At 43.1% G+C, this 109,246-nt stretch overlaps 20 protein-coding genes and 1 long non-coding RNA gene across 55 annotated transcripts; 11 read left to right on the top strand and 10 right to left on the bottom strand.

The window, feature by feature from the left end:
- The first annotated feature begins 8,928 nt into the window (after positions 1-8,928).
- LOC115758391 (myosin heavy chain, muscle) lies at positions 8,929-30,857 on the top strand. Of its 32 annotated transcripts, XM_030699025.1 has the most exons (19): positions 8,929-9,004; positions 9,770-10,072; positions 10,646-10,789; positions 11,700-12,080; positions 12,153-12,216; positions 12,297-12,395; positions 12,656-12,759; positions 16,192-16,599; positions 17,641-17,811; positions 18,793-19,382; positions 20,475-20,592; positions 22,745-23,008; positions 24,521-24,730; positions 25,021-25,907; positions 26,529-26,607; positions 26,927-28,102; positions 28,173-29,078; positions 29,918-29,984; positions 30,666-30,745. In XM_030699025.1, exons 2-18 carry the CDS (start codon positions 9,869-9,871, stop codon positions 29,942-29,944), a joined length of 5,832 nt encoding a protein of 1,943 aa, XP_030554885.1. In that variant the 5' UTR covers positions 8,929-9,004; positions 9,770-9,868; the 3' UTR covers positions 29,945-29,984; positions 30,666-30,745. The 32 variants fall into 32 exon arrangements, with proteins under 32 accessions (XP_030554885.1, XP_030554881.1, XP_030554883.1 ...); XM_030699021.1 differs by lacking the exons at positions 12,656-12,759; positions 17,641-17,811; positions 20,475-20,592; positions 26,529-26,607; positions 29,918-29,984 and adding exons at positions 14,954-15,057; positions 18,232-18,402; positions 19,646-19,763; positions 26,071-26,149 and having other exon boundaries at positions 30,666-30,857; XM_030699023.1 differs by lacking the exons at positions 12,656-12,759; positions 17,641-17,811; positions 20,475-20,592; positions 26,529-26,607; positions 29,918-29,984 and adding exons at positions 14,954-15,057; positions 17,091-17,261; positions 19,646-19,763; positions 26,071-26,149 and having other exon boundaries at positions 30,666-30,857.
- On the bottom strand, positions 17,168-17,689 carry LOC115758394. The gene is made up of 3 exons (XR_004017421.1): positions 17,607-17,689; positions 17,313-17,413; positions 17,168-17,249 (listed from the first exon to the last, which is right to left on the bottom strand). It is a non-coding gene; the product is annotated as an uncharacterized LOC115758394 (long non-coding RNA).
- A 2,635-nt stretch (positions 30,858-33,492) lies between the features above and the next one.
- LOC115758930 (cytochrome b5-related protein) lies at positions 33,493-35,225 on the bottom strand. The gene is made up of 3 exons (XM_030699730.1): positions 34,739-35,225; positions 34,300-34,682; positions 33,493-34,241 (listed from the first exon to the last, which is right to left on the bottom strand). The coding sequence occupies exons 1-3, from the start codon at positions 35,150-35,152 to the stop codon at positions 33,728-33,730; spliced, it is 1,311 nt and encodes a 436-aa protein (XP_030555590.1). The 5' UTR covers positions 35,153-35,225; the 3' UTR covers positions 33,493-33,727.
- Positions 35,226-37,094: 1,869 nt separating this feature from the next.
- Positions 37,095-38,977, top strand: LOC115758571 (cytochrome b5-related protein). The gene is made up of 4 exons (XM_030699283.1): positions 37,095-37,346; positions 37,424-37,754; positions 37,846-38,228; positions 38,292-38,977. The coding sequence occupies exons 1-4, from the start codon at positions 37,252-37,254 to the stop codon at positions 38,803-38,805; spliced, it is 1,323 nt and encodes a 440-aa protein (XP_030555143.1). The 5' UTR covers positions 37,095-37,251; the 3' UTR covers positions 38,806-38,977.
- A 1,072-nt stretch (positions 38,978-40,049) lies between these two features.
- LOC115758611 (UDP-glucuronosyltransferase 1-5) lies at positions 40,050-41,704 on the top strand. The gene has a single exon (XM_030699342.1). It carries the CDS (start codon positions 40,067-40,069, stop codon positions 41,651-41,653), a length of 1,587 nt encoding a protein of 528 aa, XP_030555202.1. The 5' UTR covers positions 40,050-40,066; the 3' UTR covers positions 41,654-41,704.
- A 487-nt stretch (positions 41,705-42,191) lies between these two features.
- LOC115759087 (UDP-glucuronosyltransferase 2A1) lies at positions 42,192-44,762 on the top strand. The gene is made up of 2 exons (XM_030699921.1): positions 42,192-43,113; positions 43,180-44,762. Exons 1-2 carry the CDS (start codon positions 42,410-42,412, stop codon positions 44,099-44,101), a joined length of 1,626 nt encoding a protein of 541 aa, XP_030555781.1. The 5' UTR covers positions 42,192-42,409; the 3' UTR covers positions 44,102-44,762.
- A 272-nt stretch (positions 44,763-45,034) lies between these two features.
- LOC115759021 (UDP-glucuronosyltransferase-like) lies at positions 45,035-48,167 on the top strand. The gene is made up of 3 exons (XM_030699833.1): positions 45,035-45,062; positions 45,700-46,506; positions 47,014-48,167. The coding sequence occupies exons 2-3, from the start codon at positions 45,797-45,799 to the stop codon at positions 47,939-47,941; spliced, it is 1,638 nt and encodes a 545-aa protein (XP_030555693.1). The 5' UTR covers positions 45,035-45,062; positions 45,700-45,796; the 3' UTR covers positions 47,942-48,167.
- A 654-nt stretch (positions 48,168-48,821) lies between these two features.
- Positions 48,822-52,030, top strand: LOC115758328 (UDP-glucuronosyltransferase 2B7-like). The gene is made up of 3 exons (XM_030698897.1): positions 48,822-48,880; positions 49,856-50,729; positions 51,003-52,030. The coding sequence occupies exons 2-3, from the start codon at positions 50,020-50,022 to the stop codon at positions 51,925-51,927; spliced, it is 1,635 nt and encodes a 544-aa protein (XP_030554757.1). The 5' UTR covers positions 48,822-48,880; positions 49,856-50,019; the 3' UTR covers positions 51,928-52,030.
- Positions 52,031-52,274: 244 nt separating this feature from the next.
- LOC115758329 (endoplasmic reticulum lectin 1) lies at positions 52,275-54,147 on the bottom strand. Its single transcript, XM_030698898.1, has 4 exons — positions 53,937-54,147; positions 53,758-53,872; positions 52,871-53,691; positions 52,275-52,814 (listed from the first exon to the last, which is right to left on the bottom strand). The coding sequence occupies exons 1-4, from the start codon at positions 54,090-54,092 to the stop codon at positions 52,329-52,331; spliced, it is 1,578 nt and encodes a 525-aa protein (XP_030554758.1). The 5' UTR covers positions 54,093-54,147; the 3' UTR covers positions 52,275-52,328.
- A 460-nt stretch (positions 54,148-54,607) lies between these two features.
- Positions 54,608-56,399, bottom strand: LOC115759242. Its single transcript, XM_030700141.1, has 3 exons — positions 55,756-56,399; positions 55,019-55,697; positions 54,608-54,949 (listed from the first exon to the last, which is right to left on the bottom strand). The coding sequence occupies exons 1-3, from the start codon at positions 56,397-56,399 to the stop codon at positions 54,608-54,610; spliced, it is 1,665 nt and encodes a 554-aa protein (XP_030556001.1).
- Positions 56,400-58,546: 2,147 nt separating this feature from the next.
- LOC115759111 (nuclear protein 1) lies at positions 58,547-59,205 on the bottom strand. Its single transcript, XM_030699953.1, has one exon. It carries the CDS (start codon positions 59,106-59,108, stop codon positions 58,908-58,910), a length of 201 nt encoding a protein of 66 aa, XP_030555813.1. The 5' UTR covers positions 59,109-59,205; the 3' UTR covers positions 58,547-58,907.
- Positions 59,206-59,305: 100 nt separating this feature from the next.
- Positions 59,306-61,512, bottom strand: LOC115759110 (gastrula zinc finger protein XlCGF46.1). The gene is made up of 2 exons (XM_030699950.1): positions 60,812-61,512; positions 59,306-60,754 (listed from the first exon to the last, which is right to left on the bottom strand). Exons 1-2 carry the CDS (start codon positions 61,325-61,327, stop codon positions 59,816-59,818), a joined length of 1,455 nt encoding a protein of 484 aa, XP_030555810.1. The 5' UTR covers positions 61,328-61,512; the 3' UTR covers positions 59,306-59,815.
- Positions 61,513-61,730: 218 nt separating this feature from the next.
- LOC115758367 lies at positions 61,731-64,567 on the top strand. The gene is made up of 4 exons (XM_030698955.1): positions 61,731-61,821; positions 61,875-61,966; positions 62,469-62,757; positions 62,821-64,567. The coding sequence occupies exons 1-4, from the start codon at positions 61,814-61,816 to the stop codon at positions 64,505-64,507; spliced, it is 2,076 nt and encodes a 691-aa protein (XP_030554815.1). The 5' UTR covers positions 61,731-61,813; the 3' UTR covers positions 64,508-64,567.
- Positions 64,568-64,884: 317 nt separating this feature from the next.
- Positions 64,885-67,955, top strand: LOC115758369 (PI-PLC X domain-containing protein 1). Of its 2 annotated transcripts, none has more exons than XM_030698957.1 (4): positions 64,885-65,150; positions 66,138-67,310; positions 67,369-67,642; positions 67,707-67,955. In XM_030698957.1, exons 2-4 carry the CDS (start codon positions 66,347-66,349, stop codon positions 67,942-67,944), a joined length of 1,476 nt encoding a protein of 491 aa, XP_030554817.1. In that variant the 5' UTR covers positions 64,885-65,150; positions 66,138-66,346; the 3' UTR covers positions 67,945-67,955. The 2 variants fall into 2 exon arrangements, with proteins under 2 accessions (XP_030554817.1, XP_030554818.1); XM_030698958.1 differs by lacking the exon at positions 64,885-65,150 and adding an exon at positions 65,235-65,370.
- A 552-nt stretch (positions 67,956-68,507) lies between these two features.
- LOC115758368 (large neutral amino acids transporter small subunit 1) lies at positions 68,508-73,422 on the bottom strand. Its single transcript, XM_030698956.1, has 8 exons — positions 73,338-73,422; positions 72,080-72,408; positions 71,095-71,290; positions 70,229-70,331; positions 69,892-70,159; positions 69,154-69,478; positions 68,854-68,978; positions 68,508-68,792 (listed from the first exon to the last, which is right to left on the bottom strand). Exons 2-8 carry the CDS (start codon positions 72,295-72,297, stop codon positions 68,519-68,521), a joined length of 1,509 nt encoding a protein of 502 aa, XP_030554816.1. The 5' UTR covers positions 72,298-72,408; positions 73,338-73,422; the 3' UTR covers positions 68,508-68,518.
- Positions 73,423-74,049: 627 nt separating this feature from the next.
- On the top strand, positions 74,050-75,042 carry LOC115759289 (60S ribosomal protein L7-2). Its single transcript, XM_030700190.1, has 3 exons — positions 74,050-74,142; positions 74,207-74,855; positions 74,918-75,042. Exons 1-3 carry the CDS (start codon positions 74,132-74,134, stop codon positions 75,029-75,031), a joined length of 774 nt encoding a protein of 257 aa, XP_030556050.1. The 5' UTR covers positions 74,050-74,131; the 3' UTR covers positions 75,032-75,042.
- A 42-nt stretch (positions 75,043-75,084) lies between these two features.
- Positions 75,085-80,062, top strand: LOC115759288 (WD repeat-containing protein on Y chromosome). Its single transcript, XM_030700189.1, has 6 exons — positions 75,085-75,778; positions 76,022-77,261; positions 77,319-77,749; positions 77,814-78,012; positions 78,602-78,802; positions 79,024-80,062. Exons 1-6 carry the CDS (start codon positions 75,169-75,171, stop codon positions 80,045-80,047), a joined length of 3,705 nt encoding a protein of 1,234 aa, XP_030556049.1. The 5' UTR covers positions 75,085-75,168; the 3' UTR covers positions 80,048-80,062.
- On the bottom strand, positions 80,050-84,551 carry LOC115759286 (rab3 GTPase-activating protein regulatory subunit). Its single transcript, XM_030700188.1, has 7 exons — positions 84,461-84,551; positions 84,101-84,398; positions 82,280-84,049; positions 81,878-82,219; positions 80,664-81,807; positions 80,403-80,600; positions 80,050-80,335 (listed from the first exon to the last, which is right to left on the bottom strand). Exons 1-7 carry the CDS (start codon positions 84,534-84,536, stop codon positions 80,159-80,161), a joined length of 4,005 nt encoding a protein of 1,334 aa, XP_030556048.1. The 5' UTR covers positions 84,537-84,551; the 3' UTR covers positions 80,050-80,158.
- A 212-nt stretch (positions 84,552-84,763) lies between these two features.
- Positions 84,764-87,768, bottom strand: LOC115758583 (epidermal retinol dehydrogenase 2). 2 transcript variants are annotated; one of them, XM_030699302.1, is made up of 6 exons: positions 87,689-87,768; positions 87,004-87,071; positions 85,822-85,975; positions 85,603-85,757; positions 85,176-85,536; positions 84,764-85,105 (listed from the first exon to the last, which is right to left on the bottom strand). In XM_030699302.1, exons 2-6 carry the CDS (start codon positions 87,024-87,026, stop codon positions 84,842-84,844), a joined length of 957 nt encoding a protein of 318 aa, XP_030555162.1. In that variant the 5' UTR covers positions 87,027-87,071; positions 87,689-87,768; the 3' UTR covers positions 84,764-84,841. The 2 variants fall into 2 exon arrangements, with proteins under 2 accessions (XP_030555162.1, XP_030555161.1); XM_030699301.1 differs by lacking the exons at positions 87,004-87,071; positions 87,689-87,768 and having other exon boundaries at positions 85,822-86,191.
- A 3,064-nt stretch (positions 87,769-90,832) lies between these two features.
- LOC115758669 lies at positions 90,833-93,101 on the top strand. Of its 2 annotated transcripts, none has more exons than XR_004017437.1 (2): positions 90,833-91,280; positions 91,333-91,403. XR_004017437.1 is itself a non-coding variant. In XM_030699412.1 (2 exons), exon 2 carries the CDS (start codon positions 92,055-92,057, stop codon positions 93,033-93,035), a length of 981 nt encoding a protein of 326 aa, XP_030555272.1. In that variant the 5' UTR covers positions 90,833-91,280; positions 92,022-92,054; the 3' UTR covers positions 93,036-93,101. The 2 variants fall into 2 exon arrangements, 1 of the variants encoding a protein (XP_030555272.1); XM_030699412.1 differs by lacking the exon at positions 91,333-91,403 and adding an exon at positions 92,022-93,101.
- A 7,588-nt stretch (positions 93,102-100,689) lies between these two features.
- LOC115759213 (segmentation protein paired) lies at positions 100,690-103,331 on the bottom strand. Its single transcript, XM_030700105.1, has 2 exons — positions 103,001-103,331; positions 100,690-102,784 (listed from the first exon to the last, which is right to left on the bottom strand). The coding sequence occupies exons 1-2, from the start codon at positions 103,065-103,067 to the stop codon at positions 100,947-100,949; spliced, it is 1,905 nt and encodes a 634-aa protein (XP_030555965.1). The 5' UTR covers positions 103,068-103,331; the 3' UTR covers positions 100,690-100,946.
- Positions 103,332-109,246: the final 5,915 nt, after the last annotated feature.

The following is a 109,246-nucleotide window of genomic DNA, read 5'->3' as shown; positions in this document are numbered from 1 at the left end:
AAATCTAACAACAGATTCTGGCTCGCTAGGACTTTTTACTTAAACGAAAGTCTTTCCATAAAGACACGTTGTAAAAACATTTCTTACTTAATTAATAGACTAGATAGATAGACCCAAATCTATCGTATATCATTCTTCAGGATTTTTCTTAGGAAAGCTTTAAAAATGGGTATAAGGGTATATTGTATTTGTGCAAAATCCATTTTTGCTGATTTAGAGCAGCATCTAAAGATGCCGGGCTTACGTAAAGGCAGTCATGTATATATGTCTTTATGTATCTGAGTATATATATGCACATATATATATATATATATATATAAATATATATGTATATGTACATATATAGGATAAGTTATGACACCTTTGCCTCAAAATGTTTTGACCTTAGCTCTCTGAAGCTGATCGAATGCTTGTGATATATATGCCATGTACTAAACAGAGCATGTATCTAGTTATACCTTGAGCTTTACAATAATAACAATTGTGGGAAAAACAAATGAAAGACAAGCTAAACAATGCGTGCGTATCCAGCAGAAGCCCCAGAGCCAAAGCATTCCACAATTGTGACGTTAAATCAGAGCAGAGCAAAGAAGAGATGACGAGACGGGCGGCGGGGAGTGGAGGGTAGAGCATTGCCGAAACGTCAGTCGAATCGAGTGCGACCCACTGCTATACAAATATATGCATATATATATATATATATATATATATATATATATATGCATGTATTGGCTATATACTACACACACACACACAGAGATACAGGCAAAAGGCACAAAACTAATAAACAAAAAGAAACTTGCGACTAAAAATAGACAAATTGAAACATTTTCGAGATGAAAAATCCAACACTGCACTACAGAAACGGGACGTGACTGTGTGGACTGTGTGAATGTGGATGTGATTGTGCAGTGCCTGACTGGCAAGAGTTTTATTTTCTTTTTGCTTTACTTTCGACAGATACAGCTCTGCGGATGCGCATCTGTATCTGTGAGATACATTTGGACGGACCACACGGCGTATGCTTTTGCGCTGCTCAGGACACAGCCACGATTTTTGGCCCCGGCTGTGTGTCTGTCTCCCTCACTCTGTGTGTGTGTGTGTGTCTAGTAAATTTTAGATATTCGTATAGATATTTTGAAATAGCCACAAGCAGCACCACGAGATACGGCTGCACAGAACAAATTTCATTTCTGTGAAGTTCTTCGCTTCTTCGCAACTAAATAGCTTTTGTTTTAAATTTAGACCAAAGCAGCGGCTATATTAAACGCATATGAATGTTTTTTAGATTTAGTAGATACACACATACACATATGTATTTAGCATGTATATAGCTATAGTGTATATATGCACACCTCGATGTGAGCTGGCCGCAACTGTTGTTGTTTATGTTCGTTCGTTTTGGGGAAGCTTAGCACATGGCCTCAGCTACAGCTCCAATGGTCGACAACGGCTTCAGCAGCCCAAGAACTGACCCATATATATATATACAGATATATACAATCCGGCTTTGGCTTTTACCTGTGCGTGGAGTATGAAATATGTTTTAAAAATACTTTTAGCTTGTCGTTAATAAATTTAAGAAAAATCTTATTTCTACATTCATATGTAGCACATATGTACACGCTAATGTATTTGCTATACTGACTCATTTCAGTGACTGTCTATAGCATTTCGCATATGATTAATCAATTGCGCGCAGTGGCGTCGCCCTTGGGGGGCTGCGTAGCGCTTAAAATCATGGGGGGCTTAGCGCAGCAGCAGCCTCTGTTTTGCGTTTTACAAAAAACATTTTCATTTAGCATTTTCACTCATCATTAATAAAAGTCTGGCCGTCTGCAGAAGGCACCTACAAATGCACATACATTGATTATTGCATTCGGATGCACTTGAGTTCTATGCACATTTGCGGTATGTGTGCAGTCAATTTAATTGGGTGACAAATGCTTACCAAAATAATTTTAATGCTCCACACATCAATGACTAAGTCGAAATGATTCGATTTTATTGGCTAATTAAGAAACGATATATAGCCTTATGGAAATATACATATATTTATTCAGATAACGCGTGTCTGATTTTCAATTGAGCCCAGGCAATTAATCAACATATTACCACACGCATAAGTATCATATATTATAAATACAGGAACTTAACTTGTATATGTTTTATAATTTTATTTAAAATTAATCACCCAAGCTCTATTTCGATTTGTTTTGCCATTAATTGCATTTTAATTGCAATCTATTACGCGTTTTTAAGAGATTTTCTAGGTCTTTTTAAGGGTTGCTGTAAACATATTATTTATTTATTTATTTTTTTTACAATTTATTATGAAAAGAAAATAAAATAATATTACTACTTTGAAAAATTTGACGAGGCCCAACAAAATTCTTAAAAATTATTAATAAATTGCTTACATCATTTATTCTGTGCCTATGAATTTTTTTTGTTTCGTTTTATTTTTAACAAAATCCTAAATTTTGTTCCTTTTTTATTAAGCCGAATTGAAAAAATATAAATTATTGAGATCTTACATTTGGAAACTTGTTTAACCCTAATTAAAAAGAAACTAAGCAGACATTTTCAATTCGGATCGAGCCTAGAGCCTAAACCAAAGCTGTGACGAAGCTATGAGATTTAATTTTTAGTAATAGCATTAGATTAAATTTCGAAGATACAATTTTTCAATTTATTTAATTATTTATCTATTAACCAATGCTGGTAGTTTTCAGGTTATCTTAAATTAAAATTAGACTACCTTCTTATTCTAGGCATTATATTTGTTTACTAAGTTAACCACATTGAAACTAACTAACTTATGAGTTTTTCCTTATTTTGCCAAGAATCGAACAACAATTTTGACTATAAAGTTAGAGCCAGGGTATAAAGTATATAGAGGTCACGTTTTATCAAATGGACAGAGTGAAATTTTGAATATTCTTAATCTTAATATATCTTAATAAGTGCAAAAAAAGCTGTTAAATATCATGATTAATCTGAAGAAACTAGTCTAAAAATATTACTTTTTATAAAAATCGACTGTGTTTTCAGAAAGTTATAAAAAATTGAGCTCGTTTTTGCCCAATTAAAGGCAACTTGGCAACCTGATGTTGGATAATATAATTTTGATAATATTGAGACAAATTTTGTGTTGTTATAAATCATCGGAAACGGGTTCAATGCCAAATCTTTGCACAACCCAAACAGCTGATGGACTCATAAGTGATTGATAGCCGAGACTTCAGTTTTAAATGGGGCGAATGCGCCTAAATGCCAAGTAATCAGCTTTAATAGACAACTGTCATATCTATGCCAGATCTTATCTTACATAATGCTATGCCGTAATTCAGGAAGTATTCATTCATTTGTCATGCTTGGCATTATTTACGAGAGAGACGCGAACGGATCGGCTACCTGGTAGAGAAATCTGCCACAGCCAAAGCTGCAAGTGGGGGCATGTTCAGGTAGGATGGTAGAGGGCGGGAAAGGGGTAGGAGGCACTGCACATGGGTGAGGCGCACGAGAAATGCAGTTGCGGCCGATTGGGCGACGTTGACCGACGGGAACGACAAAGATCGTGCCTGACGATGGATATTTATATATCGACAATTTGGATAAGTTCCAATGCATTTAGAGACTAGAGAGATTGCGAGAGAGTTATCTATAGAATATGCATGTATTTTGGTCACGGTTGCCGTTTTACAAAAATATTTTCTGCACCAATTGCTGAAGAAATTTCTAAAGATGCCAGAAGGCAACCAAAGCCGGCATTACTTATGGAACTATTTGAAGGCTTAAAAAATGAAATGTTCTTTTCATATTTTAAACATGAATGGAATCAGTTTAAGAGTTAACCTTTAACCTAACTCTTTGAATTATAATGGCCACAACAGACTTTGGGGGATTCGAACCCCTAACCTCCTTGAATTATCATTTCTTGAAATATTGCTAAATATTAATGGGCTTGATTCAAAAAGCGTGATTTTAATATTTGTAAATATGATAAAGTTTTCTTTCCAAACCCTTTGCCCACGCATTGAGGGTACTATAAACCCAATACTTTTGGGGCTTGCAGCCATGATCAATATCTAACTAGCTCCGTAAAGTCCGATTATAATAATGTATATTGTAGATTTTCCTATTTTCTTGCTTTTCCACTTGGCATGCATTGCGATTGCGGGCATTTGATGGACGTCAGTCGACGTTGCCTCTGAAATAGCCCATTGCTTGCAATAATTGTTGCTGCCTCGCGAACGCCTGCAACAACCCGCACCGCTCAGTGCCACCCCGTGCCGCCACGCCCCGCACCGTTGACGGCCCCATTTCGGGTTGCGCATGCCAAACATCTTGACACTAAAATGCAAAAATTGCTTTGCGTCAATGAGTCAAAACCGAAAATGTTCTTTCATTTGCACAATAGGAAAAACAACAACAATAACAACAGGAACAATTGGGGACAACCATTTGTTCGTGGGATCTGCTTTACTCTAAGCAGTAATCATCTATTCGAATTTTGGGCATCGCTGTGAATTATCTAGAACAGCTAACAAAGGCGCTCATAATTTATGTCAACTAAATGCTTGTACTATACTCATACGATTTGAAGATCATAAAGTGGCATATTCCTAGAGTTAGTTGATTCAGCATTGATTCATTACGCAGACTGCAGAAACTTATTTCATTTTATACGAGTTGTGATTCGAAATGAATGTAAGGCTGACAGTTAAAACTATATATATGCTAAAACAATAATAATATAATTTTAAGTTTTTAGGGAGAAGTTAATGGGGTTCGAGCTCCAGGCCAATGCATGGATGTGCTGACGTCTTAGATGAAGGCCATAATTGTTCGTTAATTCGGATGCAAACAAAAATAAATAAAAAATAATAATAATAATCAAAAAAAAAAAAGTATATATAATAATAATATAATGGACAAAAAAAGATGTCGAGACATTTGACATTTTATGTTGGGCATAAATATTTTCGGATATTATATTATTTCATTGTTTTTGGATTTAAAAGTTCCCCAGCTAATTTCTAGAAAATTCGATTTACAAGTGGTTAACATTCCCGACGAACCACTGTATACTCTTCCCATACATATTATAAGTATGCGGCTCTTAAATCTATACCATATGAAAACTTGTGTGTCAAAACACATAAAATATTCTCTCGGACGCAAAGATTATCGTTCTGATTTCAAATCTTTTGCAAAATTATTTTTCAAATTGTGTTGATGTTGGCAATATACAAATTGTTGTTGTTATTTTGTTGCCTTCTTCGGTTGTTGCTGTTTTCGTTGCCTGTTGTTTGATTTGTTTTTGGGTAAATTGCGTAAAATTATTTCTGACAATGTCGCAGATTGTGTTTCAACAAGCAGAACCACAAAATACACAACGCAAACAAAATTCATGCTGAGAAAATAACAAAAAATAATGTTAAGGAAAATAGAAAAAAGTTCAAGAAATTATGATCATTTTATGTTATGTGCGAAAAGAGAACCCAGAGCACAATCTGTGTGGATTGCTCATGTGCTGCTGGGCCCATAGAATATGTTGCTGTGAATTTTCGTTCAATTCGAATGCTTTCGGTTTATAAAGTTTCATTTAGATTCCATTCAAGAAGCGTTGGCGTCCACCACACAGAGGCGTCCTAGAGCGGGCGGGGGGCGTGGGGCGGGGGGGTAACGGCAGTTGAAATCACCCCCTCAACACGCATATGAAAGACATTTGGGCACGCTGTGGCGAAAGCGTATCAAAATTTATAACTATAAATAAGATAGAAAATTTGAAAATTCTTAAAAATTGTTTGTCTTGCCATTTGATTTTGCAGGCAATTCTGCGCGATTCTCTATTTTGCATTTTTTTTCTTTCTTTGTTTAATTTTAATATACAAATCATTTATGAAAGGTAATTTGAGTTTATTTTTTCATCTTATTTATTATTATATTTTTATTTTTGTTTTTGTGGGCGACTCAGGAATCTCGCACAATGTGCGCTGTGTTGAAAGGACTCGCATTCTTATGAACGATGCCGAGCGGGGCGGATCCAACCTATGTTTAGCAGCACACGCTGTGTACTAAAGTATTCGGTTTAGCATTGAAAAAAATGCATTGCATTGCTCTGAAGGACGCCGACAACATTTATTTGATTTGGCACTTCTCAGTATCTATGTATCTATAAGTATCTGTATCTGTATCTGTAGCTATATCTATTGCTGATCTCTATCTCTATCTCTGGCGCTGGCGTCTGCGGCCATTTGCGTTTCTGTATGTGTATGTGTGCGGTTTTGAAGTTCACAAGAATTTTCGATTTTTATTTTCGCGATTTGTAAAAATGCCACCATCTAACTGACGCCAAATGACAAATACCTTGTAGACGATCTCACCATCGATCATATCGTATAAGAACTAGAACTAGTTCTGGCATTCAAAGTTCTTTTGTTAACTGTATATATGTCATAAAGTAGCATAGTTAGCAGCTGTATACGATTTATCATACTTATGATCATTAATCATGGAGACAGCTGATCGTATGAAATGTTCGCCTGTAACTCTTTCAAAACTCCCTCTAGCTATGGCCAGCTCGTAACGCCCCCGAACCGGTGGCAGATCGAATTGGCATTGAGGTGACCAGAAAAGAATAGAATAAAACAAATAGCGAAAAATGATCACTGAGCAAGAAGAAGCAAAGAAAAAACAACAACAAATCAAATGTGTAGAGAAAATCGTGTGTGTGAAATAAGTAAAAGCTTTAAAAGGGGCAGGAGAAAGCTAACCAACCAGAGAGTGAGAGAGAGAGCGAGAGCGAGAGAGCGGAGCGTATGCGAGAGCGTCATGCAAACAAAAACAATTCACAAGGACTTTTACAAATGCAAAATTTGTCATTGAAATGAATTCGACAACTCACACACATACACAAACGCTTGCTCAATTAGTATGTGTGTGAGAGAGCGCGTGTGCTCACGCAATCGTTGCAAAGCTTTCGCTCACTCTCGCATGGATCCTGCTGCTGTTTCGATTGCATCATAGCTTGCTCACTCACACGCACACAAAGGCAGAGACGCACACACACGCACACAGAAGCAGTGCCCACTTGCTGCGGTCTCGCCGTAATAGAAACAACAACAACAACAATAGTAACGGGACAGCCCCAAAACGCTGATAGACCGAAAAAGGGAGCAAGAAAATGCCGAGACGTAGCGAAAACAGCAAATAGCTGACACCTCACGCACACACACAGACGCACACACACAGCTAGGCACATATACAGATACAATTGGAGAGCTTTTTTCACGATTGTGCGGCACAGATTATGGGGTATCAAATTGCCACGTATAAAAGGCAAGTTTACCGGTTGCACGGTTCAGAACGGCTTTCGAGCGCGTAAGTGCAACACCTTTGATGTGCGATCTAATTTTTTGGATATTCTCAAGCGGCAGCAGACACAGATCAAAAATATTCAGCAATTCAACAATTCAGCAATTCAGCTGGCAGTGTAAAAGAGACAGCAACAATTTGACCTTTTAGCCGAAAGAACCAAAAAAAAAAAAATAAAACGAAAAGGCATCAAATTTTTGAAACAATTACCTATATAAAACGTGTGCGTGCTTGTGTGTGTGTGTAAATTTAATTTAGTGTTGAATTTTGTGGCTTATCCTGTTCAAAGGACCTAAGCTGAAAACTATAAACTATGCGCATAATGGCCCAAAGGGCCAATTGAAAAGTGACACGGAATACGCTTTATCGACTCTGGATTTATTGACAACCGATACGAAACGCCTTTAACTGGATTATAATTTACTCATATTTTTGAAAACCCACGTAACTCTCTCTATCTCTCTCTCTCTCTCTATATATATATAGATAGATATATTTATATATATATTCCGCATTCACTTCAACTAACCCATGAAACCAGCAGGAACCCTGTCCGATTTCGATTTCGCATCTCGAATTCAGTTCACGCATAATCAGCGTCTTGTGTAATACCCACATTTCCTAGAAATACCCTCTATGAGACTGTCAGTGTGCATAACCATGTCAATATCAATTGAAGGATGGTTGCCAATTCCATAGCTAGCTTTTTCTCTGGGAACTGTCCATTAATTTCTCAATATATTAGTTTTTCAATTTTAATTATCCTAAAAATTTAAATTATGACGGAAAAAAAACGAACCTATAGTATGGGAACGTGGGATTCACATATGGGAATTTATGAATTTTAATGAAAATGCTTTTAATATTTAAAAACAAAAAGAAAAATGCCTTTCGGATATTTAAATAGTGTTAATTGCAATTAATCCCTTTTATAGAAAAAGAAAGCATGCTTGCGTTGCTATAAACTTGATCGAATTCGAAATGTTGTAATAGTATTTCGAATTACTATAGATCAATTCAAATACCTGAATACCTGTGCTTGAAATATGCGTACACAAAGAGAGCACAGACTTGTGGCAGCGATATCTATTTAGATACATATGCGCATACACATGGGCGAAATATTTCGAATATGTTTTAAAAATAACCGTATACGTTAGAAAGAGAGCGCTATAAGGAACATATGTATTAGAAGCGGCGTGTGTGTACATATATATTATGTAGGAAAGGAAAAGCTCCGCAACAAACCCAATACCCCTAGCCATACATATACAAAACCACACATACATATACATGTGTGCACACATATATGTGTATGCTTCGCTTTATATACATACTTACGTGTGTTTTAATTTCGAAATAATTTCGAGAATTTTAAAAATAACGCATTCGTTAAAAGTTCGTGTAGTATCCGTTGTTTTCTTTTTTTCGGCCGATTTCGTTGCCGATTGTCGAACTATATATATATATATATATATACACACATATATATATCGCAACGCTCTAGAAGCGTGTCAAATGCGATCATTGCATTATAGCAACTCGTGTGTTTTAGAACACACGGCCGAATCCAAGTTTTGAAAAGCGTGGGAAGTTCGAAAACTCTTGAAAAAACTAGCGTGTGAGTGCTCTTTTAGAAGATTCGGAGTGTAAATTAGGCGAAATTTCGGAGTTGTTAAATAATCAGAAGCGAAATCGGAAAAAAATCCCGTTAATTAACTTGAAAATTAAACGTTATATAATACAATTAATTTACTGCAAAGAGAAAAACATATTTTCGGCACAATGAAACGGGAAAAATTACTGAAAATCGGAATTACGTAATAATAGCAACGCCCCACATAGAGCGCATACATATAGACGCGACACGGACACGCAAGATCCAACATATATATATATATACATATACATATATATATATGCATGTGCGGGTATATGGCACTGATCTATATTTAGGCGACAACCCACACATTTTGTTGTTGTTCCTGGCGGACTCTGTTTATAAGTAGTAACAACAACAACAACAACGGGGCCTAATTAATTAACTGAATCGGGGGAAGTGTTCGAAAGCGAAAATCGAAGAAACGAATATCCGGTTACGAAATTTTTTAAAACTTTACATGGAAATATTGAAGCATGCACATATTTGGATAGGAAAATGTGCGCGAGATATTTTTCGAAAAATAAAAACACACACACACATACACGCACATACATGTGTGTGTCTGTGTCTGCTGCCAAAATGGGTCAAAACTATAAAATAAACAAAAAATAAATAAAGAAAATTAGAAAAGCAAATAGAAAAATATCCAGAAAATATTAAATTGGTCTTCGCATATACACGACACGGAATTAATCTTTATTCGTATATGCTTTATATTTGCAGGGAAGTTTTGGGCTCACGACGCGATTGAAATAAGAATTTTTGAAAAGTCCCAATTATAATTTCTCGAGTTTTTAAGTTTAAAAGCGAAATTTAATCAAGATGCCGAAGCCAGCTGCCAGCCAGGAGGATGAGGATCCCACCCCATACCTGTTCGTGTCTTTGGAACAAAGACGTATCGATCAATCGAAACCCTATGATTCGAAGAAGAGTTGTTGGGTGCCCGATGAGAAGGAGGGTTATCTTCTTGGTGAGATCAAGGCCACCAAGGGCGATATCGTCTCCGTCGGTCTGCCTGGTGGAGAGGTAAATGCACCGCAGTCCTAATTCCAATGTCATGGCTTATGTCTTGAAAGAGCCTAGTGGTTCGTCTAGAAGGACTCAAAATCGGCTGCCCTTTGCTAAGCTCCACTTTTGGTACTACAAAAGGAGCTTAACAAATGGTAGTCGGTGGCGAGGCCTTTTTGCGAGAATTGAGCACTTTGAAAACGTAATGCTAATCGAGTAAAAATACTTCACTGTATATGACTAGGTAAAAGATTTCAAATCCGAGAAGGTGGAGAAAGTGAATCCACCAAAATTCGAAAAAATTGAAGATATGGCTGACATGACCGTGCTGAACACACCTTGCGTGCTGCACAATCTGCGCCAGCGTTATTATCATAAGCTTATCTACGTAAGTGTTGACAGTCAGAAACTCACTAATATATGGGTTCTCTTCTTTTCGGTCTCTTTTCTCAAAAAAATCAATAAACTATAAACAACCAACTGCTAACCACGCCTAACAACTATAATAAAAAAATAAATAAAAAAAATGAAATACGTAAATGGGTTGCAAATGGGTCGACGTTATGAACTGTTTAAATGACATACAACTAGACGAAAGACTTCAAGAAAGATCAGCTCCAGCAGGTGAACCCTCCGAAATACGAAAAAGCTGAGGATATGTCTAACTTGACATACCTTAACGATGCCTCTGTGCTCCATAACTTGAGGCAGAGATATTACAACAAGCTCATCTATGTAAGTAATTGCCTTACCGGTATGGCAATAGTAAAAAAACCCTATTAAAAAAAACCAGCGTTCAATGTTTCGAAAAACCGCCTCAAGATCATCCACTCACAATCTGTAAACCTGATTCCAAATCTAAAGCCCAGCGCATTTAGTTTCGTTAAACGCTTTAAGAATTATCACTAAAGCATATTTTTGGTAGTACAGCTAACACTTGAGCTTAGCATATTTTCTAGTATTACATGAAAAATAACATCCATAATTTCATACAGCTCCTAATACCGTCTACATAACCACAGCTAATCAATGCCACAAACTGTGATTTGTCCGCACTAATATAGCTTCTACTAAGCACCAATTTTGCCGTCCAGTCAGATGAACCTTACACTGGGATGAAAACGGTTTACCACACACACCACAACACACAAACACCACCACCACAACACAACACAACACAACACACACACACCAAGGATGCTGAGCTGAAACCTTAAAGATCATCACAGACATCACCAAATCCCCAATCCAGCAAACCCAAAAACAAAAACTTTAAACAAGTATCCCTACAAAAACAAAATACAAAAACATTCTAGTTAGTTACCCATAAAAAACACACACAAAACGAACACCAAAAACTGGTTGACCCAACAATGAAAAACAAAACAAAACAGACAACAATAAATATGAAAAACAAAAAAAAACAAAGTATTGCTAAACTGTCTTCAAAGAGGGCTCTAAAACATGACTTTGTGCCGCCGAAAATGTTTAAAGACCACGGGCCGGCAGTTTGTCAAAGGAATACCAATGTTTTAGAGATCATCTTGACTAATCCGTAGAACTAACAGAAATCGAACACACACAGAATTTCTTTTATTAATTGACGATATTTATCTTTATTCCATCGCTGCAATGCCGTATATAGACCTATTCCGGTCTTTTCTGCGTTGCCATCAATCCCTACAAGCGCTACCCCGTCTATACCAACCGTTGCGCTAAGATGTACCGTGGTAAGCGCCGTAATGAAGTGCCACCCCATATTTTTGCCATTTCTGACGGTGCCTACGTCGACATGTTGACCAACCACGTGAATCAATCTATGTTGATTACCGGTGAGTCTGGTGCTGGTAAGACTGAGAACACGAAGAAGGTCATTGCGTACTTCGCCACTGTTGGCGCTTCTGGCAAGAAGGATGAGTCGCAGAAGAACAAGGGCTCCCTGGAAGATCAGGTTGTGCAAACCAATCCTGTGCTTGAGGCCTTCGGTAACGCCAAGACCGTGCGTAACGATAACTCCTCTCGTTTCGTAAGTATCAATTGATAACTTTAAATCATCTGAAATTCTAATCCTCAACTTATCTCCTCTCTACTTGTTCAGGGTAAATTCATCCGTATTCATTTCGGTCCATCTGGTAAACTGGCTGGTGCTGATATTGAGACCTGTAAGTTTTGCAAACCCCCCCTTTTTTTGTTATTCTCAACCGGTTCTACAACCAACTCTCTTCTCGCATACCCTTTACAGATCTGTTGGAGAAGGCTCGTGTCATCTCTCAGCAGTCCCTGGAGCGCTCCTACCATATCTTCTACCAGATTATGTCCGGTGCCGTTGCTGGTGTCAAAGGTATAAAAATATGCTCGCATTATCATCCAGTTCATCCAGTTCACCTACTCTCAACTCTCTCTCTGCCAGAGCAAGGGCTGTCTCTTGCCTATATTTACAATATCTTTCAGTACTTCTAGCAGTGGTTTAGGTTCAACAACTGAACACAAACACCCACACACTCACACACACACATACTACACACACCCATACACTTTAAATACACCAAAAGGCTATATTATTTATTTACTTTCTACACAATCTCCACTCAATCTGTTTAGAAATCTGTGGTTTGACCGATAACATCTACGATTACCACATTGTCTCCCAGGGCAAGGTTACTGTGCCCAGTATCGATGATTCTGAGGAATTCAACCTCACAGATGTAATTGTCCTTCATATGATACAAGCGTGTTATATTGTTTAATTGTATTTTGGTTACACTTACTACTAGACACTTAATTTCTTTTCTTTCGTAATATCGTAATTGAGTAATTATTTTGGTTAACTTATGGCTATAGCTTATAGCGTATCGTAATCGTTATCGCTATCGTTATCGTTACCGTTACCGTTATCGTATATCGTAGCGTTACGTAGGTCTATACGCTTCTATCTGGCTAGCTGTAGCTGACATCTATTCCAAATTGCCAAACAAACCATCCAAAGATACGGATTATTGGAATACGTTGAAGGCTTTATAGTAATCGCGTGCGATCCCCCTCCATTAAATACCCACCCCGTATCCCCAGATATTCATTTATCCTCCTAACTCATACCATATCCCCAAACTAATACACCAAACATATTGCAGAATATCCTTATTAAATAATATTCTCTACCTTTTACATACATGTACATCCCCTCCAAACATACACACAAAAACCACATAACGTACGAACTATCGTCAACTGTTGTTCCCCGATATATCCCATATATTCTATATACATATATATATAAATGTATATAGAATACTGTGGACTGTCGAACAACATTTACGATTATCGTATCGTATCACAAGGCAAAACGACAATACCAAGTGTTAACGATGCCGAAGAATGGGTCGCAGTGGATGTAAGGCCATACAGAACATGGTTACCTTTACATATGCTCACCTTATATTCATATATCTGTTCAACAAAACATTTGTGTTCTAATCCAAAAAACTTTAACTTAATGTTAACATATTTGTCTGTGCCTTGTCGGAGCATCAGCTCTTCATAAACACATGCATATACATATATATACTATGTGTCCCCCGTGTCGTCTCTTCAATGTTGTACTCAAAATATCCTATATATATATATACATATATCAATTCAATATATATCAATGTATGTTAACCTGTCATGTCTGTCCCCCAAAATTCATAACGCTTTTTACCAAACCAAACGCAAAATCAAGCTAAGCCAAAATATAACCCTAACCCTATAACGAATTAACCAAGAACTAGAATTAAAAAATATATATAGCTAGGTTTTTTGTAGGCAGTGCTAGCTTTAGGGCCGTACTCATTATAAACAAAACTATTCTACACATCTGTATTTTGTATCTGGAGTATTTGAATTGAACTTAATGCTAAACTCCAATCAATAACTAGAGATGGTATTTCTTACCCAACATATTGGTGATTATCCTGGCATTTGCCAGGGTAAAACACGGATACCCGGTGTCAACGATGGTGAAGAATTTGAGTTAACCGATGTAAGTTGTGTTGCCGGCGACGCAAGAAAAAAACCAAATAATTATCAAGAAAAAACCCGTTCCGAAAAAGAACCCAGATCCACAAGAACTTTTGTAAAATATTTAAAAATTATAAAAAAAAAATTCTCTATCTCTCTCTCTTGTATTTTCTATCTCTTATGTGCGACACCACAATTTGAAGTTGTTTTTGAACCGTACACGCCCTGACTTTCCGATTCAAGTATAATGTAGTCGTAGCTATAAAAACTTTGTATATATATTATATATTTTACAGTGTGTTAATTTTCAAGTGTTGTTCCGGAATTATCTTACGCTTTCTCTCTCTGTCTCTCTCTCTTTATCACTCTCTCTCTCTCTATCACACTCTCACTCTCTCTGTCTTTTCTTCACTTTCTCTGTTAGTATATCTATATCTTTCGCGTTTTGCTGTAGTTTGCACCTTTCACCTAGTTATGTAACCGTACCTTAAAACTATCCCAAAACGCTGGGAGCAGGAGGTCTCTGTGGACCTAGCCAACCAAAATTTTACGATTCGTTTTGACACCGGGTAGCAACTATATATATTTTGAGTATTGAAATGCCATAGGTACTTGAGAGAAGCCCGCTCCTGGCTTAAAAAAAAATATTAATAATATATAAATATATATATATACATATTGCACCAGTCTAATTTTGGGTGGGGCAACCCTCCCTGTACACAAGGCACAACACAGCACACACACGCCCATACACAAACAAACACACACAGATACACTGAGAGGCCACATAGATCCTTAGACACATTATCTGACTTAGCCCATAAGCTCTGTTCTATACTCTTCTATTTTTTGTTGTTGTTGCTGTTTAAACCAAAATACCTTCTCTCCGACTATATGTAGACATGTGCTTGCTCTCTGATAACATTTACGACTACTTTAACGTATCCCAGGGCAAGGTCACTGTGCCCAGTATCGATGACTCTGAGGAATTCCAGCTGGCAGATGTAAGTGACGGCAGTTGAAGGCCCAAATATATACATCCCATATATAAATATGGGTATTTATGTTTCCGGTACTGTCTGAACGACAATTGTACCCAATACCGAACACCGCTGTATGACACACCAACACGCCCACAGATATATATTTTATGTGTTTTTTCTTTTTGGTTACCCAGTTTCCAGTTCCAGACCTAGTACTTCATATCTCTCTCTCTATATATATATATAATATGTATAGCCAGTACTTAGTCTCTATCTGTGTTTTAATTGGAATGCCCATAGCGTAAGATTGTATGACGAATGACGTATCCCTTGCCCGATTCTATTTTTTTCTTGATTATTGAGTCTTTAAAAGCATCCTTAAAAACCAACTCTACGTAGCAGATATACCTATCTGTAACTGTACCTAATATGGACTGATCTGTCACTTCTATGGACAGATCTAATTGGTTTGTGTTTAGCTTGCTGGAATGTGTATGCAATTAGTATATATACCATATATATATAATTATAACTACGATATTTATGTGTGTACTGTATATCTCCCGGTTAGTGTGCGCGATTTGTACCAGAAACAACCCAAATACACAAGCGTACAAATCGTTAGATTCTTAAGTCCCGTGTATGTTGTTCTTCTCTAAATATTATACTATATTTAACGGCCCCACAAATGACTTGAGCGCCGAACAGATTAAGAGTTATCCAAGCAAGAATACAAATACACACAGCACGCACGATTATCCCTTAAGTCCTCCACATCCATGTCTGGTCTTGCTAATCTATAAGCCAACAAGCACCAGCTGATTTATGCTGTCTATCGATTCCGGAATACCTAAGCTATCTGGTAAAAAAAAAAAACAAAACAAATACCTAGCACTTTATATAGGTCTACTAATTGAGCGCTTTATATATATATATATTTATGCCGCAAGTACTTTTGGATATCTAGTTGTTAATTTGTTTTCTTATGCATGTTGCACGATCTAGTCATAAGCTACACTCAACAACATAAAAAGAAAACGCTGTAATAAATACCCAGAAATAATGCTGAAAACCCTTCCACTAAACACCTGAGCGAAAAATGAACAAAAACTAATTTTCAAAATATGAATTTTATAACCGTCCCGGCATATATAGCAAGCTTTCGACATCTTGGGCTTCACCAAGCAGGAGAAGGAGGATGTGTACAAGATCACCGCCGCTGTCATGCATATGGGTGGCATGAAGTTCAAGCAACGTGGTCGCGAGGAGCAGGCTGAACAGGATGGTGAGGAGGAGGGTGGCCGTGTGTCTAAGCTGTTCGGCTGCGACACCGCTGAGCTGTACAAGAACTTGCTCAAGCCCCGCATCAAGGTCGGTAACGAGTTCGTCACCCAGGGCCGTAACGTCCAGCAGGTCACCAACTCCATTGGTGCTCTGTGCAAGGGTGTCTTCGATCGTCTCTTCAAATGGCTGGTCAAGAAGTGTAACGAGACTCTGGATACCAAGCAGAAGCGTCAGCATTTCATTGGTGTACTGGATATTGCTGGTTTTGAAATCTTCGACGTGAGTATTTTCGGACTGGATCACAACGTGGGCTTGCCAGCTATGCCTTTTGGCCAAGTGTTCTGTGATAGGATTCCTGACAAAAGATTTCCGCCATGTGATCTCTGACAAGGTATTCTCTGTCATAGAAATTTTGTCATTGAATTTCTGGCATTGAATTTCTTGCATAGCATTCATGACATAGGATTTCTTTCAAAGGATTCTCTTCATAGAATTCCTGTCATAGGTCTAGCTGATAAGCTGATGCGACTGTCAATGAGCCCACATCGGATTTTTATCCGGTTTGTATCATTGACATCGAACTGCTAACACATCTCTCTAAAAGCTAGGATTGGGTTTACTTGGGTAATACTTTGGATTAGTTCCAATTAGGTGCACTCTACGCACACCATGCACACACAACTCAATTACACCAAATGACAAAAAGTCAAACTTTAGAGCTGCTTAATATATATTATGTAAATATTCCCCATTCCTCCAAACCAACGTAGTACAATGGCTTCGAGCAGTTGTGTATTAACTTCACCAATGAGAAATTGCAACAATTCTTTAACCATGTCATGTTCGTCTTGGAACAAGAGGAATACACCAAAGAGGGTATTCACTGGGACTTTATTGATTTCGGTATGGACTTGCTGGCCTGTATCGAACTGATTGAAAAGGTGCTTGAGCTTATCTATATATATATGTGTGCATAAACGCAATATACCCACCTCCAAATGTTATGTGTCCTTCTTGCACCAAAAGATTGTTTGTTGTGTGTTTTAGCACCGAATATTCGAATATCTTTTCCAAGGCATAGCACCTGCACCCTCTACGCATAGGCAACCAAAAACCAAAAGAAAGCAAAGAACAGGTAAAAAAAAACGTTCATGTTGTGTGTGTACATAAAAGCACTTATTTCCCACACAGAGCACAGATTATTATTTTCCCTGTTATGTAAGGGCGCACTTTATTAAGCACACCCAGCACACCATATTATCTATGCACTTGTTTTAAATGTTTACCTTTCACTACAAATAAATCCCGGGCACAAATTAGTACAACGGTTTCGAGCAACTGTGTATTAACTTCACCAACGAGAAGTTGCAACAATTCTTCAACCATCACATGTTCGTTTTGGAGCAAGAAGAATACAAGAAGGAAGGTATTGAATGGGCCTTCATCGATTTCGGTATGGACTTGTTGGCCTGTATTGATTTGATTGAAAAGGTTCGTTCAGCGCGGCTCCGTCGACGTCTCTCTCTCTACAGACTTGCCTGCCATTTTCCTTAAGCACCTAAGTGTTTGTTATTTGTATATAAATATAGTATAAGCCCGTCGACTACTCTTTGGGAAAGCCATCTAGAACTGATGAACCCTTTGAAGAGCGTTACCCATTGCAGCTCTATTTGGAAGAAGTGCGCCCAAAAGCGTAACCTACTCTCCAGTCAGTCAACCAACCACCCCCACCCGCCCACACACACATAACCATAAACAAATCTATGTTTCGACAAACGTGTTGAAGTACACACGTCTAAGGGGCAGAAATAAGAAACCCACGTAACTAACACACACACACACATACATACTTGTTACCATCTGACTAACCCGGCTATATATGTTAAATATTGTTCCGTTTCCGATATACAGTACAACGGTTTCGAACAATTGTGCATCAATTTCACTAACGAAAAACTGCAACAATTCTTCAACCATCACATGTTCGTTTTGGAACAAGAAGAATATCAGCGGGAGGGCATCGAATGGACCTTCATTGATTTCGGCATGGATCTGCAATTGTGTATTGATTTGATTGAAAAGGTACAGGGCCACAACTATCTCAGAGACAGATAGCCTAAGCTGACCAATAATACACAATTGCAAAAGTACTCCACCTGTACTTGTTGTATAGATCTTTATTCTAACCAAAAATTGCACTGCAAGATTTTATAACCATAGTCATAAGAATGCCTAGCCTAAATAAACAAACAAACAACAACAACTAAATAGATCTAATATGCGTATAAGCTATATTCAACTAACGAGTGGGTAAGTTATATGTACTAATTGATTAATTTTTCGAACTAAATGTTTAGTCTTGTTTGTGCGTTATGTTGCTTCCAGTCTAATGCGTGCTTTTTACTAAGAACAGAAGTTCTAGCTCCCTTTGCAGGTATACTAATCAACGATTTTGTCTATTCATTTCTGCAGCCTATGGGTATCTTGTCGATTCTTGAGGAAGAGTCTATGTTCCCCAAGGCCACCGATCAGACCTTCTCGGAGAAGCTGACCAACACCCATTTGGGCAAGTCGGCTCCATTCCAGAAGCCCAAGCCACCAAAGCCCGGCCAGCAGGCAGCTCACTTTGCCATCGGCCATTATGCTGGTGTTGTCGCCTATAACATCACCGGTTGGTTGGAGAAGAACAAGGATCCCCTGAACGACACTGTTGTCGATCAGTTCAAGAAGTCGCAGAACAAACTGCTCATCGAAATCTTCGCTGATCACCCTGGCCAGTCCGGCGGCGGTGAACAGGCCAAGGGCGGTCGTGGCAAGAAGGGTGGTGGCTTCGCCACTGTCTCGTCTGCCTACAAGGAGCAGTTGAACAGCTTGATGACAACTCTGCGCTCGACACAGCCTCACTTCGTCCGTTGCATCATTCCCAATGAAATGAAACAGCCTGGCATGGTTGATGCTCACTTGGTTATGCACCAGCTGACTTGTAACGGTGTGCTTGAAGGTATCCGTATTTGCCGTAAAGGTTTCCCCAACAGAATGGTCTACCCCGACTTCAAGATGCGGTAAGTCCACACCTAAACATATACACATATAGACATTAGACATAGACATTAGACATAGATATTAGACATACTTATCAGTTAGTTAATACATACATACATACTATATAATACATACTCTTAGCTTTATGGAGCACAAGTTTTTGTATATACACTGGAGCTAATGGGGCTTGGCCTCCTCTCACTACTCTTCTACTCTCTCTCTCTCTCTCTTAAGTATCTTGAATAATATTAACTTGCTAAAATTCTATTGAAATTAACTTTAGTTATATGATTCTGGCACCCGCTGCTATGGCAGCTGAAAAGCTGCCTAAGAACGCTGCCACCAAGTGTTTGGAAGCCGTTGGACTGGACCAAGACTTGTATCGCATTGGTAACACCAAGGCACGCATAATTTGATGTATATATTTATGTGCTAGTCAGTTAGTGTCAGTCCCCAAGGTCCAATCCAAATGTATATCTCAATTATTTTATTATTGCACTCACTATTTCCTCACTTTGTATACCAATCCATGTACCATGTACCATGTACCAGTTCCAGTACCAGTTCTTGTTCAAGTGCTGTGTGATCGTGTGATCATGTTGTTCTTCGATTTATTTAATTATTTGTTTGCGAGGTGGACTCAACTTAAATGTAGCATGGTCTATGTCTCTATACACACAATTTGTTTGATGTCTCAATGAATGTATCAACAGGTACCAGATTCTGAACCCGCGCGGCATTAAGGATCTCGAAGATCCCAAGAAAGCTTCCAAGGTGTTGATCGAGACAACCGAGCTAAATGAAGATCTCTATCGTCTGGGTCATACCAAGGCATGATTAAGTTTCAATATATATATATTGTTTGCATATTCGGCTATTTCAATTTCGAAATTGTTCTATATGAGTGGATGGCTCAATTTTATGTATATATATTCATTATATTTATATGTGTAGTCAATAATACAACGAAAACTGGATGCCTCAAAACGCCAACGCGCAAGCATCCGAACTTTTACACACACCTACACACAACAACTACACACACAAGTGGTCCCAAGTGTACACATTCAAAAAGAAAAAAGAAATTATTATGAATGAAATTTCATTTGCAGCTATCAAATTCTGAATCCAGGTGGTATTGTTGGCGTTGATGATCCCAAGAAGTGTGGCTCACTTATATTGGAATCCACAACATTGGATCCCGATATGTATCGTATTGGACACACTAAGGCATAGTCGCGTTCCACAGATTCTTGACCTATTTTTGAAATGCATTTTGCGTACCTCCTATATACATTATTTTTGAAAACATTCTACTCCTCCAAGTAGTATTTTTGTCGTATCTTTCTCTCTCTTTCTCTCGCTCGTTCTTTCGTATCTATCTATCTCCCGTACACTTGACGGATTTCACACAACTAGATTCCGTATATACAATATATATTCTCATTTTTCTATTGCCAGAGACGTACTCTGCAGTTCCAATTTTTTGGGCGCCCTTTCAGAAAACAGAAACAAAACCTTGCTAGGGGCGCTATTCAGCACAATGATTGTTAAATCCCCAACAATCCCACCCCCCCTCGCCGCCAAAAAGAAACTCCGTTCTACACCAATGTTATGCGATTCCCAGCACCCACTTAGACCAAGACACATCTACACACACATATGCACACAACAAACCGATTCCCAAACCCTTTGAGAATAAAACCCTGTTCTGCAGCATGGGTTCGAGTTCGAAGTAGTTATTTGATTCTATATTTTTTTGTGGCTCGAGACTTTCAGATCAACTGTAAATAACACTAGATATAAGCTAGTTATACTAATCCAACATAGTTATATATGTATCGTATATAGCGAACTGTAGTGAAAGACACGATGCTATGTTTATTTTTATGAAATTCATTTATATATGTATATGTTATACGTGAACAACATATAGCTACCAAATCCTGAACCCAAAGGGTATCAAGGGTATTGAGGATCCCAAGAAATGCACGAAAATCCTCGTCGAATCGACCGAGTTGGCCGACGATCAATACCGTTTGGGTAACACAAAGGCACGAAACAATTTTCTTTTTTTACAATCAAACAATATCAAAAAGCTGAATAACTCAACTTCAACAAAAACACTTCGTATATGGCTTCCAGACAGATGTCCAGACACACACACACATACAAACACACACACACACACAGGCACACAGGATCTTAAGCCGTAAACTAAGCAGAAAGCTTAGGGTTGTATTCTGTGTGCCCTGTGCGCATGTCTCTCTCTTTCTCTCTCTCTCTCTTTCTGTCTGTCTCTTTTTCTGTTGGTATATGTACACGAAATCCATACACAAATAAGGACATATACGTGCTATACATCCAACATATCCCTCAAAAACGAAACCTTTACAGAAAAGGTCGAACCAAACAATCCCTACCCAAGAAATCCCCCTCCCCAAAAAGAAAGCAACATATTGGTACTTTTGATTTGGTAGCATTACCTTAGAGATAACTTTTCCTTAGCTCGTAGTATATACTAATTGAATAACTAGTTATGGTAGTAGTAAACAACATGCGCTAACAAACGTTTAAAACTTTACAAAAACAACAAAACACTTGACAATTAATACAAAAAATACCATTTAATACTACCAACCCATACAGCTACAAGATCATGTGCCCAAAGCTATTGCAGGGCGTTGACAAAGACAAAAAGGCCACTGATATTATCATTAAGTTTATCGATTTACCCGAAGACCAATACCGTTTGGGTAACACAAAGGTATATCCAGAGACAATATACTCAACTAGCCACAAACAGCTTGCATGCACCACATCTCACACACACACGAATACAAAATCAAGTTAAAGGTTCCAATCCCCCCGCTCGGAAACCGTCCTGCCTCTAGCTGTTAGTACACGGCTCAGGTGACGGTTTCCTTGATTGGGTACTGCACCTGCAACTCTTCACACACAACTCACTCACTGCTCTAGTTATAAGCTGAATGTCTTCCATTCTCATCGATCTACAACTGACTTCATTGTATGTTCTCCATTTAGCGTAATTTGTGTGTTGTTTCTTGTCTTGTCTTGTTTTTTTCTTCTTTCTGTGTTTTATGTTTTTTCGTTTTCTGTTTGTACCAAAATCCATCCTCTATTCTATCCCAGTTCAAACTGTCGAAAAGTGTTTTTGAAGAATCGCTTGTAGCTTAAGCAAAAGAAAAAATCATTTTTTGAGCTGGGCCAAAAGGTTGGCTCTCACCAACTCGCCTGGCCCAGTTCTGTTGCTTAAAGCACGCGCAATTTTTATATGTGTGTTGCTCACGACTGGAGATTAACCTATTTCTATTTGATGTTCCTTTCGACACATCCATACATCCACTTGCCACATATTTAGGTGTTCTTCCGTGCCGGTGTCCTGGGTCAGATGGAGGAGTTCCGTGATGAGCGTCTGGGCAAGATCATGTCCTGGATGCAGGCCTGGGCCCGTGGTTATCTGTCCCGCAGAGGCTTCAAGAAGCTGCAGGAGCAGCGTGTCGCCCTCAAGGTTGTCCAGCGCAATCTGCGCAAATACCTGCAGCTGCGTACCTGGCCCTGGTACAAACTGTGGCAGAAGATCAAGCCTCTGCTCAACGTCAGCCGCATTGAGGACGAAATTGCCGTGAGTATAAAAAATAAATTAAATGCATATAAGATCAGATAATGATCGCAGTTCTCTGTTGTCTGGTTTGAACTTGGCCAGCCAGTTGTGTCTGGCAATCAAGTATAGCCCTGGCATGTCCGACCCTTCAACGTGGTAGCTTTTGCATTGTTGTCGGGCATAATTGGATGTGCGGCAGCAGCTGCAAGGCGATCTTTAAATAGACTCGAACTATATAGACTGCATACTTTGTTGCTTGCTAATTAAGCCAACTTAATGCCACGACCACGATAGACCACGCCCACAACTATTTCAAATGCCACATACGCATTCTTCGATCCGATTGCCATCATGTTGATCGCGTTGATGATGATCATGCTGCTGATCGAGCTACCAAAAATAGATGCTGTCATAATCGTTGCTCACACATCTCACATCTTCTTTTTTCGAAATGTTTGGGTTACGCTCTAAAACGGAGCTGCTCGATATAGAATCGAAATCTGCTATAGATTGCTGGAATCGGTAAATGCGCATTTCGATGGGGCCCTATATACATATGTATGCGTATATGTATATATAAGCCTATGTATATTTCGAGCTATATATCTATAGCTCCATCTGAATGGCTATTCTCGTACATGCTGGCAGCTCTTTTCTGTTTTTTTAAGTGGCGAGCAGTTGCCAATTAGCTTGCTAATTAAATAATAAAAAGGCAGCGGCGCCAGCTGAATGAAAGGCAGGGGCTGTACAGCGGGGCGTATGATTAATACGCATACGCCGCATTGGCCCAACTCAATTCTCAATCTGATGATGAGTAATTTAAGGCAAGCAAACTATTTAATGTGTGTGCGAGCGAGAGCACCACATATTATATACATACATATATATATATATATATATTAATATACATATACATATACATATATAGCGTACACCTGCTGTTGGCCGCGCAAGTGCGAAATGATAGCAACCAATGCGAATTTCGTGAATTATGAATTTATGATGGCAATTACAGATGCCAGAGGCAGGCAACCCAACAGCAACAGCTGGCTGCCACTTTCGGGGCGTTGCTGCTGCCTAAATTTTATATAGCCAAATTTTGAACGCTTCTGCACAGTGCAATCGCAGCAGCCATTCCAGTTGTGTTTGGACCAGTCCGCGGCGCGTTGCAAACGAAACAATTCGAACGAATTACAGCAGAAAGCAAATATTTCAAGCTGGTTAACACTGGCCTATTGGTTAATTTAATTTAATCAGCAATCAATTAAAATCGAGTGTATTTAATAAAAAACAAAAGATATGGCTGACGAAAAGAAGGCCAAAAAAACGAAAAAGGCTGCAGAGGCTGAGCCAGCACCCGAGGAGGCGGCAGTTGCGCCTGCGGCTGAGCCTCCAGCTGGTGCAGAGCCTGCCAGCGCAGAGTCAAGTGTTGAACCAGCAGCAGCAGCAGCAGTAGATGCAGCACCTGCAGCACCAACGCCCGCTGAGATCAGCTCATTTAGTAATCCGATAAATGCTTCCAATGATTTACAGCGTCTGGAGGAGAAGGCCAAGAAGGCTGAGGAACTGCATGCCGCTGAAGTGAAAGTGCGCAAGGAGTTGGAGGTCTTGAACGCCAAGCTGTTGGCCGAGAAGACCGCCCTGTTGGACTCCCTGTCCGGCGAGAAGGGTCAGCTGCAGGACTTCCAGGAGCGCAACGCCAAGTTGACCGCCCAGAAGAACGACCTCGAGAACCAGCTGCGCGTAAGTACCTACCTGAAAAAAATGAACCCAATTACCAATCCCCCAAAAAATTATAAAAGGAAAAACAACTAAATTAAAATTCAAATTCAAATCCCCCAAGCACATCGCATTGGCAAAAATTTATCAAGTGCAATCGGGCGTAGCAATTGCTCGGCTATTTTGAGAGTTCCGAGTGAGCTGTTGATGTGCGCACTTTGCTAAATTTAGCCCATGATCGATGGAACCAGTGTAGCACCCACTCATCCACTTAACTATATGTATACAAATGTCTATGTCTCATCCATATATAGGACATTCAAGAGCGCCTGACTCAGGAGGAAGATGCCCGCAACCAGCTGTTCCAGCAGAAGAAGAAGGCCGATCAGGAGATCTCTGGCCTGAAGAAGGACATCGAGGATCTGGAATTGAGCGTCCAGAAGGCCGAACAGGATAAGGCCACCAAGGATCACCAGATCCGCAACTTGAACGACGAGATCGCCCACCAGGATGAGCTTATCAACAAGTTGAACAAGGAGAAGAAGATGCAGGGCGAGAGCAACCAGAAGACTGGTGAGGAACTGCAGGCCGCCGAGGACAAGATTAACCACTTGAACAAGGTTAAGGCCAAGCTCGAGCAGACTCTCGATGAGCTCGAGGATTCGCTGGAGCGCGAGAAGAAGGTCCGCGGCGATGTTGAGAAGTCCAAGCGCAAGGTTGAGGGTGACCTCAAGCTGACCCAGGAGGCTGTTTCCGATCTGGAGCGCAACAAGAAGGAGTTGGAGCAGACCATCCAGCGTAAGGACAAGGAATTGTCCTCCATCACCGCCAAGCTGGAAGATGAGCAGGTTGTTGTTGGCAAACACCAGCGCCAGATCAAGGAACTGCAGGCCCGCATTGAAGAGCTCGAGGAGGAGGTCGAGGCCGAGCGTCAGGCCCGCGCCAAGGCTGAGAAGCAGCGCGCCGATTTGGCCCGCGAGCTCGAGGAATTGGGTGAGCGTCTGGAGGAGGCTGGCGGTGCCACCTCTGCCCAGATTGAGCTGAACAAGAAGCGTGAGGCTGAGCTGAGCAAACTGCGTCGCGATCTTGAGGAAGCCAACATCCAGCACGAATCCACCCTGGCCAACCTGCGCAAGAAGCACAATGATGCCGTCGCCGAGATGGCCGAACAGGTTGATCAGCTCAACAAGCTGAAGGCCAAGTAAGTAAAATTCCAATTGATCTCTCTAGAAATCGCTAGCTATTTCAGGTGCGCCCGCTGCGACTGCCAAAATTGAGAGTCTATATTAACGTGTAACCGATCGCTCTTGATCCGTTCAGCTTCTAAATATAACACAACTCTCGTTCTACTTTTTGTAATCTAGGGCCGAGCACGATCGTCAGACTTGCCACAATGAGTTGAATCAAACTCGTACCGCCTGCGATCAGTTGGCTCGCGATAAGGTAATATGTCGGCCATATGCAACGGGTTCGCGATCTCCTACTGGCGATCGCGACTACGGGGCAAATGGACCACACATATACACCTAATTAAATACATAGATACACTACGCATGTACCACACACACACACACACACATACAACAAGCGACTACAACTGTGTGTGCGTGACTAGCTATCTCTCTCTGTCTCTCTCTCTCTGTTGATCTCCCCTGAATATAACGTACTTAGTGTGTGTAATTCTATAGGATACAATGGACTACGGATCGCTCGCTCGCTTCTCCGCCTTATTGTGCTACATTTAATTCCCAAAAACAACAAACTGTAATCCCTTAACTAACCCACAACACTATATCTACTCTCTATATATTGTCTAATCCAGGGCTGAGAAGGAGAAGAACGAGTACTACGGCCAGCTGAACGATCTGCGCGCCGGTGTTGATCACATTACCAACGAGAAGGTATACAACAATATGATTTTTTTCGACTGCGAACGCTGCTGTAAATTATATGCTGAACGTTATTGCTCCGAAACTTGTATATTATACTCTTGGTAGAAGTCTCGAAAAAAAACCAAAAAAATATATATATATACATGAGAAATGAAGCCCCAACCGAAAACCAAAACTAAAACGACCTCTTTAAAGAATATTTTGCCTGCTTTTAATGTACCCTTTACTAATACTGTACAGCGCTTACACAAGACAAATTGCCACACAACCTGAAAAGAAATCCGCGAATATCATCAATTAATCGTTGCAATTTCTCATCGTCGAACAGGCTGCCCAGGAGAAGATCGCCAAGCAGCTGCAGCATACCCTCAACGAGGTCCAGTCCAAATTGGATGAGACCAACAGGACTCTGAACGATTTCGATGCCAGCAAGAAGAAGCTGTCCATTGAGAACTCCGATCTGTTGCGTCAATTGGAGGAAGCCGAGTCTCAGGTGTCGCAGCTGTCCAAGATCAAGATCTCCTTGACCACCCAGCTGGAAGATACCAAGCGTCTGGCCGATGAGGAGTCTCGCGAACGCGCCACCCTTTTGGGCAAGTTCCGCAACTTGGAGCACGACCTCGACAACTTGCGCGAGCAGGTTGAGGAGGAGGCTGAGGGCAAGGCTGATTTGCAGCGTCAACTCAGCAAGGCTAACGCTGAGGCCCAGGTCTGGCGCAGCAAGTACGAGTCCGATGGTGTTGCCCGCTCTGAGGAGCTGGAGGAGGCCAAGAGGAAGCTGCAGGCCCGCCTTGCCGAGGCTGAGGAGACCATCGAGTCGCTCAACCAGAAGTGCATCGGCCTGGAGAAGACCAAGCAGCGCCTGTCCACCGAAGTCGAGGACTTGCAGTTGGAGGTCGACCGTGCCAATGCCATTGCCAATGCCGCCGAGAAGAAGCAGAAGGCCTTCGACAAGATCATTGGCGAATGGAAGCTCAAGGTTGATGATTTGGCCGCTGAGCTGGATGCCTCCCAGAAGGAGTGCCGCAACTACTCCACCGAGTTGTTCCGTCTTAAGGGTGCCTACGAGGAAGGCCAGGAACAGCTGGAGGCTGTGCGTCGTGAGAACAAGAATTTGGCCGATGAGGTTAAGGATCTGCTCGACCAAATCGGTGAGGGTGGCCGCAACATCCACGAAATCGAGAAGGCCCGCAAGCGCCTGGAAGCCGAAAAGGACGAACTCCAGGCTGCTCTTGAGGAAGCCGAGGCTGCTCTCGAACAGGAGGAGAACAAGGTCCTCCGCGCTCAGCTTGAGCTGTCCCAGGTGCGCCAGGAAATCGATCGCCGCATCCAGGAGAAGGAAGAGGAATTCGAGAATACCCGCAAGAACCACCAGCGCGCTCTCGACTCCATGCAAGCCTCTCTCGAAGCCGAAGCCAAGGGCAAGGCTGAGGCGCTGCGCATGAAGAAGAAGTTGGAAGCCGACATCAACGAATTGGAGATTGCTCTGGATCATGCCAACAAGGTAGGCCTCCACTAACGACGACATGTTGCCAGCCATAAACTAAAACATTATTCCTTTTTAATTCCATTAGGCTAACGCCGAGGCCCAGAAGAACATCAAGCGCTACCAACAGCAGCTCAAGGACATCCAGACTGCCCTTGAGGAAGAACAGAGAGCCCGCGATGATGCCCGCGAACAGCTGGGTATCTCCGAGCGTCGTGCCAACGCTCTGCAGAACGAACTGGAAGAGTCTCGCACTCTGCTGGAGCAGGCCGATCGCGGTCGTCGCCAGGCCGAGCAAGAGCTGGCCGATGCCCACGAACAGCTGAACGAAGTTTCCGCCCAGAACGCTTCCATCTCCGCTGCCAAGAGGAAATTGGAGTCTGAGCTGCAGACTCTGCACTCTGACCTGGATGAGCTCCTGAACGAAGCCAAGAACTCCGAGGAGAAGGCCAAGAAGGCTATGGTTGATGCTGCCCGCCTGGCTGATGAGCTCCGCGCTGAGCAGGATCATGCCCAGACCCAGGAGAAATTGAGAAAGGCCCTGGAACAGCAGATCAAGGAATTGCAGGTGCGTCTGGATGAGGCTGAGGCCAACGCCCTTAAGGGTGGCAAGAAGGCTATCCAGAAATTGGAGCAGCGCGTCCGCGAGCTCGAGAACGAGCTGGATGGTGAGCAGAGAAGACACGCCGATGCCCAGAAGAACTTGCGCAAATCTGAGCGCCGCATCAAGGAGTTGAGCTTCCAGTCTGAGGAGGACCGCAAGAACCACGAACGCATGCAGGATCTGGTCGATAAGCTGCAACAGAAGATCAAGACATACAAGAGGCAGATCGAGGAAGCCGAGGAAATCGCTGCCCTCAACTTGGCCAAATTCCGCAAGGCCCAGCAGGAGCTCGAGGAAGCCGAGGAGCGTGCCGATCTGGCTGAGCAGGCAATTAGCAAATTCCGCGCCAAGGGACGTGCCGGTTCTGTCGGTCGTGGTGCCAGCCCAGCGGTAAGTACCTAACCATCAAATACCCTATTTCCTACACGCTCCACTCACTCATTCAGCAGCGAACACAAAGCAACCATTTTGCTTGCCATTTATAGATTATTCCGTTGCCAAAATCTCTCTAGTATATTGATTATATTGCCTATATATATGCTTAAATATATATATATATTCTTCCCTTACATATTGCGGTTCGTGCTCTGCTTCTTCACACCTCACCTCTACAACTTCAACAACAGAATTAAATGAAAAATTTGAGGCACAACCAAAAATGAAAAATCAAATATAAAAACTAAAAAAAAAACAAAATCTATTATGGTTCAATTATGTGTAAACAAACAAAAAAAAAAGAAATGAGAGAACAAAAACATGCAAAGAGAATTATAGCTTATAAGAATTAATATATATACAATAATAATAATATAGATGCATCATACGACATTCGGTAGAACAGAGAATTGTAATTAGAGGCACAACCCACCACCTGCTAACGCACCTGGGCGAAAAAAAGAAACGAACCAGATAATTCAAATATAAAACCGCAAGAAAGAAATGAAAGATGATCGATAACATCAATCTATCGATGCATCGATCCATCGATAAGCTAGTACCAACCAAAAATGCGTTCATTTTGACAATTTTTCTAACTATGAAGATCAACAGCAAGTAAATCAATCAAGCAATCAATCAATCGACTTTGCTTTCTCTACAACCATACTGCATACAATATATATATTTATATATATATATATATACAAAACTATTCTTCCACTATATTATTAAAAAACAAACCACATATATATATATATATATGTATATGTATTTGTACATGTGTACTGCAGCCTACAGCGTCAAGGGGTGGCCGCTAGAGGGCGCGCTGGAGCAGTAGAAACTTTCTTGATAACATTTGTAAGTGGCGTCTCCTATAAGCGGATGCGTTTCCAACGTTTAACGTTTCACGTTCTCGTTCTTGTTGTTCTTGTCTTGTTGTCTCAGAATGTTAGAAAACTTAAATTTCCCACACACCGTTACAAGCACACGTCTACAGACGCATACATAGAGAAACTCTTCCAAAATTCAACGCATATTCGATCATTCAGTTAGCATCGATTCCTTCGAACGTTCATTCGATTGCCTGCGCTCTCTTATATGAGTTGCGTTCATTTGTTACGTATACGCTCTCTCGTGAGTTGCGTTCATTTGTTACGTTAACGCGCTCTGATGAGCTGCGTCCATTCGTTATATTCATTTTTTCGTTCATTCACTGAATTCAATTGCTTCATTCATTCGTGTGGTCTCTCTTTCATACATTCCCCGCATAGAGAACGTCTCGAGCATTTTTTTACGTCCTGCGTTGCTCACGCTACCCTTGTACCCCGTTTATATGCTCGTTTTATCTCTTTCTTCTTCCCGTCAATGTTTGCACCACATAACGTGCAACCTTACTTAGTGAGTTAGTCAAATGTCTCAACGAACTTTTAGTGACTCGTCCACCCAAGCATGTTATGGCTATTGATGAAATCATATATATTTATAAAATCCTATATTTAAACTCTCATTTAATATATATAATTTGTTTCTATTCTGCAGCCCCGTGCGACATCCGTTAGGCCACAATTCGACGGATTGGCTTTCCCACCAAGATTCGACCTTGCTCCTGAAAACGAATTCTAAATGCCATTTCATTTTTTAATTTATTTTAAATGATATTTCATAATGATTATGTTTATGATTTAAAGCTTAATTTCTTAATTTAAACAAAATAATAAAACTATAACAAAATATATATCGAAACGACGGGAGGCAAAATGCACTTAGGCAAAAAAGAAAAAAAAAACTATTAAAAACTCAAACCGGGCCCAAACAATAATGGTCTTAAGACCCCCTGGTTAAAACAACAACAAAACCAGTTGAAAAAAACAACAACGATCGACATACATAAGTTCTCTGTGAGGGGAGTTGGTAGCAGCTTTGTAAGCGCGACATTTGCTTTCGGACATTTCCCGAGACCTGTTATTGTATTTATATTTTTATACAACTTTCAAAACGCATTCAAGAAACGATAAAAAAAAACAAACACACAAAAACCATGCATTACAACAACAAATGATCCCCGTCAAATGTGAGTTAAAAATAGGCCCCAATGGGGAGGGAAGTGTCCACCTGGAAATGTCGCAGTTGCACTATCGAACATATCGAATTGTGTCAATGTAATTTTCTTAAATGTATACCCAATTCTACAGACCTATAGACAAACAGACAGCATACACACTCGCATCGCATTGCGCTTATGTTTATGTTAAATTTTTTAATTTTATCAACACATTATAAGATTAAAAGATCAAAACTACAATTAAAAAGTATACAAAAAAGGAACAAAATAAATGTAAATCAATTTAAAAAAAAAGCAATTGTGTTATCTTATGTGTGATTTTAGTGATTATATTCCTTGTAAAATTATAAAGCTGTTTTGTGGTCAACATAAACAGTCGAGTCAATCCAGTTTTTAATTTAACAAGTAAGATAGAACTGATCCTACGAGTCAAAAATGGTATGAAATTGCAAAATCGGACATTATTTGATGGAAATATTCCAAAAAATCATCAAAAAGGTTGAATTTACGAAAGAATCGGTTTTTTATCAACAACATTTTTCAACCCATCGATGATTAATTAATAATCTCCGCGCGGAGTTACGTCGTTTTGGAACGTAATATCTCCGCGCGGAGGTTTGTCGTTTTGTAACGTCATATCTCCGCGCGGAGTTATGTCGTTTTGGAACGTCATATCTCCGCGCGGAGTTATGTCGTTTAACTTAAGAGAAATAGGTAGAAGGAGGAAAAAAAGAAAGAGAGAGAGAGAGAGAGAGAGAGTAAAAGAGAGAAAGAGAGAGAAAAAGCGAGAGAGAGACAAAAAGAGAGAGAGAGAGTAAGAGAGAGAGCAGAGAGAGCAGAGAGAGAGATAGAGAGGGAGCAGAGATAGGGAGAGAGAGAGTAAGCGAGAAGAGGAAGAGAGAGATAGAGAGAGAAAGAGAAAAAGAGAAAGAGAGAGAAAGAGAGAGAAAAAGAGAGAAAGAGAGAGAAAGAGAGGGAGAGAGAAAGAGAGAGAGCGCGAGAAAGACAGAGATAAAGACAGAGATAAAGAGAGAGAGAGAGAGAGCGCGAGAGAGAGAATGAGAGAGAGATAGTAAAAGACAGATAGAGAGGAAACAGAGAAGCAGAGATAGGGAGATAGAGAGTAAGAGAGAAGAGGAAGAGAGAGAGAGAGAAAGAAAGAAAAAAGAGAAAAAGGGATAGATAGAATGAAAGAGACAAAGAGAGAGAGTAAACAATAGAGACGTGTATATATAATTAGTAAGAACGAGAGAGAGAGAGAGAGAGAGAGAGAGAGAGAGAGAGTGAAAGAGTAAGTAACACGGAGAGTTACATAAAGTGAGAGTGAAAAGAGAGAGATCGAGCGAGAGAAATAGTAATGCTGAGAGTTTGAAGTATTAGAGGAAGTGAGAGTGAGAGAGAAAACCTTCTTAGTAAAAGAGACAGGGCGAGAGGTTATTATATTATACAGAGCAAGAAAAAAAGAAAGAAAGAGAGAGAGAGAGAGAGAGGGAGAGAGAGCGCGCTGGAAGGGGTTAATTGCTAGTGTAAATGAGAGACAAAATTTTGAGCAAAAAAAAGATTAGTTTACAAAGAAAGAGATAGTGAATAAGAAAGAGAGTAAGAGAGAGTCAGAGAGAGAGAGAGAGAGAGAGAGAGAGAGAGAGAGAGGGAAAGTGGTGAGGGAGGGGGAAAAGGTATGATCTCATCTTAAATGAAAAAAGGAGAAAATCGACTTAAAAATACTCAGTTAATGTAATGCGGAATTAATAATTTAAAAATAACGACCGCCCTCCTCCTCGATTCTCAAAAATTCAAGTAGAGCCTGCACATTTTTGTGTAATTTCAGTGCATTTTTTGTGTGTGATGTAATGTGGCTACAAACGAAAAGTGTAATGTGAATTTAAAATGTTGTAGTCATTATTGAAAGTAAAGGAGCGCCCTCCTCCTCGATTCTCAAAAATTCAAATAGGGTCTGCCCATTTGGATGTTATTTCAGTGAATTTTTTTTTTTTTAGTTTAATGTGGCTACAAATGAAAAGTGTAGTGTGAATTTAAAATGTTGTAATTATTATTGAAAGTTAATGAGCGCCCTCATCTGCGATTCTAAATAATCATAATTGCCTGCAATTGGGTGTAATTTTAGTTATTATTTATATCGTGTGATAATATTGCGTATACTTAGCGACTGTCTTTCTTCGCGATTCTCAGGAATTATAGTTTGGCAAACATATTTTAAACTAGAACGCGCCCGAGTGGACGAAAGGTAAGTGCAAATGTTGTAGATTAATAAAATTGAATAACAATACTGATACACATATCCCGCAAATTTCATAATTTTTATTTTGCATACTTGAATGAAAATACATTTAATATATTTTATGCTGAATCTTTATCTAATAGGAGTAGTTTTTACATTTTAGACAAAATATATATATAGATAGCATCTTCATTAATGAAGAGCACAGTTCTATCCCATCCACTTCTAATGCTATAAACCCATATGCATAGGGCGATCCCTTCATTTACAAACACACACACATACAATGTTGAAGATATTCTATTTTCCAGCACCAGGTGCCCTGGGATTGGGTTCAGTGCGCAACAGCTGCTTGTGCTGTCCAATCATGTGCTCAATATGATTGCATTCCCGCAGTTCGCCCTTGAACTGATCGAGGGTCTCATAGAGCACTGGATAAAGAGCGGGCAGCAGTCCGTGATCGAGAGTGGGGAATAGATGATGCAGCACATGATCACCAAAGTGAGTAAGTACGAGAAATTGTGACCATTTCAAGTCGCCGCGATCGATTATAGTGTCCACCTGGAACAGGCCCCAGTCGCGATCCTCACGATTCGCATCGCCCTCGTGATAGATCTCCGGGTCATGATGCGCCGCATTCAGACCGATTACGCAAAAAGCAAAGCTGGCGATGGACGTCATCGATAGCCATAGCCGTAGACAACATAGTAAGCCTGCCGAGCCACCCGATCCATAATACATGACCAGGGGTATGGAGAGCGGCAACAGATCGTGCCAGTACATAATATTTGTGTGGCGCAGCGAATAGAAGATGCTATAAATATATTATTGCGTTTATCAATTGATCAGTTTAAAGATTATCAGGCACCTACCGCATGCCCATTTGCAGGAAGAATGCAATGGCATAGGCCAGTGGCTCCGTGACCCAAGATACATAGCGCAGCGCCTTGGTCTTAATGTGCGGATTGGGCACCCAGCAGAGCAACGGCTCGAACATGCTTAGCTCCAGATCCATGTAGGAATTGGGATAGATGTGATGGGACAGGGCATGCGAGATGCGCCACGAGCAAAAATTCATCATACCCAGATTGAAGGTGTACATCTGCCAGTTATCGCGACGATGGAAATAATTGTGGGACACTATCACTGTCCAGCAGAGCGCCACACCTGCGAGAACCAACGCCAGCAGACTATCATACTTGGCGCTGGCCACGGCAAACAGATAGGTGGAGAGCAATATGCCCAGGTGGATCATCTAAAGGGGGAAGGAATTGAACAAAGATCGTCGAGGATCATCAAAGATCTACTCACATCGCTCTTTCGCTTGGGCCGCTTGTCTATCGTCTTCAGCTTCTCCCGCACGCGCTCCTTCAGCGTCTTATAGAAGCCATCCTCGTGCAGGGTCAGCGTATAGATTCGCGGCTTGGCCGCATCCCGCACTTTGTACTTGGCAATCATCTTCTCTGGAGCCGTGGTTAGATGATGTGCCTCAAATGCTTCGGTAATGTCTGTGCCTTTGGTTTCCCGTATCCAAAAGGTGCCGCCCGGATGCTTGTCAATGAATTCCGTAAAATCGTAAATGCCATCCTTAATGCGCCAAAGTCCTTCGGCCTCATCATCCTGACGCTTGCCCTTTTGCCAGCTGTGAACTGTCACCAGCGCCGAATTGCGATATGTGGGAAACTTGGTGGCAATTCCGCTCTTCTTCCACGTCTCAATGACCATTGTCCTAGATCCTTGCCGGGCTCTCCCTTTTGCGTATAGAACCTAACTCGAGCTGTTTTCAACGCGTACTGAGCGTTATTTAGAGCGCGTCTAGATTATAAGTGTCGACCTAAGCCGGTCGCAAATCGATGCATGAATAACAAGTTGGTGTTTTACTTGTGAGTGACCAACTATGAGATACCCTCTTGTTCATTATTCATTATAAACATGCACAATTTCTCGTGGTTTCCTTCTAAGATTCATCATATAATAATTTGTAAGTTAAATGCCTGAGCTTTGTGAAATTTTCCGAGCTTTATATGAGAGGCCAATGCTAATTATAATAATAATCAATAGTTTTCGATACTAGGAGAGTATCGATAAATTTAAGCTAGCTTGGTCTGTGTAAGGAATTCGAAAATCTTAATTGAATAATCTTCAAGAAGCACCAGGCTACATCAGCTCAAGAATATTAATACTTAAAGGCTTTGCCTGTTACAAACACCTTCACAAATTCCATATGCCCTGTCTCACCCATTTCCAATAGTTGCTAGGTATCAAAACATTTCCATTATGATAACCGTGACGCGTCGTGTTATCAGTCCCAGCGATGTCGAGTCTGCCATCCTATTACACTGGCAGCACAGCCAAGTGTTTGGAACCCGATGATATCGTTGCTTCTACACGTGAACCACGCTGACCCACGGTGACGCGTGTCGTGGTCTATCTACCCGTAATCGGCTTGCAATCAGCTAGTAGTTATGTTAAGCGCTCCCTGCCGGCTGCCGGGGTCAGGCCTAGGTAAATATTCTGCTGATACGCAGCTAGCTTTAAGAAGGCGTTGCACGTTTTGCAAAACTAACCGCGACGCAGCACATTTATGTTATCAGATGGAAAAACTAGCTTTTAATAAAAATATAAATTCACTTTAGGCGCATTTAAAAATGTTTACAAAAATTAAATTTGAAATTGGAAATTGCGTAAATTACTTTGCGATCTTTTGAAGGAATTTGAGCATTGTCATTAATTTTTAACAATTGATGAAATTATAATAAAATTAAGCATATGTATTCATGATCGGATTGATCGACAAGCCGATAACTATATTTAAGAGTAAAAGAGAAGAAAAACTTGAACTGAGTTCTTGTATTAATATCTTTTTTTGTAGGTGTTTTGAATTTCAATTTTGATCGATTTAACATATTTAATATCAAGAGCATTTAATCTTCGGTGCTGTGTTTCCAACTATGCTTTCTTGTGTATTGTTTATTGATAGCTCCCTAGTCTTATCAAACAGATGTCTTTCAGAGTTTGATTAACATATGCACAATCAAAGCCTAAACGTTTCCACGGCAAGTTCGACATTATAGACTAAGATTTGTTCAATGGAAATCTAACAGTGTCCGAATAAATCTATCCTCTATAACATACTTTTAGGTTGCCCATCAAGTATATATTAAGCTTTCATTCAACGTTTTAGTTTACTTATATGCTTCTTGAAATAGAACAAACTGGTATCGAGCAAAGAACTAGCCTGTTCTCGAGCTGTTTCACATATATAAGTGTTAGTGTAAGTGGAAATTATAAATACCTATCTACCCAAATAAGTTTTGTCATGGGATTTTGAAGTGTTTTATGGACAGTTTTTATATTGTACGGATTCTTTGGTGAATCAAATTGGTATTGAGACTTTAAAGACTTGATCTTGGGCTTTCTTTTGTGGCAAAATGTTTCCCGTTTAAAACTTTTAGCGTCTTTTTAACTCAGCCAAAGCTGCTATGCATGCGTTTTCAGTATCTTGACATGGGGTTTTGCAGTGATCTATTTACATTTCGTTGCAATGCAGTTAGTTCTGGTGTGTTGGAGCAGCCCATTGATAAGAGGCGTTACAAAAGCCGAAAGCTCGCCGAGCTTTTATAATTTGTCGAGTGGTGTGAGACAAAAGCAGAGCGACGCTCCACAGGGCGAATCATAAGCGAAGCAGGCGGCCAGTCGAGTGGGGTCTGCGAACAAACAGACCGGTTTTATAATTTTATATGAGCTCTTGGACTTCGGCTAACACAAATAGAAAGATATAGAAAACATTTGTGATTAGTCAAAAGATTAGGCTTCAAATAAATATGCCACCCAATGCGGAGCTGGAGGCCTGGCGCATTTCGGGCATATCCCGCACATATCCCAGCTATCGCAGACATTGGCCCATCATTGACGAGAGGTGCGTAGCTCGACATAGTTATAGATTGGTGTTGGACCATATCCCAAGGGTCACTCACAGTTGCCCCGCCCTTGCAGCTGGCTGGAGGGCAAACACCGAGACGACGAAGCCGAGGGCCTGTGGCGCATTAAAGATAAGCTCTACGATTTGACGGACTTCGCGCAACGGCATCCGGGCGGCGCGTTCTGGATCGAGTGCACCAAGGGCACCGATATAACCGAACCCTTCGAATCACATCACATTGAGGAGCATGCCGAGCGGATGCTCAGCAAATTTGAAGTGCGCCCAGCCTCGAAGCCGCGAAATTATATGTTTACGCTGGAGCAGAATGGCTTCTACGTGACCCTAAAGAGGCGAGTGCGAGCGAAGCTGCGAGCGCTTAATTATCGACCCAGCTATAAGACAGATGTGAGTTTAAAAAAAGAGAAAGTAGTTTTTAGTATATTTTGATTCAGGTTTTCTTGGAATATCTTCTAACATATTTCTCGTATATTTGCAGCTACTTCACACCGGCATCCTGATCTCAGTGCTCCTCTTCAGCTGGGCCAGCACAGTCCTGGACTCCTTGATATTGCGTGTCTTTGCGGGCCTGGCGCTTTGCTGGTTATCCACCTCGGCGCACAATTACTTCCATCAGCGTGATAATTGGCGCATGTATAGCTTTAATCTAATACTGCTCAACTTCAATGGCTGGCGCATATCGCATGCCCTTTCCCATCATGTTTATCCGAACTCGCTGCATGATCTAGAAATGTCGTTCTTTGAACCCTTCCTCTGCTGGGTACCCGGTCGCCACTATGCGAGCCGGCCACAGCGTCTGATCTCCGTGCTGATATCACCTTTTATATATACGGTCATGAGTCTAGTGCAGTTAACACAACGGTTAGTTTTCCTCTAATATAAAACTTTCGTATGAAGCCATATTTATTTATATTTCCTTTACAGTGTGGTCTACTCGCTGCTCAAAACGAATGTTATGTACTGGCACGATCTTTTGGGCTTTACCTTACCTGCCTTTCTCTATATCTCGACAAGTGTGGGTCTTGGCTCCGCGATCACTAGCTGGCTTATTATTTTGGGCCTGGCCAGCTTCCTGTTCGGCTTCATCGGCCTAACCGCAGCTCATCATGATCCACGCATTTATCACGACGGCGACGCCACGCGCTCTGATCGCGATTGGGGACTCTATCAGCTGGATACGATCATTGATCGTGGCGACATCAAGTGGTCCGATCTACTGGTGCTCACCCATTTTGGTGAGCATGCACTGCATCATATGTTTCCCACTCTGGATCATGGTGTGCTGAAGCAGCTCTATCCGGAACTGCAGCAGACCTTGCGCGAGTTCAAGTCTGAGCTGCGCGAAATCAACCACTGGGGTCACATCAGGGGTCAGACCCAGCAGCTGTTGCGTATGGAAACGAATCCGATTCCACCGGGCAGCAAAAAATTTAAATAGTTTAATTGCTGATATAATTGTCGTGGTGATTGGGTGAGCTTTGATATGGCCTCCAATTAAATATATGTTCTTCTGTGTAACTAGACGAGTAAGTAAAAAATGTGTTTCCAACAATTATAAGAGAGTATTGTTCTCTTTATCAGCTGGACAAATGGGCATGATAATAAAAAGAGTTTAATTATATTGCTATATATTATTTTCTCTCTCTCTCTCTCTCTCTCTCTCTCTCTCTCTCTCTGTGCTCCTTCTCTCTGTTCTTGACCGCTGTGTTCTTTGTTCTTTGATTTATCTTCGAAATTATGTTTGACAAATATTATCCCCAGTAACATAGGGATCGAGCTGTATACATATAGCTAGTAACATTCTCTTAATCGCCAGGAAGAGAGTTTGGCATTAAGAGATAGGATTTTCTTAGGATTGCTCTTTTGATATTTCAAAAGAGGTTTTTGATTTGATAAAACGAAAAATATATATATATTTTGATGGGTAAAGGGAAAAATTGAGAACAAATTACAATTAAGAGAGAGAAATGAAAGTAAGAGAGAAATGGAGAAAGAGAGAATTGAGAGAGAATTGTCAAAATAAGATAGCAAAAGTTTGTGCTATATCATTCTGACGCTACACACAACATATTTTACTTATTCCTAATGGGAATCAACAATTTGGCCAATCGAGATATTTTTAAAATTTACAATAAGTATGAGTAACAAATAGGTATAGTCCGACTAGAAAATACCCTACAGTATGCAAATTGTATCTTGGAATCGATATTTATCGATTTTGAAAAATTCAAAGAGAAAATTTACCGTGTTAAGCGGTCAAGAACTACGAAGGTCTACAAGCTTAATCAATATCCTCTAGACTCAGCTTGCCGTCTTCATCAAGTATATACAGATGTTCTACCTTTTGCGCATCCGGATAGACCTTTAATATACCCGCTTTTAGTCATTTTTAATGGTTACAGAACAGAATTATAGCTAGCCGAAGCTTTAATACCCTGTAAGACACACTGACTTCAATATAGAAAGATATTAATTATAAAAAATAACTTTATATGCTTGTATATTATATATATACAGTTGTTATTATGTAACCCATCCATTGTACAACTCACGTAGCCCACGACTGAAGTTAATGATAGGCAAAAAATCGGCGGACGATCGATAAGCGACTCGTTTGGCATTGGTTATAAATAGACTGCTCTGGGGCTACAGTCGCGTAGTTAAGAATAAAGCGTTCCACCGCACAGTCGTCAAGCAACATGGTTGGGTTACGGTTGAGCATAGTTGGGCTCTGCCTGTTGATGATCGCATTGCCCGCGCGGGGCGCCAACATTTTGGGCCTGTTCAGCAGTCACAGTCCATCGCACTTGATACTCCACATGTCAATGATAAAGACGCTGGCCGAAAATGGACACAATGTGACCGTGGTGACCATGATGAAACCCACTGTCACGCACAAAGATATACACGTAATTGTGGTGCCCTTGACGGATGAGCAGGAAGAGCTACTGGAGAGCCAAATGAATGAAATGGCTGGTCAAAAGAATTCGGTCATCGATACCATGCGGCGTCTGATGAGCGGCATGAGGGTGATGGTTGACTCACAGCTGGAGCTGCTGTCGGATCCACGCTTCCAGCGCATATACGAGACCAAGTTTGATTTAATGTTCATGGGCTATTTCATCAACGATTTTCAGCTGGGCGTGGCCGCCAAGCTGCAGGTGCCGGTAATTATCTCCTGGATGCAGGCGCCCATGTTGGCCGTTGATGAGCTTGTGGGCAATCCCACAGAGACTTCGTATGTGCCTAATTTGGGAACGCCATTGGCACGTGGCGAGAAAATGGGCTTTGCCAAGCGTTTGCAGAATCTGGGCATAGAGGTCGTTGTTAGGACTATGTGGACGATATTCGACCGTCGCTTGGAAAAGTACTATAATCAACAGTTTGGTCATGAAGTCAACTTTCCGACGCTGGGCGAGATGAAACGCAACGTTTCCATGCTGTTCACCAATAGCCACTCCATCAGTGAGGGTCCCATCAGGCCATTTGTGCCAGCCGTTGCGGAAATTGGTGGCATTCAAGTCAAAGACCAGCCTGATCCCTTGCCGGAGGACATTGCCCACTTTCTGGAGAAGGCGCAAAATGGTGCAATTTTGCTCTCCCTCGGCACGAACATCAAAAGCACGGCTGTCAAGCCCGAGCTGGTGCAGTCCATGTTCAAGGTGCTGTCAGGCCTGAAACAGCATGTGATCTGGAAATGGGAGGACTTGGATAATACGCCCGGTAAATCGGCAAATATTCTTTACAAAAAGTGGCTGCCACAGGACGACATACTCGCCCATCCCAAGATCAAACTCTTCATCAACCATGCGGGCAGAGGTGGCATCACGGAGGCGCAATACCACGGCGTACCCATGCTGGCTCTACCGATCTTCGGCGATCAGCCCGGCAATGCGGAGAATATGCAAAATGCCGGCTATGGCGTAGCCCTGGACTTGCTGCAGCTCAACGAAGAGAACTTCAAAGCAAATATCCTGGAAGTACTTAACAACAAGCAGTATGCCCTGACCATCAGTCGGTTCTCGCATCTGTACCGGGACAGGCCCCTCACGGCCAAGCAGACGGTGCTCTACTGGACTGAGTATGTGCTGCGGCACAAGGGTGCCCCTCATCTCCAGAGTCCGGCCGTGCACATGGGCATCGTGGCCTACCACAATCTAGATGTTTATGCTGTACTCGCAGCTGTCTTATCCCTTGTCCTGTTCTTAACTTGGCTTGCATTCAAATTCACTTGCCGCAAGCTATGTGGCAAGTCGAAGACGAGCAAGAAAGTGAAGAGACAATGAGCATAAGTAATCGTAAAGTATATTAATTCGTAAGAGTTGTCTGAAATATATGTATTTGAATAAAACCACCTAACGAAACTTAAGCTAAACTCTGTGATTAATATTTGATAAGCATATCCTGACGCCCTGTATGGGAAATATTGTGCCATAACATGGCTGCACTAGAAATATTCAGGGCTATAGAGTATACACATATGTGCTTGATCAGAATGACGCGCTGAATAGAATGTTTGAAGTGCCCTGACTGCTGTGTGCTTCTCAACGTGCGATCACAGAAATAAAAGTCGTAAAGTTAATGGGACAACTCTTAGTTCAAATCACATTTATAGCTCTCTTTTATCAGTTCTTTGTTAGAAAACGATTTAAAGAGAAACGCAAGTGACTATTTAAAGAGAAATGCAGCTGGAATAGACTACTGAAGATAGCATAGCCTCCGGCTTAGACAATGCGAAATTCCATTCATTGAATTAAAATATTTAAGGAAACTTTTGCGATTTCATAAGTAATTCATTTAATCTTAGCCATGAATGAACTTATCAATAAACAATAAATGATTTGCTGTACAGCAGACGTATTTAGCTACAAAAAAAATGTCCGCTCCTAAAGGAGCTTATCAGGCCCTTCGAGAGATAATATTAATGTAATACTGCCCTGTCATCTTGGCGCAGCAAGTGTGTTTGATTAAGAGAGCTTCGACCCGGCGCGAGCTGTGCAAATAAAAGCCGCTTGACTGATCCGTTCGCCAATCAGTTGAGCATGAGGATGGTCCGAGGCAACGTGCTCTTGATGATTCTGGCACCGCTGCTGGTGCTCCCAGATTCGCGTGTGAATGGCGCTAACATTTTGGGCATGTTCAGCACATTTAGTCCATCGCATTTGATAGTGCACATGTCGATGATGCGGGCCCTGGCGGATAGTGGACACAATGTGACCATTGTGACTGCTTTGAAGCCCAAGCTCGTGCCGCATGAGAATATAACACATATCCTGGCGCCGCTAAGTGAACACCATCTGGCCTTCATCAACGAGTACATGGAAAACTTGGCCAAGGAGAAGCGTTCGATGGCTATGACATTTCTCAAGACAATAATAGGAACAGGTCAATTGATGGACAGCCAATACGAGTTCCTGTTACATCCCAATGTGCGGGCACTTCACGAGCAGCCGCAGGTGAAGTTCGATTTGATGATCTTGGGCTTTGTGTTCAATGATTACCAATTGGGCGTGGCAGCCAAGTTGGGTATACCCGCGATTATAAGCTGGGTGGGCGTGCCATTTTCATTTGTCGACGACGTGGTGGGCAACATCTACGATCCCGCGTATGTGCCTAACGTGAATGTGGTTCAGCACAAGCGCCTCCATGCCATGGGCTTCGGTCTGCGACTGCGCAACTACCTAAGCTGGCTGCTGCTCAAAGGCATAGGTCTGGCACTGGATGTACGCATGAACAACTATTACACGTGAGGAACACCCTCCACTTTTCGACGAACTGCATCCTAATCCTTGGCCCCTCTTTTATTTTATAGACGCGCTTTTGGCGAGGATTCTGCTATGCCCAGCTACCAAGATGTAAGGCGTCGCGTCTCGCTGCTCTTCTACAACTATCACTCGCATAGCGAGGGTCCTGTACGTCCCACGGTGCCGCAGTCCATTGAAATAGGTGGCGTGCAGATCAAGGAGCGGCCGGATCCATTGCCTAAAGAGCTGGCTGAATTTATGGCCAATGCCACAGAGGGTGCCATCTTTTTTAGCCTGGGCACCAATGTCAAGAGCTCCTACTTCAAGCCACACATTATGGAGGCTATCTTCCAAGTGCTCGCGCGCCAGCCGCTGCACGTCATCTGGAAATGTGATGATCTGCAGCATAAGCCGGGCCATGCTGCAAATATTTACTTTCACAACTGGCTGCCACAGGACGACATTCTGGCCCATCCGCACACCAAGCTTTTCATCACGCACGCCGGCAAGGGTGGCATTGCGGAAGCCCAGTACCATGGTGTGCCCATGCTGGCGCTGCCCGTGTTTGGCGATCAGCCTGGCAATGCGGAGCTAATGGTATCCGCCGGCTTCGGACTGAGTCTGGATCTGCTCACGCTAACCGAGGACAGTCTGGAGCAGGGCATACGCGAGTTGCTGCACAATCCTGCGTATCGCCAGAATGTCCGCAAGTTTTCCCAGCTGTATCGCGATCGTCCGCTCACTGCTCGCCAGTCTGTCGTCTATTGGACGGAGTACGTAATGCGGCACAATGGTGCCTACCACCTGCAGAGTCCCGGGCTGCACATGGACTTTGTGGCACGCCACAATCTCGATGTGTATGCCTGCCTCCTACTTGCTCTTGCCGTCTCTCTGTTTGTTTTTGTGCTGTCGCTGCGCTGCTTTAAGGCAGCTGCGGCGATTGGCACGCTCAAACGACAAGGTCAAAGAGAATTAGACACCTACATCTAGTTAATCCAATTGATAAACTGCACCCATTACGCGCCGCAATCAGACACATAATGCTATAATCGGTACATATATATATATATACTTTTTTATATATAGAACCACACAAGTATCAACAAGTTGCCAACACTCCTATTAACTATTAATAGGCGCATTTTTCTCTCTTTCCTCACTCCCTGTCTCCTTATCTGGCAGTGTGCAATCACACTGAGGAAAATTACTTAGTAGCTGCTGAAGAATTTAAGAAAAGTGTCTTACTATTGCTCTAATATATATAGTATATAACACTTTTAAATTAAAAACCAAAAAAGTCAATTAAAAAACCTTAATGTTGAATGGGTTGTCTGCAAAAATTGATACCTGGGTAACTGGGTTCTAAGATTGTAAAATTGTAACATATGATTTAAGAAGAGTCCGAAATGCAGATTTAAGAAATGGGTCTTATTTTATATTTAACAAACACCTTTTAGATGTTTCAAACATATATATCCTACATATTTTAATCGAAAAATTATACAGAAAAGTTGATGAACAGGGAATAATATTTAGAAACTTTAGGCGAAAAAAACGGTATGCATAGTAAACTTACAAGCCATTAAATTCCAGGTTTTTCTATATAAAAACAATGTTTTAGTCTAGTTTACCTTCAGTGCACTTTGCCTGTTGTACTACCCCAAGTTTTACTATAATTTCGAGATAAGCCCCTACGTGATTATTTGAGTGAGTTAATCAAAAAGCAATGTCAAGTTTTGTTTGCCAATTAAGCAAAAAACGATATAACGAGCTTAATTTTTCTGTAAGTTACTCTCTCTTTCTCTCTCGTGCTCTCAACGAGCAACTTGTGCCCTCAGTGCAATATTTTTACTATTCTCTGAATCATATCTCGATTCTCGAACAGAGCCGGTTCTCAGTCTCTCCGCTGCCATCGAAACGCGCAAGCCGAACGCGAATGCGCTTCATTTTGGTTTGTTTTCTTTATATACAAGCTGTTTTTCGCTATGCATTTATAATTTGCGAATTCGATTGTTGTTTCTCTGACCATATACACACATATATATGTATATATACATAAATTTTGCGTGCGCGGTATGCGTACAAAATGAAATATTATAACTTACATATGTATATACTTGATATGAGGAATTGATTCAGAACTTTGTCTTATGTATTATGTATATCAAGAGCCCATTAATTCAAGTCAAGCTATAAATTAGTCCCATTCCTCATGTATCCTACAGTTAAGACTTCTTGTTAAAGTGGTTCCAATTTCTTAAGTTTCCAACTGGATTTCGCTTGGCATTACGAGTTCACTTTATGTTTATGTGATAGCGTCGAGTTGATCGTTTGAAATTCAAGAGGTAGCTGATACCCTGTACCCTGTAGCAACATGTCTCTGTGTATTTACAAATATAGGACGTGTGCTTTTTACCTATCGATAAAGGTCGACAGCAGACCACAAATCAGGAATAATTCACACTACTGTTGCGTGTATGGAAGAACAAATGCTTGTTTCGGCAAATGCAGCTATTAGGGTATCTGCTAGTCGGGCATTGCCGACTGTAGCATTCTCATGTGTAGCATTGCATGTACAACATTTACAGAACGCAACGATAACGTGTTTGGCGATTTAAGTTCCCTTATCAGGAGGCATCAAGGCTTCAGTTTGTATAAATAAAAGTACTTAAAACAGAAGTTGACATGGCGCACCAGGGTGGATCTTTTCTGACCGGCACATTTGCGTGCCTGTTGCTCGGATTCTTTGTGCTCCAATCGCCGGCTGTGGAGAGCGCTAATATATTGGGCGTGTTCGCCAGCCACAACCCATCGCATCTGATAGTCCACATGTCCATTATGAAGGCGCTGGCCGAGGAGGGTCACAATGTGACAGTGGTGTCAACCTCACAGCCAAAGGTCACCCACAAGAACATCAAACACGTTGTGATACCCCGGAGCGAGGCCGAGGAGAAAGTAATACGCGATGGATTGACCACATTGGCCAAGGAGAAACCCTCGATGGTTACGACGATCAAAAATTTGTTTGGTTCGCTCTCGACTCTCATCTATAAGCAAGTCGACGTGCTGGAGGATAAACGCTTCACCGATCTCTACAAGAACAAAGGCAATAAATTTGATGCAGTTGTCTTGGGATTATTCTTCAACTTCTATCAGGCGGGCCTCGGTTCCAGATTCAAGTGTCCGTTAATTGTGAGCTGGGCGGGACCACCGATGGTGCGTATCAATGATGCTGTTGGCAATCCCGAACTGATCGCCACGGTGCCCGGTATTAATGTGGCCGTTCTGCCTGGCCAGGCCATGAACTTTAAGCAGCGTCTGGCCAATTTTGGTAGCTCCATGGTCTTCCGGCTCTTGAGCTTCTATCTGGAGACGTTAAATGCGCAGTTTTACGAGTAAGTAACAGTTCCTTTTCTATTTATGTTGACTGTTTGACTAACTGTCTGAGATCAAGGTACCAATAAAATTTTCTTTTCTTTCATAGTAAGTGAACACCTAAAAGGGGTTTAGAAAAAGATATCTCGGAAAGGTTGATGGTGAAAAGGTCCTTTGAATATGTTTGTAAATATACATTGATTTTTCGATCCACCAGCTAGCTGGGTGGAAAATGATAATCCTAGATTTATGGGCGGGTATTTATTCAGGTATTCGTTCAGTTCCAAGCTTACAATATAAGTATAAAATATTATTGATATATTTTATAGATAATCTATTCACAAAATCAGACAATGGGCGGTAACTAGTGCAAGGGACTTATTTAGATTCCTTCGATCTGCTATTATTCAATGATTTTTGTAGTATGTTCGTTAAAAATTAATTTTTATTCAAATAACATGGCTTAAAACCGTGTAATTCCTGATGTTACTTCTAAAGATTGTTATTGATGAGTTTTAACTTTACAGGCGCCTTTGGGGCAAGGATCCGGCCATGATGAGCTATGAGGAGGCCAAGAAGAACATATCTCTGGCGTTCTGCAATAGTCATGCCATCAGCGAGGGACCTATCAGGCCCAATGTGCCTGCGGTTATTGAGATTGGCGGCATACAGATTAAGGATAAGCCCGATCCCTTGCCACAGGACATAAAGGAGTTCTTGGACAGTGCCAAGCATGGCGCAATTCTCTTCAGCCTGGGCAGCAATCTTAAGGGCGATCACATTCAACCAGAGCTCATTGGCAAGATATTTGAAGCGCTCTCCAGCCTCAAGCAGAATGTGATCTGGAAGTGGGATGATCTTAAGAACTTGCCCGGAAAATCGTCTAATATTCTCTATAAGAAGTGGCTGCCACAGGACGACATACTCGCCCATCCCAATATTAAGCTATTTATAACACACGCTGGAAAAGGAGGCGTGGCCGAGTCTCAGTACCATGGCAAGCCCATGCTGGCGCTCCCTGTATTTGCCGATCAGCCTGGAAATGCAGACAAGCTGGTTCAGGCCGGATACGGGCTACGCGTTGATTTGTTAACCCTGGAGGTGTATGAGTTCAAGGGTGCCATCAATGAGATACTCAAGAATCCCAGCTTCTCCACTAAAGTTCAACAATTTTCCAAACTCTATCGCGATCGTCCCATGTCGGCACGCGATTCGGTGATCTACTGGGTAAACTATGTGCTCCGTCATCATGGCGCCGGCCACATGCAGAGTCCCCTCGTCCATATGAACTTTATTGCGAGCCACAATCTGGACGTCTATCTATTACTTACAACGATTCTTATTGTTATCGCCTTGATAAGCACAGTTGTGATCAAGTTCTTCTGGAGGAAATGTTGTGCCGGCAAAGGTAAGTCGCAAAGGACTGACCAAAAGCCAAAGATCAAGAGGCACTAATATATAGTACTTATTATAAATAGAACAGTAAGATTTGATTTATTTTAATAATTGTAACTAAACTAGAAATAACGACAATTAATTACGATGTGTTGACACACGTAATAAGTAAGATTGCTCTGTCAAAAAGAATTTTCATAACATCTACATACTATAAAGTAAAAACATGTTATCCTTAACTAATCTTTGAATTCGTTATAAGATTAAAATATAATCTTTAATAAATGGGCACAATATCGGGTTGTTGCACGTGCTAAGCTTGTGTGTTGCGATCGCATGGAGCAAGTCTTTGCTGAAAAATTTCGTAGACTTTGGAATTTTAAACTACACACATTTATGTTTGAGTAAAATTGTTTGTTATGCATATGCATAAGTATTATATGCATATTGAAGGTGTATTGTACAATAATGAAATGCCAAATGCCTCAATCAATGAATCACTAACTAAGTTTTTGGGAAAAGTGAGTAAAGAGAACTAAGCTCCAATTCCATAGATGTATTTCCCTATGATTATTGTAGCCATAAAATTTCCTGAGATGGCAAGTGCCATAATCATCAATTTATTGCCAGTTATAACAATGTTTTAAGGTCAGTTTGTTCTCAGTGCATTTTGCTTGCTGTTATATAGCTTGCGTTTTTGCTACCTCAAGTTTTACTATAATTTCGAGATATGTAAGCCCTTACGTGATTATTTGCAGTGAGTAAAACAAAGGGCAATGTCAATTTTAGTTTGCTATTTAGGCAAATAACGATATAACGAGCTCTATTTTATTTGCTTAAAGTGGCTCTCAATCCCTCTCTATTTCTCAGCGACCAATTATTTCTCTCAGTGCATATAATTGACTCGCATCTGTCCAAACGATTCTCGACCAGACCCGGTCCTCAGTGTCTCCGTTGCCATTGAAACGCGCAAACCGAACGCGAATGTGCTTAATTTTGGTTGGTTTTTTTATAGTTTACGAATGCGATTGTTGTTGTTTTTACCTTATGCATATATATACATGTCAATATAAATATATACATAGTGCCGCGCGTTATGCGTACAAATGAGAAAAATTCAAATTATATACGAGATATTTAATTGCTTTAGAACTGTGACTAATGTGTGTTATTAATTAGTTATTGGCGATTCGTGCAATATATCAAAAGTTTATGAATTTAATTCACCCCGTTGACATTGCAGGCTGTGTATAAATTAACCCTATGCTCCATATACCCTACAGTATTTTTAGTTAAAGTGGCCAATTTCATAAGTTTCCAACTGGATTTCTCTTTATATTACGTGTTCTTTATGTTTTTGTGATAGCGTTAAGTTGTTCGTTTCGAAATTCGAGAGGTAGCTAACAACAAATATAATAATAATAATACCCTGTACCCATTAATTGGTAAATAGTAGGGTATATTGCAGTGATACAAATTCTTGAAAACGACATTTGCATAGGCTAGGCTACTTTTTTCGGATTAAGAATATATATAATTGATGCGATTTAGCCATATGCGTCTGACTGTCCAATCACAGAGACTTTAAGGGGCAACGTTAAGTTAATTTAAATTTACCGATAGCTCAGTCATCGGGATCGATAAATATCTATTTGTTGCTCCGATTATAAACATATCCGTAAGGTTAAAATAGCCAAACGTTCCAAAAAAGACTTCCGCGAGCCTCTCGGAGACTAGATATATTTATATAACTGAACAACTATTAAGGGAATAGCCCTGATACCATATTTTAACCCAGAAAGTTTCATAAGGATCGGACAGTAAACAATTTTTTAAGAATCAATTTAATATTGGCTTTCTGCGATTGTGCCTGTATTTTTATCGGCAGTTCGCTTCGCTTGTTTCGACAAATATAGCTAGTACAGGGTATATGCTAGTCGGGCACCATTAGTTAAGGCCTTCTCACATTTACAGAACGCACCGAAAACGATAACGTGTTTGGCGATTTAAGTCCCCTTATCAGGAGGCATCAAGGCTTATCAGACGGCCGGTCTGAGGCGAAGCGTTTAGTTTATATAAATAAACGTACTCCAAACAGTACACTTAGTACCACATAAGCCCTCCGCAGAGACGTTGACATGGCGCACCAGGGTAGATCTTTTCTGACCGGCACATTTGCGTGCCTGTTGCTCGGATTCTTTGTGCTCCAATCGCCGGCTGTGGAGAGCGCTAATATATTGGGCGTGTTCACCAGCCACAGTCCATCGCATCTGATAATCCACATGTCCATTATGAAGGCGCTGGCCGAGGAGGGTCACAATGTGACAGTGGTGTCAACCTCACAGCCAAAGGTCACCCACAAGAGCATCAAACACGTTGTGATACCTCTGAGCGCAGCTGAGGAGAAGGTCATAAGTGATGGCATGACCGTAATGGCCAAGGAGAAGCCCTCAATGATTACTACGATGAAAAGTTTATTTGGTTCGCTCTCGATGCTTATTTACAAGCAAGTGGACGTGCTGGAGGACAAACGCTTCACCGATCTCTACAAGAACAAAGACAACAAATTTGATGCAGTTGTCGTGGGTTTCTTCTTCAACTTCTATCAGGTGGGCCTTGGTGCCAGATTCAATTGCCCGTTGATTTTGAGCTGGACCGGAGCGCCCATGGTGCAAATCGATGATGCTGTTGGCAATCCCGAACTAATCGCCACGGTCCCCAGCATGAATGTAGCTGTACTGCCGGGCCAGGCCATGAACTTTAAGCAGCGTATGGCCAATTTTGGCAGCTCCATATTCTTCCGCCTCTTGGGTTTCTATCTGGACATCTTAAATGTGCAGTTTTACGAGTGAGTAACAGTTCCTTATCTTTTTATATGGACTGATTGATTAACCTAAACCCGTAAAAACTAGAAGGCACAATTTATATTGTATTTTCCAAATGTGCCAAGCAATTATCTCGGGGTTATCGGCAAATTTCACCCTCAACTGTGGAAAACGATTGTATAAAACCTTTTGGTTTATCCACCTTTGGGAAATAGCGTGAAGTTCAAGATAAAAGGATATATTTAACCACGTTATTCCTTCATGTTGTTATTAATCATTTTTTTCTTTACTTACAGTCGCCTTTGGGGCAAGGATCCGGCCATGATAAGCTATGAGGAGGCCAAGAAGAACGTGTCTTTGGCGTTCTGTAATAGTCATGCCATCAGCGAAGGACCTATCAGACCCAACGTGCCTGCGGTTATTGAGATTGGCGGCATACAGGTTAAGGATAAGCCCGATCCCTTGCCACAGGACATAAAGGAGTTCTTGGACAGTGCCAAGCATGGCGCAATTCTCTTCAGCCTGGGCAGCAATCTTAAGGGCGATCACATTCAACCAGAGCTCATTGGCAAGATATTTGAAGCGCTCTCCAGCCTCAAGCAGAATGTGATCTGGAAGTGGGATGATCTTAAGAACTTGCCCGGAAAATCGTCTAATATTCTCTATAAGAAGTGGCTGCCACAGGACGACATACTCGCCCATCCCAATATTAAGCTATTTATAACACACGCGGGAAAAGGAGGCGTGGCCGAGTCTCAGTACCATGGCAAGCCCATGCTGGCGCTCCCTGTATTTGCCGATCAGCCTGGAAATGCTGACAAGCTGGTTCAGGCGGGCTACGGCCTACGCATCGATTTGTTCACCCTGGAGGTGGATGAGTTTAAGGGTGCCATCAAGGAGATACTCAAGAATCCGAGCTACACAACCAAGGTTCAACAGTTTTCCAAGCTCTATCGCGATCGTCCTATATCGGCACGCGACTCGGTGATCTACTGGGTTAACTATGTGCTCCGTCATCATGGCGCCGGCCACATGCAGAGTCCCCTCGTCCATATGAACTTTATTGCGAGCCACAATCTGGACGTCTATCTATTGCTTTTAGCGATTCTTATTGTTATCGCCTTGATAAGCACAGTTGTGATCAAGTTCTTCTGGAGGAAATGTTGTGGCGGCAAAGGCAAGTCGCAGACTGGCCAAAAGGCAAAGGTCAAGAAGCACTAGTACTAGTTATTGTAAATAAGACGATATAAGATAATACGACTTTTTTTTAATTGTAACTGAGCAATACAACGACAATAAATTTCGATGTAAATATTACAAATAAGTAGGAATGCTCCGTCACTACAATATCCATTAAAAAACAAGAAAGACGCTTAAGTTGGGAGCTCCCGACTTCTGTATAAGACTTAATATAAGGTTTAATAAATGGGCGCCTTATCGGGTTGTTGCACGTGCTAAGCTTTCGTGTTGCGATCGTTTGGTGTATGTCTCTGCTGCAAAATTCCAATTCACACGAAACGCAGACAGTTAATTTTAAACTACGTACATTCTTGTTGAGTAAAAACTAATTTACATAAAAACCAGCATTAAATATATTTTCAAGTATGCTTGTACAACAAACTCTAGGAGCGTATTTGTTCCTCGGAGCCTGCATCTCGACCAACGGATGGAGCGGAAACCACTGGCTTGTCAGTTGCCAGGAACTTTTGCAAGCTGTCCGGCGTGACCAGGCCGCTGTCGTCTGCATAATGCATGAGATCACAAATGATGGGCGATTCTACGACCAAAATATACTGGCACGTTTTTGGCTCCAGCAAGTACATGGAGACAGCTGTGCCGCTAGTGCTGACGGGAGTGCAGGTCAGTTTAACGTCGACTTCACGTGGCAGACCGCTGCGATCGCAGTGTGTGCCCTTTTCATAGTGATGCCATATAGAGGATGTAAAGCCTGGACGGCGAGCACCCTTGTCGGGATTTGAGCTGGCCCACTGGCGATGTGACTCCTCTGAGAAATAGCCCAGAAATAGTTCAACTTCGCTGTTCTTTTCCTTATGGAATTGGCGCACGTGCCTGCCATAACAGAATTCGTACTTCCACCAGCCGGTGCCCTGCAACAAAGTGCACAGCTATAACAAAGAGATAACGAGGTGAAGCAATTACTTACGCCAGTTAGGCAGTTTTTGCCGGAGATAAACTCTTTAATAGGTGACAGATCGTTTAGAGGTGGTGGCACTGTGCCCGGCGTATTTCTGGATAGCACGATCTGTTGATAATCGTTGTCCACTTCAATATCACCATTGGCCATCAGCTCCAAGATAATTTTGTCGACGTCACCGCTGTACTTGAATGTAACCATATCACCATCCGTCTTGGACCAGAGCTTGGCTGGCGCTTTGTTTTCCTTTGAAACGAGTAAATCATTTTCGCTTTCCTCCCACTCGTTCAGCTCCTGGCGCAGCATGCTGATAGGCTTATGCGGCTCCGTTTGCGAATTAAAGCATTTAATGGATATCTCTTTGGTCTCCTCAGCATGAAAAGCAGGTATGGCACACAAGGATGAGGTCAGGATAATTGCTTCGTAGTTACACGATGAGGTCTCCTTAAATGAATAAATATCATCCTTGCCATGTGGATAGCATACATAGCGCACCATCGTTGTGCGCGGCGCATCGATAATATCGCACATGGTACCATCGGTGAACTCCATTTCAAAGTATGGATATCTGGTATTATCGATTTTCAGAGTCTTATACTTTGGCTTGCCATCAGCTTGCCGTTCGGCCTCCCAATTCTTTTTGGCCAGCTCCGTTTTCTCCTCACTCCACTTGCCCAAATAGTATTCCTGAAATTTAGAATTCTTGCCCTCGCGTTCCTCGTGGTATTGGCGCACATGATGACCATGGCAGATCTCATATGACCAATAGGCCTCAATGCGAAACGAGCAGGTGGGCGCTGAAAAGATCGGCTGCAGTAGTCCAATTGGAGCTGGATCGAAGAATATTGCAATTAGATGAATGCTTGGTTAGGATTGGACACCTCGGCGCCACTTACATTGTTCCGGCTCATTGGTTTTCTCCTCCTCCTTGGGCAGCTCCAGAGAAGGTATCAGACACTCGTATTTCTCCTTCTCTTGTGTATAAAATGTGCGCAGCTGATTGCCCAATTCCTGTATAGTCGTGATATATAGTTACCATATTTTACTATAAATGGAGCTGCAGCCTTGTTCTTACCGGTTCTGCCAATAGATCGGGCACTTCGAAATCTATTTTGTAGAGCACGGAATCATCAAAGTCTTTGGCATCGTGCGCTGCTGCTGCAGCGACTAACAAAATGAGCACCAGCATTATCAGCGACATTTTTTGTTTCCCCTGTGTTGTGCTGTGCATTTTAAAATTTATTTTGTTTGTGTTTTTTTTTACGTTTTTATTTTCATAACACACGCAAATTACACGTCGTCTAGAAAAATAATAAACATCTGATGGGTTTCAGCTGGAAGCAAAATGTGAATGGCATATGTTGACGTTGCACGGTGAATGGCAAACAGTGAGTACACAGTAAATATTTAAAATTTGAATTATATTTGAATTGTATTTGCTTTCGGCTTAACGGGTTTGAATTAACCGCAATTGCTGATTTTTTATTAATTGGGACCACACAAAAGTCGTAAGAAAGCTTTTTTTTCTTAATATAAAAAAAAAATGTTGATTTCCCCAATATAAACAATAATAACTTCTGGGTTGAGAGCCTAAAAAGCTTTTGTTGCTTTATTATTGTACATAAACGTGATAAATACCTGTATAGTTAATATAAATATGCAAATTTCAAGCCTCTTATCCCATAATAAAATTAAAATTAGTTTTTGAACGTATTTTATTTTCATAAATGTATAAAAGTACTTTTCCTATCTGCTTTCCCCTGTTGCATCATCTGACGCCGCTGTCTCACTGTTCCCCGTGGACCAGCCTATTTCCGATTTATGGTCATTATCTAATGGCATTTTATCAATGGCATCGAGTATGAATTTCAGGGAATGCGCTGTACGCGGCAGCCAGTCCATAAATCGCGATGTGGGAGCAGTTGCTGCACTTGGCTCGCTGTCATCCACAAAATCATCGTCGCCGCCCGACATGGAGCGTCCGGCGCCCAAATAATCCTGATAATCGTAATCGCTGGTCAAGGGATTTACTTTGGAGTAGTAAATGGCAGCGAATGTCGAGTAGATGATCAGAAGCGCGGTACCAACCTACGAATTACAGATAATAAATAATACCATTTGCTGCTGTTAAATCCGAATCTCATATTGATGTCATACCTGAAAGACAGCCCAGAACTTGTAGGAACCCTCGGTGATGACGAAATCATAGTAACCCTTGAGCGGATCACCCTTAATGTAGCGCCCCTCGCCCACATCTGTACTCGCTGGCTCCGGCTCCGGCTCACGCTTATGTCGCTGACCGCGCACCGAGCTCTCCGGGACAGCAGCTGCCTTGGCACGCTCGGGTGCTGCTGTCGTCTCCTCGGATTCATCGGAGTCGTTGCTGCTGCCGGTAGAGCTACTGGTACTGCTGCTGCTGCTGGTGGTTCTTAACGTTGTTGTAGTCGTTATCTTGGCCTTTTTGGTCTGATTAAGCTTGGCAAATTTATCGCCGTCGATGCGTGGCGGTTTCTTAGAGTTAATTCTGGACTTTATCTGCTGCTGTTGCTGGCGCAGACGTTGCTTCTGCAGACGCTCCTTCCTTAGCTGCTCGGTGCTCTGCTTATGACGCTCGGAAACAGTACCCCAGGCGCTCGTCAATGCCTGATAGAGATCCCACAACTGTTTAAGGGCTTTTAAAAATGTGACCAGCGTAGATTCCGTGGGCACTGGTGGCGCATAGGACACAGCATTGGCTGGCGCTGGTGCCACCTGCTTGGAGACGGCCGGATCCTGGGGACGCGGCTGAAATCCCATGGGATAGTCGTACACCTCATCGTAGGCGGGATATGGAGCTCTACCAAAATTGTATCGTTAGTTGGATGTTATTCCAAGGATTTGGTGCTTGTTCTTACCGATTGCCCACTGGCTGCAGCTTGCGATTGTCGCTGCCGACGGGTGCTGCTGTCTGTGTGGCGTATTGCCATTGCCCGTAGTAGGAGTCGTGGGGACGTGCCTGCGCCGCCCTGCCCTCGCCTGCCGGCGACTGCTCCTCGGAGGCAGCTGAGCTGTCGCTGCCCAAGTAGGGCTCCTCCGCCGACGACTGCTCGCTGCCAAAGTCAAATGCAGAATATTCAGGGTAAGTCTCATCCTCGTACGATCTACCCTGCGGCGGGCCAAACGAATCCCGTCGCTCGGCCATGGGCGGTTGCGCGCTTTCGGCATTCACAACCACCGCCTGCTGCTCCTCGTAGTAGTTGTTGCTGCGTCCAGTTGCTGCCACTCGGCTGGCATTTGCCGCATCCCTGGCTATGCGCTCCACAGTGGCGGGAACTGCGCCGTCCGATTCGTTTGTGGCCGCTCCAAAATGCGACCACAGACGCCGCACAATGAAGACATCAGCCAGGCGATGATCCGCCGGTGACTGAGCCCGACCCGCCTCCAGCAGGGCCACGCCCGTCAGGGTCAGCGCAAAGAGCAGCATGGCCAGCAGCAGAGTCCACAGGCCGGGCGTACATTTGCGCTGCGGCTTCGTTGACATATCAGAGTATCCTATCATTCTGTATGTGTATATGTTTGTAGTAATCCTTATTCCTAATCCTTGTCAGCGACGTGCCAGCTGCCGTTCGGCTGGGTGTCCACACGTAAACTAAACGCAAAACTTCACGCGATGTGCCAGAAAAACTCAATCCAAAACCCAACGATCTAGGCATATTTTTCGATGTGTGTGTGAGTGTGTGTGTGTGTGTGTGTGTGTGTGTGTACGGTGCTAATGCAGAGAAATGTATGTGCTAAAGCCCCGTAAACTCCCCAAATACTCGCATTGGTATCTAGAACATCTTCGTCTCGACGCAGCCTCGTTGAAAGGTGTTAATCTGTGGGCCGCGTATTGCATGGATATTGGGCCAGTGCTCCAGATTCGATTTAACGGTTCATTCGACTACGAATGCTACACCAATTATCATCCCCAATACATACAGATATTAATAAATATATATATATATGTATCGATCCATTCATTTATGCATAATCCCAGCGCCACAATTTACTCCACGCGTCTTCACTTGTTTACCACAAATTCTTTTTCGCGGTGAAAGTGCGCATCTTGAGATCCGCCCAAGCTCTTCGTCCCCGAACCCCCGAGGGGGTTCAAGATTGAGATCAAAGTCGAGTCGATCATTTGCTGGCAATACCAATAATCAAGAGCTGGTCCCGGTTCTGGCGTGTGGCACACGTATTATCACATTCCACATCAGATTTTACATGGTTAAACATAAAATTACATATATGTCGGTATTCCATATGGAGAACTGAAGCGTGGCTCCTTCATTAAAGCTGAAGAAAGAAATCTGCCGAGGCAAAGTGTGTTGGCAATGTAGATGTTACCTTTAACTGCATGACATCTATCAATAGATAACATCTAGTTAGAATAAATTGAGGAAAAAAAACTGAAAGGAAAAGTCGAAGCTAAAATACACTATATAAAAGCTGCAGCATATAGAAATCTTATTATTATATTAATTTTTCAATTATTTTCGTGGAAGTCCTGGTGTTACAGAACACAGATCCAGTTGGATCTGTGTACGATGTGCTCTCAATTTTAATATGCAAAATATTTAATTTGCATTAAAAATAAAAATATATATATATACATACAATAGGAGTCGAAAGAGTTCTCTCGAATCCCTTATTACCCGCTGTAATCCTGTCGAAAACTGGAATATATTTTATATATACCCAGAAAAAATTCGAATATATTAATTATTAAGGCATAATTCAAGCTGAGTTCGGAAAAGAAACGAATATTAATTATTATTTTAATTATATTGTTTCTAAGCTGATCAGCTAAAACATAAAAACGACTGAGATTTAAGTATTATAAGTATCTGTATTATTTAGTTAACGAAAATTCGAATGATACATGAAAATTGTTATTATTATATTTATTATAATAAATATTGTTCTTGAAGTGATTCTTCTAGAAGCGCTTTAAGTACTTTTATCGCGTTTTTCAATCATAATAATGAAGTTATTTCAGATTATGTTTGCTGCCGAACAAGTGTGAAAAACTAGTTTTGTTAGCTTTGCAACATTTTGTGATCTTCTCATGACACTTTCGAAAGAGTTGTGCCTCGATTGGAGATTCGAAACTAGAAAATACGTGTTCAGAGCAGAATTGCCTTGTAACTTAACTATTCGATACGATACGCAGTAAAAAAGTAAACAAATATACATTGTGATAAGGTCGAAGTGCCTGCATGATAATGATGATCATAATGATGATGAATAATATGCGCCACAGTCAAAGAAACACCTGATTAACAACCTCTTGTTTGTTGTTTACCAAATATCAACAAATGCGCAGTAAAAATACCGGCAAATTGAGCGAAAAGCCGGCGAAGAGAACGTTATCATTAGGGTGGACCTGTTTCACATTAACTATTATCTGAATTTACGACCAATTGCCTTGGTGTCAGCTTTATGATATGGTAATCAGATGGAGAGGGAAGAGTATGGGTTAGATATTAAAAAAAATTATATATATACATGATATAGAAATTCAATCAAGACTTATTGGCTTTATAAACTCAAGTCTAGAAAATATATGCATATACTTTGGAGCAGAAATATCTACTTCTTTGAGTCCCTCTCTGTAACCCAATAAAAATAATTATTTATAAATTTCAATATACTCTTGATGTTCCAAACAATATATATTTTTCAGAAGCAAGAAATGCTGAGCTTAGCTTAACGACTAAACAAATAGATTATCAAACCCAACCTTAGGTCCTCTAAGGTTTATTTCTATATATATAATAGTCAATATACAATAGTCATATATATATTAAAGTATTAAAGTATTTTAAAGTATATATTTCTACTTTATGTATAGTTACTTATATCTTAATACAACAATATGTGGTTAATATATCTAACAGGTTGTAAGTATCTATGTAAATAATAGCATTACTTTCTCCCTCTCTTGCCTTTCACTTTCATGCATTTTTTTAGTTGTAATCAAAATTCGATACGGTTTCCTTTTACTTATTTATCGTAACGCAAGCATTTAGTTTTTGCACGCCTTTTTGTTGTTATTGGTGTTCACCAGCTTGGTTAAAATTTTCCTCGAATGTCCCGACGGATCGAAATGATTGGTATGATCGCTGGCTTCCTTCTTGGAGCGCTGCTTGCCGCTGTGCGCGGTGAAGATGTGTTTGCCATGGTCGTAGTTGTAGTGCTCGTATTGGTCGAAACTCGCCTCAGACATGTTGATTTGTTGATATTGCGACTACTTGAGATTATTATTTGGGCTAGTCAATTGGCTCGGTTTTTGCTTTTCCGGGGATACGTCGCGTCGGTTTGAGTTCTGCTATCACAATGACTTTGGCTACGTTTTCGAGCATCTGAAGTAAGCTTCGACGTGCTTGTTGTCACCATCTCGAACACTCTATCTGGAAACGACTATTTCGCTCTCTTTCAATCCAGTTTGCCATGCTTTAGTCTTACTTTTTTGCTCTTTGGTTCTCGCAAAGCTTTTTAACGCTGCGCAAATTTGTTTAAATGGGTATGCTTATTAAACAGTATGCATGATTATTAAATAGCTTCTAAGCTCTGCTATTAATTAGCGTTGGTTTATAGACATCTAAATTGTTAATTTAATAAACGAATAGGAAAAATTAATACTGCTACAGGATTTGAGCCGGCGTCCTCCCGCTTGTTGTATTTTAGAGTATTTATATAAGTACTAGCGACGTCTCTCGTGTAGTTTATTTTCTAGTTGTCTCTAGTTGCCTCTATCATCAATTAGATTGCTAAATCAGCATTTTGTGGCATTCGCTCGTTTAAACACAGTCACAGGAACAATTTTTACCAAGCTAAGCATATTAAAATTGACTAAGTGGCGCAGACGCCAAGTTAAATCAGTTTAGTCTGCTATTTCATTGGTTGCACTCAGTTTCCTGCACGTCTACGACTTTAATCAATTGCATCTTTTGGCAGCAGCGTCTTTAACCGTTTTACACTTGGTGTCGTCACATCTGTCGTAATTTTGCGATTCTGTCGAGTTGTCTCCGTGACATTGCTATCCTTGACACTTCCCACTGGCAAGGCATTCATGGGCGGCAGCGCAAAATCATCGGGCATTTTATTTTCAAACGAGCAGTCTACTGTCTCCGGCAGCTCTAGCTGTACCGCTCTTTCCGTATGCACTCGCTGCACATGCTCTTTCATTTTGTCCGAGCGATGGCTACTGAAGCCGCACAACTGGCACTTGTAGCGATTGAGGCCGCCTTCGGTATGCTTTAGAGCATGTCGCTTTAGGTTCTTGCTCTGACTAAACTTGCAGCCGCAAATCTCACAGATGAAATCGCGCCCCTGTTTGTGTGTCTCGATGTGGAGCTTCATGTTCTCCTTGCGATTCGCACGATGCTTGCAGCCAGGGACAGTGCAGGCAAAGAACTCGCCAGTGTGCAGGAGCTTGTGACTCTTGAGAGCCTTCATGTGCGTGGTGCTGTAGCCGCAGACATCGCAGAGCATCTGCTTTTCGGGATTGTGGACCAGCATATGATTGCTAAGGCCCTGTTTCCACTTGAAAGCCTTGCCGCAGTGCGTGCAGACATGCGGTGTTTCCGTTGAATGCTTGGGCTGATGGACGAGCAGAGCAGCCCGAGTGTTAAAGCGATTGTCGCACTCCAGGCAAAAGAAGGGCTTGCGCCGATCGGAGCCATGTCTGCGCAGATGCGCATCATATTCGCGCCAATCCAGAAAGCCAATTTCGCAGAGCGAGCACGTCAGGTGCGAGGGCTCACAGCTAGTCATGTGGTCAATCATCTTCTGCACCTGATAGCACTTGAAATCGCAGCCAATGCAGTAGTTTATTTTGCTGCTGGACTTGACGGCGCGCGGATTTTTGAGCTACAATAAAAGAAACCTTTTGTAAAGATGTATCCATTATTTTGGCTTGTTTCCTACCTTAAAATAACTCTGTTGATTTTCAAAAACAACATCCGGCTTTATAGCAGGCTGCATAATATCCTCCGCATCGCCCTTAACGGCACTTGGCTCCAGGCACGCGGTAACGTCGCTGGCCTGTTCTATTTGGTACAGATTGAGCAACTCGGTTACAGACAGTATCTTAGCCAGCTCGCGAAAATGCGCCTCGTGCTCCTTGGAAACGGAGACAATGTCCTCGTAGAAGAAGTCCACGATGGTGTGCAAGCACACGGTGCAGTTGAAGTTGCGAATAGTGACTTTAAGTGGATTCTGCATTGAGAACTGTTGTTGTTTTTGCTGTTTGAGGCCAATGAGCTGGCTTTGAGCGGCCACCACGCAAAAGTGGACGCTGCATGTGCAGGACGCATCATCCGAGTCTAGTTCCAGCTGCAAGTCACAAAACTGTCCCGTGCGGCGTTGATTGTTTAAATAGTTGGAGACCTTCGAATGCAGCGGTTGGTGCAAGGTGGGCTGAACAATTGGCGTTTGCAGCATTGCATTAAAGTTTGTTTTATCCGTGTATACAAGCAATAACAAAGATTGTAAACAAGTCGATGTGCTGCTAAAATCAGCTGTTTGCTGCAATTTGACATTCGCTTGTTAACGTTACAGTATGAACCATTCACATTTGACGCGCGCAATTTAAAAGCTTTGCATGACACGCTAATCAACTTATACGTTATTTTCAAGTTGTTGTTTTCGTGTTTACTAAAGTGTTTATACGAATCTTTTAAAAATGTAAGTTAATTTGATATTATATAGCAACTGGCAAATGTATTTTGGCCGGCAGGAGCAGCCTTATCATTTTGTTTGCCGCAGTGATAAGAGATTTTAAGCGTTGGTGGAAGCTTCGTTGGAGCTGCGACTGTCTGCTCAGTCGTGCCGAGCACAGTGAAACGAACGGGCGTTTTAAGTGATAGACAAAGGCGAAATCAACAACAATATATAGACTATATATACATCAGCGTAGAATCGTAGAAAATGGAAAGGTATAGTATAATATATCACTGCTTAGCCATTTATAATAGTTCAACTCTTACAGCATTTGGCAGGAGAGCATATCGTTTTTAAAGACCCTGCTGTGCTTTATGGTGGCACTTATGCTGTTGCCATTGTTGCTGCTATCATTTGTGTGTAAGTAATAAAGTTTTCCGATCAATAAACGGGCACTCGCTGACCCAGATGGGGCCATTAATCAAATAGATCAAACAGGCCGGCTATAAATAAACGAGGCATGGGTTGACTAACCGCTCATTCAGCCAAAGGATGCAACGGGTCAGATGCGCCAGCATTATGGGATTCGCATCAATAGCCGTGTAAGCGATAAGGGATGGAGTGGGGGCCGCACTACCATACGCTCATGCCATTGATAAGCTTTGTTTATAAATAATATAGCCGAACAATGCGTCGCTGATTACCTGTTGCACCTTTGCGGAACCCAGACGAGCGACCGACCAGCCTGAACCTTGACCAACCGAATTACTCATAAAAATTTGCCAACGATAAGCCGCAACGTTTGATTTTTATGGGGCGGGTGCGCGATTTGAGTCTTATTCGTGGAACAAGCGCATTATCGGCATGATTAGGTCTATATAGTATCGCTTACATCTCTCTTTAATTTTTGTTTTCTTTACAGGCGCGCATTTAACCAACGAGCTGGCCAACTATGTGCTGAGCATCAAGTATCCCAATCTGACCATATGCAAGTCCAAGAAGATTCGTACACTGATCGATACGCCCAAGAATGCGGGCATCTTTCACTTTCTGCTCCAGGTGGAGGGCAACTGCGATTTTGAGCGCATCAAGCGTGCATATGCGCTGCAGCTGACCGAGCTGAAGGACAAGACGGGCATGATCAAGTTTCCCAAGCTGCGCCAGAAACTGGTCACGTGCTGGGGCCACTATGCTTGGGTCAACGATAACAGGTGAGCCAAAGCACAGCTTCCAAAAGGAACTACTAAGAGCCAGCTGCCATTCTCTACTTGCAGCGGATTCAACATCAACAACCACGTGGTGCTCAGCACGCACCGATATCGCGGACGTCCTGTGAACGAGTCGAATATCCAGGAGCATGTTAGTGAGCTGGCCGCCAAATACATACCCTCAGATTTGCCGCAGTGGCAGGTGACGGTCATACCCAACTCGGACCCGGCACAGCCCTACTATATACTGATCAAGGTGCATCACCTGATCATTGCCGAGGAGGAGGACTTGCATGTGGGCGAGATGCTTTTGCTGCAGGACACCGAACGCAAGCCGATTGTCAGCCTGCAGGATGCAGGCCTCGTTCGGCCAGCGGCCACCAAGCAACTGTCGCACTTTGTGCGTCAGCCGGAGCATATAAGTAAGCTGGTGAATCATGTGCTGCATCTTGTGAGCTGTCGCTGGCAGCAGTTTATCTACGAATTCGAATCTCTGGACACACCGGACGGCGTCAAAGCGCATCCGGATGCACGCAATCTCAGCCAGCTGCTGTCCCTGGTTCTCATCGTGCTGGTCAACGTGTGCCTGGGCTATTGGCGCACTCGCGCTATGCGTCGCAAATGGCAGCGTCGCTCGCCCGGCTATCGCAATGATCTGGGTCTGCTGCAGACTCTGTATCTTCTGCTGCAGCACGAGCTGGAGCAGCGTAATCTCAGCTGGGCGGTGGCACGTGCCGCACTGGGGCATAGCCTGCAGCCAGCCAATATAGCCAAGGCTTGGACGCGCCTCGTCTGGCAGCAGGCACTGCATCACATCATCCTCTTGCCCTACCACATCTACTGTGAGTTGCTGGCGCTGCGCGACGTTGTGATCCGGGGTCAGACCACGTACAGCACCACCTACTGTGCCCGGCTGCATCTGTATGTGCCGCTGTTGATTTATGCCCAGCTGGAGCTGTGCAAGATCTGCTATGAACTGTTCAAGGCACCGCGTAACATATATGAGGTTCTCTTTGTGCAGCCCACCAAGGAGCTGAACATCCTGCACAAGAAGTCCTACGCTGGCCGCAAGATTGTCTCCTTTAGCCGTTCCATCGATGGCGCCCTGCTTCGCGAACGTCATCAGCATATGTTTGGCCAGAAGCTACGCGAATCCGACTTCAGCTTGGCCTGCCTGGCTGGCGCTGTCTATGATTACTTCAATACCTTCTCTGATACTGCGGCGGTGCCGGCGTTGCTGAACACAACTTGTCGCACCATATCCAAGGGTTATTTCACCGATCGCAGTGGCGATAAGTCGTCGCACATTGGCGGTGTGGTCTTTCTGCAGCTGCCACTTGGTTCACCCGACGCTTTGAAGGCGCATCAGCTGCATGCGATTGTGGAGCGCATACGCAGGCAGCAGATCATGATCTATTTGGCCTCCATAGGACAGACCAAATACAGTCTGCTAACGGCGCTGCTGCCCCATGTTCTTACCAAGATCTTCATCAACTTTTTCTCATATAACTTTCCCGTTACCATAACGGAGATCTATGGTGCAGCGGATACACAGTTTCAGGCTGCCTGGGGGCAACGGGTGCAGGATGTACTCCTATTTCGACCACCTCAATCAAAGACTTGTCTCTCCCTGAATCTGCATCGATTTGGAGACAAGTATAGGCTAGCCATTATGGCTGATACCCATCTGGCTCCGGATCACACGATACTTACACAATCCTTTGAGCGTTATATGGAAACGGTGACATTGTAAGACCCATCACTGTATGCCATAGCCCATTAAAAGTGCATGTAAAAATAACGCTGATTTAATCTATATACATAAAACCGTTTGAGCGCGTGACTGATTGACTGACTGACTGGATTCTGATTTAAATCGAATCAGATATCGAACATAACATGCGCGAGTCAAAGTTTATATGTATACATATCTATTTACAAAAACCCATGGAATACGCTTTGCGTATTATTTTGAATGTTTGAGAAATTGCGCGCGCTATTTAGCGCCATTCACACAAAAGTATCCATTCGCTGGCATGCACGGCTATTCACACATAATGAGCGCGCAAAGTTGTGAATGGCAATTGGGTTTGACAGTAAAGCTGTCGGTATTTTCAAAATTGACTGCGTTGAGCTTAGTTCGTAATGGAAAATTAAATGAAGAAAACGCAAATAAAAACCCTAGAATGAAAGCTGCAAGAAAAGGCAGCATTGTGGAAGCCCTATTACCGTTTTTGTAGTGGAGTTAACACGTAGGCGCCAAATACAAACAGAAAGTTTGTATTACAAAGCGCACACTCAATCCATTGCTCGATGGGCTTCAGCTTTCAGTCGCACAGTAAAGCCGGGTCTTGAAGGTCGTACACCCGGGCTACTCGACCGTCGTTCTTTGCCGCGTAAGCGATAATCATATACAGTCGGAGCTAGTGATAAAAGCTAAGCCAGTGCCAGGTCGAAGACAAATTGCCCTTGTTTTACACGTGACTCGTAATTAATTATGACAGCCGGATTTAATCACAATTGAAGCAATTAGCTTTCGTTGTTGATAATCAAATACAAAACATAAACAAACATCGCAATTAGAACATCAATTACAGAATTCGAATTCAAATCTTTGTACGTAGCATGCAATTTGTTATGTTCTTTGTTCTCGTTCCGTCTGTCCATATCAAGTATGTGATCTAATCAAAGCTTGTTACAATTTCGCTGAGTTTGTAGAGAGCGTTAGACAATAGACAAAGTTAATGTAAAGTTCGCACAACGAAGTGAAGTGCGCGTTCATATTTGAATTAATAGAACATCCGGCTTATAGAATGAAACAAAAAAAAGTTTATTAGTATGAAAATAAATTTGAATTAAACACTCCGGTCCCGTAAACGGTACCAGAAAGATGATATTTCCTGAAACTATTGTAAAGGGTATAATGTTTTTGAAGAAATGTATGTAACTGATAGGAAGAAGCACCTTGGACCCCAAAATATGTATAGTCCCGATCAGAACGACGAACTATATTCGAAGATTATAAGAAATAAATACGCCCAACTGTGTAGAAAATTCTCTTATAATATACACAGATTAGGAGAATTGAACATTTTCCAGAACTCCCTTTAAAATTGAAAGAAAAAACTCTGCGCTGTCATATAGATAAACAGATTTACCTGCCATATTTGGAACGGGCCTTGTAAATTTTAAAGGGATCGGATGATAGAAACTAAAGCTATATATATATTCAAGACTTTATGTTCCGTATTTTGTCGCACTGCATATTCAGGGTATCTGCTAGTCGGTCACTCCCGAGTAGAGCACTCTTATTTGCTTTTCGTTTCCTTTTGTTTATGGCACTATTGTTTCTTATATGGCAATATCGGCACTTATGTACATAGGCACCTCGAGGTTTCCAGCGCCGGGCGTCGCATTTGCTTTCCAATAAGAACACGCTCAGCACGCTCGTCGGCAACAGTTGATCTTCGCGAGACACTGACGCAGCCAATTTTCTCGGAACGCAGCTCGAGTCTCGCCTGAGCGTGTGTCTGATGTGCGCTGATTAAGCTTAAACGCAATCAAATCGAATTAGCGATAATTCAGAGCAGAAATGTTGCAACGGATGTTAATTTTGCTGCTCTGCATCTGCCCCGCCTGGACTCAGGAGCAGCCAGTGCTTACCCTGGGCGCCTCTCGCCCGGCTACGGATGCGCTGAAGCTGTGGCTAACGATAAGCGCACGCAAACGTTTCCTGGAAGTCAGCTGGAAGCATGCGCCGGCACGGGACGGCGATCAGGTGCTACTTACTGTACAGGATCCGCACAGCTTTGAACAACGTACCCTGCCCACGGGCACTCCCCTAGCCGCCTTTGGCAGAGACACCGGCAGCGACAGCAACAGCGATAGCGAGGAGAGCAGCGGATCTGGTGCTGACCAAGTGGCATATGTTCCCTTTCACGGCTACACCAGCACGCCCGGCTCAGTCGCCAAGGCTAAGAGTGCGAGCCTGGCGCGCCAGCACTGGATATCCAATGGTGGCAACAACGAGATCGTGGCCGCCATCAAGCCCAGCCTGTCCGCGCAGTGGTTTACCACGGGCGTGCCCTTTGATTATGCGCTCTCCCATAATGTGACCGCGCAGAGCGCCTGCTACGGCTACTGGGCCAGCTATATAGATGCTCAGGGACGGATACTGGCCAAGAGCTGCGTGCGTGCCTACCCCCGCTGGATGCATGAGCTGCGTGACGTAGTGGGTGATCTGCGGCTGCGTGATCTCTTCATACCCGGCACACACGACTCTGGTTCCTATAGACCAAATTTTGATCCACTGCTGCGCGAGAGCTTGGTAACTAAATATGCACTCACCCAGGACGATGACATACGTGGCCAGCTGCTGCATGGAGCGCGCTATCTGGACATACGTGTGGGCTACTATCGACCCGCAGAGGATAAGTTTTTCATTTATCACGGAATTACAAAGCAACGTCCACTGAAAGAGGTCATACAGCAGGTCAAGGATTTTGTGCTGGAAACCAATGAGATTGTCATATTTGGGATCAAAGAGTTTCCCGTGGGTAAGTAAATGTCGAACCTCCCATTGAAAGTCAAAGTCTCAACCTTTTATGCTGACAGGTTTTGGAAAGAAACTGGGCGTGCATCGGCTGCTGGTTAGCTATTTGCGGGAGCATTTTGGTGATCTCATTGTCCATCCATCGCTGACCTGGCACGCCACATTGCGCGACATCTGGAAGCGGCAGCAGAATGTGATACTGGCCTACGATAACAATGAAATCGTGCAGGAGTTTCCACAGCTGCTCTTTGGCGCCGTGGATCAGCGCTGGGGCAATGTGCAGTCCTGGGCGCGTCTGGAGCGGCATCTGCGCTACATCAACGACTTTGATGTGTCGTAAGTGGAGGCAATTGCTGCTACTGCATTGACTACTTGTATAGCTTTATTTTACTACACACAGACGCTTCTCGAGCCGACCAGTGGTGGACATGGCTGAGCTGACGCCAGAAACATGGGATGTCATACTGGACAAGCATGGAGGTCTGCGCAAAATGGCCGACAATGTGAACTGGCGCATTTCACAGCTGTATCAAGATGAGCTGGGCGGGCATGCGAACATTGTAGCCGCAGATTTCATACGTGGCACCACGCTCGTGGAGACGGCCATCGAAATAAACAGGCGCAAGGTCGTGTACTAGGCTGAAGGTAGTTCCAGGCTATAATCTATAAGATCTACTTAAGAAAAGTCATCGCCATATAGACCCGAACAGCAAACAAATTCACAAAGCTGCAGTTTACATTCACGAATAACATTTATTAATTCCATTCGAATAAGCCATGTTTTACAAATTTTGTATATGTTTGGAGTTCAACTTGATAAATATGTTATACTTAAGAACTAGAGTTTTGCTTATAGATTAGTTTTCCCTAAAAGTGTCACAACTGAGGCAAGTACATACGTATACATATATATAAATCTGTATATATAAACTGTGTGAGAAATTCCCAATAACTGTGGATGCTTAGCAAATCAAGAGCTTTAGCTACTGCCAACACTTGAATTAGTACAAAAATAATACAAAAACTAAAAACTATAGCTAGCATAAGCTTTTCCTATTTGGATTTGAGGAATGCTAACGTCTGTGCGAAAATATCATACAAAATGTTTGGCGTGTTTTGAAGTGCCTTGGCTGGAGTTACGCATAAAATATCTGCTTTGTGTGGTAAAATGCATAGCATGGATGTGGGGGAGTGGGGTAGTTGGGGATTATATTACTTCAGCGACTCGTTGGACTCAATGATGGTTGTATTGAAAATAGCGCGGCATAGCTCTACCATGGCATTTGACAGGCGACCGTAGCAGCGGGGCTTCTGCTTCCAGGCAATGCACACATAGTAGAACGGAATGCCGGCCAATGTGATGGCGATGCCAATGAGCAGATTGGCAGGCTCCTTGAAATTGGGCAACAGCACCAAGGTGACGCAAATGGTCATAAAGAGGATGGGCAGCGCCAAATGCACTTTGATAGGCCGCGGCAGATCCGGTCTAAAAAGGAAAGTGTTGAGTCGTGTTAATATTTATTCAAATGATGCTGCAATTAACTTACTTTTTGTGGCGCAGCCACAACATGCCCGCTATGCTGGCCACCACAGAGAGCCACAGCACGGAGCTGAAGTAGTTAATCAGCTCGTACACATTATCGGTTAGGAGCATTAGCAGAGACATCAGACACTATAAGAAAGAATTGTTTATTTAGATAACCAATTTGGGTATTCATGATAGTTAGCTGCTAACTAGCTAGCTTTTGCGTTCACGAATGCATCAAAAGGCAATAAAAATTTAAGCAAAGCTGGCAAGTCAGCCGCCGGAGTAAATAGTCGTAGTTGCATTTAATCTAATGACTTACTGTAAATATCAGAGATGGTATCGGCGTCTGTTGCTTGACATGAAACAGTTGAAAGAACTTGGGCAGATGACCCTCCTGAGCGCCGGTGGCAAATAGACGAGCGGAGGTAAAGAGCACACCGTTGACGCCGCCAAATGTGCTCAGCGCCACGAAAATGGGCACCATAAAGGCCAGCGGTCCAAAGACCTTGTTGCCAAAGGTCACGGCAACAGCCAGCGAGCTAAGCATCTCCGGTTTAGAGACGACAGCGAAATAGGCTAGATTGACCAGCACATAGATGCCCGTGACCAGGGGCATGGCTATCCAAATGGCGCGTGGCAGATTTCTGGGCGAGCAGGGAAAGGGAGAAATAAACAAATAGATATTAGAGAAACCTTAAACGTGCCTGAAACACACTTGAAGATTTAAGCAGCCATATAGCACTTAAGTTGATTGCTGCGCCGCATGGGCAAATTGAATTCATTTGGAGGAAAGCACAAAACTTGGGCGCTTCAGCCACCCAGCCCCAACGCACAGTTACACGCACACACACACACGCACCCCAAGGACACTCAACAAGTGGGCGCCATCAACTTGTTGCTGTCTCCTGCTACGCATGACGTAAATGGCAAACAGTGCAAAAGCCATTTGTCTTCTCGTAAGGCCCATTTGCTTAGTCATGCACTCCCCAACCACGCAACCACCCACTCATTCATTCATTCATTCATTTATTTATTCTATGTGCCTTGTTAAGCTCACTTGTAGGGGTCCTGCAGCTCTTCAGTGACAAAGTTCAAATAGTTCCAGCCGCCAAAGGCAAACAAGCCCGAGTAGAAAGCGTAGCCTATGTTGCGTGTACTGTAACTACCCTCCCAGGGATTGGAAAAGTTGTCCAGCTTGCCAGTGGCCATATAATAAAGGCCAGCGAGTATTATCATTATCAGCGCCAGTAGCTTGCCCACCGTAAAAATATCCTGCACCTTCATGGACACCTTGACGGACATGCAGTTTATGGCTGTGAGCAGACCTAATAGCAGGAATAAGATATATATGAATATATATGTATTCAGCACTCGGATAGATCTCTTATACTCACAGAGGCAAACGGCAGCCAGCAGCTTGACTGCATTTTGCGGCGGATCGCAATCCTCGAAGAACGGTTTGGCCGCATAATGTGCAAAGGTAAGCGCAACAATTGTCTGAAAATAATAATTAATGTGTTATTTATTTTAAATCAAATTGGTTATGTAAAATATATGTATTGAACCTGACTACAAGAATTCGATTTACGGATCAATAGAACTACATTACTTTGGGTTCGACTCGTAAATCAGGGTTTCTGCGTTTTTGAACCGAGTTACTGGTTCAAACCCTGATATATATATTTTGAAAATTCTAACAATTTAATTTACAATCGCCCGTTGTACTGAAAATATTGCTGTCCGTACTTATTTTCATTAACAAAATACGGGCTAAATTTGTGCCCTACCAAAAGAGCCACACCCCTTTATAAGTTAGGGCTGGCGCTTCCTCAACGATTTTCATTTTGAACTAACCAGTTATGTTAAAAAGAAAGAAGCTAATACGATAAATTTTCTGATATAATGAAGTTCTTATACGAGAAATTGATTATTCTTAAAAAAAGCTACTTAATATTCAGTAAATTCATATTTCTTATACTAGCTGGAAGAGATTTCTACGTATTTTCAAATTCAACTGTGCCTACAACACACTCGTTATTCAGGTTCTTCAAGAAACAATTGCATTAATTCTCGTTTAGTGCAGCTGCTTTTACTTTTCTTGGGAGAAAGTTGTATTCACAGTCACAATTGAGCGCAATTCTGGTCGAAGGTTGACTCTTAATCAATTTATTTAACAATACAATACAATCAATCAATTCAATAATAGTAATAAATAAAGCGTTTAGATATTAGATGAAGTTAAAAAACTCGTTCAGCTCACCTGGGTTGTTGGCCTGATAATGAGCAGGGCAATCCATAGACGCAGAAAACCAACAAGTGGACCAAATGCGACCAAGAGATAGGCATAGTCGCCGCCGGATCTGGTGATGCTGGTGCCCAATTCGGCATAGCAAAGAGCGCCGATTGTTGAAAGAATGCCGCAGGCAGACCAAATCAAAAGTGAGCTTCCGACGGATCTGAAAGAGGCGAGCCGGGGGTCAGCGTACAACTGAATAAGTGGTCGAACAATGGACAGAGCGCGGCGTCGCTGCTTTCCGTTGGCTCCATTGGCTAAAGTGGTTCCACAAGGGAACCAAAACTTTCGCAGTATCACATAGTGCCCGAGTCTTCGTGTATGTGTGTGATGTGATGTGATGAGACGTGTTTATTTTGGGGCAGTTCGTTCTGTTGGTCTTGTAATTGTAGCACAGACTTCTCAAATACTTTCGAGCTGATGCAATAATTGTCAACGATTTCGCGATGACGACAAAATATTCTCAAGGGCGCCTGCCACAAGCAATATGAACATGAACAATAACAAGGCTTAATTACTTAGAGCCCATGCTCCCACCCACTGGCACCCCCCCCCCCCCCCTTACCACCCTCCCTCCCCCTGACTTGCAATTCAGCTCAATTGGCCGGCAAAAAGAAATGTTCCAATTTACTATAAATTAGCATGCTATTGACCTTTTTCTGGGCGGGTTCACGCTTTTAATGAACTTGTAAAAGTTCGGAATTCAATTGTTAATCAACGAAAGCTCCAACTATTCTTCAAGATCAGCACAGGATTACACAGATTATACAATTGATTCTTCTAATAGAAGCTGCAAAGGAGAAGCTTTGCTCGTCGCTCAGGACTCAGGGGTTATCATTCGCGACGATCAAGCTCATAGCTCCTTTTGAAGCTGGCATTAAGATTCCCACCTCTTTGATTCAGTTTTACACTTTCAAGTTAGAGAAGATCCATTTTGAGGCCCCGTACTCACTCCGTATAGTAGAAGACTCCGGTGGGTGCTATAAAAATGCCCGAACCAATAATGGTGCCCACAATAATGGCCACCCCGTTGATCAGCGTCAGTTTACGCTTGAGCACAATTTTCTCATCCTGGCCGACTGCTTCGGCTTCCTTTATCTCGGGAGTATGTCCATTGACGGCGGGCTCCACCAAGCTGGTGGATACCCCATTCGCATAGCGTTCGGTCATAGTGCAAAGGAGTCTTCTAACCTTAAGCACCTTATAGAATCGGCTCGATTCCAGATATTCCAGTTGTGGTTGGTACAAATAGTTACTCTACCTCGGGCGCTGACATTGCCACTTTAGAGAATAAATAATTATAAATTGGTAAAATTGTTTTATATCACAGAGGGTATTATAGTTCGATCACAAAACATGAAACGCATAGAAGGAAACATATCCGAACCGATAAAGAGAAATTTGGGAGCCTTAAGCTATCTGAGTGAAACTGGGGAGATATTTGAATTTGAAGAAAGTAAGTGTATAAGTCGGTGTCTGCTGGATCGGACAACTATATCATATTGGATAAAAACATCATTTCTGCATTTATGCGTTTCTGTTTTTTTAAGATATCTTGACCGCATAGCAATTACGTGTCTTACTGACATTTATGGTAAAACTTATCTATGTAATACAATATCTTGTTGGCAAAAAAAAAAACCGTTAAAACGTGAGTTTTTCAATAACAAAAACAAAAACTCGTTTTACAATTTTTTTGACCAATTGGAAAACAGGATAAAATCGTTTGCAAATTCAAATGTAATGAATATGTAAGAAAACTCTTGGTGGCTTTTTTATTGTTAGTCTAAGTAGAGTTTTCAGCTCTAATTATCATCCCGTTAGATAGTGAGAGTGTCAACAACTATGACGTAGTCGTTGTCAATTGAAGAGTATAACAGCCGCTCGTCTTGTCTACGTAGCACAACGGAGTCTAGCCCAAAACAATCACATAATTATTTATAACAACGTAAGAAATCGCGTTAAGAACGTAGTAAAACTTGTGAGGGCAATGCACGAGCTGTTGCGTGCCAAATATTTAACGATTTCGTCACACATTTGGAATTAATTGGAAACGCGCGTCGCGTGGCAATGGCCATAGTTGTAGTTTTTTCTCTTTTGCAGCTTTTGCTTATATGGCGTAATCTTTTGTTTATCTGCATTTTTGTGAGAACATTCGCACATATTGACATTTAGTGCACATTTGGCTCTGCTCGACAATATTGCATTACCATAAATTAAAACTAAATAGCGCGACACACAACAAATCCAGTCGAGCTACGCGTTGATACTGTTTCGCCAGTTTTGGCTACTGCAACGCGTTGGCATAGAGACCCGAGACCGGCATTTTAGCATTTTCAGCGCAAGCCCCCCAAAAATAAGGTGAGAGCAGTAGTAGAGATGGACTCGTGACAAGCACGAGCACGAAGCGAACTAAAACTATTAGTGGAGCGCAATTAATAATTTCTATCGCAAAATAAATTAAAAAAAAAAAGCGCATCAACATCTATATAACATTAAACAATTTCTATACAAAATATTATTATATCCATTTAAGTTTCAATATTTTTTTTTTATTGTCGACTTATGTCAATTTCGCGTTCGTGACACGCTTACTAGCCACATACGCAGCTCTAGCTAAGAGAGAGAGTGAGAGAACACTTTATCGAATTGAGTAATATGCGAAAGCGCCAAACCGGAAATTAAAAAGTGTTCCGGTGCCAATTCTATTTTCGTATGGTTACTTTTTTTATTTTAAATTAAACACATATTTGCAGACGGCTGACAATTCAGCCTCGGACTTTTATTTTAATCACGCTCATTGCAATGCAGATATAAACAGTATATAGGTTTTCGATTAATATCGTGATGTTCAACAATCGATATTATTTTTTATCTTATCGAAAATTTGCCATTCACATTGCTGTTGAAAATCTAAAAGGTTGGCATTCCTTTAGTTTTTGTTTTGATTGTGGACACACGTGTTTCGCGAATACTTTCTTGAAAAAAAGTTGAATTCCTCAATATGTCCGACAAGTAAGTGCTTATTAACTATATAGATTTTTGCAATATGAAATACGAAGTTATTTTTGCCTAACAGATATGCCGTGCCCAATAAATTACCTGGCAAAACGGTCTCGGTGCTTAAGCACCGCAAGAGGCGCATTCAGCAGGATCAGTCGGTTATTGAACAAAAGCGCACGGATCGCATTAAACGCATAAGGAACGCCCGCACACATCATAAGTTCAAACGCGCCGAGTCCTTCGTAATGGGCTACCTGAAGGCCGAACGCACATCCAAACGCATTAGGCAAACAATTCTACGCACAAATATTACAGAACAAAGCGCCAAAGCTGCTGCAGAAACGAATCCCAGACTGCTCCTAGTCATGCGTCATGCGGGTAAAAAGATCTTTGACAAAACCACCACAGAAATATTTAAAACGCTGCACATGGGACAAAGGCACAATGCCGTCTTTCTGGAGAACAGCAAGGAGAATCAATTGCTGCTGCGCGTTATCGAGCCCTTTGTGGTCTATGGCTTTCCTACGCTGAGCACCATACGCGAGCTACTGTTCAAGAAGGGTTTTGCGCGTATCGACGGTAAAAAGACGGCTATACAGTCGAACACCATGGTTGAGGAGCAGCTGGGCGATAAGGGTATTATCTGCTTGGAGGATATCATACATGAAATCTATACAGTGGGACCCAACTTCGACGCCGTCAAGGAATTTCTGTGTTCTTTTATGGTAAGTCGAGCTTAAACTTTAGCCAATACCTAATTGCTAATCCTTTTGTTTGTAATATGCAGCTATCAAGTCCCCGCGACGGCTGGAAGAAAAAGGTCTCCGTCTCGTTCAAGCGCGGCGGCGAGTACGGGGATCGTGGCAACGGCATTAATGAACTGGTTGCGCGCTGCCTCTAAAACTTTAACCTAGTAGACTTTTATGTAAAATCTTTAAAGCGAAAACTAAACCAGAAATATAGTTATATATAAATAAGTTTTAAAACACATATGCGTATTGCAAGTGCCAAGATATTGTTGTTTATTTCCTAAGAAACATGTCGCTTGTATATTTTGCCAGCGGGGACAGCAAAGCGGACATCGAATATCAGACAATCTCCTCGACTGCTACCCAGATTAGCCAGGAGCAATCGGAGCGACTGCACGACCGCATCTCCAAGGCCCAGTTACAGAAGCTGTACGAACTATTTAAATCAGCACCAGGTCAAGTGGTTGGCTGTGGAGATTTGCGACGTATGCTCGAGGATGTAGACATTACCTTTAACGATTTCGCCTACACGCGTCTCTTTCTAAAAATTAATCAGAATCATGATTTTATGGTGGACTGGAATGAGTTTGTCTCGTATCTAATATTCGGGTTTCAGGAGGAGGATCCCAGCAGCCAAAAGGAGGCACTTATTATGCCCATCTCGATGGCGCCAGTTGTACGCAAAACCGAGCACCGTTCAGCGGTCTGTTGCATAACATTGCTTAAGGTCAAGTCTGATCAGACTCCAATGGAAGAGATCACCGAATCAGCCAATTATTCTTTTGGTGGCGAGGACTCGCCCGAGAACTCGGGCATGTGGGTAACGGCCAGTCATGAGGGTCAATTGCGTTTCTGGAGCGCGCACATGGAGCCACTGCGTAGTGCCGTCTCCGAGAGCAGTAAGTATACGAGTATAGTAAAAGACAAAAGAGGATTGAACTTGAAATTTGGATGCTTTAATACACATTTACTTACCTTTATGTGATTGTCATAGTAGTCGATGACTTGCTGAATGACATGTCATGCTAGTCGTCTTTAAGGACATGTCTGTAACGTTGTCTTCCAGAAATTTTCAACTTGTTACAGGCTATCTCTGAGAGTTCGTTAGCTCAGTTAATTTTTAAGTTTCCTTTTAATCGCAGTTCACTTGAAGGTGCCCACCTGGATACTGGCCCTGCAGGCGCTGTCCGACGTGAGCATCGTGTGCACCTCCTCCACGGAGCGTGAATTGCGCTTCCATGAGACGATTGCCTCTACCTTTACGCTGCGCATGGTCATTCGCAGCCTGCCGTATGCTGTCTATTGCATGAGTTATGCCTTCTACAACAACGGCAAGACACACTCGAAGCTGGTGCTCGGAGATTATGCTGGCAATGTCCGGATCCTGTCATATTCACCATACCTGCGCGGTCCGTTCCAGGCGAAGCCCGGCGCGGCGCTGGTTGAGCTAGTTTGGGCGGATGTGCTGCGCGGCCGGATACCGCTGCTAATACCACGGGAATACATTAATCTGCACAACGAGCTCATCTCCTGCGTCTACTTCTCGCTGCACATGAACACGCTGTTCGCCTCGGCCGAGTACAGGAACACCAAAAAGTATCGTGGACGCTGCCCGGGCCTTATAATGGTCAGCAACGAGGATCGCAACAATTTTCGCATACCATTGGGCGTATCCGTGTTCTATGTGTCTGAGATCAAGAATATTTTGGTCACCGGTGGTCCGGATACCTTTGTGCGCATTTGGGATGTCTATATATCATCCGAGCCATCGGCCATTTTGACTGGACACAATGGCGGCATTGTGGCCGTCTTTGTGCAGCCGGAGGAGAATAAGGTGTACAGCGTGGACTATCATAAGATAATCAAAGTGTGGGATCTGCAGGAGCACACGCTGCTCCAGACCTATGGCGATCTGGTGCGCGTCATTCATCACAGCGAAACCGATATTAAATATTATTATCATTCGCATCTGCGGGAGCTAATGGTCGCCGGTCGCAAGCTCATCCAGATCAAGTGCTGTCCCCGTGTCCGGGTCGATCTCACCGATGGCAACACCCATGCCGCGCCCGTCTCCGTGGTACTCTATAATCGCCTGTTTCGCAACATTGTGACCTGCGGCCTGGATAGCTATATTATAGTGTGGGATCCGTGGACGGGTCGTCGCAAGATCATCATGAAAAACTGTCACACCAAGATGATTTACGGGGAGACCATTGACATTGAGATTACGGCTGCCTGCTTCGATCCGCTGGAGCAGTTCCTGTTGACGGGCGCACGCGATGGTTCGCTCAAGATTTGGAACTACAACAATGCTGTCGTGGTGCGCAATATGAGCATTCAGCCGGACCAGGAAGTGACCGCCGTTATCTGGGTTGTAGATCGGTAAGTTATATACAAATATTACCCGGCCGTATATAATCCTTGTACTTCCGCTTCCAGTATACTGGCCATGGGCTGGGACCGACAGGTGACCGAGTTCAATGATGTGGAGGGTCGCGAATATGGCGATCCAAAGAAGTGGGCGAAATTCCATACGGACGATATCACCTGTGCCGATGTCAAGCTGGGCGAGGGCGTGGTCACGGCCACTTACTCTGGCGAGATCATCTTCTGGAAGCTGGAGACGGGCCAGCCGTATCGACGCTACAATGTCATGGATCCCAGTCGCTTTATTGAGCTAAAGCTGAATGCTGAGGAGGAGAAATTAACGCGACGCAGCAAACGCATGTCCTCACTCATAGGCGTAAATAGACGAAGCACTTCCGTGCAAGCCGTTAAGCCGGATGAAATCAAGGATTATGGAGCCAATATACCTGTTTCCGTGCAGGCTGTGCTCTTTCTGCAGCGACGTCCAATGACCAAGGAACATGGTAAGTTAACTCCCCAACCAACATCTCCAACATTCGCTCAACATCTCTTCTTAACATTGTCCAGGAAGCGTCTTTATCTCCCTGGATACGGGCACCATTCAGGTCTATTCGCATCATCAGCATGGCGGCTATATTAAGCAGTTTACGGCCGTCCACAAAACAGGCGACTGTGTGCTGACCATGGCCACAGATCGCAAGAATCGATTCCTCTATACGGGCACAGCCTTTGGTTACATCAAGGTTTGGCATATTGTCAATTATTGGTAAGTAATCGGTTGTAATGGGGATTGTAAGATTAGACTCCGATTCCAACCGATCCCTTATTTAATTGAACAAAAATGTTGGTGATTCATGTTATTAAATATAGCATAAATATGTTAATAACAGTATATAGGAAAAAGGTTAACATAGCTAACCATACATGTTAATGTGACTCTGTTAATGTTAACATAAATGCAAGTAACAGCAGCTTTACAGCTGCACACTTAAGAAATGGTAGAATCGGACTTCCCAATGATTCTTCTGCCATCTTCAAACCTCTATCATTTAATGCGAGCAATCACTGTACCAAAGAAACATAAAGAAACCACAAAAATTGACTCTAACGACACGACTCATTATCTTACATGTGTATCAACTTGTAGACCAAGTCATCCACCCACAAATTCCTTTGGCAGGCCTTGCGTGTCTCGCCGAATTCCAAACAAACTGGGTTTTTTTTGGCAACAAATAAATAAATAACTCATAACTAGAACTGGCGGGGGCGAAGGCAAGGACTTAATAAAGACAGACATTCCACTGTCATTTTGCTGAGGAACCTTACTAAAGCTCAACTCTAACACTCTTATCTAGCATACCGAAGGCGGAGCAGACGCATGTGTGCATGCCCAGACTGCGACTGGAATTTATATTCCTGCGAAAGGAACTCTTCTTGACGCGCGCCAAGCGTATGGTACGTTTTCAACCGGAGCCCATGCTGGTTAGCTCTTACAAGGGACACCTTAAGGCCATAAATTCCATACGTTTCATCAATTTGCCAAAGATCATATTCAGGTATGTTCTTTGAATGATTAAAAAGTCTGTAAACATATTCTGAGACATGGCTTACAAATTGTGTCCGGCACATTTGTGTCCACATTTGTCAGTCCAGGTTCCGGCTTAAAAATCAGTTTCCTAAATTCGACCCAGCTTTGAATTTAACGAAACCCCCAGGGTCTCTTAATAAAAACCCCCAACTTTAATCCTTGCTCTTCCCAACATTTTCTCTTTCACAGTGGCAGCCACGACTATTCGTGCCGCCTGTGGACGCAAGGAGGTCGCTACCTGGGCACTCTGGGCACTGTGCTGCCCTGGTCGAAACTGACACCTTTCGAGCGCGCTGGCGAGGATAATCGCGCCTATCGCCTGCCGCCGGATATCAAGAAGGTGGCCAGTTCCACAACACTCAAAGTTATCTCGGGCATACAGCATTCGTTCACGCTGAAGCGTCCCAAGGCGGCCGAAGAACGGGAGGAGGAGCGCGAAGTGGAGGACACGACCACCGATGTGAAGAATTTGTTTGAGCGACCGCTACGCGAGCCCATTCTGGGCAAGCACTTCCAGCTGCCCGGTCGCAGTGCCATCGAGCAGCGCATCGAGCTGGATACGACACAGCTGTATATTCCAGTGTACACGCATCTGCGTGTATATCCATCCGAGATGATGGAGGCTCTGCCGACGTCGCCAATTATTGGTCAAGTGAAAGCTGAGAACTATTTGGAGCATTATATGCCCGTGGTGGGCAAGGTGGATGTCAATACATCCGCCATAAACATAAAGGAGCCGCAGAAGCTGGAGCGCATCAAGGCTGGCGCCAACCTGGACCAACCGCGGGCTAGCGCTGGCTGGGGAAAGCCCAAGACAAGCTCAATTCTTGGCATACCCAGGGCAGGCTCCAGCCTAGGCAAAGCCAGGGCTAGCGTTAGCCAGGGCTCTCCCAAGGCTGGCGTTAGTTCAGGGTATGGCAAGGTTAGCGTTAGCCAGGGCTATCCAAGGGCTGGCAGCCCCAGGCCTCGCACTACTAGCCTGAGCAAGCCCAAGACCAGCTCCAGTCCAGGCAAACCTAAGGCTAGCTTCAGGCTAGGCAGTCCCAAAGCCGCCGCCAGCCTGGCCAAAGCCGACTCTAGCCCAGGTAGACTCAAGTCTAGCCCATCGAAACGCAGCTTCAGTCCAGGCAAAGCCAATGCCAGCTCAGGCAAAGCCAGGATTAGCTCTGTACTTGGCAAGCCTAAAGCCAAATCGGAAAGGGAAACCCATTAATCTTGAGTTTTAAATCTAGTCGAATGTGTTTATTTATTTGGTTCTCGATTTGGGGCATAAATATTTGGATGCACCTGCTCTGGGAATGAAATTAAAGTGAATTCAATTCCTTCATATCTGTAGCATGCGCACCGCATTGTACATCTGGGCGACGGTGATAAGGTGCTTGGACCCGGGCCGACTAAGGCATTTATAGGCATGGGCTATCAGCTTGTCCAGAAGGACCACATCAATCTCCTCCGGCTTGCTGGCGCTTATGGCAATGCTATGCTCCGTGCTGGCTTCCTTCTGCGGGGCGAAAAGGTTATGTTTGTGAGTTTAGTTCTATGCATGATAAAAATCTGAGCACACTTACCAGATTATCCAAATAGGCTAGCAGCTGGTGACCCACCGAGGCAATCTTGAGAAAGGCCGCCTGGCTGCCCTCCGCATAGAGATTTAAACGCCTGCCGGCAATTTCCAGCAGCAGAGGACCCAGCTCTTCATCCTCGCTAATGTCCTTCAGCAGCAGCTGCGCTTCTGCATCATAGCCAAAGGCGTACAGCTCCACCACCTGCAAAAGCATACACTAGTAGTTGGAATTCCAACTGGAATTGGTTGCTGCCGTTGGGCTCACCTGTTTGCGCAGTATGGGAAGCTTCTCCAGCCGCCAGCTGTCGGCAAGCGCACAAATCTTGGCCATATAGTAGACGTGATCGAGTATGTACAGCTGCTCCAGATCCTCGCGTATCAGGTCCATTGTGGCAGCGACCACGTTGCAGAGGAATTGGGTACGCTGCTCCTGCAGCACCAGATCTGGGGCGGGCAGCGTATAGGTCAGCTCCTTGTTGATATCCGACAGTAGCGCCTTGTTGGCCAGCGCATCGAAGAGTGTGGTCAGAGGACGTGACACGCGCAGCTGAAACTGGGCTATGAAATGTAGCACGCTGCAGAGCTGGGTGTGCAGCTGCAGCAGCTCCGGCAGCGCGTGATGCTGCTGCAGCGCCAGAAACTGCAGTGGCTGCTGCCCCTCGCTGAGCGCCTGCTCGAACTGCAGCTCCCGCTTGTGGTGCTCCAGCGAGCTGTTGAAATGCTCCAGGAACTCCAGGCACAGCTCGAGAAATTCAGGCACTAGGGCTGCAGACATGTCCAGATCCTGTTGGCACATCTTGTCCACCGGCAGGCGACCTACTTTCTGCATCAGCTTGGCCGCCGCCTGCAGTGGATACTTGAGCGTGGCATTCCATAGCAGGCAGCAGGTGCCATGTTTTAGCGCCAGATCTGGCGTGCGATATTCCTGTAGGCAACGCAATGCGGCGCGCATGTGCTCCAGCCCGGACAGCTGTTTGCTCCAGTGCACCATATGCTGCCAGGCCATCAGACTCAGCAGCACGCCCGACTCCAGGCTAAAGGGGAAATGCGCACGCAGCAGCGCCAGGCGCTCTAGCACAGGTTCCAATGGTTCGCTGGGTTTGCCCGCCTGCTCCATATTCTCAATTGCCGCTAGCTCCTCCAGCTCCTCCAGCTTCTTCTCCTGTTCCACTTTTTTCTGACTTACCTTGGTCTTCGATTTTGCCTTGACGTCAGGCTCATCATCCGTCTCGTTTCCTGGCGGAGTTATTTCCACAATTAAACGCGGATGCAGTCGCGAGCTGTTCAGCCACTTGGCTGTCAGCTCCGAGACAATGCCCTTGCCGCTGCTGAGAATGTTCTTCAAGCTGCAGTCGGGCTGCTCGTACAATAACTCTGGACCAATGGGTTCACGGCAGATCTTCGGCTGACTGCAGAAAGGAGGAGGGAAGCCGTTTATTGCTTGTTCGCGGCACACACTCAAACCTAGCCAAAGCTTACCCCAGTATCGCGCCCAGCACGGCCACATCTTCCAGCTTGCCAATGAGCAGGCCCCACTGTGCTTCATCATGTGATATGCTCTCCCAGCGTTCGTCCTCCTCCGTGGCGCTATCATCGCAGGAGCCGTCGCGTCGATTACGCCACAGCTGTGTGGCCACCATACGGCAGACAATGGCCACTAACAGACCAGAGAAGTGTTTGCTCTCCAGCAGCAGCTCCCGCACCTGCTGCCACCACGGCGAGATGGCATTGTAGGCATAGTCGTTGATATGCTCACCGGCCAGCTCGCAGATGACGCGCACCATGGACGCAATGCGAGACATATCCTCGACCACCTCATCACTGTGGGTGAGAAAAGCGAGTGTTAAAGCAGATAACTCTCGCATTCACTTGGCTACTTACCAGTTGTTATACTTGAAGGGCTTTTCCAGCCAAAAGTAGATGACTAGCATTAGTAGATCCTTGCTGGGAATGCACGCGTCGGTGGCCCACTGCTTAAACTGCTCTAGGCACAGGCCCTGGGCAAGGAAATGACCAAATAGATCAGAGCTAACGCTGCCATATTTATCCGACTTCGATGGCAGCAGTGTTACACAGTTGGGCGTATCGATGTTAAAGATGCTCAGATAATCCACAAACTCCTCCACTTTGTGTGCGTCCTGCAGCTGAAAGCTAACCTCACGCATTGGCGGTTTCTCCTCGCCATTTTCCAGCAGAATGACCAGCTGATTGATGGTCACCAAATCTGCGTCGGAGAGCTCGAGCAGCTCAACTGGCGGCGCAACGCTATCGCCGCACTGTTGCTGGGCACGACTCAGTGTCAGGTAAAGATCGGTCAAACGTTTGTAGTTGGCGATGTGTTGGAGAAACTCTTGGGTGGCGGCATCCTTCTCATGCGCCTTGGCCTGGCCAAGGGCATCAACAATGCTCTGAAACAATTCCGGCTGCAGGCGTTTGCTTTTTAGCAACATCTCGAGGCACTGCTGACGCACTTCCAGCGTTTCCAGCTCTCCAGCTAGCTGGGCAATCGCGGCAATCTGCTGCTGCCTGTCATCGCTAGAATGTGTCAGCGAGCGCAGTTGATTGCGCAGGCGGCGCAGCGAGTGTATATCCCGGGATGTTTGAGAATTGGTCTCGCTGAGTGCATAGTGGAATGGTATGTGCACCTCCTTCAGGCTGGCATCGCTGGGATCCAGAAATAGACAATGATTCAGATTGGGCGAGCGGCGCATCTGCACGCCTGGAGCGCCCAGAGGGCTATGATTATTGTATACCAGCTGGCCACTCTTGGACACATTAAATGCGGCCACTTTGGGCCCATTCTGCAGCGCCCATATGTCCAGGCAGCCTAGGCGCGGCGCATAGATGACCAGAAACAGCGCCTTGCGCTTGTGCGTCTTAATGCCACGCACAGAACGTTCCTTAATGGGCATAAAGGCGCACTGTGCATCCCGATAGCCCTTCCAGACGCGCAATATAATCGCCTGCTGTGTGTCCACCAACATCACGCGGTCCAGATTGTCCGTAACGGCGGCCAATTTACCGCCAGGCGCCAAAGCCAGGGTGAGCCCGTCACGTTTGCCATCGTACAGGCGGCAGCGTGTGCGCATGGGCGCCTCCTTGCTGGGCAGCGGCATCTGATCGGGCTGGTCTGCCGTTGCCTCCGGCGCGCGCCGGAAGAGGCCGCCCAGTAAATTTTTGTACGCCATGCCAATAACGTCTTTGGCCACCGCGCCCAGCGATACTGTCTTGTAGCCCTCCTCGGCCTCAAAGAAACCCAAATAAGGCTCCGCACCGGCAGCCAGCACCTGGGCACTTCGCATAGGCGTTGCCTGCACCTTGGCGAAGTAGCCAAACGCAATGCTTTGATTTACAATGTGATCATAGGTGGGCGATCGTTGATTTGTGACAATGACGGCATCATTAAGAATGGATTCGCGCTGGCGCTTGAACTTGTATTTCTGAAACGGCACCACATCAGCGCTGGGATAAACGCTACGCTCCAGAGCACTGCGCTGTATGGTCTGACGACAATTGGCCAGTATGGGCAATATGTCCTGGCCATTGATAAAGCACAAGCAGCTGCTGTAGACAATGTATAGCAAGGCATCGGCTTCTGAGTGACGCGCCGGCGACAACAATTTAATGCCCAAGACGGAATCCTCTTGGCAACTGGCAAGAGAAAGGATATTAATGAGTTAGCAATAAAGTTACATAGCTTACCATTGCGAGAATAGCTTAACACCCGTATCTGTGTAGAATATTACCATGCCGGAGGCCAGACCTACTGCCACGCAAGTCCACTCGATGTCTGTGGCACGCAGCATGGGCATGCAGAACAGACTGGTGACTATTTGATTGGGATCCTCTAGTTCGCCACACCAGCTGAGAGCATAAGTATTTCCATGCCCATGACTGTCCCAGCAGGTGGTCAAAAATGCCAGCTTTTCACCCTGCGCCAGGGCAATCGCCTCTCCAGTTGGTGACATGGCATAGTTGATGCCATTAAGCCAATTGTCGTCTGAGTTGGCATTAGGAAACAGTTAATAGGCGTATATTGATGCTCAATTCTTAAATTTTTACCATGACCAAGTCCAAAATATTCCTGAACCTTTCGAAAATCTAAAATATTTCCAAATGTTTTCACCTCGCAAGCCATTTTCCTTTGTTGTCATGCCACAGCTGAGTTAAAGTCAGAGTGGCCGGACTTGTGCAGCCGACAGCTGTTGATGTTGACGAAATGTAAACAAAAGTGTGACCAGCAAAATATTTCCACCGACATATGCATATATCGATAAATATCGCAATGTGCTAAGGCCAATTGGCGCCAATTCAAATCAATTTTCTAAGAGCTTGCATTAAAACGCTTTTATCGATTGCTTGGGATGACCAATAATACCTTTAATATGCCAAAACACTAAATATACGTAAACATATTCTATAACAAATGAGCGCAAAGTATAATTAATTCAAATCCGACTCCACACCACTGTCAATGTAGTCCTTTAGCATAATTCCACAACTACTTGGCAACAGTCGAGTCCAATTGTTGATGTACATCAGACTGCTGGGTATCGTTACCTCCAGACTATTGGATCGATGCGCCTCTATAATGCGCTTTGCCACTTCTTTGGGATCCAGCAGGCCCAAAATGGTGGGAAACTTGACCTTCGGATACTTGCAAAGCCCCGTATTCGTCATGTATGGAAATATAGTTGTGACTCTTATCTACATGAAAATCACATCACAAAATGAAAATCAAGTGTACTTCGCAGATGTAGAAACGCTTAGTGCTTACCAGATCCTTGTAGGGTCCCTCGCGCAGCTCTTCATGCAGAGCCTCCATCATGCCGCGTACTGCGAACTTAGTTGCACAATATGGCACCAAGTTGGACAGACCCACCACACCGGCAATGGACGATAAAGAGATAATGTGGCCGTTGCGACGTTCCTTCATTTGATCTAGGAACGCTTGTATTGTCCAGAATTGCGAGAATACGTTGACATCGAACACACGTTGTATTTCCTCGGCCGATTGCTGTGGCAAGGGATGCGTCGGCATTATGCCAACATTATTCACCAGCACAGACACAGAGCCAACCTTTGTTTTCACACGCTTTGCCAGCGCTAGCACCTGATCGCGCTTGGATACATCACAGCTGCAATGGGTAACATTTTATATAATACCAGGAATTTACTATTGAACAACACACACACACACACACCTGAAACTGTGCACGGCACCACGATTCAAGCGCTGAGCCTCCTGCACAGTGTCCATGTTGTTCTTCTCGTCGATGTCCACACACACGACTGTGCTACCCCAGGCGGCATACTGCAAGGCCAGCTCTCTGCCAATGCCATGGCCGGTGCCGGTTATCTGTAGTTGTGTGGTATGAGTATATGAGAGTCAAATAATCCACACTATTATTGGAGCCACTTACCAGGACAATTTCGCTGCTGATATCCTTTAGCTTTCTGGGCAACATCGACTGCACCAGGACTGTAGTTAATTCCAGGAGCACGCGTACTATCAGCATCAGCAATTGCAGCAAGTCCTGCAGGAAGGCAAACATTCTCTTCGAGGCTGTTGTGGTGCTGAAATTGAAGAAAGAATCTCTTTCCATTGTAAGAGTCTTCTTTGGTGCGGGATTGAAAGTTAAACATAAACATTAAACATTTCGACATTTGTGTCCTGTCAAGTTCCCAGGAAACGCGCCAAGCCCTCGTCCTAACTGCCCTAAAGATGTCTTTGTAATTGTACTAAATATAAGGATTTAACGGAAAATTTTCGTTTTCTTCAAAAAGCTGTCATATCAAAATAAATATCGATACGATTGTCTATGTTATGCTTTAGATAGATTTTATAACATTAACTTTTGCAATATATAAGGTAATTCATAAAAACAAAACAATTATATATAAAAATATAATGTTTATTTTCGGAGCGATTCATATATATAGAGGAGTATGATAATGATAATTATTATTATTTTAAAATGTAATATATAACATTCAGCCGTATATTTCCCTCATGTCGATAAATTTCCCTTAACGTCCTTAAATTTCCATAATCGCGATAAATTCCCTGAGGAGCGTTTTATAGCTGTAAATTTGCCCAATCTGATTACCGTGAAGTAAGAACCACAAATGAATTTGACAAATGTTTGTTTTAATTGTAAACAAAACATAAGAACCTCCTCAGGTATGCAAACGAGTGGGCAACGCTTTTTTTTTTTTAAACAAAGCGCAAAGAACAATAATAATTGCAAATTTGTGGCGCATTTAATTTATCTATTTGTATGCAGTCTTAAGTGCATTTCGGCTGTGCAACGTTCAAACGGTCAACGGACTTTGTCACAGTGGAGCATAATGATAATGGACTCTATATCTATCTATAACTCCAGCCGCAGCTATGGACTTGGCAACGAGTGTTGACGATAAATCTTGGCCTAGTTGCTGGGCATACGCGCCGCTAGAACTTTGACAAACAATCATTATGACGATGACGGTGCATGTATATAATTGCTATAAGGTTGTCGTTAATGTGTTAATATGCATTTTAGAATTAAGCACTTTTCATTAGTATACCTTATATTTGAATTAATTTAACAGTTTGCACTTACTGAATAATTTCACGCTCAATCATGATGTTAAACAAATTAAATTGACTTCGGCTGGCGTTTCGATTGCCCTGTAAATTTAAAACGAAAAAAGGTTTTCTTTTAATTTTTGTTATTTGTTTGATTTAAAGTCACGTCACAATTTCAATGCAAGTGCTGTAACTAGTTGTCTTCCGTATTCGCGTGCATTTTCGTTTTACGTTTCAGCTTAAATTTAAGTGTGTTGTGCGGCGCTTTTCATTTCAACAAGCGGCAGACGAAAACGCTGATGAGTCGCTGGAGCGGAGGGGGGAACGGTGGGGCGGTGGGCGGCGTAGGCGAACCAGCTGCAGCCTGTAGCAACATTTTCACTTTCGTTTTAGCCGCAGACGCCACTAAAATGAAAATTACGTGCACTACAATGTGGCACAACACACACATACATATGCGCGCGCACACACAAACACACACACACACACAGCTAACGCCAGGCGGCTTTACCGTTAGACAGCTCAATGGGCAGCCCAAGACCATGAGACCGACTGACAATCGGCGACCGACAGTTATTGGCGTCTCTTTTGGCCGATTCTCTTTGTGGCAACTACATGTTGCAATGTCTGAGGAAATGTTGGCAATTGAATAAGCAGCCAATGCGACAACACAGCGAGGCGCGCTTTAAGAGTTTTCAATTTGCACTAAAACAACTTGCCACAAATTACTGGATTTCCGTTATGCAACTGCGTTGTTTTTATTCCGTTTTTATACAGCTGCCACCGCGATCCAACCGAAGCGCTTCGCTGCCTGCCACCAACTGATTTAAGCTGCGCGCGCGCCAAGCCAACGCAACCTCGTCAAGCTTCCAGCATCAAATCGAGAGAGCGTGACGGACAGAGAGAGAGAGAGAGAGAAAGAGAGCGAGAGCAATCTGCTCTCACTGATCCTTGCTGACAGATATTGAGCGTCAAGTCAAGGACGCCACATTTCAAAATGTTTTTGTTTATCCCAACAAACGCAGAGGCGCGACCTTCGGTTGACAAGTTTTAAACAAAAGCTGATATGCAGCTTCATTAAGTGTCTTTATTGTTTTTATGCCGCATACCCATTAAAAATTGATAAAATGGGTATTATGAAATTATGCCAATGTATGTAACAGGCATATATTTGCCAATTCCAGTTATCCCTTTGATAATTTCTCTGTTTAAGCTAATTAGACATATAATACAACATTTATTTAAGAATGCATTCTTCAAAGTGTGGAGCCCAGCGCTCCACTTCTTGTACAGGGTATTTTGTAGTCGATCATCCTCTCGATAAGAGCACTCTTACTTGTTGTTGTTGTTGTTGCATGATTTACCGTTTTTGGAGCTTTGCGCAGACAAAACCGCGTCCCATGTATCAAACCTGACTGGTTATTGTCGTTATGTTGATGACGTGGCAACAGTTCGCGGCCCAAGTTCAAGTTCAGTATGTTCCAACTTAATAAATACATATGTAGATCATTTCACATCGAGCAAAATGAGCTGCATACCGATGCGCAAAAAAATTAACTTACGTTGGGTTGGGCAGCTGCTCTGCTCTGCTCTGCTCTGCTCTGCTCTGCTGCGTTCTGTTCCTCGCTTGTCCTTCACTGAAACTTTTCATTATCTCAATGCTAATCTGTTCCCCCCTCCCCACCCTCCCTCTCTCTCTCTCTCTCTCTCTCTTTCTCTTCAGCAGTCCCTTTCTCTCTTTAAGTTTGCAATATAACCAGTATTTTGTTTTGTTCTGAAAGTAAATTTATTGTTTATGCTTCCCTGTTGGAGAAGGTCAGTTAAGGTTAATTGGACACAGCTCCGATCGACGACCCGTTCGCATAATTGGTGTCAATTTGCTCTTCCAGTTGCTCTTGATGATCAGCTGTTGACATAGAGCCATAGACATAGATCAAAACTAAGAAGAACTATTTACGTGACGTGACTGAAACAGTTGCTGCAAGTGCACATGTCCTCAACTAACATGTGAGAGTGAAAGCTCGACTAGGGGATACGCTGTACATAAATTATAAATTAGAGTATATGCAAGCATTTGTCTAACTTATAAAAACAGGCAATGTTTCATCCAATTTATCCAAATAACATGTATTTTTATGCAGAACTGCCGAGCGAGAGTGAAGCCGAGGGAGAGAGAGAGATTTTTGTTGTGCCTTTAAACATATGCCCAGTTATTTTACTCTTTCTACTCATTCTAGGGTTAAGTGTAGAAGAAGATAAAGTGTCGTATTATCATAACGCCAGCTTATGAACTATATATACAAAAGAAAATATATTTAAAAGTTTGACTTGGTCTCCACAGTGTGATACTTAGCTTTGTAAACCTATTTTCAGCTCTCAAAGTGACAATCTCTTCTAAAAAAGTATGATAAATCTATTCACATTAATCAAACATTAAACATTTCGTGACTATTACGTAAATCGTCAAATCAGTTTCGTTGTTCTGTTTGCCATAAATTAAGGCTGTCTCCATTTTTTTTGTTTAGCTTCAACTGATTAAATCAGAACCGAAGCGGAACTACAACCCTCCGGCTGTAAGAGTAATAGCCGTATACCTATTTCCCAAATGGGCAATTTAACGCAACGGCTGAATTAATGCTCAGACTTTATGGCTAGCCCCGCCCCCTCATATCGCTATAGTCAATATGTATTGACTCCCGACTCTGTGCTATATCATTAGCGTGCATTAACAATCAATAATGACAAAAGCAAACTTAATAACGACTCGGAGTTTGGGTGCAAATGGAAGTCTGGAAGTTTACTTTTGGATATATTACAGTTAAAAATAATTGATAAACTCAGGGGAGTTGTAATAAATTTAAATATAGGTATATGCATAAATAGAGGTAATACTTGTTGAATTCACTTGACCCCTATCTTTCTGAACGATCAAATTAGATTGACGCATTAATATTTTTAATTAGATTCGAAATAAAGGATAAACAAATTAGCGCCACGCGTCCCACAATCACAAAATTACCTAATTAATCACTCCTTTTCCTTTACACCTAGCCTTATAAGTACAAACCAGCCCGCCATTGCCTGAATTGAGGAATAGGCGTCCACAATCTTAAGATTTATAATCTATCTTTAGTATAAAATAGCTCAATCCAAATTCAGAGACTCTTGTGCACAACTTTCTTATACGAATTTTATTCATTATATTGGCTATAAGCTATAAAATACAGCTACAATATGTAGTACATGTCCTTAGCAACATTTATTGACATTGACTTTATGTGTACATTAGCCCATTAACTATTCCAACTCGACTAACTGCATTCAAATGTCCTTTTAATGGACACATGCAAATGGACATACATATGTGTGTGTACGTTTTTAATTGTCAATTGTGTCATGTGTGCGTTTGCCGGCATGCAACAAACAAACAAACAGACAGACAAACAAACAGACAAACAGACAAACAGACAGACAAACAAACAGGCAAACAAACAAACAAACAACAACAACAACAAGTTGTATGCAAATGAGCAACAGCAGCAGCAGCCGCTACGCTCGCGTTACGTTACGTTTCGCTTACGTTACGTTGTGGCAGCGCAAACACAGCGCAGCCTAAAAGTCGGCTTCAGTTGTCATTGGCGAGCCAAGCGACGAGCACTGCAGCGAAAAAGTAACGGCACAATTAAATACGAATACACGGCAAAAGGCAAAATGTAAGCGTAATGTGTGTATGTGTGTGCTCGTGTGTTTGTGTGTGTGTTAGCTTGCGGCTTTTGTGTTTGTGTTTGTGTTTGTGCTGAGCTCGTGATTTGTTTACCTGTCAAAATAATAAATAAAACTTTCGTGTTGCCAGTGCCGCATTAAATACATTTTTTGATTGTCGTTATTGTTGTTGTTCTTATGGCTGTTGTTTGTTGCCGTTGGCATTGGATGACGCGGAAGCAACTCATGTCCTGGCCCGACTTTCGCCTTGGTTTCATGGCGCCAGTCTGCAGTCCGCCAAAAGTCAAAGAGTAAACGTTGCCTGGCTTTTAGATAATATTGATAGGAGGCGGGGGCGTGGCGCTGTCTGCTGTGACAAGAAAAACGTTTCCACTTACGTTCGAAATTCAATTGCAATTTGAGCTCAATTATGGATAGATTTCCACGCGTGTGCAACAGTTCTCCTTTAATATACTCTAATATACGCTTTTATATCAGTCACAGCTGCATTTCCCTTTTTAAATGAGTGCAGAATTTGGAGAAACGTAGGATTAAATGATTTAAATGGATTTCGAAAGTAATACAAGACTGTAGCTTATTATAATTTTGGTAAATATTATAATTCATATTAAAATATCATATATATATACCTATATCGTAGTTCGTTTAGAATAATCAAGATAAATATTCGCCGGTAACTATAAAATAAATCAAATATAAATTATGTATAACATAATAAAGATCGTATAATTTAATAGAAGTGTGTATATCTATAGTGTATATAAATATAAATTAAAGTTATATATGAATGATTTAATATAAATTATAAATATAATAATAATACTTAGTAATATGTAAATATAAGTTATAAATATAATCGGAGAGTTGAGCCAACGTTCATATCAGAACCAAATTTTACGGATGTCTTAAGCAACTTTCATGCACCCAGTCTCAAATTGTGTCACTGGTTCAAACCGTTAACAGAACCATCGACTTCTTTTTGCACTGTTCGAAACAGACTATGAGATCTAAGTCACTTTCAAAGGAACAGCCTGGATATGCAAAATACACTTATTTGAGTGTCCTCTTGATGCAGTGAATGTGCACAAAAGTTATTCAAGAACGAAATGTGTATAATAAGAATAAGACAGGAAGAAACTTACGTGTTTTAATGTGTGTGTCTGAAAGTTTAAGTCTATGGTTATGTATAATTCCTTGCGATTGAGTGTGGCGGAGCTTGGTAAAGGGTATCAGCTAGTCGCACACTCGCAACCTTTGACCTTGAAAGCTTAATTGAACTGCTCTGCTTTAACTGTCAGCTAACTATCTGATGTGTAACATTTCATATAGGAACTCATTCCAACATACTGTGACCGCATCAGCATGTCGTTGTCCACGGCGCTGATACCGCAGCAGCGACAGCCATGCAATCGGAAGAGCGCCCAGATCTTTGCCAGAATCTTCGAGCAGCGCTATGGTAACTGGAGTTATATGAAAAGCCGCAGCATTTGCCGCACCACGTCCGTTGTCGAGCAGCAGGCTAGCGGCCTAGTGAGATGTGTCAACCAGGTGGGCAGCCAATTGCAGACGCAGCGAAGTGCCAGCCTTTTGGCGCTCCAACGACAACAATTGCTGGGTTTGCACAGAGAGGATTATCGCATCTATCCGCAAAGCGTCGACTTGGATGCGTTCTTTGGAGAGGAGCACAAGTGTGAGAAGGTATCGGATGTTTGCCTGCTCAACGATCACTTTATGCTGGTCAAGATGCCGCAGGAGCAGCAGGCCAAGGAGTTCCAGCCAGCGCCCGCTGAGCTACAGCGCAAACTGGGCTCCCGGCTGCCGCGCTGCTTTAAATGCTATCGCGGCAGCCGTGTTTCGCCCATCTTGGAGGAGCATGACCAGCCCACGCCCCAAACGGACTATAGACCCTGGAACTCATACGACGATGAGGACGTCGAGGTCTTTGCCTCGAGCACGCGCATTCTACCCGCTTATGGCCAGCAACAAATGCAGGCCAGTTCCACGCCTGCCGCCAAATCTGTGCCGGAGTCCGTCATAGTGGAGCAGCCGCTGCCACAGCGAAGCGCGCCGGCTGCATCATTGCAGCTGCGACTGGAGACGTTCCAATCGCCGCCGCCAGCTGATGCATCTGCACATGCCATCAGCCGCGGCCCGCTGCACTGGTTCCTCTGGCCCTTCCGGCGGCGCTTTGCCAGCCGGCCCAGAGCTCAACTGGCCGCCGTGCACAAGACCTATTTTGTCAGTTGGAACAAGCCGCCGGATACGCTCTGGCATGGCTATGGCGTGGAGCGTGCCCAGGTGGACAAGGTTGTACTGCGGCGCTGCCGTTCCGCCATATTTTAAAGAATTTCTATCGAAGCTTTGTGTATATTTTGTATATATTGGGGAGTCGACAACTACAACCAAAACGCTTAATAAAATAAAAAGAAAATTGTTATTTTATAATGGGGAGTAATTGGAGAATCCAGATTATTTTTCATACTACTTGGAATCAAACCAATCTCTCTCAATTTGCAATTCCTTACAGCACAAATAAAATATCCTAAGAGAACTTCCATATAATTTCATGTTCACAAGTTCTTAATCATTTCCACTGAAAACCTCTGCCACAAGTCAAACTTAATTTCCGCATACAAAAACTATACAAATATATGTATATATAAAAGCCAACATTGAGCCGCAAACGTGCTGCATGCCGCATTTAGTCGGTGGTAAATAAAGAAAATAAACTCAAAGTACGTAAATTGCAGGCAAAATGCAGATAAAGTGAGAAACAAAAAAGTTCAAACTCCTTTTTTTTTCAACGGAATTTGCACGCGTCCATGAAGTCGACCTGAAGCCGAGCTGCGGCTGCAACTGAGGCCGGGTCTACGGCTACATTGTCGGAGTTGGCCACAATAGCTGTTGGCGCACACCGTGAAGGGGGCTTCATTAGCTTGGGGCCTGCCTTCAAGGAATGTCGGGCAATGTCGTTCGTTACTCTCCTGGTCGCTAGGTGGCGCTGGCTGCGAAGCGTGCGACTAATTACGATGGCTACCATAAAAACCTAGTAAAAGCGTTCCAGTCGCGTGCAACCGACTGTACAATACTCTGTAATAACGGCTGAAAGTAGGTAGCAAAAAGATTTCTTGATTATGACTCTAAGACTTTTAGCCAACTTCTGTTACATATAGTCACATTAAAACTGGGGGGAAAGCGCGCAAAGGTAGTTGCTTTCAAACTGTAACAAGGAATTGAGTGAGCTTAGTGGCTCTTAAACTTTAAGAAACTGGTGAAGGAGCGCCGGTGACTCTTAAACATGCCCCATGGCTCTCAAACTGTAACTTTAACATCTTAGCTAGGCATCTGTCATTACACAATAAACTCCTTTTCATACTGTAAACAGAGTATTGAAACAACAACAGCTATTGTCCAATGCATAACTCAGGCATCGACATTTGCGCTTTCCCTCTATTTGTCTGCTTGTCTCGCTCTCTTGTGGCAGTCACGGGGGCGACTGCAAGCTCCCTGTGCCGCAATATACATAATAATAATAAAAAAAAATTAAAATCGTCACGCCAGGCGTCAGTGCAGTGAAGCAATCGCGGCGTGAACAAAGCACACGGCAAACCCAAAAGGAGCCCCTCGAACTGGACAGAGCCCGACTGGAGCGGAGCTGTTGCTGGAGCAGTGGCAGCACTGAGGCACCAGGTCATACATATAATAATAAACCATTAATATTAATATGCAGCAGCAGCAGCAGCTAGGTATCGCCCGGGCGATAAGACGTCTGAGTATATCGAAAATCGAACTGCCCTCGCTCGCCGCATTTCACATAATATGCCCATTGTTCTCTGATGATTGCCCTTCAGCCGTCGCTTTTGACTATTTGTCATTAATTATAATGTCAGTTGGGCACAGGTGAGCACATTAGCATTGTCCATTTATTGTATTAGATGGAAAGAGCCCCGCTAGACTTACGTGCGCGCTATATACCTCCCCGTTTGGGGAGCTACTGAAGGGCGCCACCTGTCTGCGGGTAGACGCAATAGAAAGCTACGCTAGTTAATTAAAGTTCATTTAAAATGGGTTTGTAGATCGCCAATTAGCATGGAAAATGTAAACGATTAACATTTTAATAATACTATATAGATTATCATACCCAATCCTTCCTGCAACTAGACTCAACAATATTTTTCTAATCTAATTTCTAATTTTTAAACAATGTATGTTCCATTCGGAAATATTTGTCCGCATCTTCTACGATTTTTGCTTCCCTAATATAGCATAACGGTTCCAGCGTGTTAACTCAAAAATTGCAGTTGGTTTGTGGTGGCATCTACTGAACAGAAGAAGACACTTGCTGGGTGAAGTTGCCAAAAGGAAGCTGACAAGTTGCTAACCAAGAGGGAACTCAAATAGGAGCAGCAGCAGCAGGTCCCGCCAAGCATTCCGAATCGATTACGACTATTTGCAAGATCAAAAGCGTATACCCCTCTCTCTTTCTCTCTCTCTCTCTTACTGACTCTCCCTATCTCTAGCTCTGCCTTCTATGTGTTTATTAATAAAACTCCAACTGGCAGAGAGGGAGAGAGATGAGGCGAGATCTTCAGTCGCGAAACAAACACAGTTGGTGGTGCCAGGTCGCAGCTACAAAGTGTTGACAATGTCCGACTGCGCAACGACCTTCGACGAGTCCTGCAATCATGGTTAATGATCGCAATGTCCTTGTGCGCCTCCATTTGACAAATCAATTCGTGAGCTAACAGCATGCGCTCCGCTGTGGGACAGCAAGGCCTGCAAGAGGACGCAGGACGAGCACCAGGACACAGGACAGCACAAACTGCATGTGTCTCTCGACGAAGATGGACAACTGAACAGCCAGACAGTAGTTCGTCGTGACAAACCAAACCAAAATGTTTGCCAATAGACATTGATTGGGTTCCTCTGGATGTGTCGTGGCGTGAGCTATTTAAACTGCGATCCGTTATTATTAAGGGGCCCAAGTATGAGCAGAGCTTGTAATATATTTGAAATCTATTCCGATATGTTCTCATGTCTACTAATAATTTGTAGTTGATAGTGTTTCGATACTTTCTCAAAGAGCTGGAAAATACTTTCAAGATATCTTTGACACTGAGGATAGTTTTGAGCTATAGATAGATATAGATAAAATCACATTCTAAGCCGCAAACGTAAGCACATGAGAGCGGGCTTCGGTTATGCTAGCTGTGTCGCCATTTGCTTGCTTATAATTCTCAAGCTGTTATAGCTACGCACTTAGGCCAGGCCTGCAAAACAAAAAGGCAAGCTCAGCTAAGTCGGCGGATAATAAGACTTAGAGCTTGTTGAAATAGCTATATAGACAACCGGCTCACTCTTGTTTTGTTGGTCATTATGACAATCATTGATCTCGACCTCGCTTAAAATTAAATATAAATCTGTATTTAATTGTGTGGCTATACTTTATAAGAAAGATGGAAAATATGTCCCTATATGTCTTTGATTTACAACCTAGCGATATAGCTATAGTTGAAAGTGGAGGATATTTTGGAGCTATAGTTTGATTTCTTGAGGAGAGTTGAAAAATAGTTTTTGACCATACATTTGTAATTGAAAGTGTGCTTGGCGCTCTATCTATAATTACTGCTAGGAAATATAGCTTGCCATTATACTTATTTTTAGTTAATGAATCACCCGTGTGGTTGGCGGGTATAAGAATAACCACCACAGTATGGCACTGCTTGTCGTAAGAGGCGACTAAAAGAGCCGCTCTAGTGCACTAAAGAGAGTAGGATTAACATATAGCACTTCATTCAGCCTGGATATCTAGAGGACTTGTGCGCATTATCCTCGATTATCCTTGACTTACAGACTTTCTAGTTTTCAGCCTTAAATGTTTCACTGTCTCACATTTGCAGCAAACACCTCATTAGCAGGGATTATCGGCCTTTGCGACAAGCAGAACTGCCTCGTCCTCGTCCTGCCAGGCAGGACCTCTGCCTACCTCTAGCTACCTGACTTTGACTCCGTTCCGTAGCGTCGAGCTCGAGCTGGAAAGCTAAGCCTTTCCCCGCTTAACTCTTGCCTGTGCGCGACTTTCGCCCAAAAGGGGTTCCCACTCGGGCTGAGTGCTGGCCATGCGCTTCGGCCAGGACGAAAGAATGACGGCAAATAAAACTTTATGATCTATCGTAAAGTGAGTCGAAGTTGTGCTGCTGCGAAAGGCTGGGCTAGTGCGCCGTTTACTGCATGCTTCCTGGCAGCAAAGGATTATTTCCGAACTGCCTAATCCTCCAGTCCGGTGTTTATGCTGTCCGGCATTTGTCTGTCCCTGTCTGTACGGCAAATCCTTTCGCCACCTTACGAACCGTACTGAAAGCCTGCCTGAATCCTGCCTTCTGGAACTGGATTTTATTCGCACACAGTTTGCCAAATATTTTGGGACAGTCCGCTCATTTACCCGATCAGTCTGTCGCCTGGCCCTGTAAATATTTTGAGGTTTTGCGCTTCTTATCTTACAGGCAACGCCTGATCCATACACATGTCCTGCACCGAGTGCGAATTGCTGCTATAATTGGACCATCATCGCGAACATTGCAACAGGTACTCGCACGCTGTCTGGCTGACCATTTATAATTATGTCTGAATTATAAGAAATTATTAAGACGAAGTATTGTGAGTCCTATAGACAGCGAAGACTGCATACCCTTTGTTGATCGTTGATCAAGCTCATTTTCGAGGGGTAAAATTCATTAGCGACTATTTTTATAGTCTTCACGGCAAATCAACCCACGTGTGTGGAAAATGGGATCTACATCTTCAATCGAATTGAAATATAAATTTAATTTAAATAATGTATCACTATTTTCAAGGAATTAGTTCATGTGTAAATTCACCTTCACGATCGAAAAACGGGTTGAAGACAACTTTTTTATTTTATAAATTTAAAAAAAAAGTCTTAATCATAATTAGCTAATGGAATATTACCAAGACATTCTTGACCCGGCAAAAAACAACCAAGTTTTGCAGCTATATATAAGAAAGATTTTACGATGTTATCTGATAATCTGATCACAGATTATAATAATATTTTATGTTTATTTTAATGGGTCACAAACCATTTCAATTAATTATAACACCCTCTGTTAGGGCATAATAAATTAAATTTGTAGCTCATCTTTGGCTTGGCGCTGCGTATATATTGTAAATTACTATTTTCCTACCTTTTGATGTTCAACACATTGTCGGTTCCATTAATCAAGTCAACTGAACCCAAAGCAGCCTCCGCCCCTGATCTCTCTCTCTCTCTCTATCTCTCTTTCCCTCAATCTTACTCCGTGGAGCCGAAGCCAACCAGGAGCGACGTGGAGAGAAGTGGAGCGCCTCAGCAAAAAGTTCATTAGTCGAAAGACTCTGTAAAGTTCAAGTCCGAGTTTGAGCTTACGAACTTCGACTCTGGCGATTGCTTGTAATTCCTTTTCGCTACCGAAAATTAATGCGTAGTATTTAAGATTTGTAACATTTTCAAAACATTTGTTGGGCATTGTTGGAAGTGTTGGGTCTCGGCTGCCTGATGATCAAATTTTAATTAAAGTTCGAGTCTATTGAGTTTATTGCATTATTAGCTTGGCTGGAGATGATGAGCGGGAGAGAAATCTTGGGTGCTATTAAATTGGCATTCGACAAGCTACGGATTTTGTGGGATAACCTATCAAGAAGTTAAAAGAAAAACCGAATGTATGCTATTTAAACAGGCCAAAATAAAAGTAAGCAAATATCTTTGGGCTGTGAAATGTTAAACAATCCTACGCCTATAAAAGCTGTATGATATAGTGATCCGATCTTGATATTAATTTGACTGTATTTCAAAAGCAGATCTTGAAAGCTAAAAAGAAATCCTATAAGAACTTTGAAGAGAAGCCATTTGAGACCCCAATATAATAGTCATATTATAAAGCAGCTCTTAGTTAATAAATCTTCTTAAGATTTAATGTCATAAATAGGTTTCCCAAGAACTAAATCAATGATTGACCAGCAACCATATGATATGGCAGCTATATGAGAAAAAAGTCCTACCTTGAAATGATTTTTTCCATATGCAAGGAGCATAAGAAAGTTCATAGTACTCTGATAAGGTACATTCATAAACAGCATAACTATGCTCTGATAACTCTCATAAGAATTATATGATATAATATAAAGGCAATATAGACCGATCGATTAATAGAAATTTCGGTAAGATAAGCCTGCATCAACTCGACTTTTGATACTGATCAAAAATATATAATATATCTGGAAAAATTACAAAATCATAGACTCCTAGACCCCTAGACACATAAGTTGTTCCTTAAAAGAAAAACAAAATGAAAAATGAACAAAATTTTGATACAAATCTTAAGTTCTAAATGGATTTTGTGCAATTTGTGCAAAAATGTGCAGAAACTACTTAAGTACCTGGAACTGAAATCCTAAGTCGATTGTAGAGTCAATATTTACTTTGGCTGTCCGCAGAGAGAACGAAAACATTTTTCAATCTGGGATAAAACTAGATTAAAATAATATACAACTGAGATACACACGAAATACCTGGGCTTGTCTGAGCTGTCTGCGACTTGAGCATGACTCCATTAATTGCCACTTGTTGCACACGTAGATAACATAACTAGCTGGGCATACGAGTAGGTGTTGAGACAGTGCCTAGATGGTACGGCAGGATAATGTGGAAGGCGAGCGAGCGAGAGGTGTGAATTTGAGGTAAATTGTTGGGTCTCGAAATAGGGCAATTAGGACAGTTCGATAGAATTGATGGGCCATTAACACCTTGGTTGGAGTTTTGGGCCAATTCTGATGGGTATTGAAAATAACGAGAAGACTTCGTTATGCCCTAAAAATGGCCAAAATAGGGTATTGGTGTTGTGCGAATGTATGTCCCAGGCAACTTTCAGCTTTTAAAGTACAGATACATAAATGGTCGAGTTAATCGAGGTCCGCTTGTCTTTTCATCCAAAATTGTAGTCCTTCAGAGCAGTCAATTTTTTTTTATCATATTAAAAATTACTCACTTGATTCTCCTAAAAGTCGATAAATATCGATGCGCATAATTGGTTATATGGGCAGCTCTGAAATCTAGGTCGTAGGGCATGAACTGATGAAGTTTTTTTTTCGCTTATTTCAGAATCGATAATTATTGAATTTTTAGTTCCAGTTTTCTCATCATAGCTGTAAGGCTAGAAGAGCCAAAAAATATACATACTTTCCTGTCTATCATATGCATTTTCATCTATTAAAAGTGCTCTCCGTTTTCCTAAAATCGATAAATGTCAGTTTTCCTTTTTTTTCCCAACTTATCCCCGGGAATATAAGAGCTAGGGTTAGCAAATTTCTTGTAAAGGCACACACAGATCAAGAGTATTTAAATTTTTAATAACTTCCCCACAGGCCCCTTTAAAAGTGACCTAATTTATACATACATATTATCGGAATTGCAATTTAGGTTGTTTCTTCCAAAGTTGCCGCGGGTTTGAACTAGAACCAAAGTTCATGGATTATTCCTGGATGATAAAGCTAAAGTCAGACATTAGTTCAAATTATAAAGATCATATAAGAATAACTTTGTCAGAGGTGGAGTCGTGATTTTTTGGTATGTGCATGCACTTACAATGATTTTTACATAGTGTTGGGCTTAGGGGAAAAGAGAAGCTGCTTAGTGTTTTTGTGTGTGTGTGTGAGTATAGACGCAGAGTATCGGCTAGTCGGGCACATTTGGCATTGAGTAAATCTGGACTCACAGCAGGCCGGCTGGAAATGTCCCTCCCGTTGAGTTTGTTGAAAACTTGGCGAGAGACGCTACTTAAAGGCCCTAATGTGCGCTGGCTGCGCCTTTGAGCTGGATTTTGAGATATTCCCAAAGTGTCCTGCTGGCAACAGAAGCGTGTCAAGGTCCGAGCTACTGAATGGACACGGCCGAATTCCAGGGATTGGGCTGCCTAGGATTGGCAATTAAAAGACGCTCAACTATTTTATAAATTAATATACCATATATTTACTTTTGGAAACTTGAGAACTCATAACTTATGCCTAGAAAATAGGTAATTGGTAAATGCTTAGAGATTGAAATGTGGCGGCGACTCCACGATGAATATGTATATGCTAGTGTACATGAATCTTTGGCGACGTCAGTGAAAATGTTGGAGATGGTGACTCAACACCTGCTCCCGCTTCCGTTCCAGCTCCAGCTCCAGTTTGCTGTTCCTCTCCCACTCCTGCTCCCGATCAGTACCAGGTGGGATAGAACGGCTGCGGCGGCATCGTTGAATAGTTCATCTTGCTGGGCGAGGAGAAGGCGGCAGCAGCTGCCGCGGCCGCATTGAAGTTTTGCGGCATAAAATGAGCCGACGAATTGGGCGGATAATGCGATGTTCCATACTGCGCATGGGCATGGGCATGGGGATGCGGCGCATGCGCATGCGCATGCGGATGATGGGGATGGGAATGGGGATGTGTGTGTCCAGTGTGTGTTGCCTGTGTGGGATATGGCGCATATTGTGCGGCCGTATGCTGATATGGATGGAACATCTGGTGAGCGGCAGACACGGCAGACACGGCAGACACCTCCAAGGCGTTGCTCGTCGAACTGGTGGAGTTCAGTGAATCCTCCGGCGAGAGTGGCGCATTGGGACGCATGCTCTGCATGCTGGCGCTCCAGCTGTTGTAGAGCTGTTGTTGTTGTTGTTGTTGCTGCTGCGGCAGTTGGACACTGGCCGCGACGGCAGCAGCAGCGGCCAATTCGGCGGCCTCCACCTTGAGCGCGGCGCTAAGCTCCTCGCTGCCGCCGCTGACATTGGTCAGCGAGGTCGTGGTCTCGGAGGCAGAGCCGCCACCCACCACGGCGGCGGACAGGCTGTTGGGCGTGGGCGGAAGCTGGCCAAAGCCGGAGGAGATGGATTCATTGGGGCTTGCATTACGTGGCATTGTCTGATGCGGCTCAGATTCAGTGCTGTAAACGGAGCCCAGCTGGCTCTCATAGTGCACCTGCTCGGCCGAATTGGTCACCGAGCTGGGCATAATGTAGCTGGCCGTGCTGGCCATGGCGGGATTATAAAACTGATGATGATGTGGCAGCGGCGGCGGCGGCGTATTGTGCGCCGTATTCAGCGGCGACAGATTGCTGCAGAGCGGCGACAAGCTGCTGCTGCTCGAGGTGGTGGCCACCGGCGCGGCACTACTATAGAAATCGTATTGATGCTGATAGACAGCATCCAGGGCCGGCGGCATGCCGCCCATCATGGCCAGCGGCGACAGGTGGCTGCTGGTCACGCTGCTGCTGCTCGGTGGCAGGGAGACGGGCGTTACGGAGACGCTGCTGCCGGCGACGGAGGTGTGCTGTTTGCGCAGGCGGGCGCGACGATTGCTGAACCACACCTGGATGCGCGCCTCGGTTAGATTGGTGCGCTGTGCCAGCTCCTCGCGTGTGAAGATGTCCGGATATTGGGTGCGCTCGAAGGCGCGCTCCAGCTCCTCAAGTTGTGCGGCCGAGAAGGTGGTGCGGCAGCGGCGTTGTTTGCGCTTGAGCGCAATGCCCGGCTCGCTCTCACAGTCGGAGACTTCCTCGTCGGAGTGCTTGTTGTTGTTGTTGTGCGTCGAGTTGGAGCCGCACGGATCTGAGCTGCACGACCCGGATGATGGCTTGGCGTTGGATTCGCTGTCAACGGGCGCATCGCGACCGCGAACCAGGCGCGATATGGCCGAAACGGAGGGCACCATGCTGCGATCACAGAAGCCCTCGCGTATCAGCTTTTCGCGTATCTCCCAGGAGAACATGCCCGGATTGGTGCGCTTGTACTCCTCAATGCGATTCTCGATTTCGGGCGTGGCAATGCGCGGCTTGGAGCCGCCAATAACACCCGGACGTATGGAGCCGGTCTCCTGATATCGATTCAGAATCTTTGAGACACAGCCGTGCGAGACGCGCAGCTGTCGTGAGATCACACAAGGACGAATACCTTCGGCGGCCATATTGACGATCTTGAGGCGAATGTTATTGGGCAGCGGGCGCCCGTTGATGAACATGCCACCCAGCTGATTGACACGTCCTTGGCCGCTGTTCATATCTGCGAAGACAAATACGGAGAATACAAAATGTTAGTCAAAGATTGCGTTTGCTTTTCCCAATTCGACAGGTAGCCCGAAGGAGAGAGAGCGCGTGTCCGTTGCCACTTGATTTACGACACCTCGAACAATTGACTTCCCCGGAAACGGAAAGCAATCACGACGAAGGTCACGCGTCGCGTCTAATGATCTAATGAAGTGGCCGAGGCGACACTCACCTTGCATGGCTGAATATCCATTGAAGAAGGGTCTGTGCATGGCGGCGGCAAAAGCGGTAACAGTCATAGTTCACAGCCAGACAAGATTCGCGAAAAAAAGCTCTCCCAGACTGCACGAACGACAGTTAAACGGCGGCCCGCGGCGAATTCGCAAGCACTTTTCAATTTCGATAACGCGTACAATTTGCGATAATTGTCACAGCGCACTTATCGATAATCAATGATATTTGGCTACAGTTTGATGAGCGCGCGTATTTACCGTTTTTATCTCAATGTTTGCAAGTCACGACGTTTGACGTTTGTGCGTCTGGCTCGTTGCGCAGTCGGTGCCGTACTGACTTGTGAACAGCAGCGCCGTGCAAGATCGTTGGCTTTCTGTGAAGACGTCGTCGACAAGCAGCAGCAACAGCAGCAGCCGCCGCCGCTGCCGTCAAGATGTCAGCCATCGTGGCAGGTAACAAACACGCGGACCAATCGCAGCACGCTAAGCTAGCTGCGACTCGCTCGCACTTGCGCTGATCATAGGCCGGAACGTTATACAACGCGTCGTCTCGTCACCAGAGGGCGTCACTAGCAGCGCCAACAGTGTGCCAATGGCAGCGTTTGACTCCAACAACAGCCTTGACTTGAGAGCTTCCCGTGCTCGGAGTCCTTGTCCCTTTGACCCAGTTTCCGATGGTGCCAACGGATTCTTTCGTGCAACCCAGTAAACGAATTGGATATCGAATGCAACGCATAATGCAATCGAGTATGCATTAAACACATTTACAAGCGTTATATATCCTTTATTGATACCTCATTAGTGACCAATTAACCACGAGCGCAAATCGACAAGAACTATATCATTTCTGGCGTAGTTCTTTACAACTTCCTGAACCATACAATACGAGTGTGCAATTTGTTATTATTGAAGGATGTAAAGTTCAAATGTTTAGTGTTTGTGCTGAAAGAAATACTATAGTCAATGGATTAAAGAAAAAGCCTATTATAAAGTTGAAATGATTGATTTTATAAAAAAATCTCAGAATATGGTATCGATCGCTTCTAGGTTATTGAGTTAATGTTGAAGTATTGGGAAAAACCTCATATATCTAAATAGACTTTAATATGATAAATAAAAATTATACATTTATAAACCAAAAATATAAGAAAATGTAAACTTCTGAGGTTGTGAAATCGCCAAAGTCATTATACTTCCGTTCCTGCTAAGGGATAAGAATTTTCTAAGAGACTTCAAAATAAAATGTCAGTGTGTGTAATTGTAAAGATATATGGAACCAAATTCGTATTTTATTACAGGTAAAGTTCTTTAATAACACAAAATTTTAAATAAATTATTGCTAGACATAATGATCAATATTTATGTGCCATAATTTTATAGGATATAAAGAACATTGCCTATATGTTATATATCAAGCCCAAAATAACTTAGTAAAAAATTTAATATTTTTATTTTGTCATAGAAATTTTTTTGAAAAAAAATTCTTCAAGTTTTTTTATATGCTCACAGATTCCATATAAAATTTCTGCTCTATGTAAGCAAACTTATTTTGAAGTTTTCAACAACTCAAAGAAAAACATTGCACAAATCATTAAATAATATATTTAAACATGTTTTTACTGGCCAGTCCATATAAATAGCTCTTAACTTATCGCAAACAGCCCTAAAGGGCTAGCTCCTTTGGACCATAGCGTATCCCTGACACGCTCAACCATAACAGGGTGCCGATGGTATCGCTGGAGTTGGAGGCGATTTTATACGAATATACGACTCTCGGGAAGCGGAGAGCGTGCGAGTTTGATTAATTATCAAATTTCACGCAACGCATGTCCGCTCAGAAGAAAAACAAAGCGCCGAACTCAGCAAATCCAACACGGAAAAGAAAACAAAAGAATAGAAAGCCAATGGCAACCACTTTGTAAGGTGAGCGCCAAGAGTTGAAATTAATGAGGGCAAACGCCAGCGCGGAAATTGGTATAATGCAGCCATATCAAAGATAGGAGATCGTGTGACGAATGCCGCATCCTGGCATCCTGGACAAGGACAACGGAGGCCGCCAGCCAACAAAGCCGGGGTTTCTACTGCTCGGTACGGCTGCCCGTTGGGTTTTTGGTTAAGCAAACCCAACGGGAGTACCAAGTGAAGACATTTTCGCCTGGCTGGATAGCAAGAGCGCGACCTTGACAGACCGGCAGACCTTGACAGAGATTGGAACACAGCTCAAGACTAGAGCTGGCGCTTGGACAACTGGGCAACTGGCCCAACCCAATAGGTCATATGTACGGCCGTTGTTGTAGCTCGTTGAACCTCGTTGATTTCTCGATTTGGCTCAACAATGAGCGCTGAAAAGGCAACTCATATAACGCTAATTTTGCGCTATCAACGCGCCAAATGACAGGCATCAGAGTCTTCATTCCGTTGGCAACAACAACGGCAGCAGCAGCAACAGCCAAAGAAACAGTAGGAGGCAATACCCTGCCATAAACATCCGTCACATATTTCCACGTAAAGCCCAGTCCGGCAAAATGGCAACACAGCCCTCCATGAATAAAGAGTGCTAAAAGACTTTTTATGATGCCCACCTACGGCGCTATGAATGAATATCATCTTCAAGTTTCGCCATCCGGCCTACCTGCTGCCGTATCCGTAGATCTAACACGGTTCGCACCCAAGACGCGCGCTCTTCATTCCGGAGACGAGTAAATAGGTCTTCATAGGGGGAATGGTGTTACAGTAACATAAATGGAGTGGAAAACTACGAATTTTATTCTCAAACCATTTCAAAATCCTGCCCAGAAATATTCTTAAAAAATGCAGAAGTGTAAATTGGTATACCCATCAGACTCATATTATCTAGCGGGCTTGCTGTGCTTGTGTTTGCACCCAACACGGCCCACACACACCTGTCTCTGGTCCAGCCATAATCAACTTAGTCGTGCCTGCTCCACGCTTGGTTACCACAAAATTCACAAAACACAACATGCAACAATCATTGTACAATGTTTTTACCAGCACATTTCAATACAGTTTCTCTCTCTCACTCCCTCTCTCTTGCTCTCTCGCTCTCTTTCTGCAATCAATTCGCTTTGGCCCAAACGTAATGTGGCCTCTTGTCACACACGTTGCTTAACGGCCTTGATTGTTTGCCCAGTTCCCAGTTCCCATTCCCGACCCGCTCCAGCTCCTAATGTCTTTATCAGTGGCTCTTGCTGATATTATTGTTGTTGTTGTTCTTCTTCTTGCTGATCTTGCGGCCGTGTAACAAATTTCCACAAAACACACTTTAAACAGAAAGAAACGGCAATCGAGCAGTCGTCGGGTGGGAAAGGGACAACATATAAATATGGTATCAGAGAACATTGGCTAGAAAAAGTGTATGGTAACTTAGCTAAGTAATGTTACAAAAATAATTTAGTAGAAAATTTTAGGCGAAAATCGCTTTTTGACAAAGTCATATAAATTTAAAGTCCGGTAAGGTCGGCTGTCAATATTTTTGTCCTGTTTGAGCTCATTTTTGATGTCCTAAAACCTATGTTTACAATCGTCTTAAGTTCCCAAATCAAGAAAATACTTGTAACATTGATTTTAAATACAACTTCTTTTTTTTTTTAAAGAACATTTTGCTTGAAACTTGTTCTTCCACCTAAAACTCTTTTCAGTTTCGACAAAGTCATGGGAGTGAGTTGAGCAGGCGTAGATTGACTTTATGTCTAATCCGCAGCTATTTTTGGTAAATACAAGTCTCAATGTGCAAAAGCAGTTGCTGCCCCCGACCAGCGGCAGTTGCAGCCCACCAGTGAAGTTTCCAGGATTCAGAGCAGGAGCAGAGCCCATAAAACGAAATCCGAGCTAAAGCATGCAAACAAACAGCTAGATTAGCGGAAAAGTCAGCACAGCTTAGAGCCGAATCGGGCCGAATCGGAGTTTTTGACTTTTTCAAATATTTGTGCAAAAGTTTGCTAAGCATTTCGAGCCCATCTATACGGCCGGCTAATCGCATTGCCGACCGGCGTTTTATTGATCAACATTTGTAAACGATTTGCCATGGCTGGGCTGATCGGGCCGGCAACGAGTTAAGCCCGCGGATGGGTGGCGTCTCAGGTAGCTGCGGCTGCGGCTGCGGCTTAACGCAGCCAACGCCACCCTCTCGGGAGGGCTTTTCCGATATTTGGCCGATCAGCAGCAAGGCGAATGCGATTAACCCTAAACCTTAACCCTTGCTTGATCTCTGCGCAGTCTGTTTAGTTTGGCTAATTGAAGGCATTAGTTGTTTGTGGGTCACGAGCCGGCTTCCAGCGAAGTGCATTGTATGCAAATTAGCAAATTTTATATTTCGATTGAAAGGGAAGCTCTCGCACTGCCAGCAGCTAATCCAATGGTTGGCCGCAAAGGCCGAGTGTCGGTCAGAGGAACTGGTAACCACGTTTCGACACGGCCAGACTTGATGACGACGACGTCGCGTTGTCTGGCCAAAAAATGTTGTGTCCACCACATTCGTCATTTACACATTCGTCATTTGCACAAAGTGGGTGCGGGAAGACAAGGGGGCACCGCTGCCAAATACACCCACTTTTATGAAACTCATTAGGCTGACCCGCGCAGCAGAGGAGTCAGCGAGTGGCACAAGCAACTGCTAAACGCTGTCGGCACGATCAGAGGCCAACAAATTGATCATTAAACAGAAGGCGCAAGGTAGGCGCAACAGCAACAACAACAGCATACAGAAGAGAACAGCATCAGGCTGAAATCAAACATCTGGAGGCAACGCTTACCTTGCTCCCGCCGGGCAACCAGGCAGCCGGGAGCATCATCAAACATGCTGCAGGGCAAATGGAAAAACTCGGTTACCAGAAGAAAGTGCGACCACGATCCACTGTCAGTGGCAAAACAAGATTAATTTGTTTTGCCGAGCGGTTCCCATCTACCGGCCAAATCAACCTGTTGCCCGGCTCTCCCGGCTGATCAACCGACCGACCGATCAACAGCTATTCATCATCAGCTATTGAAATCGTGTGTACGAACTGACGAAGGGGAGTTCAAAAAGTAGGTGGCGCTTTTCTCACATCCAACCATCTTTGCCGGCGTTTTACCATTAGCCACGCTTTGTATAGGATATATGCGAATTTAAATAAAATTATTCAATAACTTCATTAATCAAAGCAATGCCTGCGTTTTGAAGATGCAGCACGAATGCTCACATGAAATCGATGCTCGATTAGCGCAACTCCAGCTTGGGCTTGATGTTGAATATCTAACGATACGTAAATTGAAAGTCCTGCTCGATTCGGGCTTTGATCATGTTGCGTTGCATGCATCGATGCCTAATGAATCGCTGCTCGACTAGCGCTTGTTGTGCCTTAAGTTCGGTTGCATTAGATTCGCTGACATGCAATAAACCTAGATATAAATAGGATAAGGGTTGTTGCATTGCCTCAGGTTAGTGACATGCACATCGATATATATCGATCGCTTGCACGAGACCCAATTTAAGGATGCAGATTGAGTTGGTTATCAAGCATATTGCAACCTCGCTCTATGCCTAGAGCCCATCGGAGAAATGCTGCTTTGCATTACCCAAGCCTTAGCACATCGTAAGCTCAATTAATATCGATTGTCGATTTTTTAAGTTCTTTTATTTGCTAATTTGTTGATACTACCCTTTAGCATCTTAATCTAACTGTAGCATAAGGCGATTTACATACTTAACATTAATTATTAAGTTTTAAATGTCTTTTCTTCTTATTATTCGATTTAGCTTATATGTATCGAAGTACCCGGCTTATTAGATCGATGGGGTGCATCCTGGAAAGTCTCCGTCGCTTTCTTCTGCAAAGCCGTCTTGACAGTATATAAGGGTGAGCAGGGAGACGGGCCAACGGTTGACTATGTAACAGGGTGTCCCAGTACTTAGTCTAAGTACCTTGGCTTGAAAGCGATTATCGACTACAATATGTTACCTTACCTTAGGTCCGCCGTCCTGCAAAAATTGAAGAAATATCGATACTTGGCTAAAAGCACAAGTCGAGTTCTTGACCATGTCTTCCCAATTAGTCACACCCACACGCCCAATGATGCGAATACTTAATTGTCCTGTGCCCACTAACTGGTCCCTAACTTTGCTTTATCAAATTATGCGTGTATTTATTTACATTTGTTCTTTATAGTCTTACAAATTTGACAGATTCAATTGATTGACTGACTAAGAAAAAAACCCACACTCAGTGCATAAAAAAGTAAACGTGTCA

This window comes from Drosophila novamexicana, unplaced genomic scaffold (genome assembly GCF_003285875.2).
Source record: "Drosophila novamexicana strain 15010-1031.04,08,12 unplaced genomic scaffold, DnovRS2.1 tig00000193-arrow-pilon, whole genome shotgun sequence".
Lineage (NCBI taxonomy): Eukaryota > Metazoa > Arthropoda > Insecta > Diptera > Drosophilidae > Drosophila > Drosophila novamexicana.
This window is presented reverse-complemented; position numbering and strand designations above follow the sequence as displayed.

Bases quoted from the DNA above. Each gene is read 5' to 3' on its own strand.
- LOC115758391 (XM_030699021.1), top strand. From the start codon at position 9,869: ATGCCGAAGCCAGCTGCCAGCCAGGAGGATGAGGATCCCACCCCATAC. The intron at 10,073-10,645 runs GTAAATGCACCG...ACATACAACTAG, and splicing joins TCGGTCTGCCTGGTGGAGAG to ACGAAAGACTTCAAGAAAGA. The intron at 24,731-25,020 runs GTAAGTACCTAC...ATCCATATATAG, and splicing joins ACCTCGAGAACCAGCTGCGC to GACATTCAAGAGCGCCTGAC.
- LOC115758930 (XM_030699730.1), bottom strand. From the start codon at position 35,152: ATGGTCATTGAGACGTGGAAGAAGAGCGGAATTGCCACCAAGTTTCCC. The intron at 34,683-34,738 runs GTGAGTAGATCT...TTCCCCCTTTAG, and splicing joins GGCCCAAGCGAAAGAGCGAT to ATGATCCACCTGGGCATATT. The intron at 34,242-34,299 runs GTAGGTGCCTGA...ATATATTTATAG, and splicing joins TTCCTGCAAATGGGCATGCG to CATCTTCTATTCGCTGCGCC.
- LOC115758571 (XM_030699283.1), top strand. From the start codon at position 37,252: ATGCCACCCAATGCGGAGCTGGAGGCCTGGCGCATTTCGGGCATATCC. The intron at 37,347-37,423 runs GTGCGTAGCTCG...CCGCCCTTGCAG, and splicing joins TGGCCCATCATTGACGAGAG to CTGGCTGGAGGGCAAACACC. The intron at 38,229-38,291 runs GTTAGTTTTCCT...TTTCCTTTACAG, and splicing joins CTAGTGCAGTTAACACAACG to TGTGGTCTACTCGCTGCTCA.
- LOC115758611 (XM_030699342.1), top strand. From the start codon at position 40,067: ATGGTTGGGTTACGGTTGAGCATAGTTGGGCTCTGCCTGTTGATGATC.
- LOC115759087 (XM_030699921.1), top strand. From the start codon at position 42,410: ATGAGGATGGTCCGAGGCAACGTGCTCTTGATGATTCTGGCACCGCTG. The intron at 43,114-43,179 runs GTGAGGAACACC...TTTATTTTATAG, and splicing joins CGCATGAACAACTATTACAC to ACGCGCTTTTGGCGAGGATT.
- LOC115759021 (XM_030699833.1), top strand. From the start codon at position 45,797: ATGGCGCACCAGGGTGGATCTTTTCTGACCGGCACATTTGCGTGCCTG. The intron at 46,507-47,013 runs GTAAGTAACAGT...TTAACTTTACAG, and splicing joins TTAAATGCGCAGTTTTACGA to GCGCCTTTGGGGCAAGGATC.
- LOC115758328 (XM_030698897.1), top strand. From the start codon at position 50,020: ATGGCGCACCAGGGTAGATCTTTTCTGACCGGCACATTTGCGTGCCTG. The intron at 50,730-51,002 runs GTGAGTAACAGT...CTTTACTTACAG, and splicing joins TTAAATGTGCAGTTTTACGA to TCGCCTTTGGGGCAAGGATC.
- LOC115758329 (XM_030698898.1), bottom strand. From the start codon at position 54,092: ATGCACAGCACAACACAGGGGAAACAAAAAATGTCGCTGATAATGCTG. The intron at 53,873-53,936 runs GTAAGAACAAGG...ACGACTATACAG, and splicing joins CCGATCTATTGGCAGAACCG to GAATTGGGCAATCAGCTGCG. The intron at 53,692-53,757 runs GTAAGTGGCGCC...TCTTCGATCCAG, and splicing joins AACCAATGAGCCGGAACAAT to CTCCAATTGGACTACTGCAG.
- LOC115759242 (XM_030700141.1), bottom strand. From the start codon at position 56,399: ATGATAGGATACTCTGATATGTCAACGAAGCCGCAGCGCAAATGTACG. The intron at 55,698-55,755 runs GTAAGAACAAGC...CAATTTTGGTAG, and splicing joins CTGCAGCCAGTGGGCAATCG to AGCTCCATATCCCGCCTACG. The intron at 54,950-55,018 runs GTATGACATCAA...TGTAATTCGTAG, and splicing joins AGTTCTGGGCTGTCTTTCAG to GTTGGTACCGCGCTTCTGAT.
- LOC115759111 (XM_030699953.1), bottom strand. From the start codon at position 59,108: ATGTCTGAGGCGAGTTTCGACCAATACGAGCACTACAACTACGACCAT.
- LOC115759110 (XM_030699950.1), bottom strand. From the start codon at position 61,327: ATGCTGCAAACGCCAATTGTTCAGCCCACCTTGCACCAACCGCTGCAT. The intron at 60,755-60,811 runs GTAGGAAACAAG...CTTTTATTGTAG, and splicing joins ATCAACAGAGTTATTTTAAG to CTCAAAAATCCGCGCGCCGT.
- LOC115758367 (XM_030698955.1), top strand. The intron at 61,967-62,468 runs GTAAGTAATAAA...TTTTCTTTACAG, and splicing joins GTTGCTGCTATCATTTGTGT to GCGCGCATTTAACCAACGAG. The intron at 62,758-62,820 runs GTGAGCCAAAGC...CTCTACTTGCAG, and splicing joins GCTTGGGTCAACGATAACAG to CGGATTCAACATCAACAACC.
- LOC115758369 (XM_030698957.1), top strand. From the start codon at position 66,347: ATGTTGCAACGGATGTTAATTTTGCTGCTCTGCATCTGCCCCGCCTGG. The intron at 67,311-67,368 runs GTAAGTAAATGT...TTATGCTGACAG, and splicing joins GATCAAAGAGTTTCCCGTGG to GTTTTGGAAAGAAACTGGGC. The intron at 67,643-67,706 runs GTAAGTGGAGGC...TACTACACACAG, and splicing joins ATCAACGACTTTGATGTGTC to ACGCTTCTCGAGCCGACCAG.
- LOC115758368 (XM_030698956.1), bottom strand. From the start codon at position 72,297: ATGACCGAACGCTATGCGAATGGGGTATCCACCAGCTTGGTGGAGCCC. The intron at 70,160-70,228 runs GTGAGTATAAGA...TCCTGCTATTAG, and splicing joins GCTGGCTGCCGTTTGCCTCT to GTCTGCTCACAGCCATAAAC. The intron at 68,979-69,153 runs GTAAGTCATTAG...TCTTTCTTATAG, and splicing joins TACCATCTCTGATATTTACA to TGTCTGATGTCTCTGCTAAT.
- LOC115759289 (XM_030700190.1), top strand. The intron at 74,856-74,917 runs GTAAGTCGAGCT...TGTAATATGCAG, and splicing joins AATTTCTGTGTTCTTTTATG to CTATCAAGTCCCCGCGACGG.
- LOC115759288 (XM_030700189.1), top strand. From the start codon at position 75,169: ATGTCGCTTGTATATTTTGCCAGCGGGGACAGCAAAGCGGACATCGAA. The intron at 75,779-76,021 runs GTAAGTATACGA...TTTTAATCGCAG, and splicing joins TAGTGCCGTCTCCGAGAGCA to TTCACTTGAAGGTGCCCACC. The intron at 77,750-77,813 runs GTAAGTTAACTC...AACATTGTCCAG, and splicing joins TCCAATGACCAAGGAACATG to GAAGCGTCTTTATCTCCCTG.
- LOC115759286 (XM_030700188.1), bottom strand. From the start codon at position 84,536: ATGGCTTGCGAGGTGAAAACATTTGGAAATATTTTAGATTTTCGAAAG. The intron at 82,220-82,279 runs GTAAGTAGCCAA...TCTCACCCACAG, and splicing joins CCCTTCAAGTATAACAACTG to TGATGAGGTGGTCGAGGATA. The intron at 80,601-80,663 runs GTGAGCCCAACG...ATGCTTTTGCAG, and splicing joins TTCCCATACTGCGCAAACAG to GTGGTGGAGCTGTACGCCTT.
- LOC115758583 (XM_030699301.1), bottom strand. From the start codon at position 86,004: ATGGAAAGAGATTCTTTCTTCAATTTCAGCACCACAACAGCCTCGAAG. The intron at 85,758-85,821 runs GTAAGTGGCTCC...ACACAACTACAG, and splicing joins TCAGCAGCGAAATTGTCCTG to ATAACCGGCACCGGCCATGG. The intron at 85,537-85,602 runs GTGTGTGTGTGT...TACCCATTGCAG, and splicing joins GGTGCCGTGCACAGTTTCAG to CTGTGATGTATCCAAGCGCG.
- LOC115758669 (XM_030699412.1), top strand. From the start codon at position 92,055: ATGTCGTTGTCCACGGCGCTGATACCGCAGCAGCGACAGCCATGCAAT.
- LOC115759213 (XM_030700105.1), bottom strand. From the start codon at position 103,067: ATGACTGTTACCGCTTTTGCCGCCGCCATGCACAGACCCTTCTTCAAT. The intron at 102,785-103,000 runs GTGAGTGTCGCC...TTGTCTTCGCAG, and splicing joins TGGATATTCAGCCATGCAAG to ATATGAACAGCGGCCAAGGA.